This window comes from Accipiter gentilis, chromosome 7 (assembly GCF_929443795.1).
Source record: "Accipiter gentilis chromosome 7, bAccGen1.1, whole genome shotgun sequence".
Taxonomy (NCBI): domain Eukaryota; kingdom Metazoa; phylum Chordata; class Aves; order Accipitriformes; family Accipitridae; genus Astur; species Astur gentilis.
Window position 1 is genome coordinate 21,216,648 of NC_064886.1, and position 141,493 is coordinate 21,358,140.

A 141,493-nucleotide genomic window follows, 5' to 3' on the forward strand; every position below is an offset into this window, starting at 1 on the left:
AGCGGCACGCTGATCCTGGTTGCAGCACGCTCCTGTGTGCTGGCTGACAGTCCCGCTCACCTGAGTGGGGTGAGTAGTCGTGGAAGTTGTTAAGGGCTGGAGGGTTTTTGCTGAAGGAGGGGAAGGGCTGCGTGGCGGGGAGGCAACACGCTACCGCAGCTCTGCAGGGCAGGAGCTAATGCTCTCCAGACAAATCCTAGAGGTGGGATTTATTTAAATTAATTACCATAAATGTAGCGCTGATGATGGGTGCCATTCCTTGCATGAGGGATGGCACGTAGGGCAGAGATACAAACTTCCCTGGGACATTTCTGTTCTAAAAGCTTTTTTAAGGACAATAGCGTCAGAACCACCACCTGCCCTAGGAGCTGAAACCTGGCAAGGGATTTGAATGCTTTTAGAAAAACATGTTAAATAACCTATTTCTAAGAATGAGCTTAAGCAAGTAATGTCAAAAACAGGTTTCCGCCCTTACTGCAGACAGAGGGTGACCGAGTTTCCAAATGTTCACGGTTGTTCTTCATGAGCCCTCACTGAGACCCGGATGCTACTACTAGAGATCCCTTGGAGTTGGACCCAGCCACCTCCCGCGTTGGTAAACGTGGCTGGCTGTGTCCACAATACGGCTCAGATCCAAAGCCCTGGTGCAAGAAGAGTCAGCTCCCAAAAAGTCATCCCCCAGTCTGCAGCGCACGAGGCAATGTGCCACAGACCTGCGGCATGTTGGGTTCATGGCTTCGGCAGCTTCTCAGTGTCTGCTGTGCGTGAATATTTGCTTACGTTGGCAGAGGGGTCATTAATACACTGTGGTGGAGAATTACAAGTCTGCTAGGGTTCCTGCTGCAGGTAGCCTTGGAACACTTATCAGTGAATTGTTGCTAAACTTCTCCCAATTCAGATGTTGTTTTAGGCAGCTGCATCACTTCCAAGTGAGAAAGGACTGGCCTGTGTTACACCTGGTGGAGGAAGAGCTCTTGACTTGGTCTCAAACAGGAACATTCTCCACAGCTGAAAGAGTTTCCAGTGCTTTTCCCTTGCGTTCTTCTGTGGGGTTGTTTCCAGGTAATGCCCTGATACACAGCTGCTGGGGGAGCTGCAGACTAAGGTGCTCCTCGTCCCTTGCAGTGCAGCATGTCTCCAGTTCCCAGCACGGAGGTAAATTTGCTTTGGATTTGCTTGCCTGGCACTGCAGTGAAGATCTTTCCGCTGCAAGTCCCAGGATACGCACTAACCCTCAGCCCCGAAGGGCTGTGGGTTTTCATCCTCTGCTGAAGTCTGTCGCTACAGCTGATTGCTGGGTACGCTGCACTCCCCACCCCAGCCCTTAAACTCATTAAAGATCAATTGAGCAGTTTTTTCCTTCCCTGTAACAGAAAACAATTTGAAGAAAACGTCCCTCAAAACACAGTGTTTCTTCAGAGCTTTTTTTTTTTTTTAATCGATTTAAAAGAAATTATATTTCTCTGAAAATGTAAAGCAAATCCTCTTGGAATAAGTCAGTCCTTGTTCAAAGCAGGCCTCGGGGAGGAAGACGAGAAAGTTGCCGGGGGTCTCGTCGCCACAGCAAAGCGGCAGGAGGCTGCTCTGGCGGGGAAGGCCAGCTGCAGCGGGGCTGACCGCGGCGTGTGGCCGTGGGGCCCGCTCTGCCCGCCGGAGGGGGAACGACCCGAGCGTCCTGGGGGTGGAAGGAGCGGGTCCCCGGCCAGGGGCTGCAGCTGCATCTCAGAAGCGCCCTGGCAGTGAAAAAGCTGGGGACCCGGGGCCGTGAACCGCAGCCCAGCCTCGCCGCCTTCCCCGGCAGAAGGCAGAGAGGAGGAGGCCGGCGGGCGGAGGCAGTTTTGGGGAGGAGCAGCCGGTTCGTGCTGCCAGAGCCCCACCTGCAGGCTGCCGCCGCCCGGGCACCCTTCGCCGCCCTCCCCGGGACCCCCGGCGGGGCTGCGGCCGCTTCCCGGCCCCGGTGAGCAGCCTGACCCCGAGAGGGAGGGATGCGGCGGGGAACTGCCCCAGAGCAGCTTTGAAGGACCCCCTGCGAGCGCACCTGTAAATCCATTTTGAGCGAGGAGCGATACCGGTGTCATGATGAAGGTAAAATTAATATGCCTCAGAACATGACTGCGCTCGAACCCCTCTCCTGCAGCCGTCTCGCTCCCCGCGCCGGCTAGCTGTTTGACGAAGGTGCAATCGTCGGCGAGTCCCCAGATGCGCTGGTACCTAGAAAGCCTTTACGAGGCTGATTTCACTGCTGAGTAAACTTGATGGCAGCACTCTCACTTAAGGCCAAGCAGATGTACTGTTCAACGTAGTTTAATTTTACCAGCCCTATTAAACATGTATGAAATGCTCTGCTCCTCACATAGACAGCGGGGAACTTTGCGAATTGTTTGCACCGATTCCGATTTAATCCTGGGTACGCGTGTGAGAGGAATGAAACCCCTTGTTAATTTAATTCCTGAAGATGTTAGGTGCTCGCTGTGCATTGCAAATCAAATCCAAGCAAGCGCGCTGGCTTGGCAGACCCCACACGGAGATCTGCAATTGGACCTTCTGCTCCATGCCAGAAACTGCAGCCGTGTCTCTGCTGCCTTTTCGCTTGAGCTATACATCCCTGAGGGCCTGCCTCCCCGGCGCTGACTCCCACAGAACTGACCACCAGGGGCAACCCTGGCAAGTCGCTTTAACGTCTCCTCGCCTTTGGTAGCTACCTGTTTAAAAATAAAATAGGTGATAAATTAAAAAGAAAGAAGGAGGCAGCACGTGTCATGGCAGGTCGAGAGCAGAGCTTGTGCTGCCAGTTCTGGAGCTCCCTTGCTGCTCTTGGAATCGGTAAGAGGCTGGGATACCAAAGCTTTTCCCCTCTTGGGGTATCCATGTAAGTCTTTCTCCTGTCCCACCACTGTTTTTCCATGTCAGCTGGGGCCTTCTTCCCTCTCTCAAATTTAGCTGAAATGAGCCAAATTCAGAAATCACAGCAGGGAGGGAGGAGGAAGCGATGGCGGTGGACAGACAGGCAGAGCAATTGCATAAGCTTCACTTCCTAAGGAAATGAGGCAAAAAAAGATTCAGACGCCCTGGTTGAAGCGATAGAGAAATTTGTATTCCCGTTTCCCTTGGCAGCAGTGCTGCACTGTGACAGGCGATCTTTTATCACTTCTCTAAACAAAGTGCAGCTGGGACTGTGTGATAAATCTTCCCCTTGCCCCATCCCGCTACTGAAATAACTCAGAAGTGTCAGTTCAAAAAAGGACATGCTGCATTTCTTCCCCTTATTAGCAGAAATAACAAGCCTATGTTTAATAATCTGGCCTGCTTGGAAACGTCAACCCTTCCATTTTCCATCTGAATGACTAAATGGAGCTCTCTTACGCTAATCTTGCAGCGTGCCAGGGAACCTGTGTCCTCTCTGGGTAGCTCTGTCCTATAAAGCACTGAAGCTCGTAGCATAACAAAACAATTTCCAGGTGCATTTGGCTTTCCGGGAGGTACATGCTGTTGCCTGATAAGGGTGCCTATTGTACTCAGCCTTCCCATTAAGTGCATCGCTGCAGATAAAACTTGTTGTAGAAGACCACGAGCACAACGATTGCTTGAGAAAGCCGGCTGGAGGAAAACCTGACAGGAAAACAAAACCGTAGGTGCTTGTGCTCGATACTGGCACAAGCAGAAGCTGCGTGGAAAGGGGGGGACAGGGACCAACGTTACACCCCTCTGGGAAAGCAACCGTGAGCTTTTGATGACAGACCCGTGTGTTGCGCGAAGTATTTCCTCCCACTTGTCCTCGCCTCACCGTGACTGCAATGCTGTTAGCGCTACTTTCCCCAGGTGGGTTTGCAAGGGAAAAAACGGACTGGTTTACTTACACAGCTAATATTTACCACAGGAACGCGTTCACTGGTTTGCCTTCTCCCCTGCTGTTGCTTGACTTACTAATTGTCAAGGCACTAACAGGCACGTCTTGGCCCCCGAGACCCTGTGCGGGGCAGGCGGGACCGAGCCGGGGGAGAGGCCCAAGGGCCCGTCGGCGATGGCGAACGCAGGAGGCCGGAGGCCGGCCGGGCCGCAGGGCGCCAGCGCCGGCTCTTCAGGCCGGGAACCCGCCGGCAGACCTCGGGCCACCTTGCCTTCCCTTTCTAAAACTCAGAGGAAGACCGTGCTGCCTAGCCAGATGCTCCGGGCAGGACGAGGCTCGCCTGCCGGAGCCGCAGAGACTTCCCCAGGCTCGGCTCCCGGAGGCCCAGCGCAGCGCCCAGGCCGGAGGACCCGCTCGCGCCGGCCGCAAGCCCCGAACCCGGGTCCCCTGGCCCCGAACCCGGGCGGTGCCGCCCCTCGCCCCGCCCTGTCCCCGCGCGGCCGCCGTAGGGCGGCACGTGGCCTTGTCGCGCCGCGTCCGCGCGGTGGCGTCGCTCCGCAGCGCCCGCGTAAGCGGCGGCGGGAGGCCGAGGGGGGCGGCGGCGGCCGCGGCCTCTCCCGCCCGTCGGGGCCTGCGCTCGGGGACGATGCTGCGGCTGCGGTGGGGGCTGAGGGTTGTGAGCTGCGGCCTCTCCGCCCCGGGGAGCGCGGCGTGCGGCGGGCCCTGGCGCCGGCTGCGCAGCGTGCGTACCCGCCCGCGCGGCGCCGCTCGCCTTTGGGGGAGGTGGGAGAGGCCGGGTGGGCCGCGGGGGGAGCCGCCCGGGCTCGCCGCCGCCGCCGCCTCCTCCTCCTCCTCCTCCTCGGCCCGCCGGTCTTCCTGGCAGGCCCGCCGGGCTGCCGTGCGGGCCAGGCCGTGCAGGCCCTTGCTTCCCTTCTCCTGCCGTGGGGGAGGCGACGCGGCCTAGGAGGGAGCGGGGGGGGGGCGGGCGACCTTCCTGCCTGCAGCTTGTTAAACAGCCCTGGGTGCCCCCCTCTGCTGCTCCGCGGGATGGAGCGGTGGCTTTTGGCCTCAGCTTCTTGCCGACTCCTCTCTGCTGTCCTGTCCCTTGCAGGTTCTCACAATGGCTGAGGATTTGAGAGCGGCGGTTGCCAGCCCGGCGAAGAGACTGAACAGCAGCAGTGAGGTGGTTGAAAGGCTAGAAGAAAACGGACATCAAAATAAAAGGTTGAAGAGAGATGCGGATGAGGAAGACGCGGAGGATCAGAGTAAAAAGTCACCCAAAAGGAAGATTGTGTTGTTGATGGCGTATTCAGGGAAAGGCTACCATGGGATGCAAGTACGTGGTTTGGCAAAACAACGTGGCCAGCTTTTTTTTCTGAAGTCTGTTAGGTTTATAACTGTAGTCATCGTGACTAAGTAGGGATGCAGTTGCAGCTTGAAAAGCCAGGGCAGGAACAGTGCATGCCTGGATTCAAACGGCTCGGTAGTAACTTGAATAAAAAAAGTCAGTGGTACATCTCTGATACTTGGTGATTCTAGTGAGTCTGCCTTTAGTATAGAGCTTCAGCAGAAGATCTTTCAAAAACTGATGCAGAGAAGGCTCTTGAGGAGACTGAAAGCACAGGCTCTGCAGTTCTGTCAAAACCTGAAGCGCTGTGTAGTGATCCCTTTTTCACCAGTGCTCCAGCTTCTGATTGAAGCTTTACATTTCAAAGCAGTTGGGCTAAGTTTCTTTCAGGTTAGACCTCAAGTTGTCTCACTGCACGCAGATTCTGGAGAACTGGGCTGAGTATTTGAATGAAATAAATTTGCGTCCATGTTGCTGTCTCTTGTACTTTTAAAAAGGTTACCTGCACTTGAAGACGTTTTAAATCCTCCTTTTTCTGATGCACTCTAATGGGGTGGCTTGTAGCAGTTTAGAAACAGGAAGACTGTTGCAAGAATTCTATGTTTGCATGTGGAAGAAAAGGGATGTTGCTTTGTTACAGCACCAGCATTCGAGCATCGCCCCGGCACCGGACCTGCCAGTGCAGGGACGGTCTTGCTGCACACAGTATTGGCAGCAAGGAGATGATGTTGCTCCATCTGCTGCTCCTCTCGGAGTACTGCAAGCCTCATACACACTCTTGAGGCGAACTTTTAAAAGCTCCACGGGATAATTGATAAGATTGCATACAGACAGGGAAGGGAGTCTTTCATGCTCATGCAGCAAAGTAGATTTGTTCAACAACAGTAAACCTTATGCTTGTGGGCACATCCCGTGTGAGTGCCTATCAGCTTTACTGCTCTTGTAATTGAATGGTATGTGTCAAGGGTGTGTGCTTTGCAGCCTTACACACAAGGCTGTGCATTTCTATTAAGTTCATCTGTGAGTTGAGTACAGAAGTCACTGGAGAAAACCATAGTCTGCGTTACACAACAGCTCAGGTGAATTGAGCAAAAGAACCCAAGCTAATTTTTAGAAACAGAATTTGCAGAGGCTAGGTTTTGAGCAGCAGCTGTGAACTTGCAGGCACTGAAACAGCGTTTCATTGGTGCTGTTTCATGCAGTTGAAGGAATCCTCAAAAAACTCCATTGTGGAAGTATCGCACAGTGAAATTAGAAATGATCCTTTACTTGCAATAACAGTAAAAAGTAAATCAGAATGTAGACATTTCATTAACACGCTCTGGTAAAGTATAGTTAGTCTTGTTAGAGAATGGCAGTGCTTTTAGGGCTGTGAAGGGAAGACTTTTAAAGAATTTCACAGCAGTGTTTGATTAACAAAATTTTTCAGTTGTCATCTTCAGTTATCCAATTATTACTCTTTGTTCTTATTTTTACTATATGTCTTCTTTTAGAGAAACGTGGGATCTTCGCAGTTTAAGACAATTGAAGATGACTTAGTATTTGCCCTTGTTCAGTCAGGCTGTATCCCAGAAAACCATGGGGAAGATATGAAGAAAATGTCTTTTCAGCGGTGTGCTCGAACAGATAAGGTAGGTTGGTTAGGGCCTGTGCTCTCAAAAACTCTGGTGTACCCCTGCCAGTGCTACGGGGATTGACTGGTAAAGCATTCTCTAGAGTGAGATCCAGTAGCAAATACTGTTCACAGTGAATGCTGCTTGAAACTTCTCCTTTCATCCACTACTAAACTTAAGAGCAAGCAAATATTTAGAAAGCACAGGGTATTGATTAGATGGTGTTTGTAAAGCTGGTGCTTCATACCTAAGGTTTGTGTTTTCTGTCACATTCAACTGCTTCAGCCTCCCAACTTCCTGCTGCTGCTCCTCATTGTTGTTGCTGCCTGGTTGATGCGGTGCTTGAGAGTTTAGCTGCATCTCAGTTGTTTTTAAGCCCGCCAGAGTGGGATTCTGAGTCTGAACTGGAGCGTGTGGCTGATCTTGCGTATAAGTAATTTCTTTTCAGTTGGTGCTGTACTTAATAGCAGTCAAATAGAGTGAGATGGCATGGAAGGGAGTGCAGTGTTCTGCTATCTAAGACTGCTATGGTGCTGTATGGCTATACAGCACCAGCAGTTCTTCCAGGTACTCTGACTTGGATTTCTGCCTGTGGCCTTGCCTTTGCCTCGCTTCAGCCTGAAATGACCAGTGAGAAAAAGGAATAAACTTGTTCTTCAGCTGTTTCAATTCTGCAAGTGCTATCCCAGAGCTTCCAAGGTACATAATTATGTGTTTGTGTGTTTTATGGTTTTTATAGGGTGTGTCTGCAGCTGGACAGATTGTGTCGCTAAAGGTCAGGCTAATAGATGACATCTTAGAAAAGATCAATAACCATCTTCCTTCTCACATCAGAATTCTGGGTAAGGATACTAGAATGGGCAGAGAAAATGTTTTCAAAGAGCAGCTTTTTCCTGCAGAAGGTCTCTCCCTTACCATTATAATTTTACTCATAAGCAGTTTAGTTTTAACATAAATCTGTATGTTTCCCTTAGGTTGAAATTAGGGTCCTATAAAATAAGTCTATCTTTTGATTGTATTTTACTTGAAAAATATTCTTGTTGGTAGGGGTGAGATCACAATCAGGTTTTAACCTACCGATTCAAAAACCTAATGTCACTTTTAAAACAAGGTCTGAAGAGAGTCACTGGAGGATTCAACTCCAAGAACAAATGTGATGCCAGAACCTACTCTTACATGCTGCCAACATTTGCCTTTGCCCATAAAGACCACGATGTGCAAGAAGAGGTTTATCGACTGGACAACGAGACCCTTGCAAAAGTCAATAAACTGCTTGCGTGCTATAAAGGAACACACAACTTCCACAACTTCACATCTCAGAAGGGACCCAGGGACCCCAGTGCCAAGCGGTACATAATGGAGATGTACTGTGGAGAGCCATTTGTGAGGGAAAACATGGAATTTGCAGTGATCAGAGTGAAAGGTCAGAGTTTCATGATGCACCAAATAAGGAAGATGATTGGGCTGGTGATAGCTATTGTGAAAGGTTATGCTGCTGAGTCTATCATAGAGCGCAGCTGGGGAGAGGAGAAAGTAGATGTCCCCAAAGCCCCAGGACTTGGGTTGGTCTTGGAAAGAGTACACTTTGAAAAATACAACAGACGTTTTGGAAACGATGGGCTGCATGAGCCACTGGAGTGGACAGAGGAGGAGGAGAAGATTGCTGTTTTCAAAGAGCAGTATATCTATCCTACCATTATCAACACAGAAAGGGAGGAGAAATCCATGGCAAACTGGCTAAACACCCTCTCCATTCATGACTTCAACTCTTCTGCCGTTGGGATGCAAGCTAACAACAAAAATTCAAAGGTAATGATTGAAGCTATTATTTTATCAAATGGAAGCTGTCAAGTTGAAGTGGCCCTTCCCTTAGTAACGTTTTTGTTTTCCGTGAATATGCCGTGGAAGATGACAGTCATCTGGAGTATGAAATGTGTGTTATCTTTTCTGTCTTTGTGCACTTGATGATAGTGGAATGACCTGTACAGAGTGTTATTTTTGCAGGGGTTTGCATGGGGCAGATGAGGGAGGGAGGAAGGAATGCTTTAAAGCACAGGCCAATTTGCAGAATCATAAACTGGCAGTAGAAATTGTGGACATGTTACCAGCCTTTGCTATTGTGAAGCTGTTTGAGAGACTAGTTTTCAGGTTGACAATTTCTCTTTAAATACCTGCTGGCTTTTTGTATTCTCTGATTTTGGGCTAATTCTCATTTTGTGTAATGCCCTGTTCACTAGATAAGGTTTGGAATCGGGGAGGGGGGGAATTTAGGACCAGCTTTTTTAAAGTAGATCTGCCATGAGCTCAAAATGGGTCATCAGAACAACTCCTACTGAGTGAAACAGGATATGGCGGAATCTGATTTCTGACAATAGGAACGCTGTTGGCTGTAAGTTGCAGTAAAACAAAAGTGTAGAATATATCTTTAACAAAAAGAAAATTTAAGTTAAAATTTTTTTTCTGGTTGAGATGTAGAATAGCCTCACAAGAAAAGAGCTGAAAGATGTTTGGGGCATGCTAGAAAGAGGTTGGAAACCACACGAGGAAGCTTGAGTCAAACTCACAAAGTATTTCTAAATTGACAACCACTGAAGTGACTTAAAATACAGCAGTGTTTGATTGGACAAGTCCCTGATCAACCCGATCTAACTTTGAAGCAAGCTCTGCTTGAGTGGAGCGTTGGACTTGGTGGCCTGAAGATACCTTACAGTTCTACATGTAGTTCAGATTTTCTTGGTCAGAGGGCTGGCAGATCCTCGAAGGACAAGTGATGGGCAGGGCTAAAACTTATGTGTAGTGCAACTCAGAAGACAATAACGACCTTTTTTCACTTAATGGAGTCCTTAACATTAGCTTTATTTTGTGCAGATAATCATCCTGCTCTGAAGAACGTTAGGTTTAATCCTGTCTCTGCCATTTTTTTTTTGAGTATGAGAAAGAGTTTCAACATATAAAATAAAATTTACAGCCTTGTTGAATAGTACAAGCAAAATACCAGAAATTTCTCAGGGTTATTTTTGTACTTGTGGTAATTGTTTTTCTGAAGTATACTGCTGTATGAGGACATCTGTGACAGGACGTTATGACAAATGCCACATGAGTTTCGTTAAATGGGACCCAAAGAGACCATGTGGTGCAGAGTCCTTATCCAGCTCAGGGGTCTTGATGATAATATTGACAGGACTTACTGCTGACAGGTTCAAAATCACTGATGTATTGCTAGTAGGAGGCAGGTCTGCTTGCTTTAGATGAACTTGACCAAATACAGTTTTGGCATCATAGTTAGAACAAGCTGTCTGGAGAAGGATAAATAAAGGATGGTATGACAGACTCCTTTGAGATTTTGCAGGCTGTTGGCACTTCAATAAGCTATGCTTGCTGTTACAAAGGCAACTGTCTAAGTCTCTCAGAATTTTTTTTTGTAGTAGGATATTAAATTGTCAATGTTAAATTCATGGGATTTGGAGGTTTACATGTTTTCAGCAAGTGGTGGTGAGGAAAAAAAGGAGTAACTACAGGCATATTGTCATGTTAGCCTTTCTTTATAAAATCCTTTGTTGCCAATCATATACTTGCTTCAAAAAATTATGTAAACCTCACTAATTTATTGCAGCATATTGACTTATTCCTGAAGGAGTGGCTCCCAGTTAAGAACTCAGACTTTGGTTTCCTTTCTAAGCTGCTAACATTTGAATTTCCCTAATACTACTTTGTACAACTGGCTTAATTTTTCAACAAGTATCGGTGAGCCCTTGCACATGTCTAATACAGTTTTGATATAAATTCTCTGCAGCAGACAAATAAAATTCTCAAATCTGGCTTTAGACAATGTAGCAAACAGCTTTCGAGGGACTTGCGTGAAAAAAGCACTTGTTAACTTGTCTCACCTGCATTTATTTTAAACATCAGCATTTCATGCTATTATCCCACTTTTAAGTTTCCTATATACTGCCAGATGTAATTGTGCAGTTGTAAATATAAATGAGAAGAAATTTCTTCTGCTGGTGAGTAGTCCAATGTACAATTTTTTTGTTCCAAGAAGCATCATTTACCATCACAGAAGTTTGTTACAATAGATGGGTCTAAGACATGAAGTTGGGATCTAGCCCCATTTTCTTATACTTTTGGAGATGTTTAAAGTCAATGTCTCTGATTTAGGTCAGTCTCTAGATGTAAATTAAATACAAACTATTTTCCATTTTACTTTACAGAACAGCAGCGATCTTGAAGGCAGTGATGGTTGTGGTGATGATTCCGACTGAGCCAGTAAGTGGCTGGACCTGGGACCCTTACTGCTTGCAGTTCCCTTTGTCTACAAAAAAGTGGCCTTTCTAAATCCAAGAATCCCGTAAAGCAGGGGACTGTGTGCTTGCAGAACAAGAACTGGATGCCCAGGAGAAACTGCATGGGGAAAACAATGCAGTAGAAAAAGTAAAAGCTTTTTATACCACTGACTGATTGACCTGACTGGTATACTTGAAAATGGCGTAACAAGAAAGCTTTCTAAAAGAATCTTGTAATGTGAGATATCTTAATTGCTATTTGAATAATGTTTTTATTCTATGTTTACCTGGAAAATAGTATTTTAAGTATGTATAATCTCTAAAAAAGATGGGGCAAAACATTTTAATACACTCTTTTTTGATTATTATTATGAAGTTATGACTCCATGAACTTTTGATTTTATTTTTTTTAATTATTACTTTCTTCACCTTTACTTAACCTGATCTCTAAACACTATTAACCTTTTATTTTCCATGTTGTCTGTGACTTCTCTGGGGAATAACATGAATGGGTTAGGAACTCATTATCATGCTGACGCTGTGAATTCTTTTGGCATTGAAACACATTTTCTGTGTTTCCTGAAGCTTTGCAAGTCTAAAAGAAATTATTCCTTACTCAGTGAGAGGTCTTAATTTTGGAACGTGGACTGAACCATATATTTCAAGGTGAGACCTTTTCTTTGGGACATGTCATCCTCCCAGTGTTGCCTGCATGCTTGGGCGGACTCGAGAATATACATCTGCAGCTACCTGTGTAATTGGGCCTTTACTGCCTGAGGTGTTGTTTCACACACCTGTAGTTGAGACGTGAGGAGAAGATATAAATTAATTGTTAGGACTGCAGTTCAATGTGTGCAGCCACGGACGTTCTAGGACTGCCTGTGGTGGATCACTAAATGTGTTGCTGCTGGTTTAGTATTTCTGGTTTTAGTGGAAACTATCTACCCATCTGCTATATTTGGGATTGAATCACTTAGCATGCTTGAAAGGAATGGTGCTGCCCTCCTCTGGGCTTTAATCAAGTCTGCATTCACTTTGTATGTGTGAACTCTTAATTCCCAACAAGCTGCTCAGAATAGAGGAATGTGTGCAATGACATGGGAAGCACATGTCTGATGACTGTCTTCCTTTGGTAATCGACTAATTTTCTGTGTTTTGGGGTTCTTGCTCTCCTTTCCCCAACTGTGGTTTGACCTGGTTCTTGTTTCCAACCCTCTGTGGAGGTGGTGGAAGAAATACGAAGTAAAGGCAGCAGCCCTCCTGCCCTCCCTGCCTGTAGAACTTTCGGACGGGGTGGAACAAGACTCTCCAAGCATTCTGGTATTTGTACAAGTGCATGATCCGTTTCCCTAGCTGGGAACCGTGTGGAGACTTTGTAATGTGGTAGTTACTGAAAATGAGCAGTCAACTCTTTGCTCCTTCATTCAGTGGTTTCTGGCCAAAGTGTCTAATTTTATGGCTCCTTCTGGAATGTTTTTTTCTTGGTTTTGTTTTTTTTCCAGAGCACAGCTCTCCTTTAAAAAAAGGATTTGCTTGTTTATTTTTATCTGGGTTTTAATTACAGCTTTTTATTTTATTGTGAAGGCCTTGCTCTATTTTATGAGAGCAAGGGTGTGAAAGTGTTCTGGTGAGGGACTCTAGGTAGATTTTCATTTATATCCTTTGCTTATTCATACTGCAGACCTAATCTGCACTAGTCTCTATCCAAAGCTCTATCCTTCTATCCCTTTCAATCTGAAAAAAAACCCCTTTATTTACTTAAAGGTCCCAAAACTGACATGTATCTCAGTTGAAATCAATGAGAACTTCTATTTATGGCCTTTGGAGAAAACAAAATCATAATAAAAGAAGGGATCTTTCTTACCTCTTGGTATGTGCGCTGTTTTATTTCAAGGGGCTTATTAATTTGGTATTTCAGCTCCGGTTTCATTGCAGGAGCCAGATAAAAAAAAAAAAAGAGAGATACGGAGGTGGCCTGAATTCTAAACCAGGCTGTGGAAGGGCGCAGCACTAAGCGGTGTTACGGGGGAGACAATAAAAGCTGAGCGCTGTGCAGGACGCAGAAGGCCGCAGCTGTGGGCAGAGGCCCGCGGGGACAGGCGCAGGCTGCAGCAGGGCTACGACGGGCCCCTTGGACTCCAGAGCCCGGGCAGGCTCTGGGACGCGGCTTGCGAGCCGCCTGAGGGGACAAGCTCTCTTTCAGGGGAGATGGAGATTTCTTTCCTGCTGCCCGAATTTGACCTAACGCCGCCATTCAGGACGAGGCCTTCCCCCCGCACCTCCCGGCCCGTCTCCACCACACGGGCTTCGCGCATGCGCCGAGCTCGGCGGCTCACGCCCTCTCTGCGGGGGTGTGTGGGGGGGTATTTCCCCCCCTCCCCCCAAGGTGAGAGGGGAATGGTATCGCTTAGCGCCCGGCGGGGCAGGGCGAAGGGCGGCTGCCGCCGCGGCCGCGAGGGGGCGCCGCGGTGCCTCTCCCCAGCGGAGCGCGGCGCGGCGGGGCGAGCCCGGTGGGGCCCGGCGCCTCAGGTGCGGTGCGCGGGAACGGGACACCGAGCGGTGCCGGAGGCGGGGCCCGGCGCCTCAGGTGCGTGCTGGGGGGGGGAGGGGGAGAGCGGGACACCGAGCGGTGCGAGAGGCGGGCGAGGGCCGGGGCGGCGGCGAGGTCGGGGTCGCGCGGGCGCTGTGAGGGAGCTGAGGGAGGGCTCCCCCGCCTCGCTCTGCGCACCCAGATGCCGCGCCGGGGCTGCCGAACTGGGCGTTAGAGCCGTTTTTTCTCCGTCCTGTCAGACGGAAACTGCCTCCTTCCCACCTGGGGTCCCGCAGCCCCTCCGTGACGGGGTGCGGGGTCGGTCCGGAGCCGTGCAGCGCCGGGCGCTGCATTGCGGCCGGCTGGAAAGTTCCTGCCGGGAAAGGTGCAGGTAACGCGCCGACGGGTTTCTGGTGTATCGTGCAGCAGAGGAGGTTTGATAACGCGCTGCCCTTGTACGATCAGATAACTTTATCTTTGCACTGAAGCGTCTTCGCAGCCTGGCCGGTAGTGCTGCAGACGTTGTGGCGTTTTCAGGGCAGCATTTAAACCCCGCTCGGGTTTGTATTAGTGGCATGCGTGGCTGTAATGTATTTATAGGATAAATCATTCTGCCCCTCAAACAGCAGCGCTCTATGAGACGAGAGATCTGGGAATTGCGCGAGTGACGCCAGGCATCGCCCTGTTGTTCGTGTGCGAGAGCACCGGCCTCGCTCAACCTCCACGCTGACGGCGATGTTGGTCGTCGTGTGCTGGAGAAAGCCTCAAGCGCCTGTTGACTCTCCTGCGTCATCTCCAAAGTACAGGCGTATCCAGGCAAGACTCAGTATGTGCTGCAGGAATCCTCTGTGTCTGACTGCTAGAAATGAAGTAACTGCGTGAACCTACTGGGATGATAAAGAATTCAAGTGGTTACATTGAGTTAAAAGGTCAATGACCGTTGATTGAGGTGAACTCTCTTTATAGAAGTTGGACGAGAAGCAATTCTGTAACCATAAAAACCATTTCATAGCAAAATAAAGGGAATGTAAAAGTGAAATCAAAGGTAAATGTGGATGGAGCTTTGGAAGTGGTAGACCAATGCACCGTTTTATTGATAATGAAGATACTTTATTAGCTTAACTTCATTTTAGTTCCAAAACAGTACCTCACATAGAGACTCATAATTAGCTTTAATAACAGTTTAAAAAAAAATGACACAACCTTTAAAATAATGCTGGTACATGGACTACATATATTAATGATTTATGATAAAGTATTTAAGATCAAATGTAAGTTTTAACCTTCATAATTAAAGATAATTGCTTTAATGAGATTTTCTGTAATTGTAACATTATATCTAATGCCAATTATCATACGATTTAAAAACCCTCTGGAGAAAATCTTAGAAACCTTAGCGAGCACTGCACATCTCATTTTCCATGCATTGGGCTTCAATTTGTACCCTCTGTGCCTAATTTGTTGTTTTCTTTAATTGATGTTGTTGAATGGAATTTTTCCTTTTTGGTCATTTGATACCCTGATAGAGATTGGTTGCCTAGCTATCACCTCTCTGGGGCATGTTGTTAAAAAAGATCTTCATGTTGTCAGGTTAAAGAGCAGATAAGTACATTCTACACCAGCATGCTGATTGATTTGCATCTTCATACCTTTTAGGTATGCAATTGTATTGTGGTATGGTAGAAAGTTGATTTGAGCAACTATGTAACAGTCTATATTGCCAGTTTCATTGGTTCTTTTTGATATTCCACTATTTTAATTACTGAAATAGCAATTTTTAAAAGTTTACCTGCAGGTGGAATGCCTCTTGTTCCTCAAGTGGCTCAACAGATTAGCCAAGAGCAAAACCAACAGCAAAATGGACCAAACTTGTTTGCATAGTTCCTTACCTGCTCCACACAGCAGGAGCCCAGCTTTTCTTCAGCAGGTACAACCAGCAGGCTGTGATAAGAAGCGTGGGAATTTTGTCCCAACTTCAGTTCCGGTACAACAGCAGGTATCAGATTTGCATATTATATTGTATGCGGCTTTGAGTGGCTGGTTTTCTGTGTATTGTAATTGCTGTTGTCATCTATTCTGCACCGTTAAATAGTCTGCCTGAATACAGGGAAGTGAGTATCCTCAGAAACAGCACAGTAACATCTGTCTCATTAAGAAAGTCTAGACAAGATTAATTTTTGGCACTTTACCACTACTTTCCCTTGAAATTTTACTTCTGTGAAGAAAATATCTGTTCATTTATGTCATTTGCAATGTCTACCCAACTCTCAGTTTAAATATTCTTGTGCTGGATTGTCATTGAATCAAATTCATTTCATGCTTCAAAGTAAATTTCAGACATGTGGAAGGTTGCAAGTGAGTCAGTTACAAGGTGCGGCAAGAGGGAACAGCGTGCTAACGTCGCACTGTGTCCTGGCAGCATTTTCCTTTGTGGATGACAGAACATATTACTCCAACCTGGGGAGAAAGGAGCAGATAATTTCAGTAGTTTTTGCAAAACACTTTATCAAGCACTAATAATTTGCTTCAGATAGCTGTTGTATAGCACAGCTGGGTATAAAACTTTCCTTAAAATAAAATGTTGTGTTCATTTAAGTTTAGAATGCTCTGTAGATAGCTGTATCTCTCTTTTGGTTTTAACTAGTGGTGCAGACATGCCATATGATTTTTCTTGAAGAGAGAAAAGGAATGAGAAGGAATCGGGCAGATTCACTAAGGAAATGGAATTTGTTCTTGTAATGAAATCCTAGAAGGAGATTTAATTAAACTGAATCAATTATTTTAACTTTTCATGCAGCATATTTAGAATAAGAGGGGAGGAATCACAATGAAAATTTGTGCTGCTTGTGCTTACTTGCCAGCAGTTGCAGGATGCTTACATGTGTTAATAAAAATGCCATAGCTAAATGTATTTTTCTATGAACTTCTTAGAGAATTCTGTCCATCTGCCATCTGGCAGAGCATTTCAATTCCATGAAAATTCTCACTGAATCAGCCCTGCTCTTCTGATGAGATCTAGAGGTACTATATTTTAGGAGGAAAAAAATAAAGTTCTCAAGACTGAGTGCCACTGCATCCCAAACTTCTCTACTGATTTTACATAATACTGCTGCATCACAAAGTCCTTCAGGGACTTTACATAAATCTGCACAAGATTTATCTTTTAATAAAGTGCAATTTCAAACAATGTAGAATGTTTCCAAGGACTGAGTAGTGTTTCTATTGGTTATTCATGTAACATTTTTCACAGTGTCTCTGTCTTGGTTTTGTGTTGTGCAGTAGGAAACATAGGTATAATTATGTTTACTTGAAGGAAAATGAAATTCTGCAGCGAATAACAGCACTGAGGAAAGAGGGTTTATGGTCTCTGAAACGTCTGCCCAAACTCCAAGAGGCCCCACGGCACAAATCACACCATGATTATCTTTTGGAAGAAATGCAGTGGATGGCAACTGATTTTGTTCAAGAAAGAAGATGGAAGATGATATCTGCCAGGAGAGTAATGTGAATTTGATATTTTCAACCAGAAAAGGGGGGAAAGAATAGGCAGCATTTTCATGGTTAGGATGTGATCACTGAGGATGTGTGAGTTTTGGTTTGCCTCTCCACTGTGTTTGTAAAGTTTGGGCAGTACTCCTAAAGGGACTGTATTTTTTTTCTTTCTCTAGAAATATGCTTTTTAGATAGAACAGAGTAAAAACTTAAAAGAATTTTATGGTTTTTATTCAGCTGATTTTAAGTGTGGCTCGTCATCACGACGATATGATACTTCATAAGGAAACATGCAAGAAAAGAGAAGAGAAGAAACTGAGGGCTGTAGCTGCTTTTACTGCTAGAGAAATTGAACACTTCTGGTCTACCATCAAACAGGTAAAAAAAAATAAAAAAAATCTAAAGACATCTTGAATAAAAACCTATTGGACCATAACAGCGAGACTCTTACAACTGAGCTTTGCTCAGCCCACGTGGTGAGTATTGTCTGTTGGTAAAGATAGCTTCATGTTGTGGTTGCACGAATAGTTTCAGGCCTTATATGTCATGAAGGAGGGTGCTTCACTAATCCTAGTTGGTGCAGTTGGCTCGCTGTGGACATTTAAGTTTTGATGTGAGTTATTCTTGGGTATCTCTTGCTTATTATGTGGATGACTTCTATTCATGGTCAGTTTTGTACACACTATTTTTTGATTTGTGTGTTCTGCACTGTAGCCATGCCTGATGCCTGTCTTACTGTTTAGGAAATGTTAAGGAATTCATAGCTATATGTGAAGCTAAATGCATTCGTGTTTTTCATTTCTTTCTGCTCTTTTTCCACCCAATCTCTCTCTATTTCAGGTGGTAGATTTAAAACTGCGAGTGGAGTTAGAAGAGAGGAGGAAGAAAGCATTAAACTGTCAGAACATCTCAAAAAAAGGTAATAAGAACCTAGGACTTTTTTTTTTTTTTTTTTTTTTTGCATGACTTTTTTTCTTTTGCGTACTGGTAGTAGTAGTATAAGCTTACCAAAATAAATGCTTAGAAGCTAGCATTTTGGTCTTTGTTTTCAGTCATAAATATTTCCTTTCTCTAGCTCGCTAACTTCCTGTAGCTTACTAAAGCTTTGATAAATGCACTGTAACAGCTTTTTATTGCTGAGCTCTTGTTTGTATCAGGGATTAGTTTTATGTCTCTTCGGGGCCACGCATGAGTCTGAATTCACTAAAACTATCGTGTGCATCCGTGTCCTACTGCAGTTTGCCCTTGTTTATGTAGTCAAGTTTGACAAACTTAGGAGTGTTCTTATAGCATAGAATTCTTGTGTTCTTTAGACCTTGGATTAGTTGTAAATGGCATCAAATCTGTTAATGAATCATTAATCTCAGATATGGCAGCACCATGACTTTTATTATTTTGTGCAGAAATAAGAGACCCTTTGAATAAGAAAGGGAGCCTTCAGAAGGAAGTGGTACTTCCAGATCTCACATCTACTGTAAAGAAATACATGGCAGATTTAGCAGACATTGGTGCTGCTGCAGAAGCGTTGTTACCCAAAGGCAGTGCTCAAATCACAACAGCAGTAAAAAGTGATACTCCCTCCCTATTATGCGGCACTCTTAGAGATTATCAGAAGACTGGACTACAGTGGCTGGCAAAGCTGTATAAGATGAATCTCAATGGCATTCTGGCTGATGAAGCTGGACTTGGAAAAACAGTGCAAGTTGTTGCTTTTTTTGCCCACCTGGCATGTGATGAAGGTATGAAATATTGTAGATCTTTTATTTTATAAATCTATATTTTTAACAGTTCATTATTGAATGTGTTTTCAGTAAGAGAAGAAAAAGAATTGCTTTTAATATGTATAATTGAAAGAAATGTACCTGGAATAAATTTTATAAAAAAGGATACACAATTCCTTTTGTTGTTAGTGCACATTTATGTTGTTTGTATATACACAGTTGCCTTTTCTTTTAAGTTCTGAAGTCAGATATGGTATGCAGTCATTTCCAGTCATGCTGTACCGTTTATAGGTAACTGGGGACCTATTCTTGTTGTTTCACAAGACTTTAATGTGCTGAAGTGGGAGACTGAACTGAAATGCTGGTGTCCTGCTTTGAAAATTCTTCTGTATCTTGGGAACCCAGGAGAACTTTTTTTAAAAAGACAGGTATTGTGGAACATTGTTTCGTTTACACATGTACTAGGTAACATAAGCATTACACAGAAAGAAAATATCAGCCTGGTCATGGTTATACCATTGTGGTTAAAAATTTCAGTATAGCGATATCACAACCTGGTTCTTTTCTCTTTTGTTGTGTAGCATACTGGAAGAATGAAGATATTTCTTCATCTCATGAATGCTAGTTCATAAGCAGAGTTTGATATTTACCAATAAAATCTGCTTTGATTACCAGCACTGTCTGGCTAGCCTTTTTAAGTTGTGTGTATGCACTTACTAGCATGATGTCCCTTTGCACAGGTATTTTTGACTAGTACCTGATCTCTGTATGGGAAAATTCACATCTTTGCTCCAGTGACTTGTACCTCATTTTAGTATTTGCAGAAGTTTATTGAGAAAATGTGTCGAATTTAGCCATTATTTGGATGGGAAACTGATGTGTAATCCGGAAGAAGCAACAGGAAGAGTGATGTGTATTTTGTAGCTTAGAAGCCATGTGTGTGGTTTTGGGCTTCAAAACTTCACTAAACTTATTTGCAAAACATGCTGCTGATTTTTTTTTTTTTTTTACCTCCTCTGTTTTTTGCTTTTTCAACTTCCATAATTACAGGGAACTTCTTGGGTTCCTCCATTAATGTTTTTACAACATACAACTTTTATCCCTCCTTTTGGGATGATGTGTCTTTTCCAGCTACTTTTCAATTTGTTTCCTTGTTGGAGTCCTTCATGTAATCTTAGATTGACTAGCAATTTTTCACTTCTCTCTTAAGTTTGTAGAATTGGGCCATATAGATCTTGTAATAACTTTCTCTTGCCTTGTAACCTGAGCAGAGCAGGAGAAAATTAACAAAATTGCCATAGTTTTGAGCATATTTATTCCTTTAGTTCTGTGACCTTTCCTTTCATTCTTGCAATTTTAACTTTGTGTCTTGTGTTTCTAATTTCTTATTTGCCTTTGAAAGTAAATATCAGGATGTTGATTCACACATTTGGCAGCTTCTGTGATCAAGTCTATAAAAATTTTGATCCTTCCAGGTAGAATTTACCTAAAGATTGACACATATGAATCTTAGAGATTAGAGTTTATCCATTAATTATGAATTCTATTGATAACCTGTAACAAAAAGTATAAGTATTCTGAAATGTGTTCAAACTCTTCAAGGAACAATTTCAAAATGTATAAGGAAAGATGGCTTTTCATTGCCAATTGTTTTTGGATGAAAACTTGGTCTGTGTGTTTTATAGGAAAAGCTTGTTCTTCTTTTAAAAAACAGTTTCTCTTAAGGATATTTTATATAACATTTCAAACATCACAACCAGAGAGTTAAACTGAGCATCCTCTTCCCTTTTGGGATTTTGAAAGCTTTGAAGAACTGCACTGGGATAGAGTGCAAGATAATGTATTTTAATTCCAGAAGAGGAAATGCGTAATAGTCTTTGCTCTGAAAGCCATCAAAAAAGCATTTAGGATTTTTGTGGGTTTTTTTTTTATTGCAGGAATGGACTCATGCTAACAACTTTAATGTATGTATTGCCTCCTGCAAGCAATTCTTTCATGACTATGAAGCATTCATGAAAGTACAGTGGAGGTACCTAGTTCTAGATGAGAGGCAGAATGGTAATAATCTGACAGAGAAGCACTGGGATGCAATATTCAATCTCCAGAGGTCTGAAGCATTCATTCAAATTTTTCTTTCTGCTTTTGTCTATCAGTTACTTCCTGAAATAACTTCAGCACTTATGACTGCAGTTTCTTTAAATTTTCTTGCTGTGATGTAATTTAAGTTATGAAATAGATCTTAGGTTAATTGTTATCTTCATTGTTCACAGTCATCTTCGTTTACTCTTGATGGATACGCTTCTGCCTACTGCCTTAAAAGATCTGTGGGCCATTGCCTGTTTCCTGATCCCAGGGATGTCCCAATCCTATCTGGATTTTACAGAGGTAGCATCTGCGGAGGTGAATGAAGATCATTACCAGAGAGTTGCAGTGAGACTGCAGAGAGTACGTCTCCCCTGAGGATAGTGTCTTAATACTAGTATCTTTTTCTCTGAGGAAAATTAAAATTTTCCTCAATTAGGAAATTATTGTTTTGTATTCTTTTAGGTAGTGCAGTCATTCATTTTGCGGAGGTCCAAAATTCACGTTGAGAAGCAGTTACCAAGGAAATATGAGCACGTGCTTACATGTACTCTTTCTAATCGGCAGAAGTCAATGTATAAGGACATCTTGTCTCAACCAAGGTACATCTGTTGAGTAGTTCTTAATTGTTGATTCATCGTTAAAGTTAGGAACTATTTCAGTTACAATAAGAGAGCTTGTTTGCTAGTGTGTTATTTCTAAGTGAGGCATGGGCAAACGTAAAGATTAAAGCACATTGGCATAATCACAGTGCTGTGCAGGCTAATCATCTTCTACACTAAGTGGTAACTGCATTCAGCCATTTCTTCATCCTGTGTTTTTTTGTTTATATCCAGTTGTTTGACAGGGTGAAAAGCAGCATAAATAAACAGTATTTGCAGACTATGGGACAAAATATTTATAACTTAGACAATTGACCATGTGTCATAGTTTTTGTCTAAATTTAGTTCTTAAGTTATTTAGGAACTGAACGTCCTAGCTTGTATGTTGCATTGCTTTTCTGATATGTCTGGTTTGTATTTTCCAGTGAATTTGATAATTTAAAGTGGTAGATATTCAGGTGTTAAAAAAAAAGCCTTAATATTGTCAATATGTGTTTCATATATTACCCAATGTCGTTTCCATTTGAAATAGAGTGGTTATTTGAGAAATTCAGGTCTATGATAATGTGAGTTTTAAAATCAGAATATATTCTATAAATTATTAAAAGTTGAATGTGAGAGAAGCTGGAGGAATGGAAGACTGCATTTTTAAATTCATACTTTTCTAAGTGTGATAACTTGGTGTTACCAGATTTATTCAGAAAAACAATTTGAGTGTGCAGAAAGACCTAAGCTCCTAAAAAGCACTGTTTTTAAAGGTAATTTAAATTATATTTTCACTTTAAATAACAGAACTCAAGAATGTCTTAGAAGTGGGCACTTTGTCAGTGTCCTCCATATTCTGATGCAGCTGCTAAGGGTGTGTAATCATCCTGACCTGATAAGTCCCCGGCTTCCCAGTTCTTCCTGTATATTAGACACGCTGGAGTTTACAACTGCTTCTCTAGTGCTGAATGCATTAGGATGGGATCTTTGGAAGGTGAGTAGGGAAGTAATTCTCTTGTGCTTGACTTGATTTGACTAGGAGAGCAGGTGGCTTAGGACATAAAATTTCTCACACATAATTCAAGTTCCAATTAAATTTCAAAATCTGAATTGCTAATTCATTTATTTTTAGAAGCAGCTGCTAAGACTATAAATAATAACCACTGACTTTATAGTAGTAGTGAATTTAGTAGGTATGCTGGGAATTTGCTATCTTTGTCAAATAAGGTCAGGCTATTTTGCAACATTTTCTCGTTGTGCTTAGAGTCCCTAGTTAACCTGAACCGATGGGTCTTGAAATCAAGAGAAAGGTGCCATTCTTGTCCTGTCCTGAGGAGTAGTTAAGGGTGTAGTTAAGCTGTGTACAGCTCTGGAGATGAGAAGCTGTATCAGGTTCCACAGTTTAGTTGTAACTTTAGCAAACAGACTATAGTTAAATTGCAAGCGGTTTCATCCTTTTTTTTTCCTAGTGATTGTAGCAATATTAGAGGCTTAAGAAAGACTGCACAAAGCTAGAACAGTAGCATTATTTGTCCTGGGAAATTCAAATAGTTACGCCTTTAAGTCTGTTGGAAAAATCATTTTGAGGGGCTGACAGAGTGAGTGTCAAAGGCTTGTGAAGGAAGTAGGGTTAATGTATCAAAGTGGGAGTGGATGAGTCTGGAATGCCAGTTCTACGGAGATGAATGTTTTAATTACAAGCATTGAATTAACTGGAGAGCTTGTAATTTGAGGGTGGTGTCCTGTTTTTGACTCTTGGTAATGTGAGCATAATGCTCTATTTTCATGGTGTAGGTTGCTGAAACCTTTTAAAGTAACGGCAGCTGCTCTCTGCAAGATCACATGACACTTGGCTCTTCCATGTTTTGGTTTAATTCTGGCATCAGCTGTGAGCTTTTTAATCATTCTCAGATAATGTGGTATTATTACTACTATTTATTTTTTTTTTACTGCAACTAAATGGTAGTAGAAATATTCATTTATGTTGGTTTTGTTTTCTTTTTTGTGTTTTTTTTTTTTTTTTTTTTAATGACTTAAGCATGCAGACTGGTCTCTCTTTGATGTGATTGGGATGGAGAACCAAATTACTTGCTACGAAGCACAAATACTGCCAAAACTGAAGGTAACTAGGAAGCTTATTGAAGATATCTACTGTTCTCCTTCGTCACCCAGACTTGAGCCAGTGAAGCTCAAACCAAATAGGTATGCAGTATTCCAGTGATTTATTAATTTAATTATTTAAGTAACAGGTGAAGATGAGTAATGTTTGTGAGGGCTGAGAGGGTTCATTCGGAAGCATTTGGTTTTCTTGCTATCTTTTGTGTCCAAACTAATGACTGCTAAAGACTGGCCAGTCTTCTGAGGGAAAGCAGACTGTTTTTTACCACTTAATAGTTCTTTTCATTCATGAAGGCTCAGTTGTGATCCTTCCTGCCAAACTCTATTGGGTTGAAGTCTGTTGTAGTTTTGATCAAACAGTGAAAATTACTTCTGCAGTAGAGTTTCCTAAGCAGAATAATTAAATCTTCTCCTAGTTAATTTTAACTAAGATGTGGTTGAAAAGCACTTAAAGAAATCTTGGGTGTTTTTTTTTTTTCTGCGGGGGTGGGAAAGGGGAAGGAAAAAAGGTGTTCTGTTAAATTTTGACTTTTTTGGTTTTGTTATTGACTCTTTTCTCTGAAGAGCAGTTGGGAGGGTTCATTTTTGTGTCTTGGAGTAAATGTAATTCTGCTGTAGAGCAATGTAGACTTCAACATTTTACAATAAATTAACCTGATAAGAGCAGAGTATGGTTGCTGAAGCCCAAGACAGCTTGTGTAACACGTGGCTGTAACAGGTGACAAGGAGGATGTCCTGCACTATTAGGATGTTCTGCCAGAAGTGAGCTTTGTCTATTAGGATGTTCTGCCAGAAGTGAGCTTTGTCAGTTAATGAAATTTAAGAATTGGAAGCGATAGCTAAAATATATATGTAAAGCAGAAAAAGGACTCATTCTTTTGCTGTTTAGACATCTTTAGCTTCCCTGAAGTAGTATATATGAAACAGTTATTGTGAAGTCAGCTTTTACAATTGCAGTATGTTTTTAAAAACCAGACTGCCTGAAGATGCGTGGAAGTAGACATCCCCTGCTTTTTGTACTTAACATTGCACCTAGCCATAGTTAAGACTTCGCTCCATTAAGAAGTTTGATCCTTATTAGCATCTTTTGGGGAGTTTTCTTGCTGTCTCCAGACTCCAGAGATGATTAAGGAATATGGGAGTTCTGTCATGCTTGTACCCGTCCATGTAATCTTTCAGAGAAGACTGGAGCCTCAAAGCATTTGGTGTATTTGTATTTTACAGTATATTTTGTTTCTTCTGCGAGTCAAGAGAAGCAGAATCCCTCCTGCTGTATGCTGTGCAGCTGGGTACCTCTTCTAGCTCAGATTACTGACTAAAAATAACTATTTGCTTTTTAATTTGATTTTTGTATTAGGATGAAAGGATCAACAACTTCCTCATTTATGTTTTTTGTATGTGTAGACAGACAATTTGTTAATTTTTAGGTTATTTACACCAGTGCAGTATGGACAGAAACCCGAAGGTAGGACTAGAGACTTCTCAAGGTCTCAGTTGCAACAGACAGTGGACACAGCAATGGTTATGGCAGATCATCATGAGAAAATACAAGGACGACAACCCCTTGCCATGTTTTCAGAAAATCAGCATAGGAAAGGTGTGTTGTATATATAATAAACCATTGCTTTCTGGTTTGCTGTCTTTTATTTTTAATATTGCTTGAATTTGGGGAAGAAGTGCAGTTGTACTCAAAGCGTTTGTGCATTACATATTTGAATATCAAGTTCCATTAGCAGTTTTCTAACAGCAGTTCCCTCACAAAATCAAAATAAAATTTCTTACTATCTATCTGTCTCTCTTTTATAAGCAGAATGATACTATTGTGCAAACACTGGAAATTTTGCGGGCAGTTGTGTTGGTCTCCAGGTATACCATCTTAATGAAACTCTTCCCTCAGACCTGACCTGCAGTGCGTAAGACAGCTTTTTACACATGTCACTCTTAACTGACTGAGCAGATTTAGGCATCACGATTGTCCCATTCTCTGGGTCTCTGCTGAGCCACTACTAAAGGTCATTATTAACTGGGTCTTTTTGATATGATACAGCCCTGTGGAACAGACCATTTTCAGATGATTGGGGGTGTAGTGCAGTATTTCAAGCACACTCTTTTTCAGGCCTTTTCTAAATTCTCTACGTAGTGATTTCAGCTGGGTACAGTATAAATTTTTGCACAGTTGAATGGGAAGCATTCAGTGTGAGGGAGACTGAAAATTATATCTGATAATTATTCTTTTGTGGTGTTAACTGTTCTAAGAACTTCTTTCATTGCTAAAAATGAATTGTGCAGGAAAAGATCTCTTATTCTGTGGCTGTTTTCCCCCCAAGACGTTGCTTGAAATAGACCTGTGCAGACTCTTGAAGCCCTTGCATGGTTTGTGCATTGTCAAATCAAATGAGTACACTTGTGAACTACCAGTCAAACTGTATCTAGGAAGTCATGCTTTTTTAAAGAGGTCTACCAGTGGTACTGAGGGGAAGAACAGTGTAGTTCTTTCATGTGTAGTTTAACAACACACAGTATTAGGGGGACACCTAGTCTGTTTGCAGTTAAGTGCAATCCAAGAGTTATGCCTAGAGTAAAAGTGCCCTTCATTGGAAATAGGGCACACTATATGCGTGGGATAATCAGTCAAATCCTGCAGTGTACAGTGAGGAAAATCTTCTTTTTAAACCTTGTACTTTTTTTGTCTTATCTTAACAGCCAGCAAGATAGTACTCAGCCCAATTGCTTCCACAGCTGGAGCACAAGAGAGAATTGCTCAACCAGAGAAGCCTGTAACATTACAGTTTAGAGGGAAAACATTTACTTTGTCTTACAGTCAGTTCTGTCAGCTTATTGGTAGACAATCTCTGAAGCATCAAGGTAAAGTAAGGTGCTACAAGATTCAATTCACATCTTTCTCTTTTTTTCCTCTCTTTTTTTTCTTTGTTCTTTTTAATTTTTTAACTATTGAGACATCAAAAATTTAGAAGCTACAATATCCTCATATTGTAATATCATGTGTCTGTGAAATTAAATTATTTTTCTTCATTAAAATATTTTTCTTGTCTTGCTGCTTTCCTGGAAAAATGAATTTATTAATGTGACAGTGGATGACTTGAGTACTAAATCTGAATTGGTGTCTACACTTTCATGTCCAACTCAGGTACTACGCTAACTCTTTATATGATAGAGTATATACTTGATCATGAACAATGTATAGTTTACAAGATTCACGTGTGCATATCTGTTCGCTGAAATAGTCAAAGCTTTAATATTTAAAGCATGTAGAATATTGTAATTGCCTAGTCTCATCCATCTGTAGTAGTGGACTCTCCAATAGCAGTTTGAAAGTCCCATTATATTTTTGCCAGTATGCATAAACTATGAAAGCAGATTTATTTTTCATTAAACTATCAAACCTTACATCAGTCTTTGTATCACAAATACTATTCTAATCATCACCTTTTCTCCTGCTCACGTCTCCTTTCATAGTCATTCATAGAACTTGCATTAACTAAATTATCCTTATTTTCAACTTTCTTTTGCATAAATTTCATTTTCACATAAGCTTTATCTGGTCAAAATACATTCAGGTAAGATTTTTGAATTAAAGGGTATCATAGAAGAAAAAAGACAACTAAAGGAACACCTGGACAAAATATATTTTGGGAATGAGCGTCGTTGTTCCAGAACCCCCCTGTATGGCAGAGACTTGTTGGAAATTTGCTCTTGGATCAGTGAAAGAAAAATGTCTCAGCATTGTTCTGCCAGGATTAACAAATGGTGCTGGGCTGGCTTTGCAAATTGCCTTCCATACTCAAGCACTTCAGAGGTTCGAAAGGATCCATTGCAAGAACTCATTCTGACATTGAAGCAGCAACAGATTGCCCTGAAGGATGTTGTTACTAGGTAATTGAGACAAATCCATTTGCAGTCTTTGCACAAATTTCACGGGTGTCTACTACCATCCAAACGAGGGTATTTATGTAAGTACTGTAAAATGCTAAAAGTGATAAATGAGTTGCCTTGTCTTATCCTTATTGCAGGCTAAATCCTTTATGCAGAATCTATTTGCATGCCTGATGTATAATTTTAGATCATTCTAAGATTTTAAAACTCTTAATAGTTCCATGGCAATTGTTATTTGTTATATAGCAATTCTACTTTATTTTGACATATCTTGTATTTTTTGTGTGAATACTTACAAAAAAGTAGGAGTTGTAAGTCAATTTATTTTGGTAACTTTATGGATGGTGGTAATTTCCTCTTGTCTTGTTCTGATCTGGAGTGTTTTTGCATTTACTTGATGTTAACGTTAAACTTCATCTACTGATTTACTTTCAATTACCTTTAGCCAGGTCTTTTATGCTTCCATGCAGACATCATCTTTATTACTGTTTTTGAGTAGTTAATAGCCCAAGCTGTTAAAAATTAGTATATTAAAGTTTTGGTTTGCTTTACAGAGACCTGTGTGTATTGCCAGCTGTAGCTGTTGCTCCTCCAGATTTGTGTGTAGCAAATCCTCCTTATACATATACCCATGAAATGAAGGTCTTGAAGCTTAATCTAAAGGAACAGATACTTCCCTACCTCCATTCAATGCAGCATATAGCAAGGCCTCATTTTCTACAGTTTCCAAATCCCCGACTGGTGCAGCATGATTCAGGTATTAAAGAAAACACCACCTATTATAACTGTGCAAATGTGCTTTCTCTTAATTGTTGAATGCTACCTGCAGAACTTCTTATTTCATAAGAACCTGCAGTTCTTATTTCATAAACAGGCAAGATGGAAGCTCTGGCTGTCTTGCTTCGGAAGCTGAAAGCAAGAGGACATCGTGTGTTGATTTTGACACAGATGATTCCAATGCTTGATATACTGGAGCTCTTCTTGAACTTCCATTTTCTCACATACATAAGAGTTAATGACAGCGGTCCTCACAGTTGGCGTTATCTGGTAAAAGGACCTCTTACTCAAGCTAATAGTTAATAGATGCTCATAGTGGGAGGGAAAATGCTAAAGGGAAGTCTAATACATTTGCAAAATTCATTTGCATAATTTCATTAGTTATTTAAGCAAATTATCTATGTAGCTGTAGCACAAAATATGTAATTATATATGAAATATGTCAGTCATATTACTGTTTGATGAGGCATCAGGGTGTTTCCAAGAGGTATGCCACTAGCTGTCCTACATTTATGAGTAATTTGTGCTTGAAATACAGACATTTTATTTCACAATAGCATTTTGATAATTGCTTTTCCTTTCATTATCTGTAGCTATCTACATTGTTAGTACTTTAAGTGTAGTTGCTGTTTTTATGTTGGCACTTCCTCAGCCTTACTCCAGGGGCTTTTGTTTTTTGTCGAGTGCCCTGGCATTGCCTGAGGATAAATTGAAAGTATGCTCATTTCCCTCCCCAGTAGGATTCTCAGTATCCTCTGGGGCCTACAATTTGAGCAAACATTAACAATATAGTTAAGTTATTATTTTTTATTTCAAATTGCATTGTTATGCTTTCTGTCAAATGCAGTATAAATCATGAAGGAATACTTTGCCTTAAAACAACACAAGGCAGCACAATAGAAGGGATTCAATTTAGTCAATACACAGGAAAAATGATGAAACACACAGAGAATGTAATAACCCAGTGAGGTGTGCTTAGTCATAGGATATAATGTGACTACTGTAATAGATCTTTAGATTTTTATCTGGTTGACTGCACTGTAACTTAATAGTTTTAATGGTACACAAATTAATTTTGAGTTGTATAGATCTGTAATGTGGACAGTCAGATAACTTTAAATGTTTGCATGCTTAATGTAGGTTGGGGAATTAATAAGAAAGCAATTTTTCTGATCTTCTCATTCTGTAAAAAAGTTTGGTTAGATATTTATGCTTTATTAATGTGAATTTGTAATTAAGTTGCTTGTCTCCCCATTTTAGGAATCCATAAAAAACTTCAACCAAGACAAGCGATTCTTCTGTGCTATTCTTTCTTCCCACACTCCTTCCACAGGTGTCAGCCATGTAAATGCGAATACCGTTGTCTTCTATGACACTGATTTAGATCCACTGATGGATACGAAGGCTAAAGAATGGTGTGATAAACTTGCAAGAGACAGAGATACTCACATATACAGGTGACTTTTGTGCTAAGAAATAGTATAGGTGTTTTAAAGTCAAGAATAGAGGGAAGATGTTTTAAGGTGAAACTAGGATTTTTGGTTGACATCATCCTTTTAGTTTAAGTCATTTGGTCTTTTAAGATCCCCTTAAAGATTGGATCAGTCATACATACTTCTTCCCTTCAGACTAAAGAGAAAATGAAAACCCTGTCCTTCCCTGACTGCATCTTCTATTCCAGTCTTTCACTCCCACTTTCATCTTGTAAGCCATCTGGATTTCTATGTTGGGACAGTCAAAATGAACGTTAATATCTGTGGGTGTTTTCTGCTCTTGATAAACAATGAATGTCTTTCTTGATGGTCTATCATTGGATTTCAGATCCACTAGTGATGAGATGCTGATGTTCATGTAGTTCTAAGATGTATTTGAAAGCTATTGTAAGGATTTTTGTAAAAATCCAGTTGTATAGAAGACAATACTGCTTATTGTGCCTTTCAAAAATAAGAACTTAAAAGAACCCAGTGTTTTAAGAATACGAAATCAGATCTAAAAAGAAAGCTTTCCTCAAAGAAACTACATAACGAATACAAAATTTCCTATGAAAATACCTGACAATCTAAACGAGTGTTGGTGCTCACTGCCGTAGGCGAGGAACATTAGACGTGAAACAGTTGAGTTTCAGAAAGCGTCACTGTTTTCTAGGGAACGGTATTTAATGAGTTTCTTTGTTTTGCAGGCTTATAAGTGGTAATTCTGTCGAAGAGAGGCTGTTGAAAAAAGGTATTAAACATTTGATTCAAGAAGTGGCTGCTCAGGGAGATGATTGTTCAACAGACTTATTAACTCAGGTACTGTAACATTAAGAATGTGAGCAGTTATTTAATGATATGTAAAAAATGAGTGTTTTACTAGATCAGAGTCAGAATTTTAAACATCATTTAGTTTTATATGTATTTCCAGACTTGTTTGGGGGCCAGTGGTATGTGATCACAGTTAAAATCAGTAAAAATCCTGATTTGTTAGCTCAAATAGAAAATGAGAAGATAAAAATATCTAGAAAGAAAACTGTGTTTGTTCCAATGGTAATTTGATTTTTGACAACTATTTTTGACATTGTTTTAATCAAACGAAAACAACTTCTCCTGCAGCAAAAGATATCAAATGTGTCTGTAACCTGACTTCTCTAAACTTAGTTTTAGGGTGATTAAAAAACTTTAGACATCATACATTGTCTTATCAATTACTTGAAAACATGTTTCCATAAGGTTCTTTGCTCTGAATATGCAAAAGAGGATTCCAGAAAGTTTACAGAAGAGACACTGTCTGAGATAAGAAATTATATAGACTCAGAGTTGTGTGATTCAAGAAATACCATGGTTCCTTCACAGTTAGAACAGCTGGCTAGCTTTGTGGATCAGGTATGATGATTTCTCTTGTTTTACGTAAACCTTTAGAAATATTTGAAATTTACTTTCCTGTGCAACAATCAAGTGACTTTCATAAAGTATCTTATTTCCACTTCATTTACATGAAACAGTTCTGTGCAAATTTAAATACTGCAGCAACCCTGGGAGAAAATCTGAGCTTATTGATAGATCTGTTCACGTACTGAAACATTTAAGTCATCAAACGTTCTCCTGAGGGTTGTGAAGTGCAGTGGACTAAATTGTATCTTGTGATATAAAACTGTTTTACAGTCCTGTGCTTTGCCAGATACTTGTATTTTTTCTTAAAGGCCTTGGATCTGTTTCTTCTTAACCATGAGATGACTATTCTTAGCATTCCCTAAGTTCTGTCATATTCTGACTGTCTCCTTTTCCCTCTGGCTACTTTTGCAAAACCCAAGTAGCAGCCTGCTTACTAACAACCAGTCAAGAGTGTGCATAATAACTTGGATGGGATTCTCTTTTTTTTTAATCCGGTTAGCAAAATGGAAGCCAATAGTTGGAGCCTCTCAGTGATACTGGTGGGATGTGAGCAGACTACCTAGCGACCAGAATGTCAGATTTTTGGTCCTTAGATCTCTTTTCTACTTTAATTATGGTGCCATTATTTGCAACCAAAATAAATATGTTTATTTGTTGGGGTGTTTTTCTGCTTGTTTTTAGATCACTGGTTATTTTCATGTTTCTAATTCAAAAGCTAAATAACTAGCAATATGTCAAAATGTTTTTCTGAACAGCTTAAGCCAATTGAAAAGTATGCGTTGAATTTCTTGGAATTGTTTCATACTTTGAATGATCAAAAAAGCCAGAAAGTCAACAAGGTAAGCGACTATATTTCATTTTCTGAGTAATTGATAAAAAAAGAAAAAGAAAACCCTAACTGTTGTCAGATTTTATTTTTTGTTTGTTTATTTGTTTTTTTTGTTTGTTTATTGGGATTTTTTGTTCGTTTATGAGCACTGAAATTTTGCTCAAAATGATTGTGGTCTAAAAACATATTGGTTCCTAATTAACATGTAGACATATTTCCCTTTCTTTTTACTGGTATGAGGGCCTTATCCAAGAATGAAAAGTCAGTTTAACTAACTTTGCTATCACTGTTAGCCTATAAAAGGTAAGACTCAAATCAGTAGCAATTTACTGCTGTTAGTGTATTTATTGTGAAAAGTGGTAATATTTTAAAGTGTACAATTTTTTTTCCTAAAAGGAGTTAAAAACTGCAAATATAAAATGGGAATATCGGCATCCCAAGGAGCTGGAAAAGGCAGAAGAAAAATTTCAACAGGAATTGGAACTCTTAACGTATACCAGACAAGATGCTTATAACACGGTAACATCAAGGGATTGCCAAGTCCCTGCTTTTTGAAGAATTTTATATTATGACTGTGAACCATGTATTTAACTATGTGTGTTGGGTTCATGTTGCACTAGTCTTGTGGCCTTGCAGAATTGTTGTACTCTTGAAACTGAAGCTGTCACTCTGTAGATGGTTTTAATTCTGTAGAGTAGCAGGTTGCTGTTTTGGCAGAAGTGTGGGTTGGTAGGTTGACTTGGAATGGACATGCACAGTTATGTATCAAGGTAATAATAACTGAAGGAAGAGCTTGAGAAGAATATTGAAAATTAAGAATAATTCCTTAAAATACTTTTTTTCTACTGTAATTTTAAAATTATAGTTATTGCAAACAGGTTTATGCTGGGTTCTGGACTGGATGATGTATTGAGGTATCAAAAATTCTTTGCTTCTCATACAGGAATTTGTCTGTGAAGGACCAGATGGAGAAGTAGAAATAATGCCTGTAAGTCAGTAGGTCTTGCTTCATCTGAAGGAAACCTTACCTAAAATACTGTAATTAATGGCAAACTACGGGTTCTGGGTTTTCTTTGTTGTTGTTGTTGTTGTTGCTGATTTTTTCTTTTGGTTTGGGATTTTTTTTAGCTTTGGACTCCCCCTGTTGTACCTGAGAATCACAATGATGTCTACACTGATTCTGTTATGTGTCTGATGTATACTAGTACTCCGATTCCAGAGTCTAAGCTTCCACCTCTGTTTGTTAGGAAGGCACGTAAGCGGCAGAGAACAGATCTGTCATGTAAGTTGGATTCAAAATTGCATGGGAAGGTGTGGTAACATTTTTGTGTGAAACAATATGAAAACTCTTTTGCAAGAACATCTCTAAGTTTGTTTTTAAAAATTTAGGCATGCATGTACCATTATCTCTGTTAAGATTGATATCACTCAGACAAAATGATTGAACGTAGAGTGCAAGCAGAGGGACTGCACTGTGAAAACTTGCTAGTGTCCTTACAAATTAGAAATAGAAATACGGGTGAATTAAATGAGCAGGAGTAAAGCAATGAGACTCCTGTTCATCCATTTGATCTGTTTTTAAGCTTATTTTCCTAGTGAAGTTAGAAGCTATTTAATAATGACCGATCAAGTCAAATACTGTACTAGAGGACCATAGGTTGAAAGCACCTGCATTCAGAAAAGTGCTGCAAAAGACTTAATCATTAGTCGGATGAGTTGCAGCAGTTTTCTGTCATGATCTTGTTGCACATAGTTCCTTTCTCACTGGAGATAACAACTGTGTCCTGCCAATTAGCTTCAGGTGCGAGTAAGAAGCGTTTCTGTAGAAGGATGGCTGCTCCTCCACCTTCACTTTTTGATCAAGTGACTCCAAGAATGTTGAACACACGACAGAAGAGCAAAGCTCAGAAGACCCTCCCCTGGGCAAAACAGGAAATGTATTTTGCAAGACCTTTGTCAGCTCTCATCAATGCAGCTGCTGACACTGGGCAAGATAGCCCTGCATGGCTAATTGCTGAAGACTTGGCACTGTTAAAAGTAAGACGGTACTTTGTTTTTATTGACTTAAAAAACTTTTTATGTGGAAGTTTGTTACAGCATCCATAGACCTTGATTAATACAGCATGATACATGCTTGTGCACACAAGAAAAGCATTTAATTGAAACATTACACTGGTTTGATTTCTCTCTGCCTTCTAGGCAGTGAAACAGTTACGGACACTTCCTTTAAACCTTGCTATGGCGTCACCTGCACAGACAGCAAACTGGGACTTTGTCAGCGATGTCGTTAACTCTTGTAGCTATATTTATCGCTCCCCAAAGCAATGCCAGAATCATTACATAAAATCATTTGCAGGTCCAGAAGGAGAGGTGAGTTTATGTTGAAATGTGCATTATATTGTGAAGGCTTGGGTTTTTTGTTTTGTTTTGTTTTTTTTTAATTCCTCATTGCTGTTTGTGGACTACACGAATGTTTAGTAAGCAGAATAATAACTGTATTTTAGAATTTTGAGTAGTTTAGTATACAAGCAAATGCTAATAAATAACTTCCCCTGTCAGTATGACTACTATAGTTTATACTTACTACAGTTTCCATACACTTAAGAATATGAATTTCCCCAGTGCTGTCACAATGATAGCACCTTGGATGTATCACTTTGCACTATCACTATATTAAAACTAAGGAAGGGGAGTTATTTATTTTAACTTTTATTTAAATGGCAGGATATGAATTGTCTTCAGTCAAGACTACTGTAAACTATGATTTTTGAGACAGGGCACTTATGACTATGTATTTTTGGTACCTAAGCCTTCAATTTCTATTTATTCCAGAATACAGGTGATTATCCTCTTCGTGTTAGACAAGCTTATGCTAAAGACAAGAATTCTGAGCGTTCTGAAATCTATATGAATCACTTTGAGTTGATGACAATGACTACTAGAAAGAGAAGTTCCTCAAATAGGTTTCTGTAAGTTTATTCCTACTGTCAATGATAACTTTTCCCAGATTTAACATTTAATTGGTTTGATGGCCTGATTGGTGATTTTTTTTTTCTTTTCTCTTAAGCAGAAATGTATTTCACAGGGGTGTTTCTCTTGTCAGAAGCGCTGTGATGACCTTCAGCCTTAACTTAAAGTAGTGCATTTACTGTCAGAATCAAACCTGTGCTTGTGCTGATGTAAAGAAAAGCTTGAAGTGCTTCAGAATTGCTCCCTGTGATGTATTGAGAGGGTCAGGCCAGGCTTTCAACTCTTTTCTCAGGTCTGATAATATAGCTGTCATATTTCTAGGTAAAGAAGTGGTTGGAGTTCCCTGCTAATCCCCAGCTTTTTCAGATCTTAATTGCAGATTCTTCTTCCAGAATTTTAAAATTCTTTGTATTAAAATATCATGAATATGGAAATAGTTGCACAAAATTCAGTTAGCTTAAGCTACTTCATTTACTTTCAGTGCAGAGAACTATGACAAGCTACTACCTATGTCTGAGGTTGTCTCCATCTGTGCAGAGCCTATGACGATGCAGGAAAAGGTCTGTTCAGTTTTTCCAGGTCAATTCCACTCTATGTTCTTTTCAATAGCTTTTCAATCCTTTTCATTTTCAGATCTTTTCAATTACTTTCTCACGTAAAAACAATAGCAAAGGCTGGGGATAAGGAAAAATAACAAGAGTTTTCGGAAGACTGAAAATTGTTCAGTATGAGTTTTGACTGCCTAATCCCCTTTCAGTGCATCAGCTGTCCGTTCCAGATCTGTTCCTTTATACTTCTGTGGTTGTCTCATTTTTTTGTATTTTAGCAATATCTGAAGCAGGCAGCCCTGATATATAATAATTTTTTGTCAAGTCAGAATTTTCTGTTGCAATTATTGGTATAGACAATTAGGAATTCATTTCAGAATAAATCTTTACCTGACTTCATGGTAACAGTCATGGTTTTTATCTACTCAGAATTAAAATAATTACAAAGAAGCCTATCACTGTGATCCCCGCCTTCCATCTGTTTCTGTTGTCATAGGCATTGACTGAAGAACAAATAGCTCCACAACTGCAGGAGCAACAGCCCAGTCAGAAACAAGAAGAGGAACAAACAATGGAGCAAACCCAAACCCAGTGTCAACCACAGGGGGAAACACAGGTGAGAAACAAAAACATGATTGCCGTGTGGTATGTGAATTCATTTCACTCCTGCAGCTGTAGGCAGAGAAATATGTTCCTCCCAGCTGAATGAATCTGTTAGTCCAGATTCATGTGCACTTAGGGCATCTGTCTTTACTTTGCTGAGGCTGTGTGTAGGACTCTCAGCAAATCTGGAGAATTGGGACATTGAGTAGCAGGAACATTTCATTTCATCTGAGCTGAGGTGATGGACTTAAGTGCTACTTAAAAAAATACAGTCTTGTGTTCAAGGATATCAGCATACTATTCAAAGAATAATTATAGACAAGCTCTTTCTTAAAGATACAGGATTTTGGCTTTCATCCCAGAGTGGATTTTATGATGCTGAAAAAGGCATTCCATATTGTTGTAGTTTAACCCCAGCCGGCAACTATGCACCACGCAGCTGCTCGCTCACTTCCCCCCCACTCAGTGGGATGGGGGACAGAATTGAGGAAAAAAAAGTAAAACTCGAGGGTTGAGGTAAACACAGTTTAATAGGACAGAAAGGAAGAAACTAATAATGATAATAATAACAATAATAAAATGACAATAATAATAAAAGGATTGGAATATGCAAAACAAGTGATGCACAGTGCAGTTGCTCACACTCGCTGACTGATGCCCAGTTAGTTCCCGAGCAGCGATCTCCCCCGGCCAGCTCCCCCCAGTTTATATACTAGGCATGACATCCCATGGTATAGAATGCCCCTGTGGCCAGTTTGGGCCAGCTGTCCTGGCTGTGTCCCCTCCCAATTTCTTGTGCCCCTCCAGCCTTCTTGCTGGCTGGGCAAAAGCAGCTGAAAAATCCTTCACTTAGTATTAACACTACTTAGCAACAACTGAAAACATCAGTGTGTTATCAACATTCTTCTCATACTGAATCCAAAACATAACACTATACCAGCTGCTAGAAAGAAAATTAACTCTATCCAGCTGAAACCAGGACACACGTATAGACTGGAACAAATGTAATTTTATGGTACAAATGTAGTTGTACTTTTTCAATATATTTACCTCCCTCATCGGAAGACTTTCTTAAAACTTCACACCCTCTTTTGTGATCAGTTTAGAACACTTCTAAATGTTAAAAATACAGTATATTTCATGACACTTTCAGGCTTTGGGATGTACACTCTCTGCAGTCATAGCTGCGTTACAGCAAGTGTCTGTGGTACCTGCCATTCCAGCACAGCTGCAGCCCTCAACCCCCAGCCAGTTTTTTCAAGCAGAAGCATTTGACAGCATCAGTTGTAACCATCACTCTGATGGCAACTGTGCAGATGGCTTTTGATGACTCCGCTTATATCAGGTAACCTTTTATTTTCAGTTCACTTTTTGCTGTTGAAAATAAATTGCTCACTTTAAAATTCATTGACGTTAAGTGAAAAGGATGGAATAGTCTTTCAGTAAGTCCTCCACTCTTTAGAAAATAGCGTAACTCCAAATGCTGTATTATTTAAGTGTAATTAATTTCAATTACATAGAATTTTAAACACTGTCATCTTTGTATACTGTCACTTATTTTCAGTTTTATCTTACGCTGTTTTCTCTCTATACTTTGAGCTAGTAACCACCATTTGTCTAAAATTTCATTTTAGATTTAGTCGCAAGAAGTTCCAGGACCCCAGTCCTGATCCTCGGCCCCCAGTGACTTCTTTGCTACAGACAACATCAATACCGGAGTTCCCCTGATGGCAGACTGCAGGTGTTCGTGAACCTCTGGAAAGCTAAGCTTACGTACAGCCTGGAGTCAGCGTACGTGATGCCTTCAGTCGCGGATGCTGAAAGGAGCGAAGCGTCTGCTTTGTAAATGAGAACTGAATGTCGTTATGGGGCAGGTGGAAGTTGTGTTTCCTTCATTGCTAAGCCCTTCCCCGGTTTTTTTGGCACTATGTTACTGTAGTCAAGAGCAGCACTAGGTGACTTTTTTCCCTCCCTCCCCGTCCTACGGGGACCGTGGTGCCGGTGCTGCAGGTAAGCGCTCTACGGTTCCTCCTGCCCGTAGGCAGCTTTTCCTTGTGGATTTCTACGCGAAACCTTGAAGAAAAGGGTCAGCACGGTTACCGGCCCAGGCAGCACTGGCTGGTCGCCCGGCCGGCACAACAATAAAAGTTCGTTTTCTGTCCGGTCCCCGCGTCTTCTTCCCGCGTTCCCGCCCGGGGCAGCGCTCCCTCTCCCGCCGTACACCCAGGGCCGCAGGGGCCTCCCCCCACTCTCTCCCTCCCGGAGCCCGGGGACGAGCGGAGCCCGGCGAGGCGGCTGGGGCGGCGGCGCGCATGCGCCGGGCGGCCGGGGCGGCGGCGCATGCGCCGAGCGCGGTCAGGACGCCGGGGCGGCGGCGCAGGCGCCGGGAGCCGAGCGAGGCGCAGGAGGCGCGGTTTGTCTCCTGCCGGCGCTGGTAGCGGCTGCCGCTCCGGCCGCCCCCCGCCCCCGCTTCCTGTGAGGAGCGAATGGAAAGTCTGGCCCCGGCGCCCGCGGTAAGTGGGGCCCGCCGGGCCGTGGGGGGGTAGGGGGGGTGGGTGGCCGGGCCCCGCTGCTCCCCGCCCGCCCCGCAGGCCTCGGGCCCGAGGCCCGGCGGCACCGGTCCCGGCGGCTGGCCGCGGAGGAACGGGCCTTCCCCGCGCCGTCGCACGGCGCTGGGGCGGGGGGCGCTGTGCCCGGGCTGGGGGGCGGGCGGGCAGGGCCGGCCGCGTCCCGCCGCGGGGCGTGGGGGGGGACGGGACGATGAAGGGGGTTCGGCGACGCTTCCCGGGGCGCTGCCCCTGCCGGGGGGGCTCCCGCGCGGGCCTCGGCGGGGGAAGCCCCGCGCGAAGTTGGGGCGCTGGGCGGTCGCAGTGGGCCCGGCCCGTGGGCCGTTCGCACAGTTGGGCTTTGGCACACAAAAGGCGATCCCTTCTCCCCGGGCGGGCAGAGGCCGGCAGCGCGCTGGTGACGCTTCCTTATCAGCGTGTAATTAATTAAGTGTTTTCACTTGGGCCGTAAATGTTAGCGAGGTATAGGTAATTAAAATAATAAGACCTCGTTACTGGCGATAGGTGATATCGCCGGGATCTTAATTATTCGGTACCAGGGCTACGAAAGCGTCGCCATACCACGAAGTGTTGCAGTATTATTAAATCTGTTGGAAAAGGTGCCTGTAAGGAGCGGAATTTTTTTTTTTTTTTTTTTTTTTTTCTCCCTTCCCGCCCTGCTGAGGGCTCTCCCCCAGATTTGAGCTCCGCGGAGCGGCAGAGGGGAGACCTGTCCCCGCTGCCTCCCGGTCCCCGCGCAGGCTGCGCCCCGCGGTGCCTCCCTGCCGTGTGGGATCCCGTGCTCCCGGGCAGCCCCGTTCCTCTCCTGCAGCCTCCTGTCGCTAGCACGTGTGTGAGAGCGCTGCTCTGCTTCCTCGCCTTCCCGGGGAGCCGGCTCTTTTCCCGGGGGCAAGGAAGGGAATATCTCCATCCCCAGGGCTTGAGCGGATTGCTGCAGATAGATAGCCCAGGACGGGGGAGCGGAAGGGTCGGGTCGTGTCGTGTCGTGTCGTGTTTCCCTGCCTCGGCCGCGGGCGAGGAGATGGGCAGGCAGTCAGCCGCTCCATCGCGTCCCTTTCCAGGAGTGCTGCCGCGTTGGATGTGCTGCTGCCCGTTGCCACTTGTAACCCACTCGGAGTTGGGAGCAAAGAGGCATGGCAGCGTAGTCGTATGTGTGTTTGGCCTGAAATGCCAAAAATGAAACTGTCGTTTTCAAAATATGAGAGAGATTTTGGAAAAAAAACCCAAAACAAAAAACCAACAGGGTTCATTTTTCTTTTGCTGCTACTGCTGTGTGACAGCCAGCACTGAATCTACCTGTCAGTGCACGTCAGTGGAATTTTTGTTTGTCAATGACTGAAATATAAAACCAGAATGCTTTGGGATTTCTGGATAGCTCGGCTCAATAAACAGCATTCTAAATGAAATGCAGTTTTGGATTAATTTTCATCTCCTTAAGGGCTTGGTGTCCTGAAGGAAAGAGAAGGCAGAGTTAAGTATCAAGAACAATACTTTTTCGAACATCTGGATGATTTGGTAGGCAGATTTTTCATGATGCGTTTTTTCTTCAGTAGCTAGAGCAATAAAGTTGGATAGTCTGTGTCCATTTTTACCATATTTTTAGTTATTGTTGAGGAAATGTACTGTACGTTTTAAGCAACTGTTGTGTTATCAAGAACATTGTATTAAGTGTTAAAAGCACTGAAACATGGGGAATAATGAGCACAAAAAAGAGTAGATACTTTTGATATTGGAGACTGTTGATTCTTGACATTCCACAGAAAGGGAAGAAGTACTTTTTTTAATTATTTGAAGTCAGTCTAACTAGCTAAGAGGAATGTATCATTTGTAAAGCTATTCAACAGCACTTTGTTAGCTGGAGAAACATATGAGAGATTTAAGCGAGTTTTTGTGGTGCTGAGGGGTTTTGATAATTTGACTGAGGACGTAAAACATTTTAAGTAACTGCAAAGACAGGATAACCAAGTTCTTACTATAAGGTAGTCTTTCAAATAGTAACTAAATAGTTTCAGTTGCAGAAATATTTTCACCTTCCCTGAATTTCTGGTTTTGTGTATTTCTTTAGCGTGTACTGTAAAAAACCTAAAACAGTGAGGATGCACCATGGTAATGGTCCTCAGAATGCCCAGCGCCAGCTCCAGAGGTCCAGGTCCTTCACAGGCAGTGAGGGAGAAGAGCAACAGGCAAATTTACCCCAGTCACCTGCAGCTTCTTTTGCACCGTCTGCAAGTCCATCTGCACCCCAGTCCCCCAGTTACCAAATACAACAATTTATAATGAGTCGAAGTCCAGTAGCTGGGCAGAATGTGAACATCACGCTGCAAAACGTTGGACCGGTAGCTTCAGGAAACCAGCAGATAACCCTTACCCCGTTGCCAATTCCAAACCCAACATCACCGAGTTTTCAGTTCAGTCCTCAGCAGAGGCGGTTTGAGCATGGGTCCCCATCGTATATTCAAGTTACTTCACCGCTGCCTCAACAAGTTCAGTCTCAAAGCCCTACACAGCCTAACCCTGTGCCGGTGCAGACGTTACCAAATGTTCGGGCAGGCACTCCAGGCCCTGGCTTGGGTATGTGCAGCCAGAGCCCCACTAGAGGATTCGTAGATGCTAGTGTGCTTGTGAGACAAATCAGCTTGAGTCCTTCAAACGGTGGACACTTTGTGTATCAAGAAGGACCGGGAATTGCACAAATTGCTCAAGGAGCTGCTGCACAAGTACAGCTTCCATCTTCTGGGACACCTGCTACGGTACGGGAACGCAGGCTTTCACAACCTCATTCGCAGTCTGGTGGCACCATTCATCATCTCGGTCCTCAAAGTCCTGTAGCTAGCGGAGCAAATATGCAATCTTTGACTAGCCCGGGCCATATTACAACCACCAGCTTGCCACCCCAAATCAGCAATATTATCCAAGGGCAACTTATGCAACAACAGCAGCAAGTGCTTCAAGGACAGCAGCTGGGTAGACCCATTGGATATGACAGGACTTCTGGTGGATTGATAGCGGGAGTTGGAGGACCTAGTGCATTTGGAATGACATCACCGCCTCCTCCCACAAGTCCTTCACGGGCCACTGTACCACAGGGGCTGTCGAGTCTTCCTCTTACGCCTACAATTAATACGACGGTGAAAAAACAACCCAAAAAGTTGGAGGAGATTCCTCCTGCCAACCAAGAGACTGCTCAAATGAGAAAACAATGTTTGGATCATCACCACAAGCAGATGGAAATTCTTAAGGAAACTTTTAAGGAATGTTTGATTGAACTGTTTTTCCTGCAACATCTTCAAGGGAATATGATGGACTTTTTAGCTTTTAAGAAGAAACACTGTGTTCCACTGCAAGCATACCTGAGGCAAAATGACTTGGATCTGGAGGAGGAAGAAGAGGAAGAACAATCTGAGGTCATCAATGATGAGGTAAGAAATCTGTTGGTTAACGTTTTGGAATAAAATCGTAGATGAAGTTGTGGCACCTGGATTGTGAAGTGTTAGAGAATGTGACGCTACCTGAGAAATAATTTTTATTTGATGAAGTACGGCAATTTTTCTTCAAATGGTTGGTCTGAGAGAATGCAGTTCTGCTAGGTAGTGCGATTCGACAGGTCAGCTTGAGTGTGCTGTTAGATGTATGTATTTAAAAGCAAAGAATAGAGAGGTGAAAGGAGCTTTCACTGTCCTAGTTGGTGTGTAAGGCAGCACACAGATAAGATGGCATTGGTGTGGAAGCTGTTTTAAGCTATCAGAATGAATATGAATAGGAATCATAGATTAAATTTCACTTACTAGACTTATACAAACCAAAAAAGAATGAGCAAAAAGTTTTGTAAGAGTCTTGTAACCTTTACTTGACTCATGTGATTTCTAACCATAGATGTTACTGAAGTTCAGTGTTGCTGTGGCCAACAAAAAACCTGAATTAATCTAATTACTCAGAGAGAACATGTGAATCATAATGTATGTGGGTCCATAGTAATGAATCAGGTTACTTAGGCCGTCTTAGAGCTCTGTGCATGTACTGCTGTCTAAATGATTAAACAAATAGCACTTTGAGACTGGACATTAACAAGTTAACTTTGTTATTTATGCAAAGGTTTAAAATTACTAACTTGAATTCACTGTTTATTAATGGCAAAGGACTTGAAATAAGCTTGCCACAGACAGATGCCTTGCAACTTTTCCTGCACGTTTGTACCCATTCGTGTAGCTCTTGACCTGCAGCACCCCGTGGGTGCTGGAGCAGTGTGTGTCTTGGGCAGACCCTACGTGCAAGCCTGCATGGCAAGTGGTTGCAACAGGGTAGTTACCATTGATGCCACCAAATCACTTGGCACTCATATATGTCTTTTAAAATTTGTAAAAATATGTATCGGTGTATAGTTGCCAGTTTGTACTGAACCAAATCAAACCTGCTATGTAAAGAAACTCATATTGCTTTGAAATATCTGCTAGAACTGAGTGTCTTCAGTGAAAATTGATGACTGTCTTAGGTGTGAATCATTAGTGATCATATCTTCAGTTGGAATTTGTGGGAAATTTTGGCAGTATAACAGCTGAAGTTTAATTTGTTCATTGCTTTGTAGTCTAAACTTCTTGACTAGGAAAAATGTATTTCTGCTTGTGATAGTTATTGGTAATTTTGAAGGAATAATTTCTATATATAGTAACATAAAAGCTAGCCTGTTATTGTAATTTATTGACCATGGATATTCAATATCTTTTTTTCACCTGGTTTGTATTTTGTCAAATTGTTTAGGTGTTCTTGTTGGGTTGCGTGTTTGTCAGCTGAAATACCAGGTATTTTGAACTACAGTGTGCACATTTTGAGAGATCTTTAGTGGGTGTAAATTGTATATGTTCATTGAAGTCAGTGGTGCTACTACAATTTACATCAGTTGAGGCTCTACCCCTCGGTCTTTCGGGTTTGGAGTTTGCTGTACTTCACTGCCTTCTTGTGATGGGTCATCTTTTGTTTGTGAAAGCCGCTTGTCCGTTTAACTGCTGGAGAATTTTGCAAAGTGCAACAGCAGAAGTCTTTTCGTGTTTTCGAATGATGAATCCTTTTGAAAGATTAAGACATCTTTTGAGTATGTTCTTTCTTTGTATTTTTTTGTCGTCTTCTCTTTTATTTCCCCCTCCCCTCTCTTTATCACTTTCTGCTAAAGCAACGCACTTCATCCCTTGCCTGGAAAGGCTGATCACTTTGGGAATTCAAGGGGAGAGCGAATGGTGGCTGTGCTCATTGCTTAAATAAATGTTGGAGCTCTCTTAAGTTCAAACTGTCTGTCATGCTAATTTGTTGTCCGTTAGGAGCAGCAATCATTAAACTTAAAACACACTTTTATGTTAACTGGATTTAAGAAAAGGTTTCCAGTGACAAGAAGTCACTATAAATAGTCAAGGCTGTACTCTGTTCTGCTATTAAAAGTGAGACAGAACTCTTAAAAAACAGCCTGTGCTCAAACCAAGCTGCACTGATGGCGGTTTAGTTATAATCCCCTCTTCAGTGAGGTACCATCAGTACAAAATGAGTGTGTTGAACAGTTCAAAAAAAAAAAAAAAAAAAAAAAGAAGAAAAACTTTTAAAAAGAAAATGATTCTCCCTTCTTTTTTTTTTTCCCAAAATATTTCTCTCAGGTAAAGGTTGTGACAGGAAAGGATGGGCAGACTGGTACTCCTGTCGCTATAGCAACCCAGCTTCCTCCAAATGTTTCTGCTGCTTTTTCATCCCAGCAGCAACCATTTCAGGTACTTTTCAATGGTTCTAAAATGTAGTTTCATCCCAGATTTTTTTTCTTCATTCAGATTTGATATTTCTTAGATGAATTAGAATTTTCCCAAAAGCCCATACCTTATCATCTGAACAAAACAAAAAAAACTTTGCAATCTTCAAATGCATCAGTATTAATGAAGCCTTGAGTTAAGGAAGTTAAATCTTTGTCTCCAGGTTGCTGGCTTATTTCATTAACTTTCAGCTTGAATGTTTTCACTTTGGTTTGTTTGTCTTTTGTTTCCCTAATGCATTTGGTTCATTTGTGCATTCTGCATAGTGATGATATGGATTCTTTTGTCTGTGGCATTGTGATTGTGGATTTCTTCTAAATTTCTTTTCTTTTTTCCCTTACCTATTAAAGGTTTTGAGTATTGCTACAGAAGGTTTTGGATTTGCCTTCCCTGAAATGTTTTAAACAACAATAATAACCTCTGACATAATTTTTTAAAATAACTACTTTCCATTAGCTCTACCATAAACGTTGGGAAGAAGAAACTTGAAGTGCTTATTTTTATTATATAAGTCCTTTTTTACAGTTTTTTTTCTTTTTTTTTTTTTCTCATGAGGGAATACTGAACAAAGTAAAGAAAAAAATGTGATAACCAGTTAAAATTTTTGTGGATCAGTGATGATGCAACTTTTAAATTCAGACTAGTATGGGTTTATGCAGCTACCTTCAACTCTGTGTTACCGAGGCACCATTACTTATAAATACCCTGAGAAGTAATATAACCTAATTCCTCTGCAACTAAAATATTTGCCTTTTATCTCATTTATATGTGCTTAGCAGGTGTTACAGGCTGAATTACTCTGCTGTACCATTGAAGCCATACAGTCTGTACTGCCTTCATGTAGGTTTTGGAAAATGGAGAGTTAAATGAAATGTAAAATGGATTGTATTCCTGTGTATAACAAATGGGATGTTCACTGTGATATTTTACAAATGAGTTGCATGGTAAAGGGGCTTGCACTGAGAGCTCTTTGTTATGGCCAATACTGACATATCTTAGAAGTCTCCTTAGGTTGTCAGGCTTCATCTAAGCTGTTTAAAATGTGTAAAATATCAGGTTATTTATTATAGTGATTAGGGTTATTATCAAGCTATAGCTCCAGCAGTGATGAAGTACTTTTGAAAGTATTACACCATTTTAGACCTGTTTCAGGGAAACTAGCAGGTTCATGCTAAAGAAGTCAAAACTCTGTGTAATTGTGATGATACCTTTTAGCACAAACTGTTAACAGAAAACTACCATCTCTTTCCATCAGTCTTTCTCTTTGGAACTGTTTATAGAGAAATAATGTGTCCCGATCAGCATCATCATTCAAATTTGAGTGCATAAGTGCAGCACTCAGAATGATTATTGTGGGCATGCTGCATAATCATGACCTCTGGAGAACTACATTATTTTAATTAAAGTTAGGACAGTTTTAGTCTAATATTAGTGGTATGTGACTACAGTTTATAAAGACATAACATCTTTGCTCTTTGAAGTGTCTGGCCTAAATTAAGTGGTGATAATACAGACAGCCGGGAGGCATACCCTTAAGAAAATGTCAGTCAAAAATCCTAAAGTAGAGATGCAGCCTGAAACTGTGAGTATGCAATCATCCAGAGTAAGAGTGCAGGTGAAATAAATGGCATTTGAAGCAGAGTTTGGAAAACATTCTTTCTTAAACTGATGTCCCAGAAAGAATTTGATGCAAATGGGACATAAGCTGCATTTGTTAGTTAATTCAGTAACATTGTACAAAATAAGTTTTTGTGACTCTTGAAAATTCTGTAAATGCCTAAGTGTATGATGCTCTGCCAGACACTGGCTGTTGGACTTGAAATATGCTGCATGTCTGCCTTGTGAGAAGACAAATATTTGAAAACTTAATCCATATTGAGTGTGAGATGGCAGCGAACCATTAGGGAAGAATGTAAGTCAGAGATTCTTATAACCGAAATTCACATCTTAATTATAGAATGGTTTGGGTTGGAAGGGACCTTAATGATAGATCATCTAGTTCCAGCCCCCCTGCCATAGGCAGGGACACCTTCCACTGGACCAGGCTGCTCAAAGCCCCATCCAACCTGGTCTTTAACACTGCCAGGGATGGGGCATCCACAACTTCTCTGGGCAACCTGTTCCAGTGTCTCACCACCCTCACAGTAAAGATTTTCTTCCTTATATCTAATCTAAATCTACCCTCTTTCAGTTTAAAGCCATTATCCCTAGTCCTATCGCTACATGCCCTTGTAAAATATCCCTCTCCAGCTTTCTTGAAAGGTACCTTTAAGTACTGAAAGGCCGCAATAAGGTCTCCCTGGGGCCTTCTCTTCTCCAGGCTAAATGACCCGAACTCTCTCAGTTTGTTGTCACAGGAGAGGTGTTTCAGCCTCCGATCATTTTTGTGGCCCTCCTCTGGACCCACTCCAACAGGTCCATGTCCTTCTTATGTTGGGGGCCCCACAGCTGAACACAGTGCTCCAGGTGGGGTCTCACGAGAGCAGAGTAGAGGGGGAGAATCACCTCCCTCGACCTGCTGGTCACACTTCTTTTAATGCAACTGTTGTGGTTTAACCCCAGCCAGCAACTAAGCACCATGCAGCTGCTCACTCACTCCCCCTCCTCAGCTGGGCAGGGGAGAAAAAATATAACAAAAGGCTTGTGGGTCCAGATAAGGATAGGGAGAGATCATTTACTATTTACCATCATGGGCAAACCAGACTTGACTTGAGGGAAATTAATTTAATTTATTACTAATCAAATCAGAGTAGGATAATAAGAAATAAAAATTAAATCTTATACCACCTTCCCCCCACCCTTCCCTTCTTTCCAGACTTAACTTTACTCCTGATTTTCTCTACCTCTTCCCCCTGAGCGGCACAGGGGGATGGGGAATGGGGGTTGGGGTCAGTTCATCACACATGGTCTCTGCCGCTCCTTCCTCCTCAGGAGCAGGACTCCTCGCTCTTCCCCTGCTCCAGCATGGGGTCCCTCCTACAGGAGGCAGTCCTGCACAAACTTCTCCAACATGGGTCCTTCCCACGGGCTGCGGTTCTTCAACGACCTGCTCCAGCATGGGTCCCTTCCCCGGGCTGCAGTCCTTCAGGCACAGACTGCTCCAGCGTGGGTCCCCCGTGGGGTCACAAGTCCTGCCAGAAAACCTGCTCCCACCTGGGCTCCTCTCTCCACAGGGTCACAGGTCCTGCCAGGAGCCTGCTCCAGCGCAGGCTTCCCGCGGGGTCACAGCCTCCTTCGGGCACCCAGCTGCTGCGGCGTGGGGTCCTCCATGGGCTGCAGGTGGAGATCTGCTCCCCCGTGGACCTCCCTGGGCTGCAGAGGGACAGCCTGCCTCGCCAGGGTCTTCCCCACGGGCTGCAGGGGAATCTCTGCTCTGGCGCCTGGAGCATCTCCTCCCCCTCCTTCTGCACTGACCTGGGGGTCTGCAGGGTTCTTTCTCTCACATGTTCTCACTCCTTTCTCTGGCTGCTGTTTCTGTACCCGCTGCAACTTTTTTCCCTTCTTAAATACGTTCTCCCAGAGGCTCTACCACCATCACTGATGGGCTCGGCCTTGGCCAGCAGCAGGTCCATCTTGGAGCCGGCTGGCACTGGCTCTGTTGGACATGGGGGAAGCTTCTGGCAGCTTCTCACAGAAGCCACCCCTGTAGCCTCTCTGCTACCAAACCTTTGCTGTACAAACCCAATACAGCAACACAGGATACAGTTGGCTTTCTGGGCTGCAAGCTGATGTTGCTGGGTCACGTTGAGCTTCTTATCAGCCAACACCGCCAAGTCCTTCTCCTCAGGGCTGCTCTCAATCCGTTCTCCGCCCAACCTGTCGTTTGTGCTTGGGATTGCCCTGACCCATGTGCAGGACCTATAGGCTATAACTGTATTGCTAGAGTGGCTGCAGATGCCCTCACAGTAGCAAAGAGATTGGATGCTACTAATGCATAGCTATTGATAGAATCTGAGTGACGTGAGAGATATTCAGCTCGAAAAGGAGTTTTTGAAACTCAGTCATTTTAGGTGATGTTGGCTATTTTATTAATACCGTTCGATGAAGCTTTGAAGGTGCAGGGTTGTGACTGCTATGGTTTATTTCAATATAGACTGGTGTTTACTTCCTTAGGCTTAATTTACATTGCTAGAATTTGTATTAAAAATCAGAGAAGAAAAGACCTGTGAATAAACTAGAAGATTCTTTTGGGAAATTGCTGTCTTTGCTATGTTGTCATAATAAATTTTCACAACATTTGCAAACCCTTACTGTACATCGATATGGCAAGGGCTGTCACCAGCAGAAAATTGCACTTGGAGAACTTGAGTGCTAAATTACCTCATTTTCTAGGCTGTAGAGGCTGCCATACATAAAGCCTGTGTTTGTGTTTTCTGATAGAATCTCTTAAGACCTTTCTTGGGATAGCCCTTATTGTTCTCATATTAAGTTTCATAGTAGAATATTGGGCATAGCATGGCTAAATATTGAGGAGAATTGAAAAATATGACTTGGAAACTCACAGAAAGGCGTAGGGCTTGCACAAACACTGACAGACATTAGTAAGTATTTGCCAGTAGTGCTGAGGGCCCAAAGAGCATGGAAATAGTCACATACCCAAACTTGTTTGCTTCAGTAACCCTGTACATGAGTCCTCCATCTGAGTTTGATGCTGAAAGGATTATCTAGGATATATTCACTGCCATCATTGCCAATATTAGATGTAGTAATTTTAAAATAAAGTTTTAATGCACTGTGTAATCTTAGTGAAGCTAAACTACAACTTGCTGAATCAAACCCTGGTGATTTCTTTTGCATCTCAGTATCAATAGTGCCCTTCCAGGCGTGTTAATTCATAGTTCTGTGATGTTTATCCTGAGACAAAATGTCTAGTAATTTCTGATGACCTCTGATGTCACATTAGCCTTATGACAATATTGCGTTTCTCCTCATTGAGTTTCTTCATGGTACTCGTTTTGCCAGCTGTGCGAACAAGTACAAGGATCTGGAAAACTGGAATTGGAACTTGTGTAACTTGGCTGAGATTCTTTTATTCCCTCTTCCAAATCTTAGCAGTTTTTCCTGAAATATTTCAAGGCTAACTCTCATGGAGCTCTATCCTGAGAGTGACAGTGGTGGAGACTCAAGTAAGCTTAAACTGTCTTCAGGATGAGAGTTAACTTGTGTTGCTGATCTTTCACACAGAGTGAAAAGGATTAGCTTTCACAAATGTATTGACTCTCATTCTTACTTTTGTGTCTTGGTAGTTATGATACAGTTTATGTGTAAATTCTCTTTCTTCATCTAATTTCCCTTCTAATTAATCCTGTAATGAAGTCACCATGTTTCATTTTTGTCACGTCAGCTTCTTATTGCAGCTATATACTATATGAATGCATCCTTTTGACTTCATTGCAGCATTATGCAAATAATGAAGGGTAATACACTAATGAAAATTTCCATTTATTAAAATAAATTAAAAATATTGTGCAAGTTTATTTTTTACATATCCCATTTCCCTGGGTTTGGTATCACTTTTAATAAAAATGTAGACACATATTATATATAACTAACTTCATCAGTTTAGTTACCATTTTAAAATTTAAACTCAACGAAGAGCATCTGTGCATTATGGACATCTAAAACTTTATAGCAGATATTGAATGAGTCTTGTTTTCTGCATTGTACAACTGTTCTGAAGGATTTGTTCTGTGCTGGCCTCTTTAGATCTGTATGTAAAATACATCTTGGTGTTAGACTATCTACAGATTGAACTTTTGTGATTTGTTTTCTTTTTCCAATAGCAAACGCATACAGGGACTCCAGTAACGGGGACTGTGAACACCATAGAAATTGAAGCTTTTAAGAGACAGCAGGCACTTGCACCAGCAGGTACGTTCCGCAGGCAGAATTTCACTTTGGTTCTTTTCTTTCTTTTTCCAAACAGTTAATGGAGCCCACTGATCTGTAACTCTTGAAATACAGTTTTGCCTCACCTTGGGAAATGCCAGATCCTTAGGACTATCTATTGTGAATGGTGCTGTGTGAAGAGTGCACTCCACTCACAATATATAGGACTGGATTTGGCAGGCATGGAGACATTGTTAGGTTGATTGTTCTGGCTAAGAAGATTGGAGATGACCAACTTGAAGTTAGAGGGACTCTGCCCTTGGAGCATGTTCTTCATAAATGCTACACATGTATAGTAGTCGTAGCTTTCTGAGCTGATGTTGGAATCATGTGTAGTTGCTTTGTAAAATTGAACCCATTCCATTATACCATGCCATAAATGGAATTTGAATATCACAGATTCGTCTAAGAGACCACGAATTGAAGTGGGCCGTCATGGGATGGTTTTTCAGCACCCGGGTGTGGCTTCAGGAGTTCCTCTTCAACAGCTAATGCCAACGGCACAAGGTACTGTGTCACCACATGCCAATTGCACATTAATTTAACAAGGAGATGTTAGTGATGGGACTAGAAACTTGGGCTTCCAGCATTCCAAGATCCTAGTCCCACCACACACTTCTCCATGTAAATTAATACTTGGTATGCAATGCCTGGTTTGTTTAAGGGGCTGAGTGACGGGCTCCAAAGGTGCATGTGGGCATGGAAATACGTCACAGGTGCTGATGCAAAATGGTTAATCTGAGAATTCTGGAACTGAGCCAATGATATATGAAAAGCAAACTTCCTAATTTGCAACATCATAACAAATTTATATTCATTAGTCATGCCAAGCTTTGGAATATGTGTTAGAGTGAATGTGTTAGGAACTAAATATTATTTAGAATTGATGCTGTTATTTTAGGTTAAATTCCATTAGCTCACCGATCTTTTTTTTTTTAACTATAAGAAATTCAGAAGACATATAATGACTTTTTTTTTCATAGTTACTGTGCTCCAAATTTTAGTTGCAGTCCTGTGCATGAAATACTTTGTTGTTTATTGTAATAGTGATTTATTTTGTGATTGTGATGTGGTATTTTCAAGTGATGGTGTCTTGTGGCAAAGTAAGTAACAAATCGGTCTATTTGCAGTTGATTCCTGTTTATATTAGTAAAGATCATTGGATGTTTTAATTTCATCTGTGCTGTGTTTCCTCTTGCTTTGTAGGTGGAATGCCTCCCACTCCTCAAACTGTACAGCTGACTGGGCAGAAACAGAGTCAACAACAGTATGACCCATCTAAAGGCCCTCCTGTGCAGAATGCAGCGAGTCTGCATACACCTCCGCCGCAGCTGCCAGGGAGACTGCAACCTGCGAATGTTCCCATGACATCTCTCCCAGCTGCGCTGCAGCTTTCACAGCAGCAACCACAGATAGTGGAATCTCCAGCTCAGCCTCAGATTCAGGTGAAGATCCAGCCTCAGAGTGTACCCCTGACTTCTGCTCCACTTCCAGCAGCACTTCAACAGCAGGTGCCACCAGCAATCCATGTGCAAGGACAGACACAAAACCAAGTGACACAGCCACAAGCTACAATACAGCAACAGGTATGTGAACTTTATTGGGGTGAAAATAGGTTTGTTTCAATGCCCAGTAAAATCTAAGAACACTATCTTCCTGAAAATACAGGAAAAATGTTAACGTTTTTTAATTGCAATGGACACTTAAATCCTTTCCTTATAAAAATGCAGGTGTACATTTTTTATTAAATTAAAGTCTGCGTTATGTTCTGCTGTAGTGTAGACTAAGACAGTATTGAATCCTAAACTCATCACTAACAAATGTGTTTCTTGGGCAGACTGTGACTCTGACACGACCATCTGCAGATTCTGCTCAGACTTCTCAGCGTCTTACGGCAAATACACTACCACCTACCTCATCCGTTGTGCCAGCAACTATCTCAGGCACAACACCGCCTTCTGCATATCCAGTACAAACAAACAGGACCTCTCCAGCAACTAACAAGTCCCTGTCTCCTATTGCATCAAAACCCCCAGGCTTAGCAGTAGCAGCAGCGCCTAAAACACAAAGTCCAGCTCAGAATGCAGCAGTATTACCACAGGACAACTCTCAAGACAAGCTTGCTGAGCAAGTAAAGCTGGTAAGATTTTTTGGTTTTCCCTGAAACTTATGAACAGTTAACACATAGATAACAATTAACATGATCGATGCGTTTGAATTATGAAAATGGGCTATTTTGGGGGGGAGGGGTGGTGTGTGTGGTGGTTTTGGGCTTTTTTTTTTTTTTTTTTTTTTTAATTCTGGTTGCCATACTGACTTTTGCTTTTATGGGCATTCAGAGAATTTGAAGACTTACTGGTCTTCATACTGTTGTTGCATTCTTTCTCTTTCTACTGTATTGATTCTGTCTACTCATTCGAGGTGACTGCAACCTTATTTATTTTTATAGCTAACTGGAGGTGTTGTTTTGCTTATTTAACAGGAACATCATAGAGAACTTGTTTTTTCACAAAATCAAGCAGTATTAATAATGAAGATGTATTTATCTTCTGTGAATAAATACATCTGCAATTTTAATTTATGAAAAAAAAAAAGAAAGGATTATTTGGTTGCAGTTTGCATATGTCTCTTAACTTGTTTTTTGTACTGCCCAGTGAATTTTTTTTATCCTGTTATTTAATAAAGTACCTCTTGTAATACAGGTTGAAGTACTGTGATTCTTTTTACGTGTAAGTTGAATTTAGTCCCGTAGTTTTTTCATTGATGCAGTGTTCAGACTTGATTTTTGTAATGCATGTGTCATGTTGTTACACCTTTTTTTGCTGTCAATTATTTTGATGAAGTGGCAGCAATTATTGTTTTTCTATTTGGCTACTATTTTAGGTGCATTCTGCACCTTCATTGTAACTATATGTACTTCTTTTTAAGGAAAATCAAATCCATCAGCGAATAGCAGAACTGAGAAAGGAAGGTTTATGGTCCCTAAGGCGATTGCCTAAACTCCAAGAGGCTCCAAGACCAAAATCTCACTGGGATTATTTGCTGGAAGAAATGCAGTGGATGGCAACTGATTTTGCCCAAGAGAGAAAGTGGAAGATGGCAACTGCTAAGAAGGTACTTGAAAAACATTTTTTGACTCAGATACCAATTGATCTTAGTATCACTCAGCTTTGTAGCAAAGCTATTTAAATGATCTTTTTCTACAGATAGAAGTGATAGGAATATAAGGCACTGATTTTTAACTTAAATGAGAAGCCATGTTGTCAGCTTTGGATATTCTAGCATTTGAAACAGACTAGATAATTGTATTGATTGTGATAATTTTGGATTTTGTGGATTTTATTCCTCTGGAAATCAAATAGCTTGTTTAGGGATCCCAGTCAATTTGTTGACTGTGTCATACTTAAAAAGTACAGCTATCATGCCTGTCTCACAAGTCAGTTATTCCCTTTCATTGAAGAATAAATGTAGAATTTTGTAAATAACTTCCATTGGGTGTGGTTGTCTGTCTAATTCTTCTTTCTTAATCTCAGAAAAAGATGAAGGAGAAACCATGGAGTTCTAAGGACAGCAGTGGAAACATGATAGAGAACTGTTTCCATAGGGGAAGAGAGCAGCACAGTAGGAATAATTAAGTCAGTGATGGAATGACAATTGGGGTGGTGTGAGATGAAATATGTAAAATCTGTTTATTTGCAATAAGCAAGAGTTTTGTATGGATTCTAGCAATGTTGCATCTTCTTTTGATACATTTATGACCAGTTTGGGGTAATGAAGAGAGCAACTGAAGGTCATTAGTTTAAATTGCCATGTTGTTTTCTATTCTATATTCTGAAATGATGGAAGCTCAGAACTCTCTTCCTTATAAGCCAAGTATTGAAATAGGTGTATCATTTTGTAAAACGAAGATCTGCATTTTGAATATAATTTAAATCTGGATTTGAAGCACTTATTCCACTTGTGGCCAATGGTGGGTTTTTAAGAATAGGAGAAACAGGAAAGGCAAATGTGATATGATCCTTCCCCTGGCAGTATGCTTCAAACTTCTCGAAGTCAATGTTTTAGGGACCTCCTGAGCTAAAGGGTGCAATCGAGTCAGTCTTTAACAGCCATTAACCGATCTTTCACTCATGTATGTACACTCTTTTTGAACTCAAATTTTAATTTTGGTTTCTGACATTTTGTGCTGTGATTTCTATGACTTCGTATGTGCTGTCTGAAAAAAAAGTTTTCTTTTGTGTGTTTGCTGCTAATTTCAGTAGATTTTTTTCTAATTTTTTGTATTGAGAGAGAGTAGTGGGTTAAGAGTTTCCTACTTGATTGCTTAGTTGCGGTTCTTGTATTTTCTTTTTTCCTTTGAATTTCATGTCTGTTGTTTTACTAGCATGATAAGAATTAGAAATACTGGAGGTAAGTGCTATGTGTGTAAAGCTATGATCAACATCTGATCGACATCTGGGTGCTGATAACCACTATAATGTTAAAAAATGCAATGATGTGTTCTTTGAGATAACCTAATTCAGTATCTCTCATGGTATTTTAGATGGTAAGAACTGTGGCTCGTTATCATGAAGAAAAGAAACTTAATGAAGAGCGAGCTAAAAGGGAAGAACAAAACAAACTAAGGCGAATTGCTGCATCAATTGCTAGAGAAATAGAATACTTCTGGTCTAACATTGAACAGGTAAAATACCTAGTTATTAATACTTGTGCAAGTTGTACTGTTTTTTTCAACTTCAGTAATTTATTTATAAAGTGTAAGTGTTTTATTAGACTTGATTTATGTTTCAGGTTGTTGAAATAAAACTGCAAATTGAATTTCAAGAGAAAAGGAAAAAAGCTTTGAATTTAAAGAGAATTTCAAGGAAAGGTAATTGTATTCCATTTCATAAGAAATCCAGTATAAATTCTGATGGTATTGTTTCACATAATTTCACTCAGTGGAGTTTAATCTTGTTGGTGTAGAATTGTGAGGTGCTAATAATAGGTTGTAAATAGATCTGAGCTATGAGATATGGGTTTTTTTCATGGTTTTGTGCTAGATTTTGTTAATATTTCTTGTTTTTTATGTTGAATGCATTTAAAGTTCATGTAAGAAATGTAAAATTGGTAAGTGACTAATGCATACATCAAGTATAATAATTTTCCAGGTAAGGATACAAAACCTACAGAAGACCTTTTATTGGAAAAAGAAAGTGAAATGGTAAGTCTTTTTGTTTCTTAAAAAACCCATCAGATTAGTTTAAATATGACTACCTGTATGAAAATTTTTGATAAATGGTGAAAAAGTTTTTATAAACATGAAGTGTTTTCCTTAAATATATGGTGATGATAAACGGATTTCTGTGTAGTTACTAACAATTGACCATATGGTCATAAGCACAAATGTAATTTTTTTCTGGTTACGAGCCACAGCTTTTAATGGGGAAGTAGATTGTGGTTAATACATGTCTTTTAAAGTAAAAATTCATACTTACTGAGTGGCTTTGAATCATTCATTCTAAGATTGCAAGACCAAAAAAACGTACAAATTAATTGCCAATTCATTTTGGGCAGGAGTTTCATCTACTGTAACCAGGGGTAAACTTTGTGGGGCATGAAAGCATGTTTTCAGCTGTTCAGTGGTGATTTATCTACTGAGAGATGTAGGTATATGTTACAGAACGGATCAAACTGAATGAAACTTAAATATCTTCTGCCCTAAACAAAATGTGTGCTAGGATTCCTTGGCTACATCTATGCAATTGGAAAAAATGGACGAGTGATTGTTCCGAGGCCCCGAGCCATCTGCCATGGCACAGCTGATGCCCACGTGCTGAAATGCTCCCCTTTCACCAACCAGAACGCCTGCATCTAAATTTCCTGTTTGTTAGGAACAAGTTTTAGCATGTGTTATCAGCCAAACTGTGGCCTAGCACTGTCTGTGAGTGTTAATTTGCACAGGCCAAACCATGCTAGAGAGTATGCAGGACAGCTGAGAGTGAACAGTTGTAGGCCTATGCCATATCTCTTTTTTACTGACTAGTGAAAGTTTAGTCCTTGATTCCAACCTGGGTAAGAGTTTTGTGCCTCAGTAATGTTTCTAAGGGAAAGTGTGTACTATGGCTCTGTGCCACAGCTGGACCTGAGTAATTTGAACCACAAACACTTGAAGTGGCTGATTGCATGCTGCCTTCAATACAGAAGCAGAGTATCTGTTTTTGCACGACCAGGAAAGGACTAATAGGTGTTAAGTGTCTATAGCAAATGTTGTTGTGATTGCAAGGCACTTTGTGCTTTCTTTAAAAAAACAAACAAGAAACCTCCCTAACTTTGTTTTCTACTATTTTAAATATTTTAATTATTTAATGCTAGGGTTGTTCATCATCTGGAAGGAAAAGAAAGGCAAGCACATCTTTGACTGATGAGGAAGGTAAGTCACTTTTCAAAATTGTGCATCTATAGTGTAGTACATAAGTTGTATATTAAAACCCCGAAACCACAGGTTTTCAGTCTGTTACTATATGGATGCAATGCTTTTCACAAACCAAATACCAACCTTTATCCATTTCTTAGAGAGATTAGACAGGCAGTTAGATAGTAAATTTTCCTTAAAAGAGCTTCAGTGAAAATTTGAAAATAAAATTTTCCCTGAAAACACACTGGCATCATTGTTAGTGGATTTTAATTCTTTCTGTCCTCATTCCTTAGTTTCTTAAACCTTACTAGTGGTCTTAAACTTCTTTTGAGGATTTCAGACTGAATTACCCATCTAGTTCAGTTCCTTTCTTGTGATGACATCTGTGTCATGTTTCTGACAAAGAAAATCCCCAGTTTAAAGCTACAGAATAATCTGTCTCTGGTGACCATTGTCAACCAACATTTAACAGTTCAAGACTGCCTTCTGACCTGAGGCAGAAGTGCTTCTCTCATTTTCACTTATCTTTTAAGTTCTACATATAGTTGCTTTCAGATTTTCTTGGTTTCCATACATGTCTCATTCTTTTTGAATCCTGCTAACTTGTAATATTCTATACTAGTACACTTCAGGGGTATATAATTACAAACTTCCTGAATTATTGTGTAATTTGACTGCCAAGATTAGCATTTATTTTTATTTTAGTTGAAGATGAAGAAGAAACAATTGAAGAACAAGAAGCTAAAGAAGGAAACATAAACCATCAAACTGAATTGTCTAATCTAGCCAAAGAAGGTAGGCGTATAGCTTGATTCTTCTCTGTGGTAGGCTCTGAAACAAGTGAAAACACACAGCAGTTATTGTATTTGTAAATAGGGTTATAGATGAGAAGTTGAATGCATTCAGATGTTCAGTCATATGTAATCTGAATTTATTTTTTTCTGTTTGGAAAGCTGTAGCAGTTTATGGGATAATGATGAACATCTGTACTTTATAAAGCAGTCTGTATACTTATATACTAGTTATCACACAAGGTGGCTTGAGAAAAAGTATTTCTCTACTGAAGCACTGCATTTCTTCAAAACCTCACACCAAAAGACTCTCAACCTAAGTTCTAGGAGTGCATCATAAATACTAAAAACAAGAAGTGTATCAGATTGAACATGAACATTTTATCATCAGCTGTCCTGAGTATCTCAGAAGGGTTTTGTGACCTACCTGATAGGTCTGAAAGGGCCCTGAAGTGCTGGTCTGCGGGGCGGTATAAATGCTTGAAGGTAAGGGGCTTTTAGGAACAATGCTCTGGCTAGCAGCTCTCTTTCATTAGCAACGTAACAATAACTGCTGTGGGGAGTTTGATGTATGCAAAGCATCCCGTAGGGATCACTTCACTTACCGTGGTAAAAACCTTGCTGAGTTTTAGAGGCAAGCTTCCCGTTAAGCGAAGCCCGCCTGGCAGTTAATATGCAGTTTCCAAATCTGTTTGTTTGGTCTGTTTGGCAGCTTAGTGGCTGCAGCCAGCTGGCCAGTTGGAGGGATTATAACTCTTGGCCAGTGAGCCAAGTTCCTAATGAGGATGTTTCCTGATTGATTGGCCACCACCAGCATGCACATTCCTGCTTCAACAGATCAGACCAGGGATCGTGGAGATGCTGTTTAGCAGGGTTGAGGTACAGCTCAGTTTTGAAATTCTGAAGTCTTGAACTGTCTTCCAACCACTCAGCTGGATTTGATGCACCTACCTCCCCAAGCAGTGGTTTACTGTCAGTTTGTATGGTGGGTTTGTAATGTAGTAAAAAGCACTCTGGGTGAGTAAACTGCTTGATGTAATGCCAAGTGTTCTCTGTAATCGAGGTCATTAAATAAATATTGCCATTATCCACCTAATGATTACCTCTTCAATTAACTTCTGATTAGCAAACTGGCTTTATACAATTGTGAAGAATATAATGACATTAAAAACAATGGTATTGATTGTTACAAGTTTTGATATTTTTAAACTTAAATCCTTTAATGACCTGCAGCTGAATTGCCTCTGGAAGATTTACTAAAGATGTATGAAGGTGCCTTTGCAGAAAATTTTCACTGGCCCCAGCCGAAGCCTGACAGTGAAGAGGATAGCAGTGAGGAAGGTAAATTACATTTTGTTTAGAAGAAGTTGTGCTGACTTACAAGGTGAAATAAGTTGATTGGCTCTTCAGGTCTCTGTTAAAAGACATTTTATACTAGGAGAAAACAAATATTGAGTGAATCACATTTAAAATGTTGCTTTTTAAGTGAAGAAGAATGTTACATATAAGAATGAATGGAAAGTACAGTGGCTTTCTTGCTAAGCATTTGGAATGCTCTTTAGAAAAATTAGTCTTATTCCTGTTATTACTAAGTATTTTTGGATAGTGGTCTGTGACAAATTTCTTCCTTTTTTTTTTTTTTTTTTCATTTCTCAGTTTATGAAAAGAGTGTGGTGGTGTTTGCCTGTCTTAAAGTCAAGATGTATGAGATTCTCAGGAACAACAGTGGGCCATAGAAAAGCCTCTCTATGCTGAATTAAACAGCACACTTAATAGCTAGCTCTTATTACACATTTGCCATCTGTTCTGTACTAACGTGATGATAGAATTACATATTTGAGGGTAGGTTTTAAGTAGCATTAGAGGACCTCCCTAGGACTTGTGAAAAGCTAATGGTCATGTTACTGTAGCTAGTGTGAATGTCCAGAACATGAACATGATCCTGAGCATAGGCTATTTTCATTTTACCTTGACTAGCCTGAAAATCATGAAATTGTTTTTGAAAGTTAGCTGCCTCCTTTTAGACCCCTGTCTGAATTCTAACCATCTCAATTCCTTTGTGTAACCGCTACTGATGTTTATTTTAAATGCCAGTGTAATTTTTCTCTCTCATAGAAATGGAAGACCATATCTCTGATAGGGAAAGTCCTCAGAAAGAAGTTGTCCTCATAGACTCCCTTCTCAGCATTGACCAGTACAAGGGTATAGACAGATCAAGTCCTCCAAAGAAGCATATGCGAGACATAGCAGAAGTTGCTGCTGCAGCAGAAATGCTGTTACCTAAAGGCAGCTCTAGGATAACAACAGCGGTAAGACTCCCTATTTTCTGCTACTGTCTGTGCTTTTACGTAAAGAATGCTTTTTTTATGATTATGCAGATTTTAGCAACAAATTACAATAAATATTTTCTAGTTATTAAACTATAGAATGGTTATGCTTTATGATATGGTCCATGAATTTAACTCAGAAAAAAACTATCAAATCATTCACATTACAGGTAAAATACAATACTCCATCACTGCTGTATGGGCCTCTCAGAGAATATCAAAAGATTGGGCTGGATTGGCTAGCAAAGCTGTACAGGAAGAATCTCAATGGCATTCTGGCAGATGAAGCTGGGCTTGGAAAAACAGTACAAATTATTGCCTTTTTTGCTCACTTGGCTTGTAATGAAGGTATGTTCATTTGCCTAACAATTTTAGACAGGTACTGGGCCAGCACTATCTTTGTGAATTGTAGCCTAGGGTCATGTTTTTTTTCTGCAGAACCGTATCAGACTTTAGTTAATGCACAGAGTAAGATTATGTCAGAAAACTTGCTTAGATTGTGTGACATAGGGGTGCCTTCTTATCAAAATACTGTTTGATCAATCTGCGGTTACCTTCTAGGTGACAAAATTCTTCTGAAGCCTAGTTTTATTAATATAAAAACGCCTTACAAATTGTTTAATGACCAAATGGCCACAGATGGTTAAATTCAAGGAGTAAATATGAACAATTGGACAAGTGTGTCTTGTATATCATCTCAGATATTACTAATAGTATTGTACTGAGAATGGTTTAAGAGTATAAGTAAGGCAAAACTTGTTGTGGAGGTAGTATCTCGTATTCAAGCAGTTGATGTAGTTGAGGCAAAAATAGATACTAGGTACACAAGGGGTACTTAAGGTCTGAAAAATAATAAAGAATAGATTAGTCATTAAAATACCTCTGTTGTTATTTGATCTAACTTTTAATGATGAATTTAGCACACTGCATTTAAAAATCAGAGGAGAATATAAGCCACATGAATTGTCAGGAGTCTCTTTCTACTGTTAACTGCTATGTTTTGCCTTCTGTAGGTAATTGGGGCCCTCACCTTGTTGTTGTACGGAGCTGTAACATACTGAAATGGGAGCTGGAATTGAAACGCTGGTGCCCAGGGTTGAAAATACTTCTCTACTTTGGCAGCCAAAGGGAACTTAGGGCAAAAAGACAGGTACTGTATTTTGCAACTCTTTCACTGTTTTATATAGCATTTTAGATGGCAAGACCTTTAACCTGCATTTATCTGTATGTTCCTTACATCCTGATGGGATATGAGAAGTTTTTAACACTACAAGTTGGTTTACAAAGAGATTCACACCTAACGGTTCTAGATTTTCAAAGGCATTTTTAGAACTCCATGGTATTGAGCAATATGTGTAATACTTAACCTGCTTTCTGAACTGACTATAATTCAAAGGCCAAGACTGTCCTTTAGAATGTTCTGGGTCATAGCATCTTTCTGTTCTTAGTGAAGAAATAGCTGGTTGTAAGATACTTGAGAGTTCTGCCTTAATTTTTCTGTCTCATCCTCTCTTTCCTTTTTGTAGGAATGGACAGAACCCAACAGCTTCAATGTGTGTATTACTTCCTACAAACAGCTGTTCAAAGGCCACCCAGCGTTTATGAAAATGCGATGGAAATACTTAATAGTAGATGAGATGCAACAAATAAAGAACATGACTGAGAAACACTGGGAGGCGCTTTTCAGTCTCCGCAGGTATGGAGCAGAAAATCGTTTTCCTGCTGGCAGTGGGGTTTTCTCTCTTCGTGTCACACAGTTCTCTCAACAGAAAACTGAGAAAAAAGCCTCTTGATTTGGTCTGCCCAAATTCTTGGGCAACATGCACTTGCAGAGGTGCCTTTAGTTGAAACAATTAGGATTCAGAGACATGGTCAGGATGTTTTTGTTGCCACTGTCATAACGCTGTAACTCTTCTTTGCTGATACTCTGTGGTCCCAAACAGATCTCCTTGTATGTTCTGATACTCTGCAGTGAGGAAGTTAGTTTAGTGGTATATTCAAGACTAAAAAGATAATTTATCCTAGATTTAATTTTATTAGCAGTACTTATTTCCTCTGTGTATCTGACAAACCTAAAGCTACACTGAAGTATTTTTGAATATTGGTGTCCTTTTCATAATGATACTAGCTAAATGCTGTATCATTTAAAAATCTTCTTTTATTATTCACAGCCAGCATCGTTTGCTTCTGATAGACACTCCTTTGCATAACACATTGATGGAGTTGTGGACCATGGTACATTTTCTGATTCCGGGAATTTCCAGACCTTATCTAGATTTTCCAGTAAAAGCAGCTAATGAGGAGAACCAGGATTATTGCCATAAACTGGTCATCAGGTTACACAGAGTATGTTGGAATTTTTTCTCATCTGTCCTACTACAGTAGTTAAGCTGTTGGGGGTAGGGGGGAGGAAGAAATGGAAAGATGTGGTTCAGCTTGAAATTTCTGGCCTTTCTTAACACTTTGTTCAGTTCAGACAGAAAGCCCTGCTGAAAGCAGGGGTTTCTGCTACTGGAATAGTATGGAGATTTCTTTTAAAAAAATAATACAAGGCTCAGATTTTGAAGCATAACATTCAGAAATTAAAGAACAAATTAATGCCTGTACAACTGTGCATAGCAATATGATTATATATGGCATATGAGGTTTATCACATCAAATGTGTTAGGTGTGAATAGGTTTAGCTTCCTGTTGTAAAACTGCATCTTTGAAGTGAGAAGGTTTTTTTCCCCTCAATTATGAAATGTTTCAGATGATTCAGCCATTTATTTTGCGAAGATCAAAGAGAGACGTTGAAAAGCAGCTAACAAAGAAATATGAACATGTGCTAAAGTGTCGTCTTTCTAGTCGACAAAAAGCTATGTATGAAGATGTCATATTACAACCAGGGTAAGTAGTTAAAACAGTAAATAAAACATGCTGTCACTTTTGGTGCTTAAGCAAGATGATAAATGATTGTCATGGTTGGAAGTGTTCTAGTGTTTTTCTGAAAATTTCCACTGTGACCAGTGAATAGAACGTGATGACATTGTAAACTAAAATTACAGGCAAGTGATGCTATGGGCCTAGTGGAAAATACGCATTTACCTCTGGAACCTAAAAATCAAGTCGTAATGGTCAGGTTTGCTGTGCTATTTTCATTTAGGATTTGTCTCTAATGAGTGGTTCTTTACTACTTAAAGCCCAAAGTGTTTCTCCTTGCACCCACCCATTTACCTTTGTGGTGGTATCAAGTGGTTATTGATAGGTGCAGGGATGAAAGAGAAACAAAGCAGGTAGAGGGTAGGGAGATGGTTAGGTCGTATTTGACTGTAGGGTAGCACTGGTCCTTAAGTTTCATGTTTCCAAATTTACGTTTGGTACAGTGCTACTTAAAATGCTCTAGAAAGACCTAGGTAAAATCTAAGCTTGTTTTAAGACTTTTGCATAACATGCTGCATTGCACATTCTCACCTTGGTGGTTTGGGGACATCTCCATAAAAGCTATACTTAAATTAATGTATTTCTGTATAAATTATTTGGTAGGACCCAAGAAGCCCTCAAAAGTGGACATTTCATCAGTGTCCTGCATGTCCTGATGCAGTTGCAACGGATTTGTAATCACCCTGATCTGATAAACCCTCGGCTTTCAAGTACCTCTTATGTATCAGAAACACTGGAATACAGAACTGCGTCTCTGGTACTGAGTGCCCTAGAAAGGGATATTTGGAAGGTGAGTAGAAGAGTAAACTGGTTTTTTTTTCTCTTAGTGCCCTTGTTGAATTTCAGTACTTACTATTGTTTCTTATATGTCTTAAGCCTACCTGAAGTTTATAAATAGAAAGAATTCACTATTCTGTAACTGTGCCTACCAAGTGCATACTTACTGCATCTCTTTTTTGTAATAGTAGTTTGAACTTTTCAAGTGGTTTGTAATCAGTAATTTTTCATGAACTACTTGGTCAAAGAGAAATTAGCTTTGCTTTCATCATACTCATGTTTGCAGTAATTTTCCAACACTGAAAACACTCTGGGTAGCACAGTGCTTATTTATGGCATTCTGTAATTTTCTTTCTGCTTTCAGTAGCTAAAGGAGAACAAGACTTATCACATGAGTGAACATTGATTCAGTGACTAAATTAGTACACTTCTGTCAATCCATTTGAAGTACCACTATTTGTGTTATCATTAAAGAAGTGATCCCCCTCTTTGAGATAATCAAAGGAAATAATTGCATTAGAGAGAAGCATGAGTAATGGAGCAGATGAGATGATCTTTTTGGCTGATCTTGTTTCCGTCTTTCATATTTTTTCTACTAAATTATGTGTGTACCTTTATGGTTTGGCATTTGAGCTGGATAGTTAACAAACACCTTCTAAGAGTTCTACTTAATTCTTTGGAAATTATGGTATATGAAGCATTGTTAAATGTGCCTTGCTTTGATTTCCATAACTGGCTTATAATTTCAATTCCTTTTCTTCTGACGCTGATGCTTAAAATGAGACTATCAGTTTGAGATATATTTCCAAGGTTTCTAGACAGTTTTGACTAATAATTAATAGTTTAGTTTTTAAACTTACAGCATTTATTTCAAGTTAAAAAGTAAAATATAGAAAATGAATTCAGCATAGAACATAGAGCGGATTTAACTGTTCAGGTCATCACATAAAACAAACCTTATTTTACAATATCCCTAGGAGTCAGACCTGTCTCTTTTTGATCTCATTGGAATGGAAAACAAAATGACTCATTATGAAGCACAAATGTTGCCAAAACAAAAGGTTACTAGAAAGTTGATTGAAGAAATCTACAGCTCTCCTCCACCACCAGCTAGGCCCAACCCAGTGAAGCTCAAACCAAGCAGGTACGTACAACTGCCCTCCTTTTAAGCTAGAATTACAGGAGGAAAATGGAGTTCTGTGGCTATATTTACAGAGTTCTGTCTGCATCTCTGGTAATGTGATTCACACAAAACCTCAGACTTGACTTTGCATTTTATTATTCTATTGCTTTCTTGTTTACCCTGGAAAATAGGGATTCTATTTTAATAGGTTTTTTGAGGCATACAATTCTATTTGAAGCTTGTTTATGGATTTCCCATAGTTTTTACTTCACCAGCAAATGAATTTTATTCTTGGGGTCCTTGTTTATGGCAAGTGAGTGTTGTTTTGCAAAATCAGCGTGGAGATAATGCTTCAAGACTAACCTGGGCCTACAGTGTTAGCTGTGCTTGCAGTGTTGTAAGAGACATAGGAAGTTTTACAGCAGTAAATTTTTTAAGAGTATGTCTCTCCTAGCAAAGTAGTGGTTTCAGAGTAATGTGGAACTGGTTTTTTTTTTGATGCAAAGGAGCTGCCTGATGACCTGCCGGCATGTTGATGTCTCTCTGGAAACGATAGGAGAGCCCCGTTCTTTTTCCAGATGTTGGGCTAGACTCTTTAAGCTGTTTGCTGTAATTCTGATTCATCCTGCATTAAACTGGACGCATGGCAATGAAAGTTTTCTTCTTTCTTGGACTTAGCAAAATGACTTTACAGAGTGTCCACACATGAAGTTTGCTGAAGTGATAAGTCTTGCCAGCTTCAGCCATCTGTGAGAAAGAGAGTAGGATCTGATATGATCAGTTTATACTTTCCTCGGGTGAAGAGTTTATTTTTAAAGGCCAAACCGTGATCTTCCTGTAGACTTAGACTTTTCATACTCTTTTCAGGTTGTTTCAACCCGTTCAGTACGGTCAGAAACCTGAGGGCAGGACCGTAGTTTTCCCAAGCACTCAAGTACAACGCACGGTGACCACAGCAACGGTAACTCAACAGGGACAAGTACGAGGAAGATCACCCATAGCTACAGTGTCTTCAAATCAAGGTAAGAGAGTTAGTGCTAGGTTGGTTACCTGAGCCCCTGCATAGACGGGTACAAGTTAGTCTGTTAATAGAACTCCTTTTCCCTCTAGCTTAATGGTCTAGAATACCAGTGGCTTAAAAATACCAACAGATTAATTGCCAGTAAATTTCCCCACTAGTCTCTACTGTATGATCTGCCAGTATAATGCAAAACTAAGCTTTGTGTAACCTAACTATTAGCATATGAAGTAAATATGGCCCTGTTGTTATTTAAACCCTGATCACGTGTAATGTTCTGTCAAAGACGGGAGTTTACAGTGCTTTTGTGTATTTATTTAACCTTTAAACAATGCTTTCCAAATATATAATGTTGTAAAAATAGGATGGAGTAAAAGGTGTGGATAGAAATCCCAGTCTGTAAGGACAAGCCGTTCCTGTAGCCATTTTAATATCCTGTTGGAAGGTTTCTTTTTAATGCAGGTTGTTTAAAAGAGTGGAGTTAAAACCTCTAACAGCTTGCACAAACAACCCTTATTGATTGCAGCCGCAGCAGCACAGTTTCAGACAACTCAGGCTTCCACCAGTGCTCCAAGACACCAGCCCGCAGCGACCTTCACCACAGCAACTAGCACAGCCAACCCTGTGAAACCGCGGGGCCAGACCTCTGCGCAGGCCTCTCAGCTAGGCCAGGCTCAGCCACAGGCCCCCTCGCACACCATCCAACAGAGTGTGCTGCCTCAGAGGCTGGTACTGACCTCTCAGGCCCAGGCACGGTTGCCTAGTAAGTGGCCTCCCCTTTCAAGGTTTCTCCCACCTTTGTACTACAATGAGGTTAAGTTACTAGGCACCCTAAAATGTGTACAGAATCGTTGTTTTTTTTTCACTCTTCTGATTAGCCTTGCTCAGTATGTTGCTTATGACCAAGGAAAATCGAAAATTGGATAAGAAACAATAGAATTGCTGTGGACATACATTAGCGGTGTCAACTTAATCTCCTATTTCTGCATGTTTCTTCTGCTGGCAAGACTTCCTTCAGACCAAATGTTTTAGCTCTGTCCTAATTATTCCTTTCATATTAAACACTAATCCATCTGCTAAAGGCCTCTCTCGCAGAGAGGAACGTCGCAACTGTTAGGCAGAGAAAAGCGATCAGGCTTTGCTTTAAGGTTGTATGTGCACTGCCTATTAGCATGTGTATAGAGTACTGAGCACTGATGTATTAATTTTATCTCTGGGGTAATGCACTGCCTTTACAAAAGCTAAATTTTCTCGCCAATGTTTTCTCAATATCATAAAACTTAACGCTTAAATGCCTCTAACCTTTCTGCATTTAAATCACAAAAAGCTTGGTCCTTGTCACTTTAAAGCTTTTTGGTTTGTCTAAGTGCAGATCGCTTAATATAAATCCCGTTTCATCAGCAAATTTCAGGCCATTTCAAATGTGTATTTACAGTGCCACATGGGTGAATATTTTTGCCTCTTCCTTAAACCTTCCTTCGTGCTCTTGAAAAGGCAGTGAAAATCACTTTAATGTCTATACTCGTTCTGTTACAAAGTGTCACATGAGTTTTCAGGTAGCTCTTAACTCTTTTGCTAATGAAAGTGATAACTTCTAAAATGTTGATGTTCTTACCCTTTCAACAATCAGCTTTTTTCCAGTTTGTCCAACAAATATAGAAAGCAATACCTGCTTAACTTTTATATGACACTTTTGATGCACTAAGTATAATTATGCATGGAAGGCGCTTCAGCACCAGTTTACTAACCAAAACTTAGAATTGTGAATATTGAACAACCCACCTCCCACTTTGTTTTTTCTTAATGCCTGTTTCCCTCCTTAACAGGTGGTGAGGTAGTAAAAATAGCCCAGCTGGCTTCTATAGCAGGAGCACAAGGCAGAATTGCTCAGCCAGAGACCCCTGTAACACTGCAGTTCCAAGGGAACAAGTTCACTTTATCACATAGTCAACTTCGCCAGCTCACTGCAGGGCAACCCTTGCAGTTACAAGGTACTTATTTCAAAACAGGGAGTTCTCCATTATTTAGAGTGCTCATGTTTTGACATGGGCAGCATGTTCCTTGTTGCTATATGTTAAGGAGGTTTTTCCATCCCCACTGCTTGTAATGTTCTGCTCTACCTATTTTCTGTGTGAGACAGAGATAACAAGGTAGCTCTGTTTTGAAAAATAAATGCCTATCAAATGAAAGACACGGTTACTTTCTTTTTCTGTATTGTTTTTTCAAGATTTTATTATTGAATTTGTTTTCCTGTGTATGCAACGTAGCTAAAGTAAGGTGAGGCATTATTTCCGATAAACATCCTGATGAGCAGAAAGAGACAAAACTGAGGATGTTCTTGGTTTGTTCTGAAACGGTGTAAATAATACTTAAAGATTGGCATGCCTCTGAATTTTGACCCAACTGTTACCCTGACCTGAATGCTCTGCCTACAATACATTTTACTCTGAAATTTCCAAATTTCCATTGCTGGTGGTATGTGTGTTGCCAAATTCAGGAGAACCTGGACATCTTGGTTATCTGTGGCCAACAAAATAAATAGAGGGAATGCTAAGTGAGAATTTTTTGGTTGATTGGATTTCATCTGAATTCCATATAAAATACCTAGATTTAGAATGATACCCCTATGACATGAAACTCCTCTTTAACTGTGAAGACTGAGGTGTTTCCCTCCTATCGGATATTATGCAACTTTAAATCAGATTGGTGTAATGAACTTGTCTGGGAAAATTGAACATAGTTTGAAGCAGTAACGATCCGTTTGTAACAGTAGTATCTTTTGCTAGAGAGCACTATTTATTCTTTTCCACTCTATCCAGCCTAATTTTTTTTTAAATCCTCCATTGCAGGAAGTGTTCTTCAGATTGTTTCAGCACCTGGTCAGCAGTATTTGAGACCTCAGGGTCCAGTTGTCATGCAAACGGTTTCCCAAGCGGGAACTGTTCAGAATGCTCTGAATGCTTTAGGAAACCAACATCAAGCAGGTGTCCCAACTTCCACAGCAGTGACACAGCAAGGTAGGTTTTCTAGCCGGAAGAAATGTCTCTATCCAAACATTCAATTACTAAAATCACATTGATATGTAACTCCAAATGGTTATAGATCATAATTCTGTAAGGTGAGTTCAGAAGCAGGTAAACTATGAGAAAAATCCTTCTGATCTGTGTGTGATGTGTACTGGAATTTTAGATAATTTTTTAGTACAAACTTGGGAGAGTTTGCAACTGTATTAAATGTACAGAATTTTTTTAACCAGTTGTGTCTTAGGTCAGATTTTTGTGGGAAGAAGTGAGTTTGAAATACTTTGTTACTTTTTTCAAAGAAAGGTCAGGATTAATATTTTCTATACTGACAGAATGTCCAGCAATCCTCTCCATTTTTCTACATTGATTTTGCTTTTATCTAATTTTCTTTGCTTCTCTGTCTAATCAAGCTACTGTTTTCCCTTTCCCTATGCAAATACTGCTTAGGTGTTTGGTGCCTTGCTGCAAATATGATCAGTTCCTTGCTTAAAAACACGATCAAGATGTTGATCAAAAAACAATAGAGAAATTGCTGTCTAGGATGCATTTACAACAAAACAGTAGATTGTTAAATGATGATAAATGCAATGCTAGGAGTTCGTTCCCTGGAAGTGGCCATCTGCTGTAATTTTCTCTAGATATAAACCATTCCCTCAAAACAGACTGTTTACGGCTCCTTTTTGATGTATTAATGTGCCCTTGAAGTTCATATTTTGACTTTCTGAAGAGTAAACATCTCATCATAAAAAGGGAGAGGAAGCTTCAACAGCCTCCCAGTTGTTGGGAGGTAAAGGATTTCTGTCATAGTTTGGAAGATCTGTGGCTCAAATGTTTCACCCCCCAGCTCTGATTACATTACAGGTACTCCTAATATGGCCACAGTTCAGAATGAAAATTGATGTAAGATTTCTACAAAAACTCGTGCATCTTACTACTGTCATGATGGTGAAAAGAGAGCTCTGTGAAAAGCAATAACTACTAAAGTACTGTTTCCAATTGATAAAAGAAAACATTATTATTTTTGCTGTTCATCGCTGGAGGAAGATGTAAAGTGTATTAAAAATACTTATTTTGACTTTCTGCATTTTGGAAATTCAGAATTATGCCAAATAAATTCCATTGCTTTGAGTGATTGGCAACTGTAATTGCTGAGCTCATGTGTAGCTTTGTAGTAAAATTGGATTTATAGTGGCTACCTGTATTAGCTTGTTTTTAATAAAAATGCAGAAAGGCAAAGTTTAAACTTCCACATACTCCTTGGAGTCTGTTAGTGTAAAGGATAGCACCTGCTTGTTAACTTGAATGCGGTTATTTATGGGTGTATTGACTCACCACTAAGTACAGTTTCACAGTGACTAGTGGAGGGTTGTGCTGCTTTTCTAGTACAAATAATCAGTGCTGATGAACAATGCATTCTGGCTGAGATAAAAACCTATGTATCTTACCAAGAAAATAACTGCTACACAGTGTCTGTAGTCTGCTAGTACATGAAGGGTATTACTGTAGTTTCGATTAGTTTACTTGTGTGTAATGGTCTTACAGTTTCCTTAGCTCTCAGGGAAAATATCTCCTAGCAGTTGAATTCACAAGAATGCTACTGTGAGATTCCATCATATAGTTTAATCAGTTTGTAAATATACTGAATTCATATGTTTTCTGAAAAATCTTAGATGATTTGTTTAAGATAAATTAGAACAATCTCTTCCTTGCCCATGGCAGGGGGGTTGGAACTAGATCCCCAACCCAAGCCGTTCTATGATTCTGTGATTTAGAGCATAACTTCTAAATGTTAATACCTATTGCGCTATACACGACATTTTGAATAAACTACAAATGCAGCAGTTCTGGTGCAAAGTAAAGTAAAATTCCATTGATCTATCTTGGATTTTTGTGAAAACAGTTAGTGTAAATATCTGTCAGAGATCTGATGTGTAACAAAGTACAAATTTGCAATACCCAATGGACATTTAGACTAAAAATATGTGTGCAGTTATGATGTGTTACAGCTATGAAATGTCTACTTATTGAAAATAATAAATGAAACCAATCTTCAGAAGAATAAATATATAAACACAAGGTTTATCCTCAGTTTGTATTCCAGGTAGAACTGCAGTTACTAATTTGTCATCACCTGGTGACATGGGATCAGTGTTAAAACCAGCACCTACACATGGACAATCGCAGGTACTTAATTTTTATTTTCTTATGCAAGCAGAACTTCTCAGGATTGTTACGAAGTCCATGTAATAGTTGGAAGCTAAAATTTACAAAGTTGGAATTAATTAGGAACTTTGATGATAACAGAGTAGGTAAAAACCCCAACTTTTGTCAGTGTTTCAGATGAAAATGCCCATAGTTTAAAATAAATTCCGGTATATAAAAGCAGCTAACAACTTTCTGGTGCTATGACAGCAGACAGGTTCTTGTAACTGTAATGTATCGTAATTATGTAGTAATGCATAAGTAAAGGGGAATTGTAAGATTTTCTGGGTGTTTTGAACACAAAGGCAATGGGGCAGATTTTTATAGATTTTAAATTGTAACCAGTTTTTAGAAAAGATAATCAAGCAACCTATAAAGCATAGGGAAACATCAAGTATATGTTAAACTGTGCAAGAACTGCACCTTATCAGTATTAGTGTGTTAATTGAAATACCCTAAATATAAATGATTTTGTTTTGTTTCCAAAACTTTGAAAATGTACTTTTAAAAAAGCAAGAAGATACTCAACTAAGAATTGACTCTTTAATATGAATTGAATTTAGCTGTAGTCTTCAAATTTTATCCAAATTTTACACCTTCTGTGATTGGTCTACGTAGGTGTTATAATCTGGGATGTTGGCATAAAGTAAACAGTGCTCTGATCTTGATAGCTTCATTCTAAAGAAACTCAAATTCCTAAGTGATTCTGATGAGCAGCAAATGGGGTTTTTTTTCAACTTTTCTTGGCAAAGGAAACATATGAAGAAAAGAACCGGCTTTTGAAGGAGCGCCTGGACAGAATATTTTCTGGCAATGAGCGACGTTGTTCACGGGCCCCAATGTATGGCAGAGACTTGCTGAGTGTTTGTTCTTTGACTGGTGAAAGAAGGCCCTCTCAGCTGTCTTCCAGTGAAGACAACAGTTGGAGGTGGGCTGGCTTTGTGAACTGTTGCCTTTCTTCAAGTGCCTCTGGAAGCCCAAGTAACCCATTGCAAGAAATGATCCTGACTTCAGTTCAGCAACAAGAATCTCTAAAGCATGTTGTTAACAGGTAATGTGTGACTCTGCCTAGTGAGCCTTTAATACATTTGGTTATTTCTTAAACACTCCTTTTCAAAAAAGCTTTAAAACTTTGTTTCTGTCCATGAGCTTGTTTGGTTTAGACTGATTTGTTTAGCAGTAAATGATGTGCAGTATGAACATAAAAATAACAACCACTTCTGTTTCTTTTAGAATCTTTATAATAAAGAGTTTTCAGTGCTTCATTCCTAATTTCAAGCCCAAATTCAGCTGACCATACTTAAGCTTACATTCTTATGCTTTGAATTTACTTCCAAGTAGTTACCTCGTAGAGCCAACCAACAAGAGTTAAGACACAGAGATATAGGCAGAAGCTAATTTAGTTAAAGCTGACACTTAGTGGATTGTGTGCAGAGCGATAGCTGCAGTTTTCTAGAAACATGAAATGCAATTAGAAGAACTCAAACTTTTTTGAATTGCTTTTAGTAAGTTTGGTATGGCGGGTGTTCCTTGTGTTTGAGCTCCAGTGACTGAATGCAGTGGTCACAGTGCAAACACCTTAACAGAGGCTATCATCATAGCAGGCAAAATAAAACAAAAAGATAAAGGGAGATAGAGAATATTAACACTTTGAGGGTATGCAACACTTACGAAGTCACTTTATTTAAAGTGGTTAGATAATAGTGTAAAATTACATGGTTGACAGGCTGAAAATTATTGCTGTAGTTGATAATTTTGTATGTAACTTTTAAAACTGATATTCCCTTTTTTTGATGCTTTTCACAGGGCTCTCTTTGTATTGCCAGCTGCAGTTGCTGCTCCCCCATGTTTGTATGTAGCAAATCCTCCCCCTTCATATAGTCATAGATTGAAACTCCTTAAGCACAGTCTTAAGCAGAAGGCAGCTCCACACTTGCATCAGTTGCAACAGATTACAACTCCTCACTTGCTACAGTTCCCTGACCTCCGGCTGGTGCAGTATGACTCAGGTAAAGGGGGACATTTGGCGATAATATTTCAGTAATTTCCTGTTTCACAGGAATGGCATTTCTACATAAAACCATTATTGGTTTTCTTGTTTGAAATATAGGAAAATTAGAAGCTCTTGCTGTCTTGCTTCAAAAGTTGAAATCTGAAGGGCGCCGAGTGCTGATTTTGTCACAGATGATTCTGATGTTGGACATACTGGAATTGTTTCTGAATTTCCATTTCCTCACATTTGTGAGGATTGATGAATATGCTAACCATGAACAACGGCAGGTAAGTTTGCCCTAATGGTTGTCCACTGGTACAGCAATATGTGCTGCTCAGGCTTTTATACGCTACAGCAGGAGAAGGAAATTTGCCTTGTTTCTTCTCATTTTGAAACGCTTGACTTGTTTTTGTCTGATTTTTATTAGGCTATCGTGAATTTGGTTTGGCATTTTATTTTGATGTATAGTTTATTTACTCCTTGCTTTTATTCCATTTATGTAGGAGCTGATGAAAATTTTCAACAGAGACAAGCGCATTTTCTGTGCCATCCTTTCCTCTCACAGTCGTTCCACTGGAGTCAATCTTGTTGAGGCAGACACTGTTGTGTTCTATGACAATGATCTAAACCCAGTGATGGATGCAAAAGCTCAGGAATGGTGTGACAGAATTGGGAGATGTAAAGATATCCATATATACAGGTGATGGTTACAGATCAATGACCGCTCTTTAACATGCTTTAATGTAAGGTTAATTCAGATAGTGCTACTCTGTATGATCTGAAATAAAGTGTAAACAGTGCTGAAAACTTCATCTCACTTCAATAAAAATTATGCCAGGTTATTGTATGAAAATGTGGTCTGTCTTAATACCAAATGTAATGAATGAATCATACCTGCATGGGTTTTTTGTGTTAGTTTACATGGAATTTTTTAAGTGAGGTGGGTTTTGATTTTTTTTTTTTTTTTTTTTTTTAATTACACTAATTTTTAAAAGAAAGCTTTAAAGTAGAGGTGGTAGTATGTGTTTTGTTCTGGGCCTGTACCAGAACTAAAAAAAAAACCCCCACAAACCACCACATTTTAAGAGTTCAGTGTTACTCTCTAAGGTCAATTTCTCTTTTTTGTTTCTGAAAGCTGTTTTGGAAAAGACTTAACAAATTTATGTTCTTTTCTTTTTCCTTTTTTTTTTTTTTTTTTTTTTTTTTTAGGCTTGTCAGTGGTAATTCTGTAGAAGAGAAGCTTTTGAAAAATGGCACAAAGGACTTGATCAGAGAAGTAGCTGCTCAGGGAAATGACTATTCAATGGCCTTTTTAACACAGGTAAGTTAGTATTCAAAATATGTTCAAACACCTGTGTTGCAGTGTTTAATAAATTCAAGCATCTGTGTTGGAGTGTTTAATAACAGTTTAGTAGAAATCTGTTTGGACTAGGATTGATAGGTAAGCATATTAGATTTAATGATTGCTTGAACTCTAGGTGTTAGGGCCACATTCTCTCAAATACTGTCCATCTGCTTTTGTTCTGTTACTTGCACAGTGATGAACAGACATCACCTATGTGACTTAACATATTCTGTTTTCTTGCACCCTGCTGCAAAATTCTGCAGAGCTTGTAAAGATGAAGGTTTCAACAACTTTAAAAATGCAAAATACAAAGTTTGGGTAGTTAGTGAGATAGGCTCTCAATTGCTGCTTTGAAGATGCAGAAGACAGTGACTGCACTGATGAAGCTAGTCCACCTTCTTCTGGCACTCCCAATATGGTAGTGCAGGATGAGACAGTGTATTTCTGACTTCCCTATAAAAATGAACTGTTAACACTTTATTCTACTCTGTAGTCCTACAGGAGAAAGTTACAGAGGAGAAAATGGACAATTTTCCAGAAATAATAGATAGAGGTTTATTTTTGTTTTAGTCAGTCCATAGTTTATAAGGTCACTTGAACCTGAGCTAATTCAAAATTATATAAAAAAAATAGAATGGTCCTGAAAGGTGAATGTACTTCTCTTTTTTTTTTCTTTTTTTTTTTCTTCTGCTTACCAAGCAAACGATTCAGGAATTGTTTGAGGTTCATTCTCCTATGGAGGATTCTGGATTTAGAGTGAAAGCAGAAGAATTTGTAGTACTTTCTCAAGAGCCATCTCCAGCTGAAAATATTTCACCTAAAGTTGCAAGACCATTCATAGAGGTAATTATTAATATATACATTAAAAGTACAGCTGTGCAACATTAGTATTAAACCGCTGCCTTACCTTACCTTTTTTTATCTGGGTGAATTCTGTCAATCTTTTTTTCTGGTAGTTTTATGTCATTTTGTCATTTTCCTTGTAACAAAACTTCTAAAAAGCCCACAGTTGAGTTGTATACTTTCTGGGGACTCTTTCTCTTGCCTCAGCAGAGACTTATTCCAGAAATTTGTGTTGGATTTCAGTGAACTTTTTATGGGGTTTCTTTCCATATTTTTGAAGTCTTCATTATTTTTAAAATACATCTTTCTGAAAGGCCCTCAACAGTATTGAACAAGAGGATGAGGAGTCAAATGATCATGTACAAGAAATAGGACCCGAGTCAAACATTGAACCTTTAATCTCAGAGCTCTGCGAGACAAAATACAATGAAGAGCCCTCACAGCTGCAGGAGTTAGTTGCTGTTGTGGATCAGGTACCATGACTTTCCATGATTATTTGGTTAAAAAGTAATGTTTAGTTCAAATATTTCAATTTCTTTGCAGTCTGGCCTTAAAGCAACTTTGTTGTCTATGGGATTGATACTCCCTTTAAATGGATGGGAGACGTCCTACTGACTTAAGATGTTAAGCCATCAGAGGGGGAGATCAGTTTTAAGGAGAGCTTTGATACACTTGCCTTCAGTTAACTTCTATTATCCTCAATACTAACTTTTTTTTTTTACTTGATATGTTCTCTCAGCTGACTCCAATTGAGAAGTATGCTATGAATTATTTGGAGCTCTTCCATGTTTCAGTTGATGAGAATGAGCCACGGTTCAATGAGGTAAAACAACAAATCTTTCTTTTCCATGTTGTTCTGGCACAGTATGTGCAAGCAGGGTTGTATTTGCAATGTGAAGTGGAAGTTTCTCCAATGACGGGGAATAGATTGTAGGCACTTTTGTGATCTTCTCTTGCTGTACTTTATGAACACTGGAATGCCTTACACAGAGCTTATTATTTTGGGATTCTCTTGATTTAAGCAGGTGTCAGTTCTTAATTTCTTTTTTATAAGATGGAAATGACATTCTTCAGAACAGCTCAGCAAATATTTGTTGTACTCCATTGATAGCGCGGGGAAAATTTTCATTAATTTCAGTGAGCCTGCTTTTTTGGGTAAAGGAGCTGTGTTCTGGTTGTCTTGGTTGTTTAACTGAAATTATGAGTTTGCTTTATTGTGAGGATTTAAAGACCCGCAACAGAGACCAGAAAAATCTCTTCTAAATGATTGGGAAAATCTCTGTTAAGAAATTGCTTTAAGATTTCTGTGCCTGAAAATGTCAAAGTTCAGGGAGTTTGTCCATAAAATACAAATTGATACATTTTAATCCAGTGTCTGTTACTGCATAAAGTTTATAAGGAGTCTGACTTTCATCTAGATGGAATTGAAAACTGCAAAGAAAGCATGGGAAGTCCAGCATATGAAGGAGTTAAAGGAAAAAGAGCAAAAAATGTTTTGGGAGGATGAAGAGGAACTTCTAACCTACACTCGGGAGGATGCATACAACAAAGTAATTCCTGATTAGTCTTGTTTTTCTTAATAGTGTATTTCTTAAGAGTTATTCTGAAGACCTTTTTCTTCAGGGTTCAGTTGGATCATTTGAATTGTATTCTCTTTTTGCTGTGTAGGAATATGTCTATGAAGGTCCAGATGGACAAACTGAAATAATGCCAGTAAGTAAAAGTAACACCAGGCAGCCTAAACAGGCTTTTAATTTTTTGAAACATAAAGATCAGTGGAGAGTTAATATTGCAGTAACTACAAATTTTGTTCTGTGTAGCTTTGGACTCCTCCCACTCCACCTCAGGATGACAATGATATCTACATAGATTCTGTTATGTGCCTGATGTATGATACCACGCCTATTCCAGAATCAAAGTTGCCTCCAGTGTATGTCAGGAAGGAACGTAAACGACACAAAACAGATCCATCTGGTAAGTGTTTCTTCAAAACTGTTCTGAGATTTATTGCTGAAAGTTAAAAAAAAATCAAGGGATTTTTCATACCTCCTACATGTCTGGTCCAGTAAAGATAAATCTGCAGGTTTGAAGAGATGGAAATTTTTGTCTCACCATGGTCTTGAAGCAATAGAATCACTGGAAGCCTCAGTTCTTGCATTGCGTCTTTCTATTTAGACATACAGGTGTTTTTAAAAGGACAATTTTAGAAAATGGGCATTCTACTATGTGAGTTAGGAAAAGGCTCTTCTTTATACCAGGCTTTGTTTAGTTACTGACAGTACGCTTTTAAGAGGCAGTGGGGAATAGCCTGTACACATGTAGGAGCATTTTGCAGCTATAAGTAACAGAAGAATCAAAGAATGGTAGTAACTATTTACGAAGAATTTTGTTTTTTTTTCTTCTTAGCTGCAGGTAGGAAGAAAAAGCAACGTCACGGAGAGACAGTTATTCCACCTCGTTCACTTTTTGATCGAGCAACTCCAGGAATGTTGAAAATGCGCCGAGAGGGCAAAGAGCAAAAGAAAAACATCTTGTTGAAACAACAAACACAGTTTGCCAAGCCTTTGCCAACTCTTGTCAAACCAGCTGCTGAGGCTGGACAGGATAACCCAGAGTGGTTGATCAGTGAAGACTGGGCACTTCTGCAGGTCAGATGATACCTGCACTTTCTGCTGTTATTATTTATTGTATTTTGGCTTCTAATTTCAGAAATGGCTTTCTGCACTTTATCTCTTCAAGGTTATTTCTAATTCTTAATGGCTAGTTTGGCATTTTGCTCAGAACAGATTGCCTATCATTTGTGTTCCTCTAAGGATAAATTAAAGGTTAAATTACAAAATGCATGATTAAGTCCTATTTTTGTTGTAGAGAACACTTACTATTATGTTCCAGATTAATTGTGCTGGCTGGACATTGGATAATGCAGCTAAGGTTCTCCCCACCTTTGAGAAGAGAGCAGCACTCGAATGGCAGCTCTCTGTTTCTCATACCAATCTCCAAGTGTTTTCTTGCATATCAGTCTGCATAATAGTATTTTATGCTTATTTATTCTCGATGAATGTAGGTGAACATAGCCTGAGCCCTAGGCCGACTGTATCGTTGTAGTAATGGTGTGTGGACACATGCAGATAAGGGTAGGTTTGGAAGATTGGAATGATTTGTCTTCTGAAGCTTTTGTACCTTTATCTATTGTAGGCAGTGAAGCAGCTGCTGGAGCTTCCTTTAAATCTTGCTGTTGTATCGCCAGCACACACTCCCAATTGGGACCTTGTTAGTGATGTTGTTAACTCATGCAGCAGAGTCTATCGCTCACCAAAACAATGCCGAAACAGATATGAAAATGTCATTATTCCAAGGGAAGAAGGAAAGGTGAGTTTACATAGAATGATGCGTCTTTTTTTACCTTAAGTTTGTAGAGTTTTTTTTCCTTATCTCCATAAACACTTGTTTTTTTGTTAAATGTTTCAACAGTGTAAATAAATAACTTTTAAAAGATTATAAAATTATCCTCATCAGGATTTCCACTTATTTTATGTCATTTCTTTGAAAAGAAAAAGCACCTGAACAAAATCTTCCACAAAAGATCATCTAACTTTCCTTCTTATTTTACAGCTAATGTACGAAGCTAATCCTAAAAAGAAGACAAAAAGTATTTATAAGGTGTGCATTGGTATTCTTTCAAAATCAAATCTAGACACTGTGGTATTTAGCAGCAATGGAGGTGGGCAGATAATTCATATGAGATCCATGTTGAGTGTTACTTGAGTTCTGAAACATCAATTACAATTCCAAATTTATTTTTCCTTTCTTTGTTGATACAGTGGATTGACACCAGACTTCAGCTTTTGGATTTGATAGATAAATTTTAAATCATGCAAAAAGTTTGTGATTTCACTTAAACTGTAGTGGGTATTTTTCCACCTAACAACCACCATATAACTTATCCTGATTATTATGAGGGTACTTAAGATCTCTAAGAATGTACTTCATGCTAGAGTCTAAGTGGATTACAAATACATAGTGAATTTAATGCTTGAAGCACCTTTTAGTAAATGAGGATGATAGTATGCTACAGAAACAAAAATAAATTCCATGATTATAAACAGCTTCTTCCAAAACATACAGCAATTTAGTGACAGAACTGGGTAGAAAATCTAGAACTTCTGACTGTAGTCCCATGCTCTGGCTAATAAGCAGGTTTGTCCCTGACTGGCAGTTTCTACTTAGGAGAAGCCAAGTATTAGAATGGCATGGTGTGTTGGATGTTAACATAGCTTTGTTGGGAGAGCAGTGCAGTGATGGTTTTATATTATTATGTGTGCGCTATGCATAACTATAAACTAATGGGCTCTTGGTTTGGGTACTGAATTAAACTTGCAAAATCTAAACTAAAGCAAAGATTCTTTTTCAAATTAGAGTTTGCCATTTTGTATGTCCCCAAGTGCTGATGCCAGTGTGACCGTGAGAACTGCTCATTATTTTGCTCTTTCTTTATATATTTCCCATAGAGTTTTGTGTAACAGTAAGTTATCAGTGACACGAGGCAGAAACCAGTCTGTGATAGATATGTTGGAGTACGTTTTTAAATAATCTACAAGCGCACCATGTGTTTATACATAGACGAAATGCCATGTGGGTGTGTTTGCAATTGAATGTTGGGTTTTTTTCATTTTTTAGACTAAAAACAGTCGCCCACTTCGTACCAATCAGATCTATGCTCAAGATGAGGGTGCAACCCACACACAACTTTATACTAATCATTTCGAGATGATGAAAATGATTGCAGGGAAAAGAAGTCCACCTATCAAACCTCTGTAAGTTTAACTGGGATCATTCGATCTCCCTGTTACCACAGATCTCCTGGAAACTGTACTGTGTTCTGAATTGCTTTCGCAACCAAGAGTTATTTTACCCTCTCTTTCAAACTGCTGTTTTGTTTTTCTGTTCTTGATCTCTTTCCTTGCATCCTGGCCTTGTGTAACTGGAACACCTTCATATTTCATGTGTTTGGGTTAGCTTTTACTCACTGCATGAATTTGTTTTATGTGATTAAGAACAGAAGAGCACTCAGTTGGGGTTTTTTTAATCTACTTTATAAACTACACTTTCCATTTGCCTGAATCGTAAACATTTTGATGTCTGTGCTGCTTAGTAGTACATTGTTTTCTACATATATTCCTGCAGTAACTTTTTCTGTATTCATTTAATATTTACTCTGAGTCTTTCTTAAAATGTCTGTCTGTGTGCAGGCTCCAGTACTTGTGGGAATATCGTGAAAACTTCACCAAAACGGCAGCGTCATCTGCTAAAACGTGTGAAATTAAATATTGTTTTTAAGTTTTTTTCTGTCTCCAGTAATACAGTTTTGCTCAATTTCAGACTTGGCATGAATCCTTTCCAGAAGAATCCAAAGCATGCATCAGTGCTTGCAGAAAGGTGGGCACTCTCTGTCTTAAAGGAGTTATGAATTGCATAAAAGTGCTTTTTTTCTTTTCCTTTTTACCTTTCAGTTACTTATTTTTAATGATTGTGTGCTCTGTCTTATCATTGTTTCTAGTGGAATCAACTATGATAAGCCACTTCCTCCAATTCAAGTTGCATCCCTCCGAGCAGAACGCATTGCAAAAGAGAAAAAGGTATGGTCTCCATCTCAGCTATACATATGACTGTAGTAATTAAAAAACTAGGCAACAGGGGGAGTATGAGAAAATCTGCCTCCTGGGAGAAGTTTGGCAGTACAGTAGATATTACGAGCAGCTGCAGCTTGTTCGTGGACTAGGGTTTAGATACCCAAGGTTCAAAGAGGGACCTTTCCTTGGGCCTGTTTGTCATACTCATACTCATTGTTTAGAAGCATCTTTTTTGAAAATACATTAAAAACATTTAAAATTCTTGTTTTATTCTTGACCATTCTGTAGCCTTCTTTCTTACATTATTCAGAAAGAGATACTTGTCCTTGCTTGTTGATGGTAAATTGCTTGTGCTCTGCTCTAAGCCATATAACCATGAATATAGGTTGTAGTTTGAAACTAGTTAGGTCATGTAACTTAGAGAGGTACAGTGAAGACAGATTTGTATGCTGTCTCTGCACGCAGATATATAAAACGTGATTAGAATTAAAGGGGTTTTGTTGGTTTTTTTAAAAAATACATCCTGATTGTTACATGCGATGTTTTGAAGACTATGAAGCTCACAATTTGATTTCCTAGGCTTTGGCTGAACAGCAGAGGGCACAGCAACAGACAGGTCCGCAGCCTCAGCAGCAGCAAGCTGGCCAGCAGCAAGCTCAGCAACCAGCTGTACAGCAAGCACAAGCTCAACCTCAGCCGCAGGCTCAGGCACAGGTAGTTCAGCAGCCACAGGCAGTAGTGCAGACTGCAGTAACTACTGTGGCCAACACAGCAGTATTGGTAAGAAAGGGAGGGCTTGGTGCCTCTGATGTAGTAACTTCAGTTCTTCTGTGTGTACCATATTTGTGTGTTTTATTTTCTCTGGAAAGTGAAAATTTTAGGTCAGTATAGTGAGGTAAAAGCTATTTCTTTCTTTCTTTCTTTTTTTTCCCCGAGTATGCTGGGTATCTTCTTTTTTGCTCATTTAAGACTATGTTTGTACCATTACAGCAATCGGTCTTGGCATTCTGGGGTGGAAAAACACCATATCCTTTGCAAAGATTTTTTACCTTTTTCAGTTTAGGCTTAAATTTCACTTAATCAAGTCTGAGCAAATACATGTACACAGTCAGTGAACAGTGTTTATACAAAGAACTTGGAAAATAAAAAGAATGTGTCTGTAAGAGCTACTCTGTTTAAAGTAGCTTAAAAGCCAAAGCTTTATTAACCTTTGCAAGGCAAGTGTAATGTTGCATCATACAGGACCTACCATGGTTGTTCTATTGCCAATCTGTGCAAAGTTTTCATGGCTTCCTTAAATCTAGAGTCTGTTTTAATTAATCTGATGACAGGTCTGAGGCTTTTGCTTTTAGAGCCAGACCGGTTTGCATACTAATATGTGCAGGCACTGGGGATGTTATTTTGCTTGTTGAAGGGCAAGAATACTGCAGCTTTTACAGAAAAAGACACAAGGATGGGTTCTGACCCATAAGTATTGCTGTATATCTACTGCTCAGTGATGTTCATGTGTGACTGGTTGTCTGTGGTGTGTCAGAGTAAGATACTGCTCCCTTCTTCTGCTAACAAGCATGTCAAATGACCAGTATTTACCAACATTTGACTGGTCTCCAATTGCTCGTTAGTGTGGCAGAATCCTAATATATACATCAGTTGTTGTTGATGAATGAACAACTGCAGAAGCATCTGTGCGTTTTACTGCATTTGTCTTATTTTGTCACTTCAGGAATGCAGCATTGTGTTAAACAGCATGGTAGAGTAAGAACTGTATTCAGTTTTCTTTTATTGTTTTCTGAACTGTTACCTCAATTGTCTTCTAAATAGGCGGGCACAATCAAAACAGCAGTTACGGGGACAAGTATACAGACTGGTAAGAAGACTTTATAATTAGGCATTGGAGACGATAGGACATTCAGATTTTCATTTTTAGAATCTCACATTTAATCCTGGCTTGCTTTCAGCTACAGTAAGTGGAAATGTCATAGTAAATACCGTTGCTGGAGTCCCTGCTGCTACCTTTCAGCCCATCAATAAACGTCTGGCTTCACCTGTTATACCTGGAACATTGACTGTGAGTAGATTGCATCACTAGTTGTGTCCCTGGACTGATCTTCGTTGCATGTTTTATCGGCATATCTTTAGCTTTCCATGTTATCAAAAACTCTGCTTCTTGCAAATTTCATGTGCATCATGTGATTCTGTATCAAACCCCTCTTACCAAAATACCAGAACACACTGGAACAGTTTATCAGAAAAAAAAGTGCCTAATAGATATTACTGTTAAAAATAATTCGTAGACAAGTGCTGTCATAGGCAATGTGTTGTATCATTATCATTTCCAGCCTGTAACTGTTTTGTGCATTGTTAATTATGATCTTTATTACCATTTTAATGGTTTAAGACTATGGAAGATAAAGCAAAAAATTGAAAGGTAGTAAAATCAGATTTCTGTAATGTAGTTAAGAGTTTGGTGATCAGCCTGTTTGAAAAAGATTTAGCCAGATGCTGATTATGAGACATATCTGAACAGATAGATGTGTTAGAAAGATGTGGACCATCGTTGCTTTTGCAATGCTTTTGCATTTTTTGTGTTTGTTTCTAAAATTGTGTAGTCCATTTCCAGAAGGTTCCATAGCTTTATATGAGGTACGGAAACTTTGAGAAATAATGACTGTGTTCCTTTTCAGACTTCGGGAGGCACTGCAACTGCACAAGTGGTACATACCCAGCAGCGAACTGCAGCAGCACCTGCTGCTTCCACAGAGCTGGTGACCATAGCATCTACCCAGGGAGTTCGTGCAGTAACTTCAGTGACAGCATCAGCAGTAGTGACTACAAACTTAACACCTGTGCAGACCCAGACAAGATCTTTGGTGACTCAAGTTACACCAGGTAATAATCCTGTGTTTAGGGATTTTTTTCCGAGGGTATGTAAAGGGCCTCAGAATTTCTGTAGGTTGCTTTACCACCATAGCCCCACAATACTAAAAGTCTGGATTTGTTGGCAGCACAATTAAACAGTGCTATGATTTTTAACTTGTTTTATAGTTGGTGCCCAGATTACATTTTTCTCTAGTATTTCTGAATAAGGTATTGCAGTAGAGAGCTTCTTGGCCCCTAGGCATTACAATTTAAAAAGATTATTAATAATCCAGCAGTAAAATATTAGAACTGACTGTCTTGACTAAAAAACATTGTGAAGAAAGAATAATATATTTTATTATTTACTCTGCTTTTACATCATATTTATGCTAATATGTTGTTATTTGTAGTTAGTCCACAAACTGTGCTGGAGCAGAAAAATACGCATTTAACAGCTTGGCTTTTCACGTGAAATCAATGAATTAAACTGAATGTTGAAAATCTTTCTTCAGAGCATTTTGTATTTTCTTTGTTCACAGCTACACCAACAGTTCAGCTATCCGGCAAAACAATCACCCCTGCTCACTTCCAGCTTCTGAGGCAACAGCAGCAGCAGGCTGCTCAGGTGCAGGTCCCACAGATTCAGGCTCAGGCACAAGCCCAGTCTCCAGCTCAGATAAAAACTGTAGGGAAATTGTCACAGGTGAGGAAATGCTTCTGAAGTAACATGGCATGTTACTCCCATTGTTATTGTAAGCATCGTTAGCAGTGTGTGTTGTATCCGATTTTCTTGGGCTAGAGTGAAATGCAGCTCTTTCTGAAATGTGACCCTACTAAAATTTCATGAAGGCAGTGAGCCTGCTAGCCATTTCAGATAGTACCACTATCACAGTAGGTCAGGATGTAAAGCACTTACTGTTACCTATTCAGTGGCAAACCATCGTGTAAAGGAGTTGCATTCTTAGCTTTCTGATCTTAACTGAAGTCTGGCATAGAATGTTTCTCCTTTAAAGCTTTAGATTAATCTCCATTTTTTTCCTGTAGTCGTGTAAAAGATTGGAAATGATGGAAGTGTTTGATTTTTGCAGGAGCAGCTGATCAAGTTGCAGAAGCAGAAACTGCAGCTTCCCCAGCAGCAGGCAGCACAGCAGACACAGCAAGGATCACAACAGCAAACAGCACAAGTACAAGTGCAACAGCAACAGCAAACTCAACAACTCACTGCTGTGACAGCACCTCGTCCTGGCGCAGTTCTCACAGGCACTACTGTGACAAACCTGCAAGTTGCTCGTCTTGTAAGTTGGCTTTGACTTTGCAAAAACAGTCTTAAACACCTTACTATCTTTGCTGGTTTAAATGAACTGGATACTGGTCATTCATGCACACAAATGCCCTTTGCATTACTTAGGCAGTACAAAGGATACAGCTTTAACGTAAATAGCTTTAAATTGCACTTACCCACCGATACCACCTCTGAATTGTATTACTGTAAAGGAGCAATTATATTTAGAAACATTTACAACTATCACTTTATAATGACCTATTATATGCAGCAAATATTTTTTTGGGCCAGTACAATAATCTTCATTCCTTACTGCTTAGACTCGTGTTCCTGCTTCCCAGCTTCAAGCACAAGGACAGATCCAGGCCCAAACTCCGCAAGCAGCACAGGTTGCTTTGGCAAAGCCTCCAGTGGTGTCCGTTCCAGCTGCTGTTGTGTCATCTGCGGGAGTCACTACACTCCCCGTCACTGTTGCAGGCATTAGTGTTGCCATTGGGCAGCCACAGAAAGCAGCAGGTATGTCAATGGACTTGCTAAAACATAATAAAGTTTTAAATGCCACTTTTTTAAAGGTAGATTGTTTCAAGTAATGTCTTCTGTGGGACACACACTTTTTAAAAACTAAAGTGATCGAGGTTGTATTCCCATTTATTTAAAAAATGAGGTAAGAGAATTACACTTTTTCCATTTAATCTGGAGGGTAGCATGATTCTTTAGCCATAGTGGTAGGGGTTTTGTTGGTTTGTTTTTATTTTTTTAAATCTGTGCATGAGAGTAGGTGAGCAGATACGGTTTTAAAAATGAAGACATGTAATTTCACAGGTTTTTTTAAAAAATGCAAAAGACTTGTATTTTATAACATTCTTCTCTAGTATGGACAGAATTTTTCCTGTGGGAAGATTATTGTTAGAACACAAACATAGCTTACTCATGCCCTTAGATAACAGAATGTTTTTTCCTCCACTGTCAAAATCATATGTCTTATTCCCATTAAAATCAGTGGGTTATTAGTGCTCAAAGCTATACAGATGTGTAAGTCAATAAAAAGCACAATCTGTGTTTGCAAGCTGTGATTACTGGGACAAAGCAATAAACTGAAGACTCTTAAGAGTTCTAATTATTTTTGTAATTTTCAGGAGGCCAGACGGTAGTTGCACAGCCACTGCATGTCCAGCAGCTTCTAAAACTCAAGCATCATCAAGCAGCACAGCAACAGAAAGCTATCCAGCCTCAGGTTGCACAGGGTCAAGCTACTGTGCAGCAAAAGGTACTTGTTTGCTTTCCCATTGAGTTATGTAAAGTTTCTATGGTTGTAAAGCCTCAGCTCTAAATTATAAGGACACTCCTAGAGAGTCAGTCAGTATTTCTAGGGGTGAATCTTAAGTAAGTCTAGAGAGAACGGCTTCTCATGTGCCTTGTCAGGTGCTTAATAATTTTTTCAATAAGGCGGCCATTTGCTGTGATTTCTCATGCCCCAAACTGGGTTTTTTTTTTTTCAAGTAACAAAGATTAAGATTCTCTTTAGTCACTTCTAACATAACCAAACATGGAAAATTCCCAGAGATTTTCACTGTTTATAATATAATTTGTGCGAAATACACTTTTTTCTGAAATGTCATGTTCTCATAGGCTTTGCTGTCAATCAGCCGCCAGTGTGGTTTTTTGGAAGTACATGATCATATGAAGCATGCGTATGTGTGCATGTGTGTAAGAGAGAACCTTTTCAGTAAATACTTTAAGTGATTCAGAATATTTGTATAAGTGCATGAAAGCTTTCGCCTAATGTTCATTTTGCTATTACTAGTCCTGGGAGGATTTTGTTTCAATAATTAAATGTAATTAATCTTGTTAGCTATATACCTATTCTTTAAAACACACATGTATTTTGTAGTCATTGATGCCTTTTTTTCTCTTCTGCAGATAAATGCTCAACAGGTTACAGTCCAAACCCAACAGCAGACTTCACAGCAACAAAAAGTAACTTATACTACACAGCCTGCCATTAAAACACAGTTCTTGACAACTCCAATTTCCCAAACCCAGAAACCAGGTGGAACCCAGCAAGTGCAGGCCCAGATTCAGGTACAGGTAACACAGGTTTACACTTTTAAACTCTACTGTGACTGGAGAATTGTAAAGATGACAGGTGATGTAGCATTTTACCACCCACTCATATTAATTCTAGTCACATGTTTGTTTAAATTGACTTTGTAATAAAAATGATTGGTGCTGAATATGTGGCCTTATAGCAGGTTAGAGGAACTATCTGAGCTGTAAGTTCACCTTTCTTCTTTGAAATAAATAAATAGAGTCACTCCTTTTTATTTAAGCAATGGATTCCATACTGTGTTTACTAAGGAAAATTCAGCCAGAGTTCTTCCTGTTTTCTGGTGCTGCCTCCCAGCCTAATCTTGGGCAGCCAAGAGTAGGTGACAGTTCAATTATCTTCTCTTCTGCATAACGGGATCAGTCTAACCAAGGAAAAAGAAGGGGGTTAGGAAATGGAAGCCTTACTCTTTCAAAAGTATATCTACGATAATGTAGCACATTAGAACTTGTGTGCTTCCTTCAATTTTATATATAGTTAGGAACAAACGAGTATGTTGCAGTTAAAATTGAAAATATGACTTTTCCTCTTCCTCTCCTAGCTAAGTTCTTCAATACACTGACCTAAAAAGTTTTACAGAAGTTCAGTATCACTGAGAATGCTAAGCTGCAGCTTACCATGAACAGGACTTTGGAAAGGTTTTCACTCGCTAACAGTTTTGATAGGTATGGTGTTTTGCTGCTAGTAGCAATTTTTTATTTTGACCAAATCTTTCTTTATTTCATGTCACTACAGGTTGCAAAACTTCCACAAGTGGTCCAGCAACAGGCTACTGTTGCCAATATTCAACAGATGGTTTCAGTTTCCCAACAGGTAGGTTTTGCACTTGTCAAATACAGCACTAGAAACATGAACCTACTGAAAACTCATTTATTTGGAATATGTGTGTTTTTCACCTTGTGTGTGGCATAGGCAGTATTTTTGAAGGATATAGCAAGTGCCCTTCTATAAAAATGAATCATGTGAATACCAAGTAAGCTGCTGTATATTCTCTAGTCTAAAACTTTGGTAGGTGGAGCAACATTGGTTCATCACTGTAGATAAGCTGAAAAACAGATGGAAAAAAATATTTTCTAGAGCTGAAAGAACTTTTAAAAATTGGTTTCTTGTGATACATAGTCAAGATAGCAAATAATTGAACTAACGAGCGCCATCTGAGTTTGTTCTACAAAAATGAGGACAAATCGAGGGTTACAAATTGTTTTGTTCCAGTTCATAAAGCTGAGCCAAGTGCTTTGTAAAAGTGTCCTGGTTTCAGCTGGGGTAGAGTTAACTGTCTTCCTACTAGCTGGTACAGTGCTATGTTTTGGGTTCAGTATGTGAAGAATGTTGATAACGCTGATGTTTTCAGTTGTTGCTAAGTAGTGTTTAGACTAAAGTAAAGGATTTTTCAGCTTCTCATGCCCAGCCAGCGAGAAAGCTGGAGGGGCACAAGAAGTTGACACAGAACACAGCCAGGGCACCTGACCCAAACTGGCCAACGGGGTATTCCATACCATGGGACGTCCCATCTAGTATATAAACTGGGGGGAGTGGGAGTGGGGGATCACCACTCAGGGACTAGTTGGGTGTCAATTGGCGGGTTGGTGGTGAGCAATTGCACTGTGCATCATTTGTACATTCCAATCCTTTTATTATTGCTGTTGTCATTTTACTAGTGTTATCATTATCATTATTAGTTTTTTCTTTTCTGTTCTATTAAACCATTCTTATCTCAAACCATGAGTTTTACATCTTTTCCCGATTTTCTCCCCCATCCCACTGGGTGTGGTGGGGCGGGAGTGAGTGAGCAGCTGCATGGTGCTTAGTTGCTGGCTGGGGTTAAACCATGACAAAAAATCAGAATGGTGTGGTATATGTTCTGAATGTGGTATGATAACAGACGGGACTAGGGCAAGAGAAGGTCAGATGGTTTAGTTTCCCCGCCTCTAAATACCAGGCAGTTTATTTAACACTGTTCAGAACAATGTTATTCAGACCATTTAGCAACCGGCATAACTTACGCAGTTGATTGGCAGGAATGATTTAACTTTGGATGGTGGATGAAGTTACTGCCTTCAGTGCACAAAAATCTGAGCCAATCGGCTCTTCATCTGTCACAGGTTTTAGTGCAGTGTTTTAGTGCAGAATAAAATCTGTGACTGTTTATCTTAAAACGATGATGAAGTGGTGTAAGCTGACTGATAACCACCTCAGATGTGAATGCTTCAAGGGCAAGGTAGTCAGCAGGGAGTAGAAAGCTCATCAGTCAACACAAGTTGAGTTGTCCTCTGTAGTCAGTAAGAGCTCCTAGATAATTTTTCAAGGGACATTAAAAGCTAGATTTTCAAAACTCATTGACATTGGCATAACTCTGGGACTGTTGAAGTCCATGGTAAAAAGACAAATAAACAGCTCCCCTCCCACACACGCCAGTGACATCAGTGGCAGTAGGATTAAGCTATGCTAAGTATTTTTAAAACTGTGGTCTTGATGTGTATGTAGCATTCTTTTTACCTGCATTTGTAGTGCTTCCCAGCAGATTCCTCTTGGATCGGTCAAGAGTTAACTTTCCCCTGGAGAAGCCCTTGCAGCTTCATTTGGCTTCTGTCTCTGACAAAGGCAGCTGGAGCTGCTCAGTTTTCATTACCTTGTCCTCTGAAGAAGGAGATGTTGAATTTTTTTCTCCCTTGCTCTGGGTAGAGCTATGAAAATTAGATTTCTGGATGGAGCTCAAACTATTCCACTGTAAATTGGCAATAGAGACTGGCAGCTGTAGTCTGAAAGGATAATGTCAGAGACTGGTAGGAAGCCTCAGTGGCTGTATTTATTGTCATAATATGGGTGCAGAGTTGGCATTTTAACCTCTTTGATCCTCCCTCTGTTCTTTTCTCTGTTCCTTCACTTCTGCTTCTGCGGCATGGGAATTTTCCCGTTTATCCAGTGGGGTTTCTATACTTTCTGTTTATCTTCTGTAAAGGATCTGGGGGAATGTCCTTTGATTTGCGCTGCAGAGATCTGAGTTACAGGCATCTTGGCTCTTAGTTCTGTTTTATACGGCTCTAGAAAATGTGACAGAATAGTGTTTCTCAGTGAAACCACAGAGCCTATGTTCCCAGAATCCCTCTCAGCCTTCCTACTTTGTCTAAGATACTTGTCAGTCAAGAGAGCGAGTGCCTATGTAAGTCAGATGCCTTCTGTAGAGTGGAAACGTAATGAATGATCAGGTTAATGCCAAACTATTCTTTTGTAATTGCCTTGTCACCCTAATGTCTAGGTACAAGCTCAACCCCAAACTGTGACACTTTCTCAGACGACAGCAGGTCAACAGCAGGTTCAGGTGATTCCTGCAACAACTGCTACTGCTCAGGTCGTCCAGCAGAAACTGATACAACAGCAAGTTGTGACAACAGCATCTCCCCAGATACAGGCTCCAGGTGTACAGAATCCAGCCCAGACACCAGCAACATCTGAAGCCCAGAATCAGCAAGCAAAAGTACAAATGAGGACGCCTACTGTCAGATTAAAGGCACCTACTAAGCCAAGTTGAACTAATGATTAGAATGCAATAACAGGGAAACACAGCATTTCTTGTTTTCTAAGCCTAGTGAAAAGCTACTCCAAACATCCAAATGAAGACAAACCACCTCTATTATTTTTTTTTAGCAGAAGTTTTTTTGCTGGTGAACATTTAAACATGGAAACTCTCATAAAACTTAAGCGTATTAGCAACTGTTTAGCACTCAAAATCTGTACAAGATGCATTCTGCCAGTGTTCTCTGTGCTCATTCAAACCAGATAAAGCAAGCATTACTTATGTTTAAATTCTGCCCAGCTTCACAAAAGTAACATGGTGATATGCCATAAATGTCAGTAAAATTCATCTATTTTAGCATACCACAAACTGCCCGTGGGAATATGCAGTTCTTTGCTATCGTTTGGATGGACGCTCCATATCTAGGGTGAAGCCATTCAAAGAACCAAGCGTGGCTAATATAGCAAAGTATTTTCCATCTGTATAAAAGCTGCATGTTGTTCTTGCTTGAGGTAAATACCTCTGGAAGATCGACCATATTTGAAGTGCTCCCTGCAAACTTTAGCCAATAAATGTGAAAACCTGTAAGTATATGTAATTTAAAAGGAAAAAAAGTTTCATTCTCCATTTTTGTAAGTCTTTTAAAATGTTTGTTAGTAGTTTTGTGTACAGTTTATTGAATCACCCAACCTGTGCGCTCATTCTCATATTTCACTTTAAGATAATGGATATTTTAGGCATGAACTGAGTAAATACTGTGTTGATAGTAGATGTGTATTAAAGTGTAGCCCATTTTTTTTTTTGTAAAAGAATTGTTCGGTGGATACAGCTAAACAAATGATCCGTAGCTGTTTCTCATGGGACTTCCGTCAAGGAAAATCTCCAACTGATAAAATTTAATCTCTCAGTTTCATTCTGCTCTTGCAACATGTTTAAATGTTCAGTACTTTCTACTCAGCTTTCAGCTCGGGGGGGGGGGGGGGGGGGCGGGACTGGGGGAAGGGGAGAATAGTGAAATTAAATCTAAGACTTAATTCTTCAACTGTGTAAAGAATAAGATCTAACTTTTGTACTATTCTTTTACTAAAGCTAATGATGAATGTATCTTCAGGTGGGTATTTTGGATGTGAATAGAGCGTGGCCTCTTCCTCCAAATCAGTTTGCCTTATTGTTATGAAAAAAACCACAAAAACAACAACCAACCAACAAAAAAAAAACCCAAGCAAAAAGCTGCATAGAACTGTGGGGGTTTTCTTTACTTTTCTTGCATAAAATGAAAAACAGACTGTTTGCAAACAGCACTGAGTAAGGAATCAAAAAGCTCTTGGTGGCTTGAATGGATTTATTTTACTTTGGCCATAAAACTGCATGACTTGTAAAATTCAGACAAAATTACAACATTCCTTTTCTGAGATGTTTTTAAAATTATTTTTCCATTCTGTGATCTTTTCGCTCTTTTAGGCAGGAAGCCTATTTAAAGGCAAGGAAAGCGTATCTTTCGTTCTTACCTGTGTATGTACACACCTATTGGTACCTAGCTATCCAAATGGCTTAAACAAGAAAGAATACCCAGTCAGCTCCTCTGTTTTAAGCAGGGTAGGTTCAGACCATTCTGTTAAGATCACAAATGTTAACACGGGGTCAGGCAGCATTCCTGATTTTTTTTGGGGGGGTTTATTTTGGACCTCTTTTCTCCTGCATCCTCTTTTTCTTGGACCCTCAGGTCTGCAAATACGGGGGCATTGTTGTTTGTTTTGTTTGTTTGGGTTTTTTTAAGCTGTTTGTGCATGCAGTAGTGTTCCGCTGACCCTGCCGAACCACCGGTCTGTGCCATTACCTGAACTTCATTACTAGCCGCGAAGCTGGTGTTGTTGGCAGCGGAATAGTTTAAAATGCAAAGGAAATGCAATGGTAACGGATAACTGACACCGTGTACAGTATAGTGTTGCTCATCCAAAAATATTGCTTAGTTAGCCCCAGTTTTACTTTTAAATGTTTAGCTCTTATTATGTGCATGAAAGTCGGGGGCGGGGGGGTCGGGGGGGGGGGGGGGGGAACACGTCCAACAGTGGGAAAGCTGTTGACTGCATCATTGTGCTGGTCTGATTTGGTGTCTAAAGAGGCAATTGTTTCTTGTTTAGGTCAGTTAATGAAGATAAAAATCACTTTTTTTTTTCTTTTTTCCTTTTGATGTGTCTTTCTCCCAGGAGTGTGTTAGGAAGTCAACCTGTAAATAACTGATGAACATAAGCATTTGTACTTGATCCAGTAGGATTATAAGGAATAGTGATGTATCCTACCTGAAGGTGTAATAAAGTGTACATTTTTATAACACCGCCTCGCCTTGCCTTCTGTAACGCGCGGGGGAGGGAACGGGGGGGACGGACTCGGGCCCTTCTTCCCCCACAGATCCGCTTTTCGGGTTGCCGCAGCAGCGGGCGGGCCCGGAGCTCCGAGCCCCGGTCCCGCCCGCGGGCGGAGCGGCCGCCGCCGCCGCCTCCTCCCTCCCTTCCTTCCTTCCTTCCGCCGGCCGGCAGCATGGCGCGGGCCGCCGCGCTCGCCTCCAGCGTGGAAGCCGTGCTGGGGAGCCGCAGCAATGCCAACCGCGTCTTCGAGATCCTGGAGCTGCTGGCGGTGCGGGGCGGCGGGGGGGACGGGCGGCCGGTGGGGCGGCGCTGGGGGCTGAGGGCCGCGGCTCGCAGCGAGCCCCGGTGCGGGGCCGCGCTGGGCCGCCCTGCCTCCCCCCCCGCCTCAGGGACGCGCTCTTCCCCAGGGCCGGGAGGAGGAGGAGGAGGAGGTCCTCTGCGCCGCCCGGACCTGCAGCCGGCTCTTCGGGGCGCTGCTGGAGCGGAGGGAGCTGTTCGTGGGCCCGCTGCCCGCCGAGGAGGCCTCTCTCGCCGGTGAGTCGCCGGGGGGTTCGTGCGGCGGTGTCCGGGGAGAGGCAGGGCCCTGAGCCTGGGTCGCCTCTCCCTGGGGCTCGTCCCGGCCGGTCTGAGCTTTCGAGACTTGTCCCCGGTTCACCCTGCAGGTAGCTACAGCGCTGAGGACAAGTACAAGATATGGATGAGGCACCGCTACAACGACTGCGTGGGTTCCTTGGCGGAACTGATGGGACACGGTGCCTTCCAGGTCAAGGTAGGTCCTGAGCCTGCTGCTGAGACACCGGTTCACGCGGGGGTCCCTTGCGACGCAGAAGCGATTTTCGCTCTAATATTTGAGTGCGGGTGGGCAGGCCGCGCGCTAAGACATCGCTGGTGCTCTGGCTCACCTCAGCTCACCAGCCTGCTGGTAGCGGGCACGCAGCTTTCTCAGTGAAGAACATCTTTAGTTCGTTCTTCCTCCCTTAGAAGTTGCCTCCTTTGGATCTCACCCCCAGTGCCCTTGTTGAGGTGGGGGGGTTTCTGTTGTGGGTTATTTTTGTTTTTTTTTTTAAAGGAATTGTCACTCTGCACCCTCATGAAGTTTGTTGAGTTGGAGGCACGATATCCATTGATCAAAGTAGAGTGGAAGGGGAGTTTAACTTTTCCTCGTGAACTTCTTAAGGTAAGCTGCAGAACTGAAGAGTTCCTCCTGTCGCTTACCCGATGGCGCACACGACCTCGTGTGCTCACCTTCTCCAGTACTAAAATTTAAAGCTAGGAGGTTTTCAGCGCGAAGGGAGGGTGGTGGTCTAGACCGAACACCGAGACCTCGCGCTTCTGTCCCTGCTGAGGCAACGCTTGCAGGTATGGGAGCAGCTGCCTTGTACAGGTTTGAGCTGGATTCCTGAGTGTTTATGTGGTACCAGTTCTGGGGTGGTTTTTTGGAGTCCCTGGCCTCACTTGCAAGGATTAGGAGATGAGAGGGAAGGCACTGCCCCTGGTTCAGCCACCGTGTCATTTCTAAACGACATTGTTTTTATAGAAGGGGCCCATCTTGTAGGTCAGGAGGGCTTGTCAAAATGGCTTGTGAACGTTGTTTTATGGCAAGCAGCACACAGCCATGCTAGGTGCCTTTCAGAAAGACAGGAGCCGTCACAGCTCGCTTTCTGCTCCAGTACTGTAAGGCGCTGACTCGTTGCTTTCCTTTACAAACTTTTTGTTAGGTAGTTGTTGATGGCTTGCTTCCCATAAATGAGGATGCTTCACTCCTGATCTCTCGCTTTCAAGAATACATGGAGTACGATGACATTCGGTACTTTGTCATAAAGGCTGTCACTGAGAATATTGGACAAGTCATGCAGAAGACAAAAGAGGTAACAAATTGTTACTGTTGAGGTGGGTCTCGATAAACTGCTCTGAAATGCGTATCTTTCCCATGAAGCAGGGAGGGACTAGTGGTGTATGGAAAGACTTTGGAAGCAAGAGAAATGAGTATGCTCACTTGAAGGCACTGATTTTTTTTTCTTTTTTTTTTTTCTTTCTTGCTCACAGTGTATGCCAATTATGCTAAGACTGTCTTCAGTCTGAAATTGGAGGTAGTTCAAGACACACGTACTGTTGTTCTTGCAAAACCTGGTCTGGGCTCTAGCTTTTCTTTTACCCAAATCTCTGCAGCTTTGGTGGCACACACAGAACTTTTAATTCTGTGTTCTCTGTGGTGCAGAAGAAGAGTCTGTTTTCTTTACTGGGATCCACCAGTTTTGTTAGACCAGAATTAGTTCAGGGATAAGTTTTGTGTTAGGCAAACAAGGCAAACACTCCAGGACAAGGCAGCAATCGAGAATATACCAGTATATACACCAGCCATCAGCATTTTTCTTTTCCTTTTTCTTTCCTAAATATATTCAGTGCTTGGGAAATAAGGCAACGTTGAAGTCTGGCATCGTACCATCTGTTGTGGAACTTGCTTCATGTTTGATTATATGCTTTTTTTCTCAGAGGCCGCTGCCATTTTACCAACAGAACGTATTTGCCCTCATTTCGCCCATTAACATGCCAAACAAAGAGTGTGACATGGTCAAATTTATGGTGAAGCAAGGTTAGTAAGCTCCACATGATGAACTGTGTATGAAAAGGAAAATAAGATTTTTATTCTGTAAAGACTTACACTGTCTGAAAAATGTCTGCTCCTCTGATCACAGTGATTCTAAACAGTTTTACAAAATCCACATTCCTCAGTCTACAGCGGGGTCTGTCATGGCCTTGTGTCAAGACAAGACTTCAGCCCAAATTCTTAGGGTATCAAAGGACTAAGTGAAAAAGGGTTGTCTTAATTTTTTAAACATCCATTTCAAGTTCAACATCTGTTTTCCCTTTTTTCTTAGATAACTGGGAGGAATTGAAAGTGTCAAAGCTGCAGGTAACTGTTCATTTGGTGCTTCAGAGTTGAAATTTTATCTACTTTAAAATAGAGCTTTATCTACACCAGTGTGTTTAACTCACTGCTTGCAATTCTGTTTTAAGGCACACAGGCAGGCGTTTGAAAAAATGTGGCTCAGTTTTTTGAAGCACAAGGTGAGTGTTACTTCTGTGACTGATCTGCATTCCTTTCTAACTACTAATTGTTAGAGGCTGTGGCTGTCCTTGCATGGAGCTCCTGGTAGGAGCCCACTATGCTTTCAGTGTCAAATGAGAACTGCCCGGTCACCACTTCTGCTGGATTGTTCTGCCGAGAAACAAGACCTCATGTACAGTCTGCTGCTTCTCCTTACTCTCAGCCTTTTTTTTCCCACCTTAAACAAGTCTGCCTGTTAGGAATGATCTGCCGCATAACAACCTCTGTTTACAAGTTGAAGGTTCCAAAGCCTTTTTGCTGGTGACTTTCTCTTCTGAGCTGTGATGACACTTTTAGTTGTGAGCACCAGCTTCTTTGAATGAACTTAATTGTCAGGTGTCACTTGTAAACTCTCCCATTTGGGCACTGTTGCTGCAAGCCATTCTGTATTGTCCTGGCACATTCTGTTTTGCTTGTGTGTTGCCTTTTTGAGCCATGGGTTGCTGTTGGTCTCCGAGTTCTCCTTGCAGTGATTGTTTCACTGTATTGTTTTGTCCTTTACAGCTACCCACTGGCCTTTACAAAAAAGTTCTTGTCATTCTACATGACTCCATCCTGCCTTATATGAATGAACCCACTCTCATGATAGACTTCTTGACAGTGGCCTATGGTATAGGTGAGTGAAAACAGGCCTTTTTGTTCTTTCTGAGGCTCTGCAGCATGGTACATATGGACTCGGAAGGGCTGCTGGATGCAACACCTCGGCCGGGGTGATGAAACAGATGTACTTTTGGCTGGATTGAAGCTAAGGAACTAACGTGAACTTCGTTGTCCCTGAAAATGAGATGTTTTAACTGTGTTTGTCAGTGTTGTTGCTCCTTGTATGTAAGGAAGATTACATTTAAGTCTTTGGGAAGAGTAGAATACTGGAGTGATTTCTTCTAGAGTTCAGCCAGCAATGCTAATACCTGGCCTGCATCTGGACACAGAATGCACAGATTCCTACAGAAACGTCTTCTCTGAGGAGACCTTTGCCTACACAGTATGGCGTTCTTGGGGGATCAGATCAGTATGTTTGTGTCTCTCAGTCCTTTAGAGCCTGTTCTTCTAAACTACAGTTTAATCTTTGTAAGTAACTTATGAGCCTCTGGATGGTTTTAGATGAAATTGTTACCTTACAGCTATTGTGCTGGCTCTGACTGCAGGTACTCTTAGTTTTGTATTTCTTGTAGGAAGGTTTTATAATAGAAGCAAGTTGAAGCTGGTACTTATTTTCTTATGGTGTTGATACCTGCCTTTCTTACAGGTGGAGCAATTAGTCTTCTAGCCTTAAATGGATTATTTATTCTGATTCATCAGCATAATCTGTAAGTGAAAAGAGCATCTTGTTTAAAGGGACATGGGGGTTTGCATTTATATCTTTATAGGAAGGAACTGAAATGGATTCTACACATCTTCAGGCTTTAAAATTCCCCCATGAGAAAGCCAAACTCTGCACAAGAGGCTCAGCTGTTTGGATGCTGAGCTCTTTTGATAGTCTGATCTTTTTTCAGCTGAGCCTAAATATCCTCTTCCCCAGACTGTGGTTGCTCAGCACTTGAAAGTAGACTTTTTTGATAATAGACTGAATTGATCTGATTACACAGTGAAGCCACAGTCTTTGGTGTGCTTTTCACTGGATCCTGTACCATTTGCAGTCAATGGACATAGCTTCACATCCTGAAAATGGTTGGGCACTGCAAGAGCCATAAATTCACCGTACAGCTTGTTTTTAAGTGGTGGCTGTGGAGAGAAGCCTAAGAAAGCTAAACAGAGCACAGCAGTGGTCTGGGGTAGTCTATAATGAAAGCACAGAAACATTTAGATATAGTGTAGTCCTATTGTACATCACAAATGGATGTTGTCTTTTTCCTTTTTTTTGACAGGGAATATCCTGACTTTTACAAAAAGCTGTACAGTCTTTTAGACCCTTCTATATATCATGTGAAGTACCGAGCCCGCTTTTTCCATTTGGCTGATCTGTTTTTGTCTTCATCGTAAGTTGCATCTTTATTATGTATGTTGACTATTTTCTATTTTCTTCATGCTTTTCTGTTAGCCAGAGACTGTTCTTGAACAGTCCACCACATGTCTGGATATAGCGTATTCAGTGTGCCTATTGGATTAGGTGCATTTTTAGCAAGAAAACTGAACCCAAGAGAGTTATTGTAGTGTTGCATAATTTTTCATGTGCTATTTTTCAAGATTTGCCACACAACCGTCTAGTTTCAGAAAGTAAAAATACAGTTAGTTACCTGAGTTTGATCCGCCAGTGATTGTGGATGTATTTTGATCTGTATTCCACTTTGGCCGAAAGTGGTGATTTTTCTGTCTGTCTGTCTATGGAAAAAGTAACATTTGCAGGCTTGTTATAGATCATAAAGCTGTTAATGAACTGATGACCTTTTGCAGACATATAACATTGAAATATGAAGTGTTTAACAGTCTGTCTTGATGCTGTCAATTCATTGTACACAGGGAAGAAACTAGATAAGCAGCTGGTCATATAGTTGCCATCATACGTTATAAAATAAACCAAGAGTAACGCTTTACAGTTCAGCACTAGGCACTTCTTATCAAACCCCTTGTATTCATAGTGTACTTTGGAGAAAGTAACAAGATCTGACAGATGGTGTCCTGTGGAGTGGCTTTGCTGAGCATTGCAGGTGTAGCATGCCCCAGGGCTGAAGGCCGAGTGGCTGAAAATTGTCATCTTCCATCCCGGCTCTTCTGACCTGAAGAAAGTGCCTAGATGAGCTGATTGCTGTTAGAAATTTGCATTTTTATCATAAAAAAAGACCTATCCTGCACATTTACATTACAGCAGCTTTATGTTCCCATTAACAGCTGTGGTGCTTGCTTTAGTCCTGGAAGTATTACGTAAATTTAACACCATGGCCTATGTATTAATTAAACCCACAAAATTACATTAGAAGAATATAATTAAGGTAGCCAGGCCAAGCACTCAGAAGTTTATAAAAGGACTGAATAAAGACTGCCATGTGAATGACCATGTACAAGAGCTATGCTTGGCAAGTGCTTGGAGTGGTGCCATGCATTTGGATTGAATCACAGACTGATTTGAGATTATTCATGTATTGAATGGAAATTCCCCCAGATTTGTTCCAGAGACCACACAAGACCCTATATTATGGCTTGAAAACAGGATTCTTATAGCTTCTCTTTACTTCATAGCTGAGAAAATCTGAAGAGCCCCACTGATCTTTAACCTGACATGCTGTTTGGATTGGTGAGGCTAGTGACTCACTTGCTAGCACTTCTACAGGCTGGTTTCTTCTGTCTCCTTTCCAACAGTCACTTGCCAGCCTACCTGGTGGCAGCATTTATAAAGCGCCTCTCCCGGCTGGCCCTGACTGCTCCTCCCGAAGCTCTACTCATGGTCATTCCCTTCATCTGTAATCTCTTTCGGAGGCATCCTGCATGCAGAGTGCTGGTACACAGACCTAATGGGCCAGAAGGTAAAAGGGAAGGTGGCCAGGGGAGTTTTGGGTTAGGCCTTCAGGCAACATAAAGAGCAGGATTCCTGCGAAGGAGGAGGGGAGATCCCAGCCCTGGTTCTGAGGTTTAGAAGGATCCCCTTGTCCCTCGAGTTCGTGGAAAGCCAGCAGGCTGTTCTTGCAAGTTGTCTGCCTGTGAAGACCTGCCTGCATTGCTCCTTTCTGACTTCAGGCCTCACAGTTGGCTGCACTGCCTCTGTGATTCTCTGGGTGAAGGTTGCTTAGAGCCTGCCACACTGACCCAGCCTACTTCCAAGTGCTAAAGGACTGGGGGAGCTGTACCATACGCTGAGCTTGTCTTGTTCACCTCAGGACCATAAAGAAAAGAGAAAAGAAACCAAATGCAGAAACCAGAAGCTTCCTAAATTTCTGTCTGTAGTGTTATTGTGTGGGTGGCCTCACTAGGGCCTCAGCGGTCTCCTGAGTTTTTACTTCATCTCTCTGTGATTTAACTGACCAGTGTTGAACGTCAGTAGTGACCGTTCAAAGTTGCCCGAGATGTTCTTGGTCCCCTACTTCCTGTGCTCTTTAAAAAAGTAACATGGTTTTGCAGTGCTGCCAACGGTGACTCTTGGGTTGTGCTGGGATGCGTCGGCTTGTTCCTGGACCCTAAATGTCTTGGGAAGGAGCAACTCTGACTGCAGCACCGCTCTGGGTCTCTGTGTTCCCTTTGGGGTTATGTACATCATGCAGGAGGTATTAGCTCTGTTTCTCTTATTTCCTTAGGTATGTCAGAAGATCCATATATTATGGAGGAGGAGAAGCCATCTGAAAGCAGGGCTTTGGAGAGCTCTCTCTGGGAGATTCAGGTATGTCGGCTAAAAAGGAACATCTGGTCTGGTATGGGTTTCTTCCACCCTTGCCACTTCCTTGATGCGTCTTGGCAGTAGGGAGTCCCGCTTACAAGAACCTGCTGACATATGTCTTGCAAATCAGATCTATCCTAGCATAAGAGGCAAAGGATTCCATACACTGGAGAAATTGTATGTGCTAATTAGTAGGTGACTTGTGAGCACACATCTGACTGTGCAGCTGAAAAGTGTGCAGTTAACAGCTGAAACAGACTAAATACCTGCAAATGTACGAGGCGCTTTATTTGCTTTGGAGAGGAGAGAGGAACTTGCCGAGCACTGATGGAAATTAATCAGGTACAGCTAGGTCATCCTGTAGAAATGGGTTTAAAAATGCTAGAGAAGATTGTAACGGTCATCTTTCACCTGGATCATTTGTAAGATGGTGTGTGAAGGTTGAAATTGGTTAAATTAGTCCAATGGTTCTAAAACCTTAATGCCAGGATTATCATTTTCCATTTAAATGCTACAAGGGTTTTGTGTAAGGGGCTGAAGCAGCAACAAGGATGTTGTGCAGGAGCAGGAAGCCCAGAGAACAGCAGCTCGGATGTAGCATCAGGGCTATGGGAGGTACCAGAGTTGGGTTATGCATTGTAGGTGTGGCCTGTGGAGGAGTCCGTCTGTCTTGAGCTGGATGTGAACCAGGTGAGAGGGGCCTTTGACATGTTTGAAAGATGGCTGAAAGCAGGATTTCTTGAAGCTGTGTAGTAGCACAGTACAGCAAACTTGCCTCTGCCAGAATTTGATGTTCACTGAAGATCTGACCAACAAAGGGGCAGATACCTGTGTGGGAATGCAGATAGATGTGTGTTACCCTGTGCTTATTAGACCATCCCCTATTTGTCTTGCTTTTGCAGTCTTTACAAAACCATTATCACCCAGATGTGGCCAAGGCAGCTGCTATCCTGAACCAGTCGCTGTCTGAAATAGAGGATGACATATCAGGGCTCCTGGAGCTCTCAGCTTATGAGGTAGTGTTGCTATGCCTTTGTGAATGATTGGAACCAGAGGAAAGGAGACTGGTTCCTGGACGCAATAGCCATGTTCTGTTCATCAACCTTGCTGCTGCGCAGGGAGCTAGACTGACTTTTGGTTACCCACAGCCAGGGAAAACCAGGAAAATGGCTGTTAAATAATAGAGCATGAGGCAGCTGTGGTGACAGGGCTGGCTTTTATATAAAAGGTTTATTTGCTGGATCTTTTAAGAGGTTAGAGCGAGCAATGGTATCAGCCAGGGTGAAAAGCTTGTACTGAGTTTTGCCAATATCTTCTATTTTTTCCTTTGTAGCTTTTTGATAAAGAAGTAAAGAAAAAGGCTATTGATGTGCCCTTGGAGTTTGAGCAAGTACGAGGTTTGTTTGGGAAGAAAAATGATATTTTTGCAGAGCACTTCACTTTAGATTGATGTGATCTCTTACAAACACATCCGCACAACGGACTGATCTTAGGGACATGCACAAAGTTCACGTGTTGTGCTTGGCAATTCTGCCTTTGAAGTTTCTCCATGTGATGAGAGCTGGACTGCTTGAAAAAGGTGCAGCCTTCTTCAGCGACCTTTACCACTACCCATGGATGGACTTCCCTTTGTTTCTTACACTTGCATACTGCCACCTGCTATTTGGGAGGGATTTTTCCTCAGAGCAAAGTTTTCTGGACTTGTTCATTGCTGGGATTCCAGCCCTTTTCTCCAAAGCTGCTGGTGCTGGCTGTGATCGGTGACTGCATTGACAGACCATCTTGCTGTGATTCAGTGGGACTGAGGGGAATTGCGCTCTCTGGCTAGTGCTCTTGTTTTTCAGATGTGTTACTTTTATAGCGGAGCTGACAACGTGTTTGTAGCAAGTGACTTCAATACATAGCTGTAAACACCTGATGATACTCTAATTATATACACTTTTAAACTCATGTCTTCAGAGGGATGTTTAGCTTCTTATGTACTCATCTTAACACACCCACATTCGAGGCACTGAAAGCTCTCGTTTGTCAAAAACAACTCATAGATGATGCTCAGTAATTCCATCTGTGAAGTGTTGCTGATGATCCCTCATGTACATCCATCTCATGCTGTAAGGTTACTTAATTCAAAATGCTTGTGAGCTTTGGAAATGAGCATAATCCTGGTGACTGCTGTAGCTAGGGAGGCCAACTGATGTGCAGTGGGAGGTATGTCTAATCCTTGATTTTTGCTTCAGAATGATAAGCAGCGTGATGTAGTTTTGCTTGCAGCCTGCAGGTGTTGTAGGAGCTGTGGCCAGTGCGTATCCAGGTGCTAAGGAAGTTTTAACTAGTCCACTGATGCTAGGTGGTTTTGTTAATTTGGATTTTTCATATGGTTCCCAAAGTCATGCAGAAATTCATTTTGATAGGGCTTGGCGGGTTTTTTTCCCCACAAGGTTTTATGTTTAAGGTAAACTGCTTATTAAGAACGCAGATAAACTCAGGACTTTTTTTTCATAATAATTTTCAAGAACTTAGTGTTATCTTGTTGGACTTTAAGTCTGCTTGCATATTTGGAAATCTTATTTTGTGGAGGAGAAAAATACAGTCAAAGAGGCCAAGAAATCTAATTTCTGTCAGATAGGTGTTTAAGTCAAGAAAAACTGCAGCTGTCTTGGAGACCCTAAGTGTTATGTTTTCTTCATCCAGTTTTCTTCATGCTTTCCAAACAGTGGATGTGTCCTCAGAGTCTCTTTTTTTTCTCTGATGCTTTTGAATTCAGGTCGGGTGTTTTTCAGGATTCAAATTTTTTTCTTTTTTTAAAAGAAGTCTTGCTCTTTGTTTTTCACTGGTGAAAAAACAATCCTGTCTCCTTCTTGGCCAGCCTGCTTTTCTTTTTTCTTTGACTTCTGCTATCTGTGGTAGGAAGGCAGAATGGGTGAGATGATAACTTAGAGCTTGAGAGACCTCAGTTCAAGTTCACCCAAGCCTTGTATTTCACCTCTAAAATGTATCTCCCTATGTCATACATGTGTTGTATGTATGTGTTTGGTAAACATTTTGAAGTGCTTTGATGCTATAGTAATGAGGACCACGTAGCTACCTTTGAAAGAAGTATGTAAGCGTATCATCTTTCAGATGAAATGAATGAATATATTGAATATTGAAATGAATGAATATATATATTGAATACCTTTATCTGCATCTTTTTGTTTTACTCAGGTTGGCCCACTTACATCTGTCTGAAATTACTGATGGGCAATGTCATTCATATCTTTCATAATATTGACACTCCAGGAGCGTGAGGATTCTTTTTTTAATGCACAAATATTAAACCATTTGGGCATGGGGCAAGTCAAGGTCTCATGGGGTTGAAAATTAGGGAGTTTGCTTGAGTTCTTAATATGTGGATGGAGGGTAAGCAGAGACTTTGTCAACAAGGCACCCAAAGGGCTATGTAAGCTGTGTGCCTCTCTCTGCCATCCTGGGGTCTCCTGGCACCAAACAAGGATACCCTGCTCATGGAACAGGTTGAGTTGGTGGGCAGTAGCGGGAAGCAGCAGTTTCTGCCCTCTGATATGGCCTGCTGCTGCCTTGTGGGCAAAGCCTTGTACCTCCGAGACCAAATGACCACAGACTAAAATATTATCAATACATTTGGATGCTACTGGAAATTGGGGGGGGGGGGGGGGTGTGTTGCTATTTCCCAGGAAAAAGACTGCAAAGGCACCAGAATCTTCAATGTTTTCACCAGCTGTGGATCCTAAGTACTGTACTGCAATTAACAGTGACTTGGAGCAAGATGCAATGTATTTTTTCAAGTGCATTCCCTGTGCCCTGTGTGCTAACCGTTGCAGCTCCCACTGATGTTGAGACGGAGGGTTAGGCTGACTCAATATGTTTTCAGATCTGCCGGCACATTTCAATGCTGTTAGCACTTTACTTCAGGTATGTGCAGCTGACCTGGTGATTTAATTATTTTGTGGTGATACCTAGCAGTCCCAGGCACAGCCCCGCTGTGCTTGATGCAGACAAGACAAACCCCAGACAGCGCAAAAGAGCTCACAGCTTAAAGCCTGGGTGCACTTTAGACAAGCCTTGAAGGTCTTCCAGGGACTTCATCCCCCATCTCTGATGCTGCACTTGCCTAAGCAGCGTTCTTAAACCAGCTCTTAGGTGGAGATAGCTTTAAGCCCCTGCCTGTCCTTGGAAAAACATTCCACCTGGTCTTTCATCAAGCTTTTATCTTTAAACTTTCACCCCCCTCCCCTCAATAGGAAGCATCCGGGAAAAAAATCAGCAGTTATAAATATTAAAAGTTTCATCTGCAGTGAGTGAACAACCCTTATCAGGCTGCACACCCGCTGCTGCTACTGCTCTACAGGTCTCCACAGACTGCAGATTATAGATGCTTTAATCATAGTGCGTATTAACTGGAAGGCCAGATTGAAGTACCAGGCAGAGAGCGCATAAGTCACTCCTGTTATTATTTGATTTATATCAGATGTGGGGAGCGGGGAGAGGGCTGTTCTGGGCTTTTTTGTTGTTGTTGGGTTATTTCGGTGAGCATAAAAGATAGTTTTATGAAAACATTGACATAGTCCCCCAGCCTCCCCACCCATCACAGCCTCATTCCCCCACCAGAGGATACTGATAAGGTCTCTCTGTGTTGCAATGGACTGCCCTTGGTTTATTTTCCTGAGCTTTCATTCATTTAAAGGCCATTCAAAGTCATCCCAGCCTGAAGGTAAAAGATAGAGCCACTCATCAAGAGCACAATGGGATTTATCTTGTGAGTCAAAGGTCCGAGTCACTACGGTGTTTGTGTTAATCAGCTTAGATTCTTACTTTTAAGCTATTCATTAGGGGATAGAAGGAAGTGTAGATTTACATCCATAAATAAGGGGAAAAGTGCAAATGCCAGCCAGAGGCTTGGGGCAGGCTTGCCTCGAGTAGAGGGGTCTCTGCTCTGGGGCAGTCAGTGCCTGTCCTCTTCCAGCACAGTGGGACAAATTCCACTCGGCTGCAGGCTGGCAGTCGTCCTCCGGGAAATTAGGCTTGTGTGTGTAAAATAACTCACTTTTCACACCATACACGTGAGTATCTCAAGGGGATATTAGGAACTGCCCAATGTGCATCCTCTGCCTGTCATCTTAACCACCTGGGAGTCTACCTCTGCCCCTCTGGATTGCACATAAGCTTCTTTCAGCATAAAGGAGCTGGACACCGAGTGAGTTCATAAATCCTGTCTTAGCTCCAAAGGGACCAGATCCACAAAGCTCCCACGTGCTTAAAAAAAACCGCAAACAGTAAAAAATGCTTAGCCCTGCTAAGGACCTGCTATTAGTATTAAGGTGGTTTCCCAGCCTTGAGATAGTGAAAGCTGCAGTGTAGCCTTAACCCCTGTGTTTTCCGTTACCTAGTTTTGAAAAACAAATGAGCTCTTGCCTAATTTACAGCCCTGCTCAGGCAAAGAGGGCTACAGGATCTCAGTTCGACTGACACCAGCCTTCTCCAGCACTATTATAATCAATATTCATTAACTGAAGTCTATTGGACTTGGAGATTTACTGCTATTAATAAGCCAAGAGTCTATCTTAGTGTAGTTTATGATGGAAATTTTAGGTCTGTTAATAAAAAGAATTGCTTTTCTGCAGTTTCTTAGCCCTGTCCCTGGGCCATGCTTGCATCACTAAAAAGAGAGAACTGGAGCACATAGGCAGAGCCAAAAGACAGAAAAACAGAGGGAAACTTCTCTTCAGAGCTGGTGGAAGGCACCTGCAGCTGGATTAGCGTATGGCCAGCTTCAGAAATAACCCTCTTGTTATCTAAGCAAGTAGAGGGTTAAAAATCTGTGAAGAATTTAGTGAGGTTAGAAGTTTCACATACTAACAAAACCAAATATGTACACAATGTCTAGGATCAGGCTGACCGTCCTTGAGGTTGTCAGAAGCGATGAATTAGAGAACTACTAATCAGGAGTTGGCTATCCTTGAAGGAGAAACATCCTGGAAAATATGTCAACTATATGTACTTTTAATTATCATGTTTGTACTTACTTCTGGATAGTTAGCTAAACTGCGTCCTTAAGCGAACTACCCTCATTATAATACTAAAACTCACACCCCCTGGGCAGGAGACCCCGGCCCAGGCGGAGACCCTTACTCATAGAGCATGCGTAATGAGAACAGAGATTGTGTAACCATATGTGTAACCATATGTAAATTACTAACCAATCAGTATTAGAGGGAAGTCTGTGGGAACCTACCAAGTGAAAATAATGCGTATAAAAGGAACTCTGGAGAATACCGAGGTGTGCTAGTTAGTGGGAAAGCACCTAGTACCCAAACTTGCACAACTTTGTAATAGACAATATCTGGTCTCTGCGTGTGAGATCGGCTCATTGCACACCGGGTACCGAAACCCACTTTTGGGACAACAGTTTTGGCAGCCCACATGGGACATCACTGAGAAGCCTTGCCTGGATCGACTTGTTGCAATCAGCGAGGAGAAGCGGACTGCTTGGACTCCAGCACACTCTGAACTGATTTTTGGCCACTCCGACGGCTCCTCTCCCTGCTGGGCAGTAAGTAAAGTGGCAATGCTGAAATCAAGATATTGCTGAATAAGGGATCTGCTAAGAGGGGCTATTTGTCATTTAATATTTTGTATTTGGTTAATGACGGGACGCATCCCTTGTTTTGTATTTGATTTGGTATCTGTCTCGTAATGTTACGCTCATTTGAATTTTGAATATTTCTGCAGAAGTCGTTCCCTTAGAAGGACTGCAGCAGGAGACTGAGATACACAAGTAGGCGCCTCATATACAGTTTCTTAAGAAACAATATGGGATCTGGCCCCTCTACTGAGACACCCTCTTGTTCTCCTTTGGGATGCATCCTGAAACATTGGGTTAAGTTTGGACGATACTGTAATTAATGGCAGCCAACGTATAAATTAGATGATCAAGAAGCGTGGCCTGAAAATGGATCCATAAATTATAATACTATACCACAATTAATGTTGTTTTGTAGAAGGAGGGATAAATGGGATAAGGTTCCTTATGTTGATACACTTTTCTCTTTACTTAATAACCATGAAGTCCAAAGGAAGTGTGGTTTGATGAATAATGATGCTAATGGCGTGTATGTGTTAGCTGATAATGGAAAGAAAAAGCAAAGGTGGTGTTCTGCATGTGATATAGGGAAAGGATATATTAGGAAAAGTGAAGAAGAAGAGGATGCTCAAATGTCGGTGGCAAAACCCAATGATAGACAGCAGGATCTTGAAAGCGAGAGTGATAGCAGTAAAAAGAAGAAAGAAGGATTATATCCAGGGATTGGATACCTTTAGCCTGATCTCAGGGAGAACCTGATTTCAACAACAGCCAGTTATTCAAGCTCCTTTGCATCAAGCAGTAGGACCAGAAGGGTTACCTATGTTTGTACATTTACTACATCAGATTTATTAAATTGGAAGGAGTCAGTAGGGTCATATCGGGATGATCCTGAAAAGATGCATAGGTTGGGACAAAGTGTCATAATGAATCATAACCCCACATGGGGAGATACGCAGATGTTGTTAAATACCCTATTTACTCCAGAAGAGAAAAGGTTAGTATTAGAAAAATCTAAGGAAGAAAATGAAAGGCAAAACGTGAAGGATGATCCTAATAGATTCATGCCAAAAATGGACCCCAGTTGGGATCTCAATACTACTACAGGAAGGATAATGGTTAAACAATATCAACAATTGATTCTTTATGGGATACACCATGGGGTCCCTAGGCAAAACAATATTTCTAAATTGTATGGGGTACAACAAGGGATAGATGAGAAACCCACAGCATTCTATGAGAGATTGTGTGAAATAGCGAGGAAATGGACTGATTTAAATCCAGAGGAAGAAAGTAGCAAGATGATGTTTAATATGCCGTTTATCAGGCAAGCAGCCCTAGACATCTGAAAGAAGTTACAGAAGGTTGATGGAGCTGAGGGAATGTCCATTTCACAATTAATAAAGATAGCATATAATAATAGGGAAGAGGTAAAGAAGAAAGAGAGGCAAAAAGAAAAAAAAAAAGGTGGGAAACTACAGGCTGCCTTACTAGCTGTTGCTATAGTGGGTGCTTCATGTCGGGGTCAAGGGCAAGGAAGAGGAGGAAGCTTTAGAGGAAACATGACCCAAGGAAGAGGCAGAAGTTGTGGTCCTCGAATTATGGATAACCGGATAGGACCAAATCAGTGTGCTTATTGTAGAAAAGAAGGACATTGGAAAAATGCATGTCCAAAATTGGAAAAACGGGACACAACTACCTGTGGAGGGGGGTTGGGTACCTGAAGCCAATATTACCAGTAAGAAGCCCTGGTCCCAGGAATACCAAATAATGCAAGACCTAAGGGCAATAAATCAAATTGTGCTTGATGTCCACCCGGTGGTACCAAATCCCTACACTTTGTTATCTGCTATTCCTGAGAATAACATTTCTTTTACAGTACTGGATTTAAAGGATGCTGCCTTTTGCATTTTGCTGGAAGCTGAGAGTCAGAAGTTGTTTGCTTTCGAATACGAGAGTCCATCCACAGGACACAAAGTTCAACTCTGCTGGACGGTACTACCACAAGGATTCAAGAACAGTCCTACTTTGTTTGGTAACGTACTGGCCGAAGAATTAGAACACTGACAAGGTAAGAAGCCTTCTGTCACTCTTTTATAATATGTAGATAATATACTTCTGGGGACAGAAACTGTACAGCAGTGCAAGGAGGCGGCCATAAGTTTGTTGAACTTTTGGGGATTAGCTGGATATCGAGTATCTCAGAAAAAGGCACAAGTGGCACAGAGGGTTCTTATCTATCTTGGATTTGAAATATCACAAGGAGAGAGAAAACTGGGGACTGGATGTAAAGAAGCGGTATGTCAAATTGCCCTACCTCAGTCCAAAAGAAAACTAAGAGGATTCTTAGGAATGGCAGGATGGTGTAGACTGTGGATACCCAATTTTGGGTTAATAGCCAAGCCTCGATATGCAGCCATAAAAGGACCAGGAGAAGTCCTAGAGTGGACTTTGGAGTGTCAAAGGCCCTGATGAAAGCTTCTGATTTAGGATTACCAGATTTTACTAAACCCTTTACATTACATGTACACAAGAGATTGCTCATAGCATAGAGTTTTGACCCAAACGTTGGGGGAGTGGGAAAGACCAGTGCCATGTTTTTCTGAACAACAAGATAAAGTAAGCAAGGGGTGGCAAGCCTGTCTCTGGGCTGTACGTGCAACTGTATTGTTGATTCAAGAAGCTTGGAAATGACTGTGGAATAATTAATTACTGTATTTGTTCCGCATGCAGTAGTTGGGGTATTAGAGCAGAGAGGACAGCATTGGTTATCCCCAAGCAGGATGATACAGTGCCAAGCTGTATTATTGGAACAAGATGGTATAATCACGAAAACATCTTCCTCCTTGAACGCAGCCACATTGTTGCCTATTACTGGTGATGAGAATTTGGTACATGATTGCATTCAATCTCTTGAACAAGTGTATTCCCATCGACCAGATTTGAAGGACAGCCCTCTGGAAAATCCAGACTGGATCTTATTTGTCGATGGTAGTAGTTTTGTTTCTAAAGGAGAACAAAAGGCCGGAGATGCAGTAGTGACTCTGAATGAAGAAATTGAGTCTCGGCCTCTTCTTATACACATTTCTGCACAAAAAGCTGAATTGATTGCTCTTACTGGAGCCTTAGAGTTATCACAAGGGAAACGAGTGAATATTTTTACCAGTTCTAAATATACTTTTGGAGTTGTGCATGCTCATGGAGCCGTATGGAAACAACGGGGACTTCTATCATCCCAAGGAACTCCTGTGAAGCATGGGGCAGAAATCTTAAAGTTATTAACAGTAGTCACTATGCCGAAAGAAGTTGCTGTAATACGTTGCAAAGCTCATCAGTTTGGATATATAGATGTAATTAGGGATAATTGAAAAGCTGATGAAACTGGGAAAAGAGTATCCTTTAATCAAGTAATGGGCATGCTGGTGTCAGAAACAATGATAAAATTGGAAGTTCCAAAACATAATGAAAAAGGAAATGAGTTAGCCAAACTTTTAGGTTGTGAAAAAACTAAGGATGGATAGTGGGTTACCCCAAATGGACAATGCATAGTTAATGCTCCAGTTATGAGAGAATTATTGGAAAGGACTCATAAAAGTACACATATGGGAGCTGATGCACTGGTTTTCAGTATTAAAAGATATGCAATAGGACCCAGAGTGCAACAGTATGCTGAAGGACTTGTTAAACAATGCCAAGTTTGTTGCAAGAATAATCCAAAACATAGAAAAGAAGCCTTCACCTGGAGAGGTAAAGTGAGGGCATCTCCCTGGCAAATACTGGAAAGTTGATTTTTTTCTGAGTTACCAAAAAGTAGAGGATACCTTTTGGTATTAATGGATACCTTTTCAGGGTGGCCCGAAGCCTTCCTGTGTTGCACCAACAAGGCTAGAGAAGTAATAAAGATATTATTGAGGGAAATAATTCTTAGGTTTAGAATCGCAGAAGAAATCTCCTCAGATAAATGCTCCCATTTTATTGCTGAAGTAGTGAAAGAAGTTTCTAAATTCTTACAAATAAAATGGGAATTAGATACCCCATGGAGGCCACAATCCAGTGGAAAAGTAGAAAGAATGAATCAGACCTTAAAAAGACAAATTGCAAAACTGTGCCAAGAAACTTATTCTAAATGGGTAGATATGCTGCCTATAGCCTTAGTACGAATCTGAATTACACCTAGAACTAAAGAGAAAGTAAGTCCCTTTGAAATATTGTATGGGAAACCATATTCCATAAACCTAACAGGAGACCACGGACAGATGCATGTAACAGGAGCTCAGATGCTCTCTGAATACTTTTGTCAATGGCAAAGACTCTTTCCTTCCTGTACAGGTATAAACGAACAAGAACTCCAGTGCCATTAATACGCCAGTACACTTCTTCCAACCTGGGGATCAGGTGTATCTCTGGACATGGAGAGATGAAGCATTAAAGGAGGAGTGGCAAGGACCGTATATTGTGGTGTTGGTAACAAATACTGACGTCAAATTAAAGGGAATAGATTCCTGGATTCACTACACTTGAGTAAAAACAGCTCTGGGAGAAAAGTAGACTTCTGAAGAGATACAGCCACTGAAATTGAGGATCTCCGAAGCCTCACGAATTGTACCTGGTCCATTTATTCAGTATTTTTTAAAATATGTATCAAATTGTGGGAATCATTCTGTTTCAATTTTGTATCATAGGCTTACAAGCTCAGTGTACCATGATCTACCTATTCCCGCAAATGTGTCATGGCAAAATTTGTGGATTAATACTAATATTGACCCTAGAGAGATACAGGAATTGAATGACTTGATTGTTTGATTCAGAAGAATTTCCACTGATCTAGATGAAATTTGGAAACAGACTGAGATATTACATAAAATTCAAAAAGATGACACATCCTGGGGATTGGAAGAAGCATGGAAATGGTTAACTTCCTGGTTTCCTGACCTCAGCTTTTGGATTAAAAGGTTAATAGCTATAATGATAATTATACTGCTTGCCTTTATATGCATATATGTTGTGTTAAAATGTACTTTAAATGTTCAACTGTAAGAAAAGTAGTATATGAAAAGATTATATCAGACTTAAATAGGAAGTACAAGTTTCTTTGTATAAATCTCAAAGAGGGGAATTGTTATCTAAGCAAGTAGAGGGTTAAAAATCTGTGAAGAATTTAGTGAGGTTAGAAGTTTCACATACTAACAAAACCAAATATGTACACAATGTCTAGGATCAGGCTGACCGTCCTTGAGGTTGTCAGAAGCGATGAATTAGAGAACTACTAATCAGGAGTTGGCTATCCTTGAAGGAGAAACATCCTGGAAAATATGTCAACTATATGTACTTTTAATTATCATGTTTGTACTTACTTCTGGATAGTTAGCTAAACTGCGTCCTTAAGCGAACTACCCTCATTATAATACTAAAACTCACACCCCCTGGGCAGGAGACCCCGGCCCAGGCGGAGACCCTTACTCATAGAGCATGCGTAATGAGAACAGAGATTGTGTAACCATATGTAAATTACTAACCAATCAGTATTAGAGGGAAGTCTGTGGGAACCTACCAAGTGAAAATAATGCGTATAAAAGGAACTCTGGAGAATACCGAGGTGTGCTAGCACAACTTTGTAACAGACAATATCTGGTCTCTGCATGTGAGATCGGCTCATTGCACACCGGGTACCGAAACCCACTTTTGGGACAACAGTCTTGCTTTCCTGTAGTTTTTTAAGCCACCGTCCTACATGCACATGAGTGGAGCAAAACTCGAGCTGTTTGGGAACGTCACCCGCTCAGCAGCAAGCCTGAACTCTCTGGCCACTTTCCTTCTGTACCTGGAGCACTATCAGTCAGACACAAGCACGCTGCTGGGATCCCGGGAATTTACCCAGTGTTTTATAGCTGGAGGATATCTGCCAGCGATGACTGCTAGTTCCTCATGGGCTGTAGTGCCAACCTTCCTCTTCTTGAGAAATAAACCCCAGGATGCTGTGGCTGCTGGTGCACACACAGAGGGGGTGAGTGTCAACTCCATCCTAACAGAGTTAAATCCTGCAGAGTCCCTGGCCTGCTGGTATCCCCATTTCGTTGCTAAATGAACGGAGGAAACCTTATCACAATGAGCAGACTGCAGTCCCACTAACGTAGCTCCGCTTGCGCTAAAGATAATTGATGCTTTAATAAAGCTGCACATTATCCAGATTGTGGCTGGAATGCTTATGTGAGGAGAAGCATCAATCACAGGTCACTGTATTTAACTTTTTTCAAATATTTAGGTGGGTGGCAAAGTGCATTCCTGTGCTGCTCTTGGGGAAAGAGTGTTGGGCTCCGACATACAGAGTGAATGAATCATCAGATCCCTTTTGCCTGCATCAGTTTCCTGCAGATTGGGAGAGTGAGGATTTACATTTTGGTTACCTCACCTGGAGACGGGACATACCATGTGCTGTGGTCTTGGAAACAGAGGCTTGATGACCAAGAACTGCATTTCCCAAGTGGAAGGCCTTCGGTCTCATCTGCTGGTGAAGAGACGGGTCTCTGCTGGGTGTGCTGCTCTGCCCAGGTAAGGTCCTCCTGCAACTTGGGCAATGGCTCCTGGAGTTGAGTGAGTCTTGAGAGAAGCTGTAGGTGAAATTTGCTGCTGTGTCACACAGGTAGACTTACGGAGGGAGGGGGGTCAGGGGGAGGGATGCAGGCAGTTAAGTGAAGTCCCACTGCAGTGCCTGATTTACTTCAAACTTTCTCTTCATTTCATACTCGGCAGCAGAGATTGTTTTCCCGGCAAAAATCCTCCCCGTTCTTGGTGCCCAAGAGTGGAAGGCTGAAGCCCCCCGTCTTCCTCATGGGGGGGCATTGCTGCCACTGGCAACTTTTGCCTGGGGCTTTGGTCCTGGTGGTCTGAGTTGCTGATGTGGAGCCTGCCAGGCTGCGTCCCACAGGCCAGCGAAGCTGGAAGCCATCCTGTGTGGTCCTCTGCAGCACCCAGGCCCTGGGGAGCAACTGGGGGGGGTTTTCTCTCAGCTGCCCTCCCACATTCTCATCGTCTTGTTTGGAGGTAAATGCCGCCCTGGGTGTTCTGTACAGAGCTGGGCAGCAGGCGATTGCTCTTTGGGAGTTTCATCCGCTGCTGGTTGCTTATCTCCTTGTTACAAGACTGTGGAAAAGCCTCTGCTTTTAGCAGCTGGCAACGTGCGCTATCATGGAAAAAAAACAGATTAAAAAACTCTGGTTTGAACCTAAAAGACAGGCATCAGAAAGAAAAGCAGAGTCTGTTTGTAAGATCAGTTTAGTGTCCCACCATTTTGATGCAGAGACCAGTGAGGTCATTTGTTCTCAGAAGAAGTCTGATGTGTGAAGAGGGACGGGGGAACTGGTTCTTTGGAAACTTGCTGGTGAAGGATGACCCTGCTGGGTTATTTGTCCTAGAGCCACACTGAAGCCAGAATGGAGAGGGGAAGGGCAAGAGAGCTGTGGTGGGAAGTCATTTCAGATGTTGTCAGGTTAGCAGGTCGCAAAGACCAGAGCAGCACGCTCAGGACTGGCCCAGGACCTGCGTCGCCATCGCAGCAGCCTTTCCCCATCCAGGTCCCCCCGAGACCTGAGCACCCCGTTCCCACTCCGCGGGGCTGGCTGCCTGCTGGGACAGAGCCCAACCTTGGAAAGGGTGGAAAAAATAGCGGCAATTGCTCTCCCCGTCTCTGCTCTTGGGGGTGGCGGGTGAAAGCAGAGCCTTGCTGAAGATTAGCACGATAGCCGCAGCCGTCGTTACTGTGACGATGACGGTCCCAGGCTCAACTGAGTGGGGGAAGAGGGAGGAAAAGTGGGGACCCCGCTGCGGTGAGGGCACGGTACGACGGAGAAAGCGAGGGCTGCGTGGAACGGGGCTGAAGTCAGGGCCCTGCGGGCAGATGGGACCCAGAGCCGCCCGGGGGCTTTCCCTGCTCCCGCTGCCTTGGAGGGGGCCAGAACCGGGCCACTGAATCGGCGCTGGTGGCCACTAGAGGACGGTGCAGACCGGGCCAGGCGGCTCCCGCACGGTTGGCACTTCGCCGGCTGCTTAGCGAAGGCAGCGCGGAGACCGTTTGCTCCGAGGTTCAACCGAAGCCTCCGCTTCCTCCAGCTCCCCTGGGAATACGTGGCGCCCAGCCGGGCTGGAGCATCACCGCTCGGCATGTAAATTCCCCACAAAACCAGAGAGACCCGCGGCTTAACGGGACCTTGGGCTGGACCTGCCTAAGAAGCCACCCAGCCGTGATCCCGGTGGGTTGGGATGGCTTTGAGGGACTGAGGATGCTGAAAAAAGAGGAGGGAGAAATGGAAATCGCAACGTGCCAGGCTGTGTTTCGGTGCAAGGTGATGGCGGGGAGGCGAATCTGTCCTCCCTTGCTCTGGCTAGGGTTCTCACCCAGGGGTCTCGGCAGGTGTTGGCTGTGGGGTAGGGGAAGGAGATGATGGCGCTTGGAATGAACGGTGCCCATTTTTCCTCCCAGCATCGCACTTACGGGCTGTGAGAAGGTGACTCCGACCCTCCTTTGGTCCCGGTGACGTGTCGGTTGCAATGGCTGAGCTCGTGTCGGTGAATGCTTTGCTTGCTGATGCTGCATCGCTCTGCTGCGCGCGCAGCCTTCTCCTGGTTCTTCCCAAAGTAGCCATGTGTGGAATTTCATCCTTACGTGTTTAAAGCATGTCCTAAAGTTCTTCAGTCCCAATTTAAGAAAATATTCTGATTCAGGATAGCATTTAAAGATATGCTTTAAATGTCTTGGCAGATGAGATGATGTAAATTTGTGCTTTAGAGCACTTGGATGTCTTTAACGTTCCCCTGAATTCCTTACCGAGGAACGGGGGTGGCAAAGCACCCACCAGAGGACATCTTCTGTCTCCAGAACTGCCCACCCCTGGGGACAGGGCTGGTTTTGGCATGCTGGGACCCTGCCTACATGGTCAGCGTCAGAGCACGGGGTAGGGTTAGTCTGCCACACTGGCCATCTCCTAGCCTTTGTGGAATTCACGTTTTCATGACTACTGGCAAGCATCACTGGCTGCAGTCAAAGAGTCCCAGCCTTACTTTGGTGTTACAGAATAAATGAGGGGAGAGGGATCTTCTGGTGCGGGTTTGTCCTTCTGCCTGAACAAGTACTTTACCTCAGCGAAACGTGTGTAAGAGAATGTAAAAATCAGGCTAGTGCCTAATATTCAGCTATGGGCTCAGAGAAAATAGCCTCGTGGTCTCCTCTGGCTTTCAATCTGATGATGGGTGAGAGATGCTCACACAGATAAATAATGAGGTGAGCGGAGCATCCAATTAAACACTCATCCCAGCCACCCAGTAGGAACGACCCCTTTATCACTCTATAATGCATCACAAAGGCTCTCTTGATGGTTTTCTACTGCGTATAGCAAAACAGAGCTGGATTCTGTTTCTGGTGTAGCTGTTTCTAACACTATTCATCATTGCTATATCTAAACCTGATCTTACTTTGATAATAGGACTCCAAGCAGTGAGATTAAAATAACTACATAATAAAATTCTAGATTAAGCTGAAACTATGGTAAATCTTTCAGAGCTGTAGAGAGGTAATAGCTAAGCTGCATGGACTCTGTATTTTGTTGAATGACTATGATAAAATGTGTTGATCCACATTATAGCTTTATGTCTGTTTCTGTATAATAACCATAACTACAGTTCAGCTGCGGTTTGGCACTTAAAAAGATCTCCTTTGAATTTATAACTTGTTGCATGTCTTTTGTTTAGCTTTTATAATCTCCAAACAGTAAAAAAAACCCAAAAACCAAAAAACAAAACTTGTGCAATAATAGGTGATGGGTATTGACTCAGCACAGGGGCTGTTAAGAAAATGGGAAGGACAGATCTCTTCTCCCCTGCTAGGAGCTCTTTGGTTTTCTTGATTCAGCATGGTATCCCTGCAAGTCCTGATTTAAGATTGTAGCTGTAAAGGAGAGAGAAGTCGCGGGGGGTCACCGTGCACTTTGTGAGTGACCAGGACTGCCGGTGCCGAACGCCAAGGCTGCTGGCCTCCCCTTTGCCTCATCTCCCACGTGTGGAGCTGCGTATCACAGGTTTTACAGCCAGGCAGCTGGTCACTCGTCCCTTAATGGCAAGCTGCCTAATGGCCCAATCAACCTCCCGGCCACCAGTTCCCAGCTGCCAGCAACAATGATGTGACCCTTGGCTGTTGGTTGAGGCCTTGTCATCGCTCTGACAGCACTTGAGAGCTGTGAATCATCTCAGCCCCATTTGCTAATTGCCGGAGAAGTCTGCTGCGTGTCCAATGGCAAATGCTGCTTCCTGAGGGAGGAAGCTGTGGAGCTGCCTTCCAAATGGTGCAACCGGCCAGCTGCAGGGATCTTGGGTTGCTGCTTGCATCCAGCACTTCTCAAGTAACATCATACATTTTTGGTTCACGAAGAGCGGATTCGGGCCAGGGAAGGCCAACACAGCGTTGGGAACTGGGTTGGGGAGAGCTGCCCGAGCTCTGTGTTCAGCCTTATGCTAAGGAAGAGCTGCAGTTGTGATAACCCGCAGCAGCAATCAGGGCTGCAGCTCCTCCTCGGGCACAGCATCAGGTGCAGGAAGAGAAATGCCTTCTCCTTTTATCATGCCGAGCTCACAGGAAGGGCTTGAAAATCTGGGAACTGGATTGCTTGCAGAACAAGTTGCAGATCTTCTTGCTTTACAGACCTGGTGGTACCTTTGTATTCTTTTGAGTTACAATTTTTCTTTCATTTCAGATCAGTGATCTGGCACTTGACTCTGCTTAGTGTATTGGTTAGTCTAGAATCCCACCTGCCGCAAGAATCCCCACTTTGCTGCAAGGTACTGTAAAACTATTGTGAAGCCCTGAAACATTTCCGAAATAATATCAGAGCCTCGTGCTCTCCTTGCCAACGAGCATCTCTTGGAGCGGCTTTGAAGGTAGGCAGGGGAGGAAGATTACTGGAGCAGGTTTTTAAGGAAAATTAGAAATTATTTAGCAATGTTATCGGCCCGGGTCCATGGCAGCCCACTTGTTGCTGGAGTTTTGCTCTACAAGATGAAGTCCCTGCAATGATGGAATGCCACAGCACATTGTGGGGCTCTCCCGTCTGAGAGCACGTCTGGCAGCGTGTCCATCGTGCTAAGCCCAATCCCTTTCCCCTCCTGTGGCTGTGCCACATAGCAGCTATACAATGAGGGGACAGCGGGGACCATCTGCTGTGTGTTCCTTGAGGCCCAGCACGGAAACCTGAGTGTTGCCAAAAAGACAGCGTGAGCTTTTTTTGCAGGCTTTGAGCAGGGACGGGAGGGAAGGAAGACCGGACTGCAGTGCTGGCTCGCAAAGGGGTTTTCCTCCACCCACGCAGGAGTGGGAATATGTGCCACGAGAAAGGGCTCTGTAGACATGTCAGATGCAGAGCTTTGAATTTCTTGAGTGATGTTAATAGAACAAAGGTTTTTTCCCCCCCCTGCTCTGCACCTCTGGAGAGCGCTGACCCTGATCCTCTGGGATGGACCTGATGGGCGTTGGGGCTGCTCCTAAAAGCTCTTGCATCAGTGATGGACGGACTGACTGACAGGGCTGTCTGTCCTCCAGTCTTGTGGGTCAGGTATGTGGGGGTAAGGCACAGTGGTCAGATGCTTCCCCCCAGCAGAACATCCCTCTCCAAGGACCTCCTTCAGCCTCAGAGCTGGATTTCAGCTCTCCTGAACCAGATGATGTTAGAGGAAGAGACTCTGAATTTTGAACATGCAAGAAATTGCCTCGGTAGGCTTGAATTACTTATAGAGTTTATCTGATGCCTGAATGTTAATGTACATTTCAGTACGCACGTTACGGAGTGGATGATAACTTCACTAAGTGCAGTGATGTTGCACCAAAGATGAATTCAGCCTGGGGTGTTTGCTGGCAAACGCACCACCACCAATCCCTTCTTATTCACCCCAAACCCTCAAGTTTTTATTGACTTATGAGCCAGGAAGACCCCAGAAGAGAGGCAAGGAGTGGGAAGTAACAAAGATACGTCTGTATGTTGGAAAGGTAAATTGGTCCCTCGGAAAAAATGATCCCGAGGGTTAGCAAGTCACCAGTAAATACAGGAGCAGGATAGACCTAAAGAGAGTCCCTGGTAGATGAGAAGATCAAGACTGGAAGGCTGCTGTCAGTGAAACCAGCAGGACTGAACTCTCCAGTGGTCCGGGACTAATTCTGACCCTGCTTGTAACAGGCAAGAGCAGGATTGGGTACTGCGTGGCTGGGAAGGGAAGGTTGATTTGCTTGGCAGAATGTGCATTTTAATTGCTCATTTTCTTTCCTTTTTTATGTGATTTGATTGTGAATTATGTTTTCTGCATTTGTAATTAGAGGGTAGAGCAGATGGCGAGGCTTTGTCTGAAGTGATGTAGCCATTGAAATAACTCATGCTGCTGGCTGACAGTTTGCAAGGGAAGGGTGTCTTATACCACGAAGAGTTGCTCTAACAGAGACACCCTTTTTAAACAGTCTGAGACAGATCTCTAAATGACAGAAATCAGCATTGCCCCACTGAAATCCACACCCACGCTGGTTTACACCACCTAGAAAGCTGTCCTCTGGGGAGAAGCCGCTTTGTCCTTACACCTAGGAATGCCGGGTCTCACACTGAGTTTGCAATTAGCTCTGCTGTGTTTATTTACGTGTAACAGGCCACAGCCTGCCCACAACATGCTAGCTGGGTTTCTTTGCTTGTGAGTTTGAAAGGGACAGACAGCTCTTCACATCCTTGGGAGATGCCCAGCTCTGCTTTGTCCCTGTATCCTGCACTGAGAAGCAGGATTTTGTAATTCAAGACTTCCAGCAGAAGTTACAAAACTGGACTTTGAGAAAGAAGCCTTGGAAAGTTGTAAGGGTTCTATGAAGGGTGAAATCACTTTGCCTCTCTTTGTGTCAACAAGACACTTCCATTCATCAGCTTCCAACTTGGTTAGTGATTTGCAGTGAAAATGTTAGGCTAGAGTCTCAAAATAGAAATGGATCCTAATCATATTTCTGAAAAAGAGAGAAAACCCTTCCTAGAAAGTTGCTTAAATATGTTTTAGATTTTCATTCATGTCCTCTTTTATCAGATGCAAGCTTTTGGTGATATGCTAGTATGCAGAGCAGGATGCTGAGCTAATAAGCCTTTTTCTTGGACCTGTCATTGAATGGCCTTTTCCATTTCTAATTTCTTTACCTCTCCAATAGAGCTTGGGCAGCTCTGTGGTACTTTTGATACAGTATTTTAGGGAAAATAATTGTAGTGAAAACCTGTATAGTTCATGTGCATCATTTCCATAGTTTAATTATATTATTAGGAAAGCAAGTATCTGCTGCAAGTGCTGGGCAAAGTGCTGCGTGTTGGGTTGAGACTGTCAGAGGAGGAGGAGGAGGAGGAGAAGGAGGAGGAGAGTGCGACCTGATCTGTGTTTGCAGAAAGCGGAGGAGCAAGGCTTTGAGCAGGGGCTGAGGAAAACTCGATTCTTAACTCTGCTGGGGATTTGGTGCCTTGGGGACCATACCTTACAGGGCTGAGTTTCCAGGCAGAGGGGACATCACCTCAAGGGCACATATGCTGTTGAGGGAAGTCAGTTGTGTACTGGTTATTTTGCCTCTGTTGAGAATCTCCTTAATCTCATGCCTATATAGATAGACACACCTAGAGCAGATTAAAGGAAAAAAAGAAAGCAAGATTTAAGTGTAATATTACCTTCCCTACATAACTGAACTCCTTCTGAAGACATACACTATGATTTTTTTTGGCAAAATGCAGATGGCATTGTGTTGTGCTGGGGATAAATAGCTGCGTGGGCACCTTCCCACCCTGCTTGTTCACCAGAAGGCACCTTTCACTTGCAGGTATTTATCCTTTGGCACTTAGCTTAAATTGGGTTCAGGTTGCAATTTGCGCTAATCTGAGCCAAGTAAAAGACTCGGAGGTTTGAATCTAAAAGAAGATGTCTTACAGCGCAGAGTTGCCCGTCTGTGAGCCATAAGGTACGTTCTTCCCGTGTTCTTCCCTGTTGGGACCTGAAGCAATCAGGGATCACAGGAGCTGGAGACAGCACAGAGCAGCCTGGGGCCGCTCGGTCCCAGGGGATAACCTGAGGTGTGTGCAGGGATGGCTGCTCTCCCAGCAAAGCTACAGCACTGGTAAAAAACTGTCCTGCCCTTGGGTGTTAGGCATGTTTAGAAAATGAGGGAAATGATGGAAAACCCTCACAGCTCAGTGGTTCAGGTAAAGCTGCCACCAGGTTTTTAGGTCCTTGTTCCCAAGTCTGTGAGAGCCTGTGGGAGCTTTTCTGTTAACTTCAAACGAGCTTTGAACTGAAGCTGAAAAGCAGTGCAGGAAAAGCTGTCCTGGATGCTCCCTGGCAAGGACTAATTAATAGCTCCTCAGAAGTGCTGAGATCTGTGAAAAATGCTGCAGTACCATGATGTTACTGGCACAGAGTGCCCCAGGATGCTGACAGTCCCATGTTGACCTTTTTCTACCTGTATTAGGCAATGCCAAAAGGGCAGCTCTGCTTGCTTGAAATTGGTATGTGTGGAGGACGGGCATCTCCATGCATGGGTCTTTTAACAGGAACCTTAACAGGAATGGTCAGCCCCCTACAAATGAGTAAGAAACAGCTCAAACCCAGCCCATAAGCCCACTTGTGTGTGTAGGCAGCTCCCAAAGTAAGCTGTACCACCTTCCAGCCTCCCAGCGCAGAAAGATGAGGTGGTTCCCACTGCCCTTCCCTGTGCAGTCAGACCTTCTGCTTTCCTTCAAGAAGTCCTTGACGCAGCGTGAGTGTCTGGTTAATGAGGCTCAGGAAACGCTGACGTTTTAGTTCCTTTCCTAGGCTGGCCGGAGGACACTTGTTTATGCCACTCAGTTATGATAAATGGAAGACATACGGATGTTATACAACCCACATCGGCTCTGTGGAGCATGTGACGGCCTCCATGCTGAAATGCATGTGGATGAACATTGTTATTGCCGTCTGCCTCTTCCACTTTCTAGGAAACCTGATCTGAGAAGGAGGTAGGGGCAGCGCTGTGTTAGAGCAAAGGCTCATCCCCATGTGGGATTCAGGCTGTGCCTACACACACCTCTGAGGACTTTGGTTGCTCCACAGAGGCCACCACGCTGGTGCACCCTCCTGACGTCCCTGCACACCCTTAGTCATACCCAGGCACCTGCACCTCACTCTTCAGGCAGCACTGATGCAGCTTTTGTATGTTTTGACAACTAAAGGACCACTGCGAAGGTCCTCAAACAAATCAAACCTACTTATGGGGGTGTGTGCCTGCTCTGGCAGGGCGCTGGTGCCTTCTGAAACACAAGGGAGGAGGGACGGGAAGTTTTCAAAGGGAGTTTTGCTGGCCTGGGTGGCTGCAGGCAGATGGATGGGCTGCTGTGTGATAGCACCCTTCATCTTCTGTAGTAATGCAGTTACTTACCTGTACTTTCCAGCTGGTGCTTGTACACACTCACAGATATTTTTTTTCACTCTTTAATACAGCAACACTGTGAGCTCTTCCATTTGTAAAATCTGTCTAAAAAGAATTACAGAAATATATTTACAAATGCACACACAGGCATACACATATCATTTAAGACAACAAATAACTAGGAAGGGCAAGACAGTAGTAATTCACTCTTGTTTTTCCTCTGATGTTTTTAAATGCCTCAAGTTTTCCTCTTATGGTTTATGATGTTATCATGCTCCTGTCTAAACTACTACTTTAAAATACATTCTACGGGGTTATTTTCTCCATAAAACCCTGACAATAATAATTTCTCCTGTAAAACCTTCAGTTCCTACTTGCACTGTAACTTTGGATCTGTCAAGCCATCCACACCTATTTGATGGCTGGAAAATTGCAGGCTGGCAGGTACCTGCTATCCCCGCCGCTGACCCGTCGGTCACATTACGCCACTCCGATGACTAATTCCCTGAGCTGGCAGAGGTGGGCTGGATCACCAGCAAGGATAAAAGGACATCAAGAGGTATATTTAATGGTTTGTTTCCTTTTAACATCAAGAGTGTTGTCCTGGGCCAGCTCATGCTGTGTCTGAAAACGGTGCTGGTGACCTTGAAAACAGACTCACTAAAGGCGACGTGTCGGTACGTGTGCCGGCTGTCCCATCCGACCTGATTTGTCCCTTTGTGTGTTTTTTTTGCAGCCTGCACCGCTGCGAGCTGTGTCGTGCTGGAGCTGCAGCAGCAGGTTGTGCCCGGCCAGGCTGGTCCTCGTCCCGCTCCCTCTTCCAGATGCCGCTGTCTTAACGTGCCGTCAGGGATTTTGGCTGAGAGCTTCCCAGCCTGGAGCTACGCTGGGGCTGCCTTTCACGCTGAAACAGAATCACGCCATTTAACGCCACGGTGGTCTTCTGGGAGTCGTTGCCTTCTGCTTGTGCTGCAAATGAGTGCCCAGTAACTGCCGGTTCCTCGGGCGTTCTCTGAGCAGCAGTTCCTCCAGGTCCCAGGCAGATGAGTAGGTGGCCTTTAGACCTTTAGGAGGAGGAGCAGGACGGTACCCCACGTGCAGTTCACAGCTGCGGAGATGCTACCTTTATTGCCTGGTGCGTTTTGTTGAGCTGACAGTTTAATTTCTGGTTGCAGTCCTCCCTCCTTGCTCCAGTATCTCCCCTCAGTCACCTCGCATGTCTTGTAATTTGTGCTTAGCCAAACTAAAGGCTTCTTGAAGAAATATTTATCATCTGTTGTAACCTGGTGGCTTTTTCTTCCCTTACCTCTGGAAAGCGTTCGCACATTAACCCTGTCCTGGTTAGGTTTGAAGCAAAGGCTTTGCTCTCAGATTACAGCTCTTGCCAACTCGTTTATAGCAAGGAAAGAAAAACGTGGGGTGTTGCCAAACCATGAGAACATCCTCACAGTGCCTGACACTGCTTCTATATGGTATTATTTTTCCTCTAGGTTGTTTCAGATCATCTGAGAAAAGGGCAAGGTTATTTTTTAGGGTTTTTTTTTTGTTGTTTAAGTAAGTCCTGGTTTAATTTTCATTTTGAACTTTCAGCTTACTGTATGGAACATTTTTGGATCATCTGAGGTACTATTTGCTCTTATCTTCAAAGTACGCTGTTGAAGAGCTGTCAGAGAGTGGGTCTGGTTTAAGCAGGAATTAAGTGGCTCTCTGGGTTTCAAGATAGAAAAAGCATGGCATCCTGTTGCTTGCATATATTGTTTGTTTTGTCGAAAAGTTGCTTCAGTCTAGCCCAATGCAAACAGCAATTCATCTACTGGGACTAGGTCAAAAGTTTTCCATGTACCTGTAAACCCACACATTTGCCCGTGCACAATGACACCTTGCTGAAGTGCGTTGCTCCGTTGAGAGAGCTAATGCCTTTTCCAGCAGTTAATAATTGTGGTTATGCCAACCTTTACAGAAAAAGGTCTGGGTAAATGGGTGAAATGCAGAAACACTGCTCATGAGTTCGCCCAGCTCTGGGACCACCTGCTTCTTCTTGCACATTGGTGGAAATCAGGAGTAGTTAATATTGCTCCTCCCTTGTTTCTCATGGCTGAGGTATTTATTCCTGTGCAAGCAGAAGAGGAGGAGGAGGAGGCCAGCAGCCAGCCACCTGTTTTCCCCAGTGTTTAGGACTGAAATCATGAGTCAGACCCTACTTGCACAAAGGAGCTCAGGAAACACGGGCTGTGGGGATTCTAACCCCCATCCCTTTACTGCACTAAGCTGGTTTAGAAAAGATGACATCAGCTGTGTATGCAGGATGCCAGGTGCCCACCAAAGCTGCTCTATCACTCCCCTCCTCTGAGGACAGGGGAGACAAAATATAATGAAAGTCTCATGGGTTGAGATAAGGACAGGGAGAAATCACTCGCCTGTTACTGTCCCAGGCAAAACAGACTCGACTTGGGGAAAAATAATTTAATTTATGACCAATCAAATCAGAGTAGGGTAATGAGAAATAAAACCTAAATCTTAAAACACCTTCCCCACACCCCTCCTCCTTCCCATCTCAACTCCACTCCTGAATTCTCTACCTCCTCCCCCCGGCGGCACATGGGGACAGAGAATGCAGGTTGCAGTCAGTTCATCACACATGGTCTCTGCCGCTCCTTCCTCCCCAGGGGCAGGACTCCTCACTCTTCCCCTGCTCCAGCATGGGGTCCCTCCCATGGGACACAGTCCTTCACGAATTTCTCCAACATGGGTCCTTCCCATGGGCTGCGGTTCTTCATGAACTGCTCCAGCGTGGGTCCCTTCCACAGGCTGCAGTCCTTCAGGCACAGACTGCTCCAGCGTGGGTCCCCCGTGGGGTCACAAGTCCTGCCAGAAAACCTGCTCCAGCCTGGGCTCCTCTCTCCACGGGGCCACAGGTCCTGCCAGGAGCCTGCTCCAGCGCGGGCTTCCCGCGGGGTCACAGCCTCCTTCAGGCATTCCCCTGCTCCGGCATGGGGTCCTCCCCGGGCTGCAGGTGGAGATCTGCTCCACCGTGGACCTCCATGGGCTGCAGGGGGACAGCCTGCCTCACCATGGTCTTCACCACGGGCTGCAGGGGAATCTCTGCTCCAGCGCCTGGAGCATCTCCACCCCTCCTTCTGCACTGACCTGGGGGTCTGCAGGGTTGGTTCTCTTACATATTCTCCCTTCTCTCTTCAGCTACAGTTGCTGTTGTGCAGGTTCTTTTTCCCCTTCTTAACTCTGTTATCCCAGAGGTGCTACCACCATAACTGATGTATTTGGCCTTGGCCAGTGGCAGGTCCGCCTTGGAGCCAGCTGGCATTGGCTCTATCGGACATGGGGGAAGCTTCTAGCAGCTTCTCAAGGAAGTCACCCTTGTAGCCCCCCTGCTACAAAACCTTGCCATGCAAACCCAATACATCTGCTGAGCAAGCAGAGGGGTGTAAGTTAATTCATGAGGACCCCAGTTCCCTGGAGGTATGCTAAGGCTGGTGCTGGTGTTGACGCAGATAACTCAAACAACCAGAGAGCAGCCCTTGGCTTTTGGAAAGGCATGGTGAGGGATGGGGAAAAATGTCTGTGAAGTGACAAGAGGGGCTGGGAAAGAGATTTGATGGGGGAGAAGGGAGTGTAAACAAATTTAGTGTTAAAAACGATTAAAACTATTAGAAGAAGAATTGGTTTGGCATTAGACTGCTTGGAAGAAAAGATACTTGTATATAAGTACCTGAGACATGGGCGTATTCAGTCCTTTCCATAAAGAGCTCAGCAGCCACTGTATGCTGCCACCGAGTGCCAGGACTTGGGGAGGCATCACCTCTATGCCCCGTTTGGCCTCATTAAGTGACAATTAGCGAGGATCTACTTCAGTGGTAATAATCCAATTGCTGGAGTATCAAGAGCAACGTCAAAAGGAAGATCTTTTTTTCTTCCAGGTGACTCAATATGGTGAAAATCTGATCGTAACTCTCTCTTCTCCAAGGCGATTCAGCGGTAGCTCTTGTAAGCAGGCCAGTAGATGGCTGGAGCGGCGTTAGGGCTTTGCGTGGGCCATGGGAGCACACGCTGCTGCCCTCCCAGCACCCCGTCCCCACCGCCTGGCCAACCCCAACTGGTTTCCCATCGCTGTGCATAAGTAAGTGCAAAAATCAGTGGGGCAAGTGTTTCCAGAGAGCTGCTGAGGAGCTAAAGCTGCCTGAACCGAGCCTCAGAGCGAGAAGGGGCTGGACCGTTCTTCTCGCGTGTGGCACCTGCCCCCCAGCCCTGTATTCAGGGGTGAGCAGCCCCAAAGCCCTGGTGATGGGCACACAGGGGTTTGGCCAGCGCTCGGAGCGATGCCTGGTGGTGACAGGGTCATTCAGCTGCTGTCCTGAGGTCAGCCCGAAACTCTCTGTCACGCACACGCGTGCAAATAAACCAGAGGTTGTATGGCACAGACCCTGCCATATCTATTGAGCTTTCCGCCTTACTACGCAAACAGCCCGTGCTTTATTCTGGCCCCACCGTCCGATGTCTCTGCTTAAATCTTTGTGGGGTCTGGAGCAAAACCCCACAGTCCGGAGCAGAAAGCGCAGATGATTGTAGGGATGCGAGGTCGCTGCGGGCAAGGGTGAGCCTGTCGAACCCTGCGTGCGCAGGCTGCTCCGGGATCCAACCGGGCACTCGAGCGCCCAGGTCAAGTTGGGAATCCAAATGTAACCCCCTCTTTTCTAAAGCAATTTGTTTGTTTGCTAGGTGAGGTTACAGCAGGAAAGGTGACCTCTGCGCTGAGTGCTTGTAAAGCAGCTCGTAAAAGGGGAGCAGGGAGCGTTGAGGGCATCTACTGCAAAGGATAATGGGCTGTTTTGAGCATGATTTGGGGATCTATATGTTAAAGCCGCTGCTTTGCCTCAGATTAACTTGAACTGTGCTTACAGAACTGATCAGAGCGAGGCTTTCTGCCTCACTTTGCCCTTGAAATGCTGATTCAAGGAGATAATGTGCCTATTACACACTTTGGGCCAAACTCTGCTCTTGGCAACTCCTCATTCCTATTCTTTCTGGGGCAAACTCTGTCCATCACCCAGCGGGGCTTTTTCTCATGTTTCTGGTTTACTTTTTTTCCACTCTTTCTCTACTTCTATTTGCTTTCACAAAAAAATATACCTGTAATAGCTAAATCACATACCAGTAAAGTTTATCAGTATTTCAGAAGAGATATTACTAACATACTTGCTATGAAGTCAATAAGGGGAAGTACATTAGCAGGATATCTCATGGATGAAAGTGTGTATTTTTTTTTCCCTTGCTGCCCACTTAGCTCTTAAATTTCTCTAAAGTAAAGCTGACACTGAACAGCAGAGACACGCAGTTTCTTTCTTCTCACCCTTCCTTCTATTATATATCTATAAAAATTTAAAATTTATAGATAATATATACTTTTTTAATATGTATAATACAAATTTTAAGAATAAGGTCAAAACTATTTTCTTACTCTAATCACAGTTCATATTCCAAGAAATATGCTGCATTTTCATCTTAGAAGTGTAATTCTAAAGACCAGCCCAGAAGCAGTAGTAACAGAAAAAAATTATGCAGTAAGTTGGGTTTTTTTGTTGTGGTTCTTTTTTTAGCATGGCAATAGCATTTGCATTTCATTTTTCTGCTATGAACGTTTGTACTTGTCACTATTTAACAAGCATATTAGCAATGAAAAATGTGAGTAAAACAGAAATATAATGTGATCGCGTTGCAATTAGCCCATTATATGTACAATAACATAGCTTGAGGAGTTCCTGGTGCAGTGCTAGTTTTAAAAACTAATTACAGCAACTGCATTATAAACTGTACCATTGGTATCTACTGCTTTCGTATCCAACAGCTGAGTGTAATTGTTGGGTCCTGGTATTGATCTGAAAGAAAGTGCTGCATTAATGGGGGAAAAGACGACATGCGCTCTCTAGTCACACGGAGGCAGTGAGGGTTTATCCTATGGCAGATATTTTTTCAAGAGTATTGTCATGACAACTGAGTTGAATTCCATTTCCTGTCCTTGTTACAGCTGTTGTTAGGTGAGAATTGAATCATGGCATTCAATTTGCTATTTAATTTTTGTCTGTGCTATGGATGTGCTCAATTTCATGCCCTACACTTGATACAATTGCTGTAAACACGAATACTTGGCATCTTATTGTATCTTTCCAGGTTTTTCCAAACAACCTGGGGGGGGGGGTGTGTGTCCTGTATTGTTTTGCCTTTTTTTGTTTGTTTGTTTTTCCAAACAACTTGGGAAGGGGGTCTGTATTGTTTTGCCTTTTTTTGTTTGTTTGGTTGGTTTTGTTGTTGGTTTTTTCCCCCTCCTGCTGGATTTGGTGGCATTACTGTGTTAGCTAACTGAACAACTGGCATATTCCGGTACTTTATTTTGAGAACCGTAAATGAGCTTTTAATGTACTACCTTACACCACCAGCTGCAAAACAGCAGCACGCCTGACTTGTGTGGGGTTTCACACAGCAACCTGAACCGATTCTGTCTGTCTGTCTGTCCAGGGCTGAAGGGTTTGGGGGGGTTTTGTGCGTGTGTATGTGCTGTACAGCCACCAGCAGCCTCAGCGCACTGCTGATTTATGGTTTTGTCCGGCTTGCAGGCGGAGCAGAAAGCCTCTGAGGGGTTTTTACAAACTGCTCAGGCATTTACTTGTTTAATAGCAGCTTGTATTAATTGGGTTTAAAAACTCCAGCATGACTTTATTTTATGTTTATCGCATGCAAGAGGCAGAGAGAAGGTTTGAGGGGTCTGTTGCTGTAGCAATGTTCCCTACAGATGTATTAGCTCAGCACCATCCCACCCTCTCCCACATCACTAGACCCCACAGGTGGCTTTGGCTACGGAAAGGCCAATAAATACACATGGGCGTTATCACCTCTAGCATTCGCTGAGCCTGGGGGCCCATTCTGGCACAGCTCTTGGCCAAAGCGTGGGCCGGGCTGGGCCAGGGGCTGCGATGAAGGTGGACGCTGATAGCAGCGTGGATGCTGCAGGAGTGGGTCACACCATGAAAGGGTGCGGCCAGAAGTGTTGGCATCTGTCTATGAGCCAGAAATAAGTACGGGCAGTGCCTGTCATTTAAGAGGACTGATGGAGTGCCATGGTGCTGGTAACATAACCCCGATCCTCCTCCAGCACGCCCTCAGCCTGGGTAAAACGTGCAGGCACTGCTGGAGCGGGAGCAGGGCTGCAGCCCAAAGACAAAAGGACCTCATGGTGCTCGCTGGCAGGGCTCTCCTCCTGGGTCATGATGCTGTAGCCACGCTAACTAACCCCGTAGCTGGAAAGCACGATGTCCGAGGTGACTTGGAAGGTGGGAAGGAATGGCAAAGGTCTTTGATTTGTGCCAACACACCCGTGAAGCAGCACTAATGGTCTGTAGTGTCATCCTTGCCCACAGGCAACCTCTATACTTTTCTCCTTTCTAAAAGTGTTTGCTTATTTATTTATTTAAATTGTGTCCGAGGCTTCATTCTGAATAGCTGACAGAGGCAGCCTTTGCTTCCCTGCGAGCTTGCTGATGAGTACTGGGGCTATTCTTGGCTCACAAGCGTCCAAGTGACCATGACAAACGCCAGAGCATCTGGAGTACCAGCTGCACTGCCAGCTCTGCACGACACCTACACTGCTGTCTGGCAAGTCCGGGCTTTGCTATCCAATAACAAAGGGTCATTTACAGAAATTGTGTTTGTTTCTAAAAAAAAATAAGGTGGGGGTTGTAGTTTGTGCCGATCCACCCAAACTTGGAATTCAGAAACCAGGAGCAGGACATGTGTTTGCAGCTCACATTGCTTTGGACACTGAGGAGACACATCTTTAGAGCTCCGCTCCTTGCTGCTGCATCCCTAGCTTTTCCATTAGGATGAGGCTTTTGCTCATTTCCTTTAGCACCCCTGTCCAGTATGGCATGGGCTACAGTGTTGGTTAGAAAGCCAAAAGGTGATTGTGAGGTGGCATTTTATCCCTTTGGTTTGAGAAACTTCATTTCAGATGCAGTTGCCACTTTAATTTGCACTTTTTTTTTTATTGCTTGCTATGTACAGTGACCCCATCAACTGGCAAAAGCCCAGCTGAGGAGATTTTTATTTTTTTTTTTGTCTGTATTGACTTTTAATGTAGCAGATAAAAACCATGGCTGCTGTGTCCCCTCCCCAGGCAGCCCATGGCTGGAGCAGGCAAGGGCTGGGTGTTGGGGCAGGCAGGGTGGGTGTGAAACAGAGGGTGGCCGGGTGCTCTGCAGATCCCTGTCTGTGTCTGCAATGTCCCATTTGCTTCTCATTTGTAAATGACCATAACACCAGTGGAGGCCAACACGATACAGCCGTGGGAGCGTTGATCCTACCGCACAGTGAACCCCTTGGCACCTCCAGAACAAAACCAACAGTTACTGTGAATAAAATAGTACTGAAGGCAAAACAGTAAGGAAATAAGGCAAAAGAGAATTAATGGCCAGGGAAGTGCTGCTTGTCTACACTCAGTCCATAAAGCCAGACCCAAGGAAGCAGCCTGGGGAAGCCTGCTGCAGCAAGGCTTGGAACGGGACTAGGTGGTGATGTTATTTCTTCCCAGGGCTAGTCTGGGTTTCTTTGCGATTTTCATGGTAGCTACAGCAACCGACTTGCATCCTATTATCTTTGGGAACAGCAGGACCTGCCTATTCAAGTGGCATATTTATTTTTATTGGATTTGTACATTTAATTAGCTGCCTTTGTACAGGGGCCACGTCCTTGACCTATTTGTGGCACCTCAATATACAAGCTCTGTGTAGCAGTTCCCTGGGGAGTCTGCCTTTTGCAGGCATGCAGCATTGGGAGGTTCACCATTCCAGGACTGTTTTGAGCTAGGAAAGATTCCTGGCCAATATCTCAGTCATTAGCCAGCTGGTGAGAGCACCCAGCTGAATGTGGGCTGTGGAGCAGGCTCGGGCTGTGTACTTGAAGCCCAGGAGGCACCAGCTCATTCGGAGGGGATGGCACACAAAAATTCACACCTCTTCCTGGCTGCATGCTGCTGAATTTCTGAATTCATGAGATGGGTGAGCAGAACTGAAGGAAATTCATCATGCCCATAATCCTGACCCAGGCAGTAGCTGCTCTGATCACAGACACACGTAGTCCCAGTGGGACCACTGGGATGGCCACTGAGCACTGCTGGGCAGTATGGTGCATCATTTAGTGACTGCTGGAGAGGGCTACAGTGTCCAGTATGGCTTGCAGCTCATATCAGACATAGCTGGGGTACTCTACACTGTGATTAACTTCCACGTGGGCTCGTTGGTGGCTTTAAACGTCAAATCTATGTATTCTTATAGGCTCTTCTTCTGCTTCATGCTATGTTATGTGGATGAAAAATAAGTTAAATTCCAGCGTGAACCATAACCTCAATGTCCTGTACATCAGGTATAATATGTTTCAGTTCTCATGCCCAGTTTAAAGCTATTCCTCAACCTAATTAAAATGAATCATTTTTCCTAAAGATGAGCTGTCTGCTAGAGGAAGGAAGAGGGAAGAGAGGCTTGTGTGGTACCAGCCTTTGGGTTTCTGATAAAGGCTTTTTCCTGTCATGTGGCAGCTGAGGCTTATTTATAGAAAACAATAACATTTTGAATCAAACTCTTAAATCTTGAAATTGTGCGTAAAATGTGTAATGAAATCTCTTTCAGATCTCTGCAGATAAAGGCAATGCTTGTTCTTGACAAAGCAGCCTTTTCTGCTCCCTGGAGTTGGAGAAGTCTGAATCTAAAGCTCAAGCAGGTGATAGAAGGGACACGGGCTTGTGACGGTGGGTGGTGGGTGCTGTAAGACGTGTGGCAAAGAAACTGGGCAGCAATTTACTCTTCCTTTTTGGTAGTGGAGGAGTATAGAAATGACTGGTCAGAAATGAGGTTAGCAAGTGGAAGAGCTTGCTGGTCTGTCATCGTTCAGTCCAACGTCCTCAATACCTGCACCCAAGATCTAAGTGCAGGAGGAGACCAGAAGACAGGGAGGGAAAAAGCGTGCGAGTTCCTAGGCAAAGCTCCACTGGCATCGAGAGTATTTTTGTAAGGCTGCGTGGCTGAGAGAGAAAAAAATATTTCCACAGTCATTTGATGATCATTATGTTGACAGCAGTGTGGCAGATCTGGAAATGCTGGCACCAAGTGAGACTCATTTCCAAGATCCTGACAATCAGATGCTGTGACTTCCCATCAAAGCAGGGAACTGTCAGTGTCCCGTGGCACCTCGATGGCCAGCGCTCTAATAAACCTCCTTAATTGCTGCCTCAGCAGCAGCCAGCCCTGACTTGTGTGATGGATGCTTTAGAGCCGATTTGGACTGCAATCATCGCAAGCCTTTTCCAGCGATGCGCATGGGTGCTTTCGAGGGTGAGACCTGCTGGATTTGCTCCTTCCACTCTGGGGGTTTGCTGTAGGGGCACAAGCGACGTACCTGCAATTCTGGTGGGGCAAACTGCGAGGCAAATTGGCTCCAGCATCCCGTGGAAGCTACGGAGCTCTCCTCGCTGCTCCATGCTCACACACTGATGCATTAAGGCTTATGCTTTTGGCAGGAGGCAGCGTCCGAGCTGTTAAGCAGATGTATTGAAGCTCTGAAGAATTTGTTTGCATTGAGCACTATTGCTCCAACCTGCAGAGGGATCAGGAGCTTCGTGTGTCTGCAGGTACTGGCAGTAATCAGCACTTCGTCGCACAAGGCCTTGGAAAGACAAGGAACGATGAGGCAGAAAAGAGTTTTCATAGCCTGGGAAAAGTGATTGGGTTACTTAAAGGGTACAGCGTAAGCCCTAGACACAAAGCAGAGGTGCGACAGACACAGAAACAGCAGCCCGTGAGCGCAGGTTTGTTGTCTGAACAGACTGAAATGTTGTCCTGGGAGCACATTCGACCCAGTCGCCTTAAGCCGAACAGCCCCGTAGGCACCCCGGCATTCTTAGTTTTGGGGAAGATTTGTCGAAACTGCTGTACGTAGCCAGACTAAGGGTAAATCCAAAGGAAGAGGTGACAGAAGCTCAGTGCATTAGTTCTTGCACTTGGTGGCATGTACTTCAGGGTATGCTGCTTTCATCCCACGGTAGCTGGTGTAAATAACCTCAAGCCTCTTCCCAGGCTGTAGCTCACCTTCGGCAACATCCTCCCAGGAACACCGGAATTACTGCAGCTCCTCTTTCCATGAAATGTATCCGTGCTCCCAGTCTGATACATGATGGTCTGTTTTTCTTTTAAAACTTACCTTGTTCATTTTTAAAATAAAAATTAACTTGCTGTTCATCTTTTATTTCCTTTTCATGCTCTGAGCAGTGAGTAATTAGAGTTGCATCACACTGGAGAAATTACAATGGTATAATATTTCTACAGTTAAATCTGCATAAGTATAATATCTTTGAAAAATAACAAGCTGCTCTAAGGGAAATTAATTATCCCATTGGGACAGTCATTATTCTGAAACAAAAGCTCTCAGTTTTCTTTGCCTGCTTTCATTTTGAGCATTTCTTTCATTTTAAGTACTGGCCACATATTCCAGCCCTTTTCTTTGTGGCTGGAACATAAATAATAATATGTTTAAAGCAGTGTAAAGTCTGTCTTGGAAGCTTTTACAGATATCATGAGAATATTAAACAATGTTAAAATTAAGTCAAAGTGCATTTTGCAAGTCTGTTTTGTGGCTATATATCATTACCGTTCATCGAGCCAGTTCAGCCCGTCGAGTCTCATTTCCCTTGGCTATTTTTTCATGAGTTACTCTTCTTTAAGGAACATGACTCCATTTATCATAATAAGCAATTATTATCACCATATTCTCTACCCAGGCTCAAGCCATTGTATTTAAGATGAGATTCTTTTTTCAAAAGGGGATGGCACCGCTGTACTCGGTGTATTCCAGTATTTAACATCTGCGCACAAGCCTCGGAAGTCAGACTCTGGAGCTGGTAGTAAGAGGCTTTGCATACAGCAAAGCATAACATCTATGGCTTAAATCACCAGCTAACTTCTACAGTTGGATGAATGTACAGAGGAACAAGCCGTGACGTTGCGGGGCTGGCCTGGTAGAACGAAAAATCAGTGTGCTGTGAGCACCACACGCTGTACACGGTAGTCTCCCACACGGCTGGGAGAGAGCTTTGCAGCCCTCAATCCAGCCTGCACTCCTACAAGCCAAATATTTTGCAGGATGCAGACTGACTCGCATCAACTGCTTGAGGCTTTTGCCTTCTTAGTACCCAGTGGGGAGCCAGCCTCAAACCAAGCAAGCTCCATGGCAACTGGCCTAAATAGTCCCAATTTTTAATGGTGTTGAAAAGCTGCAGTGTCATATTTTTACTTGCTTGGGCAGGTCAGGAGGCATTTCTGCTTCAGCAACAGCAGCTCCTGGGCACCAAATTAGTGCTATTCTCATCCCCGGCCAGGACCACATTACTGTATTTTAAAGCAGGGTAAGGTCTTCTGTGCCATCTGCCATGTATCGGCCAGCTCTTTTTCAAATTTTTTGGTCATTACTTGACATTAGCATGAGGTGGCCTGCTGGGTTTGTATCGTCAGAGCAAACACCGAGTCCTTGAGCTCAGCAGTCGGCTGTGCCGCTGTACAGCCAGGCGAGCGCCACAGTACTCCAGCAGCCTTTCCCTGGTGGATAACAGCTTTCTAGGTGACCCTGTGAATTATGGGCATCACTTATACTGCTTTTGCTTTAATGCACTGATGTTGGGCTGCCATTATTTTTAGAAAGACACTTTCATTTTACAGATCACAAACCTGGGGTGGGATATTCATATTTCTGTATTTTCTACAATGTAGTAGGGAAAATCAAAAAAAGCCTTTGCCACTACACAGATAGGTTTCCAGCAGTACAGATATAGAGACTCAGAGAAACCCTATCTCACCAACACCGAAAACCTGTTATCAAGTCTCACGTACATTTGTAAGAGCTTTTGCAGTCAAGGTGAATTACAAGGTTTCTTGCTGAATCCCTGACAGATACAAATACTTAGTTATCCTTGGCTTTTCTGCTGAACCTAATCAAAGATATTGTTTATTAAAATCCTATTGTCTCTGCAGTGAAGAACAAGGCCAAGCTTCTCTGTAGTAATTTAATACTTCCGACAGTTCAGTGTAAAGATTTATTATGGCCAGCTGAAAGTGCAAACACGCAATGCCCAAGTCACTACTTTTAATTTGCCACTTCTTTAAAAAAAATGTATACACAAGACAAAACCTGAGTCCTCCTTTACAGTTCAGTATGATCTATTTTCAGCCAGAGGAACAAAACAAAGCATAAACCCTCATCCTTCCCTTCAAACAGAGGAAGGACGATAAGATTTTGCCTTGCATTTAAAGGCAGACTGTCATGCCCCTGCTTTAGACTAGAAACTGGTCTAAACCCCCCCAAATTAATCAGATGTAATGGTTTAAATTACGAGTTTAAATTATCCAGTTATACCTGTGATCCTCTCTGAGAGGATCCGTCAGAGGGGAAAAGAGGGGTCTGCTTCATATAGAGGGGCTCAACCCTGCTGTCTTCGGTGCACAGACAGCTCTGAACCTCTGTGCCACCCCTGGGTTATAGCAAGAGCCCTCCGTGCAGGGTCACATAAACCGAACTAATTAAAAGAGTGATGTACGGGTTTTTTTAAGTAATGAGTTTTTCTTTCTGAATCAATTTTATTAAGGTTTCAGCGACTGTATCATAATAAATAAAGCACAAAGATAAATGAGTGAGCGCAATTAATAAATGCAATGATTCAGCTCTCTGAGCTTTTAAACTGCTTATCTAATCATACGTAATCTTTATTCACAGTGTTAAAACTCTTACATTACAACAGTTGTAAGTCAATTAGGAAAATGGCTTTAACGGTTTAAAGAAGGTAAAGGCAATGTGTGCTTTTCCAGACTATACGTGCTCAGGTGAACAAAACTCTGGCTTAGCAGGTCTGCTAAGGACCAACATCTAAATCTCAAAGATGACCCACAAAGGCAAGCTGCTGCCTTCCCTCCCCTGTGATATCTGACCCCAAATCTGGGAGACAGATGGGAGATGAGAGCACCATCACGGTGATTCCACTATAATCCAATGAGGTTCCACTATCATCTTCCATAGCTACTTTTTCTGCAGCCTGTTAAATCATACCAGTCAGACACTCGAACCAAAATCTTCTTATCCTTAATTATCTCACAAGACTTACTTGTGACAGCTTCTTACTACGCAAAAGGAGTTTTCTCTCTCTTTGGTGTTTTAGTATTTCTAAACAGTGTTGCCAGCTACTTTCTTTCTCATTGCTAAAGGTATGAAATTTGTAATTTTGGGGGAAAAAAAAAGCGCCAACCACATAATCAAACATGCCTTAGCAGGTTTGGTCGTAGACTCTGCTGATGTGCAAAGACAGGACAGTATTCATCTGGACTAAGAGCCAAGCCCACCCTTGCAGCTCTGGCTGCACGGAGGGAAGTCGGTCGTTCCTGACAATGTCTCATTAAGTACGAAGTTCCCTCTCTTCACTCGCATTTGATTTGGACATAAGTCTTACGGTGAGATACTTCTACTTTAGATTTCATGCGTATGCTTATTGGATTTAACAGAGTGTTTCCATGACTAATTTTCACTAGCAAGCTGTATAGGGCTGTCTTCTGCTTTACTCATTTCTAGCTGCTAACCCCCTACTCCAGGCCTCCTGCGTAAGTAGTAAAAATGAAAGCAATAACCCCAAAGCCCGTGTTTTCTCTGCCTTCCTGCTGCTTCTTTTTCATTTAAGAACTCACAGGTTTCTCTCAGCACATGCCCATTAATTTGCCCCAGACTTTCTGCTCCAAGAGATGCTCTATCTTTGGATAGAAAAAACCCCCAAACAAACCAGAAAAGTCTAAATTTTTGTGGTGGCCCCTAACACCCATGCAGGATGGGCTCCCCGAGGGGTTTCATTTTAAAAAAAATAATCTCCAAGTGTAACAAATAATACACTCACTCTCCCAAGGTGCATCGCTCCGACCGCATAGGCGAGGAGTCTGGAGCCACGTGGTGCCTGAGCTGCTGCAGACAGCTGATGGGCGATGCTCTGCCTGGGCTAAGAGATTGTGTCTCCCTCCTCAAGGCTGAAATTTTACATGGTCTTTCAGGTAAAAGGAAAAAAAGTAGTTGCCTTTGATTATGCTTTATCTTTTTGTCCTGAAAAGTTGCTTTGAAAGTAGCTTGTACAGCTGATCTATGAACACCTTTCTCTTGTAATTCTGCTGTGACCTTTTCACCATCCTTCCAGAAGTAACGCTGAAAAAAACCCCAAACCACCCACCCCCCACCCCAAGTCAAACAAAAGAGTTATAAACAGATATTTTCTTTCTTCTACCTTCAGAGAGTGGGGGTTTTGCCCCGCAAAAGCACGTGCCTGCTTTACAGGCTTCAAATCCAACTACAGAGTCAGAACAAAATGGTCAAAGCCATTGGCAGCAGACAGCTTCGGGCAGAGCACGAGGGACGTACAGTCTCAAAACAGTTTGCACTAGAGAGCAGTAAGTTTTTTACCTGTGGAAAAGGTCACACTTGAATTTTTATTCGGAGTTAATACTTCCCTGGAGAAGTGACAGTTGTCTGTTGGGACAGGAATTGAAGGGAGAATATGAATATGAAGAGGAAAAATGAAAAAAAAAACCACCAATCCTGAAAATTAAGTGCAAGGTTTGGCCAAATATGAACGCATTAAAGTCTTCAGTACTAATGAAATTTTGAACACAAGCTTAGAGGAGATTTAAGGACACTTTCCAGGTGTTATTGCACTATATACTGTTTCTTTGGCCAGATCTGGAAACTTTGAAGTATCTTGGAAAAGGAAAGCTTTCAAATGGTATTTCTTTCTCTTGAAAAAAAAAAAAGAAAAAGCTATGAAATAAACGCTTCACAAGACCTCCTGCTTTTATAACAACACTTTTTTCTCACAGGCTGTATTTTCATATGCCATGTAAAAGCATTCCAGTTCTGAGATTTTCTCTGAACCCTTGGCTTTTTTCTTTATCACTACCTGAATCTCAGGGCCCATTTCCATCTAAACCCCGATGAAGGACTTATCTGGCCACATGTTGGAGGACTCCGCCACGTTCCAGCAGCTGGGAAGGAGCATCCCACCCGAATGAGCCCATTACACACAGAGGCCACTGTAGTGCACACAAATCAGTTCAACCACCGTCCCCTCATTAACGAAGACATTGCCACAAAACCCCCTGAGCCACAAAATACAGTGAAAACACTACCTCCTTGCAATACACCTTACGTTTGGTATTTAATGTGCTTTTAGCCTTTTAACATGCTTCTTCAGCGAAGCTGCATGGCATCAAGTTTAAAACAGCGCCGTGGCCGCAGCACGGTGAGTGACACCGAAGTGACTGACAGCGCTGCTGCCGCCTAACTACAGATTTCAGATGGGGGTGGTGGTTTCTTTTTCCCCTCCTCTCCAGATTTTGAGCCCATTCTGGAGGTCATTGCAAAGACGGTGAAGTTGGTAGAAACACAAACCTGACCTCTACTCCATGTTTTCTGCAAGTTCACTCTCCCAATCTGTTACGTGCCTCTAAGCCAGACTCCAAGCTCTGGTGATGACACAGTCACTGGTATAGATAATTTGGCTCCTAAATGTTTTCTTTGTACTTTGAAAAAACATCTTTGAGCAGTTTCTTAAATGTCATTCCTTGTAGTATACAGAGCAGGCAATAAACAATAAAATTATTCACCTTGAAGAAACCATCTGCTGTCTTTAAGGACATCACTGGGTTTCTTTGTTGCTTTGAGTGGTCCTCTGGGATGCTGTAAGTGTCACTAAAACACTGTGTTTCCCATTGTCTGCATGCCAGACTCATTGTGCTTTAGAAACAAAAATGATGATGGGTAAAATAAGCAGAAATTTCATTCTCTATTAGTTTCTGTATTTCATTTATTTTGTAAATGTCTTATATAATGCTTGGCATTTGGAATTATTCTTTGAAGGCTGCATCAGAATGATTTAGCCCTTGGATGTGCGATGCTGCGGGCACAGCAGCCTGACCCGCTCTCAGGCTCTGCTGCGCCTTGATGATCACTCTCCGCCGTCTCAGCGCCTCGCTCCGCACGCAATTGCTCAGTGCCAAGAGAGCTGACCCGTGCGACGGGCTTTGCAGAGAAGCCTGTGATGCTGAACTGCAGCAAAGCAAGGTTACAGTTAACCCTGGGACATCTGTCTCCATTTTTCTCCCATTTTTCTCATCTACTCAATCTTGAATGAAGAGGATGTTGCCATTTTCAGTGGAAGTTCAGCTCCCTTCCTCCTGCTCCTCCCGTGCCTGCAATACATATGCTGCCTGCTTTTCTTTGATCTGCTCCTTTATAATGATGACATGCCTGACAATGGCAGTATATCCCTGTGCATGAGGAGAGCCGGCATGGCCTAAAGAGGACTCTCGTCTCTTGCTCCCAGGACAGCAGTCCTGCGAACCCTAGGAAAAGGCACGCAGAGCTGTTTCCACTCCCCTCTGCTACAGCCGGGTAATTACTAGCCTCCCTCCTGCCTGCCCTGGCTCTCCTAATAGCCTTTCTTGGTTCTTTTACTGAGTTTAAAACAAAAAGCCCAGCAATGCCCCTAAAACTCCATCCCCGCTTCATAGCGAGAAGCTGGGGCTCAAGACAGAAATTACAGAAAATACTGCCGGAATGTCCATCTCAAAACTAGCTCTTGCTGCCCAGGACATCACTTTATGGGTGATGAAAGCCACCCGCATCTACCCCCAAAATTTGGCTGCAGCAGAAACCCCTCCCAGCACAATCCTTGGCATGGGCAGGCTCCGAACACAGAGCCTGGGCTGGGGGATGGAGCTGAATAAAAAGGTCAGATAAAAGGCTGTTTTATCGAAAGAACAAAGGTTCAGAGCTGCATTCGGAACAGGCTGGGAAAAGTAATGGGTTTTAAAAACAAAGCTCCATTGTCGTAAATGCTATATTATTTGGGATGTGTTAGCTTCCTTGTAATGAAAGCCTGCAAGAGCAGATCATTGGTGCAATAGTCTGCGCCTTGCAGGGTTCAACCTTAGTTTCAAGGTTGTGAGGTTTATTTCTGGAGGCTAAATTTACTATAAAAAACTCTGAAAACCTAGCTAATGCAATGAAAAAGCAATCAAACGTTAAGAAAGAGCCATCGCATCAGAGACAACCCACCATTATTAATCTAGCTAAAACCAAAGGCTAAGGTCTGTCAGCCTTAAAAAATAAAATTAATTCTTTTTTAGCTCTACAGCCTTTAATTGTTTTCAACAATCGATAAGTTATAAAAAAATAAAGACAAATTTCGAGCTAAACCAAGGCTCCTTTTAAAATGCAATGAAATGAAATAAAGGCACAATAAAAGCAGCTCAAGGTTCTAGTGACATCAGTTTCACTGTTGTGGTTTCTGATGTCAGAGAACCCTTTGATGGGATTATTTCTCCATGCCTCACAATCCATTCATTATTGTACCCGTATTGTAGATTTCATGTTATAGTCAACGATAAAAAATACCCTTGGCAACCTCCATTACATCCTGCAGTTAATTTGTGTTCTCGCAAAGTGCTTATATTTACTATGAGTGATAATCATACATATGCATGAGACCTTAAGTGAGGGAGAATGCGCTTAGGAGCTAATACAGCGGGAGGTTTGCCTAGAAGAGATGTCAAAATCAGTTCACTTTTGTTATATATGAGTAATTTAATTTCCTCTACAGTGTTATTAGGGCAAGAATGAAGTAACATTCTTTGGCATAATTGAAGCAAATCCCAGCAAGACAAGAGGATAACAAAGCCTTCCCATCTTGTCGTGTCAAATTCTTACCTACTATTCAGTGCGCACAGATGCATTCTTTGTGTTGAATTAAATTATCCAGTTGAGTTTATTAACTTGTTATGTCCCACAACCTTCAGCATATTTGCTGTCGGATCTTTAAACTTCTGTCTTTCTTTAATTTACTCCTTCACAACCAACCTCATTGTTGTGTCAGACCAGAAATACCGGTGGCGTTCAGTCCTTTCTCAGGTCTCAATTTTCATCAGCGGCTCCCCTCGTTAAACCCCAAAACATGCTCTCCTTTTGCAACGCTCCCTAACAGATTGTAAAGCAAACAGCCAAGGAGTCCTGGGACTGGGAAGGAGATGTGGGAGGCTGGCTTTTT

The 141,493-nt window shown here is 42.0% G+C and overlaps 4 protein-coding genes, 1 long non-coding RNA gene and 1 other non-coding gene across 23 annotated transcripts; all 6 read left to right on the forward strand.

Moving 5' to 3' along the window:
* Positions 1–4,370: 4,370 nt before the first annotated feature.
* On the forward strand, positions 4,371–12,954 carry PUS1 (pseudouridine synthase 1). 3 transcript variants are annotated; one of them, XM_049806055.1, is made up of 6 exons: positions 4,371–4,415; positions 4,959–5,183; positions 6,689–6,826; positions 7,548–7,650; positions 7,920–8,617; positions 11,020–12,954. In XM_049806055.1, exons 2-6 carry the CDS (start codon positions 4,968–4,970, stop codon positions 11,068–11,070), a joined length of 1,206 nt encoding a protein of 401 aa, XP_049662012.1. In that variant the 5' UTR covers positions 4,371–4,415; positions 4,959–4,967; the 3' UTR covers positions 11,071–12,954. The 3 variants fall into 3 exon arrangements, with proteins under 3 accessions (XP_049662012.1, XP_049662010.1, XP_049662011.1); XM_049806053.1 differs by lacking the exon at positions 4,371–4,415 and adding an exon at positions 4,427–4,589; XM_049806054.1 differs by lacking the exon at positions 4,371–4,415 and adding an exon at positions 4,431–4,507.
* A 622-nt stretch (positions 12,955–13,576) lies between these two features.
* LOC126041040 (E1A-binding protein p400-like) lies at positions 13,577–38,221 on the forward strand. Its single transcript, XM_049806250.1, has 32 exons — positions 13,577–13,620; positions 14,251–14,447; positions 15,406–15,617; positions 16,935–17,120; positions 17,351–17,491; positions 17,954–18,032; positions 18,517–18,852; positions 19,126–19,262; positions 20,772–20,941; positions 21,105–21,279; positions 21,382–21,518; positions 22,311–22,497; positions 23,542–23,705; positions 25,049–25,218; positions 26,325–26,486; positions 27,200–27,515; positions 28,070–28,272; positions 28,390–28,562; positions 29,553–29,749; positions 30,472–30,583; positions 31,001–31,153; positions 31,918–32,001; positions 32,388–32,510; positions 32,935–32,979; positions 33,120–33,273; positions 33,787–34,028; positions 34,191–34,361; positions 34,824–34,960; positions 35,443–35,521; positions 36,006–36,125; positions 37,266–37,457; positions 37,747–38,221. The coding sequence occupies exons 2-31, from the start codon at positions 14,357–14,359 to the stop codon at positions 37,437–37,439; spliced, it is 4,830 nt and encodes a 1,609-aa protein (XP_049662207.1). The 5' UTR covers positions 13,577–13,620; positions 14,251–14,356; the 3' UTR covers positions 37,440–37,457; positions 37,747–38,221.
* LOC126041412 (small nucleolar RNA SNORA49) lies at positions 28,936–29,074 on the forward strand. The gene has a single exon (XR_007506852.1). It is a non-coding gene; the product is annotated as a small nucleolar RNA SNORA49 (small nucleolar RNA).
* Positions 38,222–38,492: 271 nt separating the features above from the next.
* Positions 38,493–91,702, forward strand: LOC126041387 (E1A-binding protein p400-like). Of its 15 annotated transcripts, none has more exons than XM_049806973.1 (55): positions 38,493–38,625; positions 40,745–42,098; positions 44,316–44,426; positions 50,246–50,333; positions 50,751–50,858; positions 51,558–51,937; positions 52,189–52,491; positions 53,280–53,465; positions 54,895–55,035; positions 55,143–55,221; positions 55,502–55,554; positions 56,706–56,763; positions 57,454–57,543; positions 58,773–58,880; positions 59,655–59,848; positions 60,037–60,214; positions 60,880–61,016; positions 61,393–61,562; positions 62,038–62,212; positions 62,619–62,755; positions 63,392–63,578; positions 64,543–64,709; positions 65,556–65,710; positions 66,233–66,469; positions 67,533–67,697; positions 68,556–68,723; positions 70,819–70,913; positions 71,684–71,982; positions 72,738–72,940; positions 73,042–73,211; positions 73,428–73,624; positions 74,134–74,245; positions 74,969–75,112; positions 75,427–75,585; positions 75,852–75,935; positions 76,531–76,662; positions 76,781–76,825; positions 76,933–77,086; positions 77,519–77,760; positions 78,308–78,481; positions 78,725–78,772; positions 79,790–79,926; positions 80,492–80,548; positions 80,670–80,748; positions 81,322–81,522; positions 82,564–82,609; positions 82,701–82,810; positions 83,427–83,631; positions 84,141–84,304; positions 84,690–84,896; positions 85,204–85,399; positions 86,020–86,150; positions 86,804–86,971; positions 87,726–87,803; positions 90,247–91,702. In XM_049806973.1, the coding sequence occupies exons 2-55, from the start codon at positions 40,776–40,778 to the stop codon at positions 90,517–90,519; spliced, it is 9,408 nt and encodes a 3,135-aa protein (XP_049662930.1). In that variant the 5' UTR covers positions 38,493–38,625; positions 40,745–40,775; the 3' UTR covers positions 90,520–91,702. The 15 variants fall into 15 exon arrangements, with proteins under 15 accessions (XP_049662930.1, XP_049662932.1, XP_049662934.1 ...); XM_049806975.1 differs by having other exon boundaries at positions 86,804–86,965; XM_049806977.1 differs by having other exon boundaries at positions 85,225–85,399.
* A 1,320-nt stretch (positions 91,703–93,022) lies between these two features.
* Positions 93,023–103,532, forward strand: NOC4L (nucleolar complex associated 4 homolog). Of its 2 annotated transcripts, XM_049806991.1 has the most exons (15): positions 93,023–93,138; positions 93,278–93,404; positions 93,533–93,639; positions 93,940–94,047; positions 94,589–94,738; positions 95,364–95,463; positions 95,750–95,784; positions 95,889–95,939; positions 96,484–96,595; positions 97,226–97,286; positions 97,845–97,955; positions 99,274–99,437; positions 100,203–100,285; positions 101,185–101,298; positions 101,616–103,532. In XM_049806991.1, the coding sequence occupies exons 1-15, from the start codon at positions 93,043–93,045 to the stop codon at positions 101,730–101,732; spliced, it is 1,536 nt and encodes a 511-aa protein (XP_049662948.1). In that variant the 5' UTR covers positions 93,023–93,042; the 3' UTR covers positions 101,733–103,532. The 2 variants fall into 2 exon arrangements, with proteins under 2 accessions (XP_049662948.1, XP_049662949.1); XM_049806992.1 differs by lacking the exon at positions 101,185–101,298.
* Positions 103,533–105,870: 2,338 nt separating this feature from the next.
* LOC126041390 (uncharacterized) lies at positions 105,871–111,821 on the forward strand. The gene is made up of 3 exons (XR_007506825.1): positions 105,871–106,850; positions 108,760–108,951; positions 111,210–111,821. It is a non-coding gene; the product is annotated as an uncharacterized LOC126041390 (long non-coding RNA).
* The last annotated feature ends 29,672 nt before the right edge of the window (positions 111,822–141,493 follow it).

Bases quoted from the DNA above. Each gene is read 5' to 3' on its own strand.
- LOC126041040 (XM_049806250.1), top strand. From the start codon at position 14,357: ATGTTGGTCGTCGTGTGCTGGAGAAAGCCTCAAGCGCCTGTTGACTCT. The intron at 25,219-26,324 runs GTGTGTTGTATA...TTATCTTAACAG, and splicing joins AGAAAATCAGCATAGGAAAG to CCAGCAAGATAGTACTCAGC. The intron at 33,274-33,786 runs GTAAGTTGGATT...CCTGCCAATTAG, and splicing joins GCAGAGAACAGATCTGTCAT to CTTCAGGTGCGAGTAAGAAG.
- NOC4L (XM_049806991.1), top strand. From the start codon at position 93,043: ATGGCGCGGGCCGCCGCGCTCGCCTCCAGCGTGGAAGCCGTGCTGGGG. The intron at 93,139-93,277 runs GTGCGGGGCGGC...GCTCTTCCCCAG, and splicing joins AGATCCTGGAGCTGCTGGCG to GGCCGGGAGGAGGAGGAGGA. The intron at 101,299-101,615 runs GTAGTGTTGCTA...TTTCCTTTGTAG, and splicing joins TGGAGCTCTCAGCTTATGAG to CTTTTTGATAAAGAAGTAAA.
- PUS1 (XM_049806053.1), top strand. From the start codon at position 4,494: ATGCTGCGGCTGCGGTGGGGGCTGAGGGTTGTGAGCTGCGGCCTCTCC. The intron at 4,590-4,958 runs GTGCGTACCCGC...TGTCCCTTGCAG, and splicing joins CCTGGCGCCGGCTGCGCAGC to GTTCTCACAATGGCTGAGGA. The intron at 8,618-11,019 runs GTAATGATTGAA...TTTACTTTACAG, and splicing joins CTAACAACAAAAATTCAAAG to AACAGCAGCGATCTTGAAGG.
- LOC126041387 (XM_049806973.1), top strand. From the start codon at position 40,776: ATGCACCATGGTAATGGTCCTCAGAATGCCCAGCGCCAGCTCCAGAGG. The intron at 67,698-68,555 runs GTACTTATTTCA...CCTCCATTGCAG, and splicing joins GCAACCCTTGCAGTTACAAG to GAAGTGTTCTTCAGATTGTT. The intron at 86,972-87,725 runs GTAACACAGGTT...ATGTCACTACAG, and splicing joins AGGCCCAGATTCAGGTACAG to GTTGCAAAACTTCCACAAGT.